This window comes from Dama dama, chromosome 27 (genome assembly GCF_033118175.1).
Source record: "Dama dama isolate Ldn47 chromosome 27, ASM3311817v1, whole genome shotgun sequence".
NCBI lineage: Eukaryota > Metazoa > Chordata > Mammalia > Artiodactyla > Cervidae > Dama > Dama dama.
The window spans coordinates 22942795-23086973 of record NC_083707.1 but is presented as its reverse complement, the minus strand read 5'-3'; the positions used below and the strand labels follow the sequence as shown (position 1 = coordinate 23086973).

Below are 144179 nucleotides of genomic sequence, written 5' to 3'. Positions count from 1 at the left end.
CTGTTCTTGGTGAAATTTTATACTAAAAGATGTTGAACCAACTTTATCTTGCTCTTATATTCATCAGACTCTTAAAATGTGGCTTGTACTGTTGTTTCATGTAGGTCATGATATCGTCCTATATTTCCTTTGCAGTGGCCATTTTCAAAGCTTCTAATTTTACCTGCAGTGTTAACCACTTCTCATTTCTTTGTAGTTCAGTCATATTTATTGACCAATTCCCTCTTCTGAATATCCATTTTTGTAAAATGTTCCATGGGTTTATCACTGGGAGACAAGGAGGCAACAGTTACACGCGTTGCTATCTGTGTAACTAATAGATGGTCAATGACCAAGACTTTGAAAGAAGTGATGTAACTGTTACCGTTTTCTTTTTTTCTGTTACCATCCATTCTTCATGCACACCTTTTCTTTGCATAATGATTCTGGAATAAAGAGAGGTAGCCAAGTTTGTGCAATAATTCACAGTTAATATTGTGACAACTTAAAGTTCAGCTGTGTTGTTGTGGGTCAGGTGCTGTGTGTTGTGGGTCAGTGTGAAAACTGATTCACGCATGTTGAAATGGCTCAAAGGACCTGTATCTTATATAAATCTTTGAATTCTTGATAAATCTCACACATGGTGTTCTCTAAGAAAAACACCCTTCAATTTTATTCCTCCTCTGCACAGTTTTAGTAATTCTCTTCCAAGATCCAGGAAATCTTTTTCCGACATCTTCAATATAATTCCTTGAGATGAATCTTTAAAGCCAGAATCTGGATTAAGTAATATGGGAGAAAGAACAACCTTGCTTGGAAATATTGGACTCATTCTTGCAGCTTATCTCCTTCTTAATCTCCATTGTGGCAAAGGATCTTGCAAGAAAGAGCTCCTTGAATTAAAAACCGATTTATCTTGGTATTAAATTCTCATTAAATCCTGAGGCCACATGCCTACCATACCAAGAGCTCCGACATCATCTCCGCATCAGAGAACTGAAGACCCATCGGCATGCCTCTGGATTCGCCTCAACTTTTGTCCTGCCTCTCTCCCTTCGCATTCTCTGGCCGAGCCTCGGAGGAAACGCGATGGCCCTGGATTTCACCAGGCCAGATGAAAAAGAGCCCATTCCTATGTTTTTAATAAATGAAAATATACAAACTCAGTATTTATGCATATTTACTAGAGCTACAAAGTATGACCACTAACAGAAAATTCTAAAATTAAAATGTATATTCACCTCTCCTTACTAATCTTATTTATCAATATTCTAACTAAGCAGAGCACATACTCCCACATTTGTTTCCAGAGTTACTCCAAGCACTAAACATGGCTGGATTTTCTGATAATGAAATGTTTATACTTCATGAGGAACAAAGAAGTTCCCCATGGGCCCTCTCTTCCCTTCTTCCAAAGGGAGAAGGTTGTCTCTTTTCATGGTTGTCTCCATAGTTGGTAACTGTGGCACCATGGGAGACACCATAATCCACGTATTTTTTTTTTTAAATCTATTTGTTTACGTTTGGCTGTGTTGGGTCCTAGTTGTGGCACATGGGCTGTTGCCCTGGCAGCATGTGGCATATGGGGTCCTGGTAGCTCCCCAGCCAGGGATTAAACCCACATCCTCTGCATTGGAAGATGGATTCTTAACCACTGGACCATCAGGGAAGTCTCAGTCCATGTATTCTTGTAGTACATATAGAATTCTATCAAGAATCCCTGGAAAGGGGGACATTATGTTATATACTGTCAGAATAATAATTTAAAAAACATATCTGTCATTTAAACAAGAGACTCTGATTGAATTAAATGTGGTATATCTCAATGGACTCTTTAAATTAAACTTTAGTGATTTCCTCATTTGTACAAGAGCATCAAAATCCAAGGTCTTACAACATGATAAATTGTCTAGAAACTCATCTTATTAAGAATGATGAGAAAGACCCAGAAAAGGTTGTCCTGTGATGCTTGAAACACCTTCACAGCTGATTCAGGCCAGAACAGAGGTCATGAAGAACTCTGCAGGAGAGCCATCAGCTGTTAACGGTTCCCCTTTCCAGGTGTGTACATCAGCCTTGTTTGGACCGTCTTTTCTTCATCTTTCTTTTTTATGTTAAGGTGATCATCAACTTTATATAAGCACACACAGAAAACTGTTCATTATTAGGACACTCATTATGGTTATGCCAATCCCTGAAGACATGTAGCGCCATCTTAATACTTTCACTGAGATATTTCCAATATAAATTCTAAAGGAGATAATTATTTTTTTCTACACAAGAAAAATATTTAATTCTACACAATTTTTTTTTTTCAAATCATGTATTCTGAAGGAAGTGTCCTTCTTCACTTGGTTGGGCCATAGACTTTGCAAGATTACATTCTCTTCATTGTAAATAATCAGAATTTCTCGACCCCAGTGGTGTGAATTATCTTAGAATAACAAATCCTTAAAGAGTGTCAGTGGATACTGAGTTATCTTGCACTTATATAGGTCTCCTGATAAGTAGGAGGTGCTAGTTTATCTAACCAGAGAATTAATATGACTTGGGCTAAACTGGATAAAAAATTGATAAAAACTTGATAAAAAATTAGCATATTAGCACCCCTTAGTATCAAAAACAGTATATAGGCTCTTTATACATCAACTATACCTCAATTTTAAACATGCAAACAAAACAGTATGTAAGTTCTTGTGAATTTTCTTAAGAGATGATTCAAGTCCCTTCATTCACCTGCTTCCTAACAATGACCCTGGACGTTTCAGCACAGGTCTTGAGGTACATACTCTTTTTGGTCTCCTCGAGCCTGGCGGGCTATAGTCCATGGGGTCGCAGAGTCAGACATGAGTGTCTGAGCAATTCAAAAACAGAAACTAAAATAAGACATTTGTTTTATATTTTGGCCACACAGTGTGGCTTTTGGGATCTTAATTCCCTGATCAGGGATTGAACCCAGGCCCATGGCACTGAAAACATGAATCCTAGCCATTGACTGCCAGGAAATTCCCAGGAAAATTTTTTCAAAAGCTAATTTAATCTTTGGTCTAACAACTCCAATGTTCAAGTAATGAAATGGAGAACATCCATTTATATGTCAACTCACACATTCCTTCTCAACAGGGAAAATGTACTTGTCTAAAAAGGAACATACTAGTTTATTGTTTGTGTTAATAATGTAGACAGTTGAATGTGTCTGAGAGTATCTTTGCAAGAGCTGCACTAGGGATGGGGGAGAAAGGGAGAATAGAGGATGAGATTGTTGGATGGCATCACCTGCTTGATGGACATGAATCTGAGCAAGCTCTAGGAGTTGGTGATGGACAGGTGATGGCATGCTGTAGACCATGGAGTCAAAAAGTCGGACATGACTAAGTGAATGAACTGAACTGAGGCATGGAACTCTATAGCTTTGGAATCCCAAACATCTGAATAGACCCTGTACTGAAAAGCAGAGAAGTAAACATTGCTGACAGAAAATATTCCACATTCTCTCCTGTGGCTTTAATAACCTTTGAAAGGAAACTGGTGCCAACCAAAACTACCGATTTATATTAAAGGAGTATAGGTGCCATGTGCCTTCTCCCTCAGAGAAAAATTTCTCAATAAATGCTTCGATTCCCTCACAACACAGATGGGATTTTTTCTCCAGCATGTTTCTTTCTATGTCTGAAAAGATTCGAGCTCTGACTAAAGGATTCCCACATTCATGACATTTGAACGGTTTCTTCCCAGTCTGGATTCTTTGATGCTGAATCAGGACTGTACTTCAGCTGAAAGACTCTGCACACACTTCACATGTATAATGTTTCTCTCCACTGTAAGTTCTCTGGTGTAGATTAAGGACTGATCTCTGACTAAAGGCTTTCCCACATTCATAACATTTGAAGGGTTTTTCCCCAGTATGGATTCTTCGATGCTGAATCAGAACTGTACTTCAGCTGAAAGACTTTGCACACACTTCACATGTATAATGTTTCTCTCCACTGTAAGTTCTCTGATGTAGATTAAGGACTGAGCTCTGACTAAAGGCTTTCCCACATTCATAACATTTGAAGGGTTTTCCCCCAGTATGGATTCTTCGATGCTGAATCAGGACTGTACTTCAGCTGAAAGACTTTGCACACACTTCACATGTATAAGGTTTCTCTCCACTGTAGATTCTCTGATGTAGATTAAGGGCTAAACTCTGACTAAAGACTTTGCCACATTCATCACACTGTGTTGTTTTTTTCAAGGACAGTTTCCCTGTCTTCTTTCAAACTTTCTGTCTTGTTCACAGGTTCTTCTAAATGTGAAACTCTGGGGAGCATTCACTTGAAGAGTGTTAGAAACTGTAATGCAGTTCTTTGAAGAATTCTTTTGCCTTAAAGCAGATTTCACATTTTTAGTTCTGGTGTCTCTATCTGAAATAGTACACAGACAAGAAAATGTAATCATCTCTTTGTTCAGACAGAAGGAAAAGGAAATAGAATGATCTGAATGGAGCATAGATTATTTTTGAGCTAGCATGTTTGCAATATAACATTAACGTAGAGCATGGTGCCGTGCATGTGTGCTCAGTCATATCTGACTCTTTGTGACCCCAAGGACTGCAGCCCACCGGGCTCCTCTCTCCATGGGATTTCCCAGGCAAGGCTACTGGAGTGGGTAGCCATTTCCTTCTCCACAGGATCTTCCCGGCCCAGGGATGGAACCCCTGTCTCTTAGATCTCCTGCATTGGTAGGCGGATTCTTTACTGGGGAGCCACCTGAGATTTTAGAGGATGGAGAAGGTAAGGCAGAAAACACTGAGAACATCATAAGGCAAAAGAGGTTTACATACTGATGAGGCAGTCAGTAATAAGGTGAAAAGCTCTGTGCAAAAGATAGAATGGTGAGTAGGGGTAAAAAGATACTTTAGAGACTGAGGAAAGTCTGGAAGAAAAGAGAGGCCTAAAAGACAAGAAATTATTGGAGAACAGAGGAGCAACTAAAGGAGAATTCAATATGGTAGTGGGTAGCAATAAGCAAGATTTAGTACTAGTATCAATAAACAAAAGTTAGAACACTAAATTAATCACATGACGGGGCCACTACCTCCCTCGCCATTTCATCTGAAGGAGCAGAGCTTCTTCAAGGCCCACCGCAGCTGCTTTTCTGTGGGCCTGGGCTGGTGACATGGTATCTCTGAGGGATTTCACAAGTTGGTAGTTTCTTTGCAAGCATGTCCTCATTTTGTCCAAGAAAGATCTAGAAACAGTTTGGTATTACTGAGGCTGAAGAAGGGAATCGGGTTGGGACTTGAGGATAACAAAAGAAACTATCTTGGGACACCGGAAAGGGGAAGGAAAAAAAATAGAGGCACACCCTGATTTCGGGCAGAGCCAGGGGTCCATTCTCCACACTATACAGTGGGTTGTGCTGAGTGGAGCACAGTTTGGGAGCGCGACCCTCAATGATGGGCCAGGGCTCCTGACTGCGCCTCGCCCCTCACTCCCACCGTCGCCTTCTCACCTGTTCAGCCTCCCCATCGTGCTCCTTCTCCATCTCCTCGAGCATCTCCACGGCATCCTCTCCGCTCTCTGGTCGGTTCTCTCGGAACAAGGCCTGCAGCTCCTCGGGCAGGATGGCCAGGAACTGCTCCAGCACCAGCAGCTCCAGGATCTGCTCCTTGCTGAGCACCTCGGGCCTCAGCCACTGACAGCAAAGCTCACGGAGCCCGCCCAGGGCTTCCTGGGGCCCTGCGGAGTCAGAGTAGCCAAACCACCTGAAGCGCTGGTGGAAGGCCTCTGAGCTCAGAGAAGCTGCTCCAGTGGTGGCCAGAGGCTATATTACAGGTCTGCCTTCATTAACACAAGGCAGTCAGGGTCCCCTGAAGTTCGTGGAAGGAGTTTTGATGACTCTCAATTTTGCAGACATCTGGACCGGGAATAGCTTGGGACCACTAGGCTTTAATCTTCAAGGAGGTGAAATTCTCCTTAAGGACACTCCATAAATATGACTCAAGAGACAAGTGGAAACAAGACAAATGCTTTTCAGAACATCACAGTTATGAGAAATGTTAAGATTGTACCAAAAGTATCCTTAATCTTAACAGAAGCCAACTTTCAAAGAATACTTCCTTCTTTAAGAGAATCAAAGGGCTCATAGGCATTCACTTTCATGAATACTTTGCAATTTATTCTGAAAATCATAATCATGCCCAGGAGGCTGACTACACGTTACAATCAGAGATCAGTCAGGGTTGCAGAGGAACTCCTAGAGAAGAGAAATAAGGGAAGCCTGAGGAAATTTATGACTCTGGGACAGGCTCAAAGGGCCAATTAATTATTTTTAGCCTGCTGCAAGGAGCACTAAGGAATAGACTCATGAGATTACTTTTGCATGGATTTTTTTTCGATGTTACTAACTTTTAAAACAATATTGCTTTGGCATTAAAGGAATCATTCAGAGGAAAAAAGCATATTCCTCCATTTTAATGTATTTCCATATTTTCATGTTCATGTCTACTGCTCATCTGTAATATCTAATTTACTTAATCTCTGTATTATAGATTATTTCTAATTTTTACTATTATAAACAATGCTGGGAAGCACATTTTCAGAAAAATAGACTATTTTCCAAAAAACATGCTAATTTTCAAATTATTTCCTTTAAAGATGTCCCAAGAAAGATTTGACTTACTGGGGTCAAAAGAAGAGTGGAAAAATATCTTGCAATTTATTATCAAACAAATTATAGAAAACACTGCATCAAATCACAATGTCACCGGCAACATAGTGATGTATGGGGAGCAACAATTGCTCCAAGTATCACTAGCTTGTTAGCAGGAAGGGGGTGGGGAGACACTTTGCTCAGTAGCATTTTAGTATATGTATCACTAGTAACTGATGACTAATTAGAAATGTTAGATGTGCCACTATTTTTTCTCTTTCCCATTTTTTTCCCCATTTCACCAAAAACTTCTAGGCACTCAAGATATGGCAGTCACCTGAACAAAGCCGGTGGTGTGGCTAGATAAAGCTTATACTCTAGCAGGAGAGAGACAAGGAAGTTACCAAATAAATGATACAAGCTTACACAGTGAGATGCCCCACCATAAAGGGTAACAATGACAGAGAATTTACTAGGTGCCAAGCACTCTTCTAATAAATCTTAACAAATACCAACTCATTTAAATTCCCAGTGACTTGGTGGTAAAGAATCCCCCTACCAATGCAGGAGACCTGGGTTCCATCCTCCGTTGGGAAGGTCCCCTGGAGAAGGAAATGGCAACCCATTCCAGTATTCTGGCCGGGAAAATCCCATGGACAGAGGAGCCTGGTGGGCTACAATTCTTGGGATCACAAAAGAGTCGGAAACCACTTAGCAACTAAACAACAAAACAGTATTTAGATCCCCACAAAAGCCCTGTAAGGTTCTTTTCATCTCCACGTGGTAGATGAGGAACCTGCCAGGGCAAGCTCAGGCAGGTAACAGACCAAAGCGAAGGAGCAGGGCTGGGGTCTGGGTTCAGGCCATCTACACTTCCTGCGGTGCTGCGCGGTCCAGAGGCCGTGCCCGGGGTCCCGGGGAAGAGGAGCGGCAGACACAGATGGTACTAGGCCGGAACAGAATCGGGTCGAGACCTGAGCGACGGGAGGGGTTAGAGGCCACGTGTCAGGAGCCGTCTAGAGGAAGGCCCTAAGCTTAAAGCATCCTCTGGAAGTCGAAAGCGTGGCCACTGGGACGCACCCCGCGTCTCCCCGCACTAGGAGCCGAATCTGTGCCAGATCCACAGTTGCTCTCAGTTCCACCCAGGAGACCAAACCCTCATCACGCGAGAGGGTCCCTAATGAACCCGGTCCCTGGAGAGCAGGCTGCGTCCGGAGCCCCAGATCCGGGGGGTCTTTTCTGAAGGGACCGACTCTCTCTTGGAAATATCTCCTCTAATGGACCGTCTCCCGACTGTCCCCGGACACCTTCCTCCCCTGTCCCGGAGGGGGACAGACTCGGTGAGGTCACACGAGGGGGGTTGGGGGGGAAGGGGTGCGCGGGAGGGCGGGTAAGCGCGCGGGGGGTGATGCGAGGAGGTCTAGCTTTGGGGTCGGGGGTCGGGAGCCCCGGGGTGCTGGGTGAGGACAAGAGGAGGGGGGGCGCTGACGCGCGGTGAGAGGCCCGGAGGTGCAGGGACGGTGCGGGCCCCGGGGAAGCGAGGGCGGCGTGAAGAAGGGGTAGCCGGGGATACTGGGCTGTGAAGGGTATGAAGAGGGGGTGATCGGTTAGAACGGGCGGGAAGGGTGGGGGGACTGCCTGGAGGTGGTGTCAAGGTCCGCAGGCGACCTTTCCCCGCCCCCTGGGTGACCGTCGCTTCTCCCCGAGCCCTCGAAGCGCGGAGAGACCTCAACCCTAACCTCCGGCCTGGGAAGGACTGCCCCGCGTTTTGGGGGAGAAGCCTGGGAAGCGCCCGACTGGTTGCTTCCGGTCCCCGGGGTGGACAGGGGGCGGGGCTTGGGATGCGGCGTGGTTGCCATGGAGACGAGCCAAGGCCGCAGCCTCCCGCCTCCAGAGAGGGAAGAGCAAAACGCCCAACTGGTGGGAACCCAGCTGCTCGGGGTTCCCGTTCAAAGAAACCAGCATTATTACTTCTTAGAGTACTTTTACTTACATCATTTCCTTTGCTCTTCAATAACCCAGTAGGGTTATTCCCATTTTATAGTTTCTGTTACTTGGCCAAGGTCACTGAGGAGACTCCTGTGCATTCCACCGCTATGCACAACTTTCTGTAATGCCAGATGCGCCCCTGAGGTTGGCTGCGCTCTAAGAATCATGGTACGTTCGTGCTAAGTCGCTTCAGTAGTGTCCCACTCTTTGCGATCCTATGGACTATAGCCCCGCCAGGGTCCTCTGTCCGTGCGATTCTCCAGTCAAGGATACTGAATTGGGTTGCCATGCCCTTCTCCAAAGTATCCTAGTAAGGAATGGGTTTGATTGACCCTACCACCCTCCCCTAGGCTTTTGATTGCAGAGAAGGACAAATTCTGACTCCATGTTGGAATTGTTCGTTTGACTTGCTTTTCCTTGCAGTTGTTATTATAATCATACATAATGGCCTTCCTCGGGGGGAATATAGCCCCTCTGCCAAACTGTTACACTAAAGGGCCTTTGTTCAGAACACTGTCCACCTGTAGGTTGTAGGAAAGAAGAAATTCACACATCCCCTGCCTGACACTTGCCCTTCTGGGAAATATTTGCAAGACTAATGGCCTTTTCATTACCTTTGTTTCCTCACCTCCTCCAATCTCTGATCTATAAAAGAACCAGGCATCCAGACCTCAGCAAGTTGTTTTGAGACATTCATTTGCCATCTTCTCGGTCCGCTGGCTCTCCGAATAAAGTCGTATTCCCTGCCTCACTGGGTAGCACTTTGACAAGAGAACCCAATGGCCTTTGAAAAGGTGAGAACCCGTGCAGGCACATACATATTTTGGCATCAATATATATGCATATATTTCCTCAGATAATCTTGAGTACATTTTAAAATAAATTTCAGGCTAAATGAGCTACAAGGCAATAGTCCCACATATTGGCTCACTCTTCCACCCACTTGCTGTAGGGACTCTTGGAAATATACTTGTAGAAGGAAGTGGGGAATTAGAGAGAGGGCAGCAATGTTTGAAAATAAATGACAAAAACAAGGGGAAAAACCCTTTTGGTATGAGGAATACAGCAATTACAGTAAACAAACCTGAGAGTTCTGTAGCAGTCCTGTGGCTGGGATGCTGGGCTTTCACTGCCAAGGGCCTGGGTCAGGGAACTATAAGATCCACAGGAGGCATTGGTTCTGCCAATAAAAAGAAAATAGAAAGATATATTAGTACTGGAGTCTGAAGTGATGAGACAGAAAGCTGGTTTACTCAGTCTATACCAAATCTAGGTGGGTTAGGGAGAAATTTACTTTTTTTTTTTTCTTTGCTGCTCCATGGGGCTTGCAGGATCTTAGTTCCGTGACTAAGGATCGAACCTAGGCCCTCGGCAGTGAGAGCACAGAGTCCTAACCACTGGACTGCCAAGGAATTTGTGAAACTTACATTTTAATTAACCTACTGTGGTATTAAATTTGAAGAATTGTGTTTTGGAAGAAATTCCTGTTTCTCCAGGGTTATTTCAGGGGATAAGATTTTTGCTGAGATAACTGCTAACATAAATAGAAAGACAACCCAAAAGTGTACAAGGGGATGTCTTTATTGTGGTGGAGCATAGGTTAAATAACTCAAGGCAATGGGGACTCTGAATTAATTCCTCAAGGCAGTGCTTGGCAATGCTGTGAAGTCTTAGAAGGTGGTTTAAGGAGAAAATGAACAGCAGTCAAAAGCTGCAAGGAGAATAAGAAACTGAAAAACCATATGATTTGGCAGGAAGTCAGCTGTGAGTTCATCAGCTAGGATTCTACCAAATAGTCACATCCAAGAAGCTAAAGTTTTTTTTTTTTTTTAAAGGAGCAAATGTAAAAGATTGCTGATAATAGTTTACTTGATAGAGTTTTTTGTTGTTGTTTTTGCCTTTTGTTTTTTTAACATTTGGGGGTAGGGGGGAAAAAATTGAACAGAAACAATGTCCCAGTAGAGCAAGCATCTAACTATATACCAGATGCATGGTGAACACTGGGACTTCAAATGTAAGATACAGACTCTTTTTATTTTTTTATTGAGGTACAGTTGCTTTAAAATGTTATACCAAAATGACTCAATTATACACTTATGTACATTCTTTTTTTCTTAAAGATATAGATTCTTTCTCTTTAGGAACTGATAGACTAATTAAGGAGAAGGGATTGAACCTGGGCCTCCTGCATTGGGAGCATGGAGTCTTAGCCTCTGGACCACCATGGAAGTCCCCTAAGCAGAATTTGTTGTATTGAAGGATGTTAAGGTGTGAGTGACGACTGAGGATGCGGATGAAGAAGTCAGAAGAGCTGTAGTTTTTAAAGACTTGACAGGCCAGGTAAAATTTTAAGCAGGGTCTTGAGCGGGTGACTCACACATATCTGCATTTCAGGTAGAACTCTCTGATGGCAATGTGAAGGATGGTTTGTGGGGAGACCAAGCCCAAGATACTGTGAGCAGCTCTGAAGCTATTGCAAGGATCCAGGCTGTAACTGATGAAGGAATGAACGAATGCAGAGGGGGAGAGGATGGAGGCAGATTTAGGAAACATTTGGGAGGCTGGTATTTGTTCAATGATAGCTTGACAAAGGTGCATACTATATCATTGGAGAAGTTTTTCTTTTTTTTATTTTATTTTATTTTATTTTTCATTTATTTTTATTAGTTGGAGGCTAATTACTTTACAATATTGTAGTGGGTTCTGTCAAACATTGACATGAATCAGCCATGGATTTATGTGTATTCCCCATCCCGATCCCCCCTCCCACCTCCCTCTCTACCTGATCCCTCTGGGTCTTCCCAGTGCACCAGGCCCGAGCACTTGTCTCATGCATTCAACCTGGGCTGGTGATCTGTTTCACTATAGATAATATACATGTTTTGATGCTGTTCTCTCGAAACATCCCACCCTCGCCTTCTCCCACAGAGTCCAAAAGTCTGTTCTGTACATCTGTGTCTCTTTTTCTGCTTTGCATATAAGGTTATCATTACCATCTTTCTAAATCCCATATATATGTGTTAGTATGCTGTAATGTTCTTTATCTTTCTGGCTTACTTCACTCTGTATAATGGGCTCCAGTTTCATCCATCTCATTAGAACTGATTCAAATGAATTCTTTTTAATGGCTGAGTAATACTCCATGGTGTATATGTACCACAGCTTCCTTATCCATTCGTCTGCCAATGGGCATCTAGGTTGCTTCCATGTCCTGGCTATTATAAACAGTGCTGTGATGAACACTGAGGTACACGTGTCTCTTTCAGATCTGGTTTCCTCGGTGTGTATGCCCAGAAGTGGTATTGCTGGGTCATATGGCAGTTCTGTTTCCAGTTTTTTAAGGAATCTCCACACTGTTCTCCATAGCGGCTGTACTAGTTTGCATTCCCACCAACAGTGTAAGAGGGTTCCCTTTTCTCCACACCCTCTCCAGCATTTATTGCTTGTAGACTTTTGGATAGCAGCCATCCTGACTGGCGTGTAATGGTACCTCATTGTGGTTTTGATTTGCATTTCTCTGATAATGGTTTTTTTTTTTTTTTTTAAGAAAACAGTATGAGTAGGTTTGACAGTGCTCATGTGGGCATTTGAGGGCTATTTTTGGTAGACTGAATGTGAGGCTGAATGAGATGCTTTAATCAATACCATATAATCACATAGCACAAAGTTGGACATTTTGTGAAAATGTGACATTATGGTCATTGGACATTATGTGAAAATAAACATCAAATGTACTCTATATCTGAATGATTCTCCTGTGTAAATATATTAAACTCCCTATAAATTTCATAAGCTACTGATAAACACAGTGAAGGAAGAGAGCAATCCCTTTATGGTAACATTTAGAGACAGTCACTCCTCAACCTCCTATTTGCCTTCATCACAACAGTCCTTCATCCCAGAATATTTGCTTTCTACCTGGTTAGGAGATTTTAGCGGTGTGGCTCTGTTTCCATCTGTGAACATACCTGCTTTTTTCCTTAACCAGGTGCGTTAGAGATGAGCTGCCATATTTCTATAAGGGTTAGATGAAGAAATTTAGCTGTAGAAATAAGAAACAATTTGCTTACAGTGGAACTACAATTTCCAGAGAGTGGTGGATATGTTACCGAAAGGTGGGATCTGGCTGCTTGCTGCCTAAAAGCCAATAAAGAGGTCAGCTTGGTGGAAAGGAAAATTTGCTTTATTTCAGATGCTGGCAACTGAAGGGGAGGGTGGCCATCTATCCAAAAGCCAGCTCCCCACCTGAGAAGCAGGGAGTAAGAGTTTTTATAGACAGAGGGAGGGGGCTACAGGCAGAAAGAGCAGAGTCAGCTCAGTGATCTTGAAATTGGTCACTGGTGTCTGACCAGCATCATCTTGATGGTTTTAGGTATGGTTCTTCCAGGGTCAGTTTGTTTCCATTTCCTTGAGGCAAATTCTCAGAATTGTGGCAGCTTATGTCATGGCGACAGCCTGGTCATCACTTACTTAACGTCTTCCACCTGGTAGGGCTTTCAGTGTCTATAAAACATCTCACAAGAGATGGCTCAGAATATCAATGGCCCTTGAGAAGGAACTAAAGGTCCTTGACTTTGCTGAGTGACATGGCTAAAATAATAATAATAATGATAATAAATTGAAATAAATAAACACTTTGCTGAATCATTATTCAAAGTGAGAAAAAGGGCATTTTCAGGCATGCTAAATATATTTAAAAAAAAGTTTACCTCCCATGCCTCCTTTTTCAGGAGACTATTGGAAGTCTACCAAAAAGAGAGTAAACCAAGTAAGAAGATATGGGTAGGGGATTCCATATAGGTAAAATTAAGGAAATTCCCAAGAGGGGATGACAGGAGATCCTAGGTGGCAGTCTGGAGTTAAGAAAGTGAGGGACGGTGAGCTCAAGGACCGTGCCTTCAAAGGGGAAAAGGGGTGCAATGGATACTGAGTGTGTTTGTTTTGATATGTTCCAGTGTTGACATTTACCCCCTGGCTGAACGTCAAAGAAGAATTAGTGATTGGCAGATAGAAGGCTGAGAGCTAAGTCCTTATCTTCCATAATGTGAACTTAATAATGTGTCTGTGTGCTTAATCAGTCATGTCCAACTCTTTGCAACCCTTTGGCCTGCAGGCCTTCAGGTTCCTCTGTCCTTGAGATTTTTGAGGCAAGAATACTGGAATTAGTTGCTATTTCTTTCTCCAGGGATCTTCCCCGACCCAGAACCAGCATCTCCTGCATTGCAGGTGGATTCTTTATCTGCTGGGCCATCCCGGAAACCCCTAATCAATAATACTTAATGTGAAATATAGAAAGGAAATATCTGTACTAACAGGTTATTTTAAAAGTGTAAGTAAATCCCATAGAAGGAGCTGTAAGAGATGAAGGGGGATGCATTCATGGGGAGCAGGGGCTGGGGAAGGGATCGCCCTTGTCCGTTCTAGGTCTTGTAGACCAATTTGAATATTATGTATATTATATATATGATATATATTATGACATCAGTTATAGAGAATAAATATAATTGCACCTCCATTCCCCTTTAAGCCTACTGTATGGAGGCTTCCACCCTCACTTGCTCATTTGTCTTCCCTGTTGCCAAATCTAATTTACTTTCTTTTGTTCTCATCGTCTCAGCATTTTGCATTATTAACTATGGTATTTCTTCCACTTTGAACTCTCTTCCCTTCATTTTCACTGCTCCTCTGTCTTCAGGTTCTCGTCCTTCTTCAACACTCCTTACAGTGGTTCCTCTTGCTCTGCAATCGCACGTGTTAAGAGTGTTCCCCATTGTTCTGCCTTTGGTTCCTGCACTTTTCATGTTGTAGACTCTGTGGGCCAGTTCATCTATTTCTACCCATAAGATTTCAACCGCCATCTCTAAGCTAATCAGTTCCAATTTATATCTTGAGCCTCCTCCTCACAGAGCTGAGTGCTCATCAAACATCACTGCTTGTTTGTTTCTTAGGCATGTTAAACTAAACATGAGTGGCCCCTCTCACACTCGCCTTTTTTCCTTCCTTATTCCCTGGACTGTCACCACCGTTCACCCATCCCCCCAGGAGAAAGCGGGAATCTTCCAAGGTTTGTTGATTTCACTCCTGTACACGTCAGGAAGGGTGTGTGTCCCGTTCATCCTGTGCTCCCTGTGTCCTCTTTCCCTTTATGGTAGCTGGGACACTGCTCTCTACTTAATTCACGCTCCATTAATACATGAATGAAAAAGACGAGAATCAAACTGATAAATGGGTCAGTTTCCTGCTAGCAATGAGATTATGGGAGTGGACTGGAAATGATATGCAATATGATGTATACTGGTTGTGGGAGTCCAGGGTGGTAAGATCTAAAGGAGATGAAGGGCACAGCCAAAATGCTAAATCTGAAATTCAGCAAAGACAGTTCAGACAGATTTAAAGGCATAGTTACTGGAGAAGACAGGTAATCCATGAGGAGGAGAGCGCAGTAGGTCAGAGAGTTGCTGCAGGTACATACCTTGGAATAAAAGCATAATGACTTTATGACAGTTTAAGGTGAAGAAATGAAGGAAATACATTTCATACAGGACTGAAAATCATATCTGGGAAGACTGCAGAGTCCTGTGACAGGCAGATAAATGGTTAGAACTTCAGAGCCTGCTGTGACCTTGAGGGTTTAGCACACTACTTACGTGACGTGGAGTCTTGCTTCTCGCCACTCTCCCTAAGCACGGGTTCCAGGTCTTCATTTATGAGTTGGTTCTCCACAAACTGAAACTGGACTTTTGGTGCTGTATTACTTTCTTAGGTTTGCCATAGTAGATTACCATAAACTTGGTACCTATGAACAGCAAGAGTTCATTATCTTATAGTTCTGGAGACTAGAGTCTGAAATCAAGGTGTTGGCAGGGTCACACTCTATGAAGGCTCTAGAGAAGAATCCTTCTTTGCTTCTCCTACCTTCTGATGGTTGCTGGATCTCTGCAGCACTCTGATCTCTGCCTGTCATGATATGGCCTTCTTCTTCCTGCGTCTAAGTGTAACTTCTTGTCTCATCTCCTTTCAAAGTTTTCATGGGATGTAGGGCCCACCTACATGACTAATTACATCTGCAAAAATTGTGCATTTCAGGATAAAGTCACATTCTGAGCTTCCAGATGGAAGGACATGATTTTGGGAGGACACTATTCAACCTGATTCAGTACCTTTGCCAGACAGCAGTTTTACTGAAATCACCCTCTTTGCCTGCTCAGTAAACCTGACATGGGCCTTCTATTTTCCCTTTATCTGCAAATATGATGTTACAATTTGGCAGTAGGGGGCGCTGGAGGAAGGGCTTCCCTGTAAGACAGAAGGAAGGGCTTCCGGGCCTGGTCCTGGGGTGCTGGCTCAGCCTCTGGTTTTCCTGGTAGCAGAGCCCTCCTGCACGCCCCGGGGCACAGGGCCGTGTCCTAACACATTGTCTCCAGTGAGGGACTCCGTGGCACTCTATAGAGGGAAGCCTTCCAGCAAGATCCACTGCCATGGGGTCACGTCTCCTCTCTATCCAGTGAGTCATGACTGCACTGCAGAGGAGGCTCCGAATAATCAAGCGGAAAAAATGATATCTGTGTATGTAAGTCGGTCGCTTACCCCAGTCACCCCAGTGCACGCGCCAAAGCTAGTGTGGGCTCAAAAGTACGGACCTTACTTACTCAAGACTGACCTGGCAAGCATTATACTGCTGAGTGTTTAATGTTTCAACAGCCGGACAACAACGCTGTCACCGCTAAGCGTCTCAGATGGCATCGCTCCCCATGGGGGACCAACCAACCACCTGGGGGCCGTGGTTACCCTGGACCCATTCCTTCATAGAGGAGGCAGATTCATTGCCAAGGAATATACATGACTCTGGATATGGATTTGCCTTCAGAGAACTGAACATAGCACTTGAGCCCCACCCCCCATCTGTATACATATAGAATGCTTTATCTACCTTGATATTCTGTGCACTTTCACTTCTCATCAAAGAGCTCATTTCACAGCAAAGGAAGTAGAATAATTGGCTTATTCCCGTTGAATCAAATAGTCTTACCACACCCCATCACCTGGAGCGATTGGCCTGATTGAAAGTTGAAATGGAGATTCAGTTGTGGTGCCAGTTGGGAGACAACACCCCAGAACAATGGGATTCTGTCTTACAGGGAAGACTTCACGCTTTGAATCAGTGACACTTCTGCGCTGTTCTCTCTGCCATAGCCGGAACACATGGATGTGAGCATCAAGGGGTGGAAGTGGGAGAGGCTCCTTTCACTCTTAAACTCAATAACCCATTTGTAGAAATGGTCTTCCTTCCCCAGAAGCTTTGAGCAATGCTGGTTTGGAAGTCATTAGTCCCAGGGGAGGGATGTTTCCACCCACAGATACAATGGTTCAGCTGAAAGTGGAGAATGGTTCAATTGGAAAGTGAGACTGCCTCCTGGGCAACTTGGACCTCTTATTTGTTGTTATTGTTCAGTCACCAAGTCATGTCTGACTGTTTGCAACCCCATGGACTGTAGCATGCCAGGCTTCCATGTCCCTCACTGTCTCCCAGAGTTTGCCCAAGTTCATGTCCATTGAATCGGTGATGCCATCCAACCATCTCATTCTCTGTCATCCTCTTTTTCTGCCTTTGATCTTTCCCAGGATCAGCATCTTTTCCAATGACTTGACTCTTTGCATCAGGTGGCCAAAGTTTTGGAGCTGCAACTTCAGCATCAGTCCTTCCAATGAGCGTTCAGGGTTGATTTCCTTTAAGATGACAGGTCTGATCTCCTTGCTGTCCAAGGGACTCTCAAGAGTCTTCTCCAGCACCACAGTTTGAAAGCATCAATTCTTTGGCACTCTGACTTCTTTATGAACCTCTTCTACTACCGACCAACTGGCCAAAAAAAACGGGAAGAGGAAGGTACTGTAGATGAGGTGCATGAGCATGGGCTTCTCCTACACAACACAGGCGAGGAGGATTGTGTCTGAAACCAGAGAGTTATCTGAGACAGCTTCTGAGTCCTTCCATGCCTAAGAGTGAAAGTTACTGGAAAACTATAGAAACCAGGAAAGGCAGGACTGAAGACTCAAGCCCTCTTGGGAGTAAAGGTTTGGATCCCTCTAGCAGGTGATGAACCTCAACCAGCTGAATTTCTGGCGGAGGATGGGGAAAATGTGATGTGGACTGGGCAATGGACGAACGAAGAGATGGGTACCATTGACAGCCTCCTGATAAAGCACAGAAACAATGGCGGTAGTGTGTGTGTGTGTGTGTGCACGCGCGCGCGCTCACACTCTGCGACCCCATGGACGGTAGCCCGCCAGGCTCCTCTGTCCATGGGATTTTCCAGGCAAGAATACTGGAGTGGGTTACCATTTCCTTCTCTGCGGGATCTTCCTGACCCAGGGATCAGACTCGCGTCTCTTGTTTCTCCTGCATTGGCAGGTAGAGTCTTTACCACTGCACCACCTGGGAAGCCCCAATGGATGGCTTCATACATATTCTCTTTACATATATGTGTGTTTATTGAATACACTATGTTGTTCTCCTATCTCCTTGCTAGTTTTATTTTACATACAGGTAATTGAAATTTTACAATTTATTCTTATGGTAACAGGATATTCATTGGGACTCTGCCCGAATTTGAGGACTGGTTATAACCAGTGGTGGACCCAGTGCCTGTTAAAACTATGCACCTCCACATTTCGAGAGAAAGGTAAGAACTTTACTTTTAAGATGGAAAAGCATATTCTGTTACAGGACAAACTAGAGTTCTTTCATTGATGTACAGAAATTCGAAGCTGTGTAGAAGGCTGCACATGGAATCTTAAGAACCAGAGGTCTCTCCTCTCTTGTATCGCTGGGCTACTGCTCGGCTATTCTTTGAACCTTTAAGGGTCTCGTCTTCTACTTTCAAATCTCGGACACAGCTTGTTTCGCCACACAGTTTCTCCCAATCCCCCTACTCTATGATGATGTTTTCTTCTCATGTCTCTGAATAACTTGACTGTAGCACATGTTTAGCCCTGATTGTGTTCTGAGTATAAATTTCCTTTCCTTATTTGATGCAATACATGGCTCCTCCACCAGCCCCAGTCCACTTGATCCTAAGCTCTTTTTTTTTTTTTTTGATCCTAAGCTCTTTGAGGACTATGTCTCATTCCTTTCCTGCATCATCCACCAAAAACACACACATGAATACACACACAATGAATATGTTCTGATTAACTGCTCTTCCTCCCTTACTGCACTGATTATCTGCTTCTTGCTCCAAATTTAGTATTTCAGCTACTCCAGTGTTTCCCAACCTATTCTGACTAGAGATCACCTTTCACCTTACCATGTTAAATTTACTCAAAATTACCTGGAAATTTTAAAAAATTTATCAATTTTGATATAGAGCAGGGATCTATATAAAATACTTTGTTTGGGATTAATATATTGTACCATAAAATTATTTCAAGATATACTCTGTAATATTTATAACTTTCCCCCATTACTTAAAAATAATTATAAGAATTAAAATAACATACTATAGTTCCAAAAAATTTTAAAAATAGAGCTACTATATCATACAGCTATTCCACTTGGGAGTTTATACCCCAAAGGATTGAAAACAGAGTCTTAAAAAGATATTTGTACATCCATGTTTATAGCAGCATTATTCACAGAAGATGGAAGCCGAACAAGTGTCCACCAACAGATGAATACATAAGCAAAATGTGGCATAAACACACAATGGAATGTTACTCAGTCTTAAACATGGAGGGAATTCTGGCACATGATACAATCTGGATGAATCTTGAGGATATAATGCTAAGTGAAACAAGCTAGTCACAAAAAGACAAATACTGTGTGATTTTACTTATATGAGTGTAGTCAATACAGTAGTCAAATTCACAGAGGCAGAAAGTAGAATGGTAGATTCCAGGGGCTAGGGTAGTGAGTAGGGGGAGTCATTTGATATAAAGTTTCAGTTTTTCAATATAGAAAGAGTTCTGGAGGTTGGTTGCATAATATGAATATACCTAACATTACTGAATGGTACACTTAAAAATGGTTAAGATGGTACATTTTTTTGTGTATATTTTACAGCAATTAAAAAAAATCCAAGAGTCCATAAAATGAAACTCTTAGATGAGATTGTTTAGGAACCACTGGAAAAATTATTGTGAGAAATTAAAGACTGAAGTAGATGGAGTGACATCCTGTGTTCATGGATTAGAAGACCTGACATCATAAAAATGACTGTTCTCTCTAAAATTATCTGTAGATTTCATGCAATGCCAATGAACATTTCAACACTTTTTCTGTAAATTAAAATACTGATACTAACATTTATACAGAAGTGCAAAGAGTTAAGAGAAGCCAAGACACTCTTCTTTTTTTTTTTTCAATTGAAGTATAGTTGATGTACAATATTATATGTTCAGTTCAGCTCAGTTCAGTCACTCAGACATGTCCGACTCTTTGCAACCCCACGGACTGCACAGCACACCAGCCCTCCCGGTCCATCACCAACTCCCAGAGCCTGCTCAAACTCATGTCCATTGAGTCGGTGATACCATCCAATGATCTCATCCTCTGTCATCCCCTTCTCCTCCCGCCTTCAATCTTTCCCAGCATCAGGGTCTTTTCCAGTGAGTCAGTTCTTCGCATCAGGTGGCCAGAGTATTGGAGTTTCAGCTTCAGCATCCGTCCTTCAAATGAATATTCAGGACTGACTTCCTTTAGGATTGACTGGTTGGATCTCCTTTCTGTCCAAGGGACTCTCAAGAGTCTTCTCCAACACCACATTTCAAAAGCATCAATTTTTCAGCGCTCAGCTTTCTTTATATTCCAACTCTCACATCCATATGTGACTACTGGAAAAGCTTTGACTAGGTGGACGTTTGTTGTATGTATATACAAAGTAATGTATGTTACAAGAATACAATATACTGATTGATAATTTTTGAAGATTAAATTCTACACAGTTATAAAATACTAGCTATGTTCCCCATGTTGTACAATATATCTTTGCAGCGTATTTTATACATAACAGTTTGTACCTTACTCTCTAACCCCTAATTAGCCCCTCTCACCTTCCCTCTCCCAACTGGTAACCACTTCTTTGTTCTCTATGTCTGTGAGTCTTTCTCTTTCTTGTTCTATCCACTAGTTTGTGGAATTTTTTAGATTTCACATGTAAGCGATATCATATAGTATTTTTCTTTCTCTGTCTGACCTACTGCACTTCATAATGCTCTCCAAGTCCATCCATGGTGTTGCAGATGGCACTGTGGATGGACACTTAGTTTGTTTCCATGTCTTGGCGATTATAAATAATGCTGCTATGAACACTGGGATACATGTATCCTTTTGAATTAGTGGGGTTTTTTCCCCAGATATATACCCAAGAGTGGAATTGCTTGGTCATACAGTAGCTCTATTTTTTAACTTTATATTTAACTGAAGGACAGTTGCTTTACACTATTGTACTGGTTTCTGCCATGCTGCTGCTGCTGCTGCTAAGTCGCTTTGGTCGTGTCCCACTCTGTGCGACCCCATAGACAGCGACCCACCAGGCTCCCCCGTCCCTGGGATTCTCCAGGCAAGAACACTGGAGTGGGTTGCCATTTCCTTCTCCAATGCATGAAAGTGAAAAGTGAAAGTGAAGTCGCTCAGTCGTGTCAGACTCTTAGCAACCCCATGGACCGCAGCCCACCAGGCTCCTCTGTCCATGGGATTTTCCAGGCAAGAGTACTGGAGTGGGGTGCCATTGCCTTCTCCGGGTTCTGCCATACATCAACATAAATCAGCCGTAGCTTACCTCCCCTCCCTCTTTATTTTTTTTTCTCCCCTCCCTCTTTAACCTCCCTCCCACCTCCCACCCAATCCCACCCCTCTAGGTTGTCACAGAGCCCCAGTTTGAGTTCCCTGAGTCATAGAGCAAATCCCCACTGGTGATCTATTTAACATACGGTAAAGTAAATGCTTCCACGCCACTCTCTCCTTCCGCCCCACCCTCTCCTTCCCCTCCTCTTTGTCTGCATCTCCATCCATTGCTGCCTGCAAATAGGTTCATCAGTACCATCTTTCTAGATTCCATATAGTAGTTCTGTTTTTAGTTTTTAGAGAAACCATAATGGACTTCCCTGGTGGCTCAGATGGTAAAAGCATCTGCCAACGATGTGGGAGACCCAGGTTTGATCCCTGGGTTGGGAAGATCCCGTGGAGAAGGAAATGGCAACCCACTCCAGTATTCTTGCCTGGAAAATCCCATGGACAGAGGAGCCTGGTAGGCTACAGTTTGTGGGGTCACAAAGAGTCGGACATGACTGAGTGACTTCACTTTCACTTTTAACTGTATGATAATATTAAATTACAATTAAATATTGAAAGATTTATTAGTATTTCTATGTGTGTGTCCTAAGTCACCTAAGTTGTGTCCGACTCTTTGCAACACTATGGACGGTAGTCCACCGGGCTCCTCTGTCCATGGGATTCTCCAGGCAAGAATACTGGAGTGGGTTGCTGTGCCCTCCTCCAGGGGATCTTTCTGACCCACAGGTGGAACCTGCGTCTCTTGTTTCTCCTGCATTGGCAGGCGGGTTCTTTACCACTAGCGCCACCTGGGAAGCCCATATTTGCATTTAAATATATTTTAACTCAATATTGTATTATCACTATCAGTTCAGTTCAGTTCAGTTCAGTCACTCAGTTGTGTCCGACTCTGCAACCCCTTGAATCGCAGCACGCCAGGCCTCCCTGTCCATCACAAACTCCCGGAGTTTACTCAAACTCATGCCCATTGAGTCGGTGATGCCATCCAACCATCTCATCCTCTGTCATTCCCTTCTCCTCCTGCCCCCAATCCCTCCTAGCATCAGGGTCTTTTCCAATGAGTCAACTCTTCGCATGATGTGGCCAAAGTACTGGAGTTTCAGCTTCAGCATCAGTCCTTCCAATGAACACTCAGGACTGATCTCCTTTAGGATGGACTGGTTGGGTCTCCTTGCAGTCCAAGGGACTCTCAAGAGTCTTCTCCAACACCACAGTTCAAAAGCATCAATTTTTCAGCGCTCTGCTTTCTTCACAGTCCAACTCTCACATCCATACATGACCACTGGAAAAACCATAGCCTTAACCAGATGGACCTTTGTTGGCAAAGTAATGTCTCTGTGTTTTAATATGCTATCTAGGTTGGTCATAACTTTCCTTCCAAGGAGTGTCTTTTAATTTCATGGTTGCAATCACTATCTGCAGTGATTTTGGAGCCCCTAAAAATAAAGTCAGACACCGTTTCCACTGTCTCCCCATCTATTTCCCATGAGGTGATGGGACCAGATGCCATGATTTTAGTTTTCTGAATGTGGAACTTTAAGCCAACTTTTTCACTCTCCTCTTTCACATTCATCAATAGACTTTTTAGTTCCTCTTCACTTTCTGCCATAAGGGTGGTGTCATCTGCATATCTGAGGTTATTGATATTTCTCCCAGCAATCTTGATTCCAGCTTGTGCTTCTTCCAGCCCAGCGTTTTTCATGATGTACTCTGCATATAAGTTAAATAAGCAGGGTGACAATATACAGCCTTGATGTACTCCTTTTCCTATTTGGAACCAGTCTGTTGTTCCATGTCCAATTTTAACTGTTGCTTCCTGACCTGCATACAGGTTTCTGAAGAGGCAGGTCAGGTGGTCTGGTATTCCCATCTCTTTCAGAATTTTCCACAGTTTATTGTGATCCACACAGTCAAAGGCTTTGGCGTAGTCAATAAAGGAGAAATAGATGTTTTTCTGGAACTCTCTTGCTTTTTCGATGATGCAGTGGATGTTGGCAATTTGATCTCTGGTTCCTCTGCCTTTTCTAAAACCAGCTTGAACATCTGGAAGTTCATGGTTCACCTATTGCTGAAGCCTGGCTTGGAGAATTTTGAGCATTAATTATCACTGTAGTGATACTGCTGCTGAGTCACTTCAGTAGTGTCCGACTCTGTGCAACCCCATCCCTGGGATTCTCCAGGCAAGAATACTGGAGTGGGTTGCCATTTCCTTCTCCAATGCATAAAAGTGAAAAGTGAAAGTGAAGTCGCTCAGTCATGTCCGACTCTTCGCGACCCCATGGACTGCAGCCTAACAGGTTCCTCCGTCCATGGGATTTTCCAGGCAAGAGTACTGGAGTGGGGTGCCATTGCCTTCTCAGAGTTATCACTATAGAGGAGGTGAAATGGTCCACAGCAGTAATACAGTGTTTCTTGCTTTCTTTTCCACAAGAGGGCGCAAGGTGAATACGATTTTCATGTTCACTGATTCACTCGTGCCTTTGGCTGTGGCCGGGGATGACCACTTATTCCCATCTTGGTAGAGTTGACAAACTACTATTGTTAATATCTAAACAACTGTCTTTGCTGTCAGGGAGCTGTTGAAGGGGTACCCAGATGAAGAAGTCATGATTTAAGCACTCACAATCTCGTGGGAACACAAACTCAGAGAGGGAACAAAAATAACACATTTGGAGAGCGCGCTAAGGGCCCAAGGAGTCCCACAGACGGTGAGTTGGGGTGTTCCTTCAGAGAGGTTGGAACGCTCGGGGGTGATGCGTTTGAATGCAGCAGAGCCGTGGCGTGGACTGCGCCTCAATTGTGGGGGCACTGAGGTGGGGTGGGGTGTTGGGGGGTGGGGTGGGGTGTTGGGGTGTAGTGTGGGGGCTGCTGTGGGAATGTAGGAAATTCTACACCAGCAGACCTGGGGTGTAGTCAACACTCTGCCTTCAAACATTGGGCAGTTTCTGAGGTCTGTTCTCCTTCCTTTGTCCCTTGAAATCTGTTCTGTTCCCTCAAGGGCCCATGACCTTCACGCAGTCACCCGCCCGCCCACTGCCCCCCAAACTCCCCACCCACAACCCAAGACCTTCTCAGGTGTAGTTCACTCTCTCCTCACAGAGGCCTATCCTTGTCCAGAGCCCTTCCCTCCTAGAGATTGGTGCTTTCTTTCAGGCCTTCCCGCTTCTCCGAGGGTTTGCTCCCTGGTCTCTCATCTCTTCTCCTCTCCTGGCCCGTCCTCCTCAATGCCAGGATTGCTGTCCTTCTTCCCCCTGGTCTCACACCTGTCAGCCGGTCAGCTCCCCCTCTGGAGGCCTGCAAAGTGTCGACTTAAAAAATAGTCACAACCTGCAATGTGATCGTTCTCCTCTGGGACTCACCCCCCACATCCAGGGCCCTGTGGGTTGTGGGTCACGGTCTGTGTGTGTGTGTGGTTTTTACTCACCCTACTATGAACACAACCCCTGCGTTTAGGAATGTTTCCCCATCATGATAACCACCCAGAGTGTTAAATAGTGGAAGGGATTTATGGTTTACTTTTTAGGCATAGGAAACAGCTCAACTGGTGTAATGGAATCTGACTCAGATGGAATCCGATATTCTTGGGGCCCTACTGTGAGGAGATCTAGATGTGCCTTGTGAGAAGTGAAATGTTAGTCGATCAGGTATATCTGATTTTGGGGACCTTATGGACTGGAGCCCGCCAGGCTCCTCTGTCCATGAAATTTTCTCCAGGCAAGAATATGGGAGGGAGGTGTGGGCCGGGGTTCAGGATGGGGGGGACACATGTGCACCTGTGACTGATTCACGCCGATGTATGGCAAAACCCATCACAACTATAAAGTAATTATCCTCCAATTAAAAAAAAATACTGAAGCGGATTTCCATGACTTCCTCCAGGGGATCTTCCTCCCTGAGTGCCCTTAGGCCCCAGGAACTCACACTGGAATTGATGACTGTGACATCTTTGTTTCCTGATATGGTAGGAAATATTCCATTTCTCAAAAGGGCCTGATTTGCAGGACCCCTGGGGCTCTGGTGGACTTCCCTCGTGGCTCAGATGGTAAAGCGTCTGTCTACAATGCGGGAGACCCAGGTTCGATCCCTGGGTTGTGAAGATCCCCTGGAGAAAGAAATGGCACCCCACTCCAGTACTCTTGCCTGGAAAATCCTATGGACGGAGGAGCCTGGTAGGCTGAATCCATGGGGTCACTACGAGTCGGACACGACTGAGCGACTTCACTTTCACTATGGGGCACTGGTGAATATGGCTGGCATGAATTCACACCTCTGCTTTTCCCTTGGTGGCCTCGTCTTCACATTGTACCCTGGGCATTTCGATTTGATATTTCCAAAGCAACGACACTGCTTATGGACTCTGAACCTGAGGTGTGGAAAAGGTGTGCACCGCCCTTGCAGATCTTAAACCTTGTTCCAAGTGAACTCATCTGTGATACATTGTGATGGTGTGGGGGAATCACAGGGTCACGTGTGCAGGCCTGCCTCCTGGTGCTGCCCTTCCTGCCCAGGCACCTGGGCAAGTGAAAGGACCTCTCGGAGTTTCCGTGTCCTCATCTGTAAAATGAAGCCAATGAGAGCAATTACCACGTGGGATTGTCCTGAGAAGTAAAGGAGGTAACAGTAAATGAGACAGTGTTTCCTAAGCACCTAGGAAATTGCTTACACTAAAAGGAAGTGCTAAAAAAAAATGCAGGTATTATTATTACGGGGGCTTCCCTTGGTGGCTCAGTTGGTAAAGAACCTGCCTGCAATGCAGAAGATGCATGTTCAATCTGTGGGTCGGGGAGATCCCCTGGAGGAGGAAATGGCAACCTACTCCAGTATCCTGGCCTGGAAAATTCCACCGACGGAGGAGTCTGGCGGGCTATACAGTCTATGGGGTCGCAAGACTCAGAGATGATTTAGTGACTAAACCCCCACCCCCACCATTATTATTATCAGTGTTTTTTCTTCATCTGTGACACTCATGCGGGATTGCCAAGGGCAGACTGAACGATCTCCAGGAGGCTCCTTCAAGCTCTGAGTTTCTCAGAAATGACCTGCCATACCCTCTGGGCGGGTTAGTGACTCAATCCTGATAACTTCCCTCTTCTGTTTATCTCCTCTGGCAACCCCCACCCCACCCTACCCCGCCCTGCAACACCTCGGTCAGCAGCTCTTTGTGCAAAATTCCTCTGAAAGAGCGAGTGGTTTCAGTTCTGGGTGCAGTGGCTTCGCCATCTGGGGAGTCAGCCCCAGGCAAGCGGCGTCCAGAGGAGTTGTCAGGACCTCTGCTCACATTCAAGTTTCTAGATATGAATAGGACACTGTATTGGTTGCCCTGAAAGCCACCTGGTGTATGCACGTGTTTTCATTTCTATTCTGGAACAAAATCTCACTCAGCCTACAATGGGGCAGCGTTTCTGGGCCTGAGGGGAGGCCGAACCTTCACTGACATGTCCAGCTGGTCATGTTGTCCCTTCCCCTAAAGACGTTTCTGTTTCCTGGCATTTTTGCTGCCTTCCGGCTTTAGAACAGAGCCACGAGTAAACGCTTCACACTCTGCATGGCGCCGCAGGACCGAGAAGAGGGCTCCCGTGAGCCCAGTTTGGACCCAGGTGCTATTTCCCCAAATGACCGAGGGAAGGCGTGAGTGTTTCCCCAGGACCAGGCTCAGCCACTCAAATGAGAAAGCTGGCCTGGGGTCAGCTTGTATCCCAACTGAGAAGGCTGCCCGACTCTCGGAAGCCCACAGTTTTGAGGCTCCATCAGACACCTGGAGGCTGAGGAAGGAGTCTGGAGTGACTGGAAAGAGATCCCCAGAGACTAGGAGATCTTTGAAGAACACACAAAAATACCTCAGGGAAGAAACGACTTGCTTCATGGGGAGGGCTGATGCCAGAGCATCACGGAATTCCAAGTTATACAAGCACTTCCTGCCCTTCCTTCCCCTCCACCCTGCGAGTGGTCACAGCAAAGGGTGAAAGTCATAAAAGAGGTTGGAGGGAAAAAAGTATCAGAATGTTTCCCCCTGCAGGTGTGATGGGAAACCCAGCCCAAGAATGAAATTTAAAGTTTTTATTATTGTTGTTGAAAAGCTGGCTTAAAATTCACATTCAAAAAACAAAGACCCTGGCATCTGGTCCCATCACTTCATGGCAAATAGATGGGGAAAAAGTGGAAACAGTGACAGATTTTATTTTTCTTGGACTCCAAAATCACTGCATATGATGACTAGAGTCATGAAATTAAAAAACACTTGCTCCTTGGAAGAAAAACTATGACAAACCTAGACAGCATATTAAAAAGCAGAGACATCACTTTGCTGACAAAGGTCCTTATAGTCAAATCTATGGTTTTTCCAGTAGTCATGTATGGTTGTGAGAGTTGGACCGTAAAGGCTGAGTACCAAAGAATTGATGCTTTTGAACTGTGGTGCTGGAGAAGACTCTTGAGAGCCCCTTGGACAGCAAGATCAAACCAATCAATCCTAAAGGAAATCAACCCTGAATATTCATGTAAGGACTGATACTGAAGCTGACGTTCCAATAGTTTGGCCACCTGATGCAAAGAGCCAACTCACTGGAAAAGACTCTGATGCTGGGAGAGATTGAGGGCAAGAGGAAAAAAGGGTGACAGAGGATGAGACAGTTGGCTGACGCTGGCCGACGCTGAGTCAGCCACGACTGAGCAACTGAATAATAGCAACAACAACTTAAATTACTAGACCTGCCATGACAAGAGGATCTTTGGTTACTTATAAGTAACCAGATGGAGCAATAACTGCAGGGAAGGTGTTTCTATGGGGGGTGAAGTTGGAGCATGACCAAAAGCCTACTTTTTGTTTAAATGCTCCTTGGTGGTAGCATGTCAAAGCCAGGGTGATATCTAGTCAGCCTGTAAATAGGGACGCTCATGGAGTTTTGCCTCTGACCAGATTGTAATGGCAACTGATCACATGTATATTACAGCACCAGTGGTTCTGAGATGAAGTTCCACCCCAGGACAGGGTCGGTGGGATTGGACAGTGTCTGAGTTATTTAGAAGTGCTATAGGCTGGTGCGGGCTTCCCTGGTGGCTCAGAGGTTAAAGCGTCTGCCTGCAATGCGGGAGACCTGTGTTCAATCCCTGGGTTGGGAAGGTCCCTTGAAGAAGGAAATGGCAACCCACTCTAATATTCTTGCTGGAGAATCCCACAGATGGAGGAGCCTGGTGGGCTACAGTCCACGGGGTCACAAAGAGTCAGACACAACTGAGCGACTTCACTTTCACTTTCATAGGCTGGTTTGGTGGGGGGGGAATTCAAGGATTAGGAAAGAGGAAAAAAACTCAAAATATCTTCATATAAATGGAAATTATTTTTAAAAATATACCAACACATGAAAGTTAACTATGTTGGATTTAAAAATGAACATCAACTCCCCCACCCTGCCCCAGAGCTTTAAGTGGCTTGCCTAGAGCCGAAGGGGTCTATAGACATCCTAAGCATTGGTGAGGGTGATGGTCTCAATTTTAGAGAGTGGCTAGCTAAAATAGGAGTGTATCTGATGACTAGGGACACCTTCAGCAGTTCATGAACACATGCTGCTTGCTCTAGCTCCCAAGGAAGAAAGGGTGTGGAGACTGGCATTTGCTGGTTGCAGGTAAGGAGGCTTAACATGGAAGACATGGGCATATTTTATAACAATACAAGCTATGGTGAATGTCAGGATTTGTTAAAACGTGGTTAAATGACAGCATGCCTCAAAACAAACATTAAAATTGAATAGAATGAATTTAACTGCTAAACCAAAGCACATAAATTATGTTTTCAAAAGGCAGCAGAATTCTGCTCCTAGCCAAGGTAGAGTGGTAGAGACTGTATTTACTTTCCTACCTGAAACAACCAAAAGAAAAGGAAAAAAAAAAAAGGATGATATATATGAAACAATGGTTGTCAAGAGCCTGGACATCAGGCAACAGAGGACAGTGATCCTTGTGGTAAAGGAAACAAATGATTGCCCCAGCTTATTGCTTTGAGGGGGCTTCCCTGGTGGCTCAGCGGTAAAGAATCCACCTGTAATGCAGGAGACCCAGGTTCGATCCCTGGATTGGGAAGATCCCCTGGAGAAGGAACTGGCAACCCACTTCAGTATTCTTGCCTGTGAAATTCCATGGACAGAGGAGCCTGGTTGGGCTACAGTCCATGGGGTCCGAAAGAGTCAGATACAACTGAGCGACTAAACAAGACATTGCTTTGAGAATTTTCAGATCAAAGTACAAGGAAAGGGACGCAAGTCTAGCAAGACCCAATTCCATGCTGCCTCTAAGAAATCCATTTAGTGTAAGGACATAAATTGAGACGAAAAGCAAATGGGTAGTTGCCAAAAAGTGGGGGAGGGGAAATGAAAACACCTGCTTAGTGGGTCTGGGGTTTTCTGTTGGAGTGATGAAAACATTTTGGAACTGAATAGAGGAACTGATTACACAGCGTTGTGAATGTACTGAATGCCACTGAACTGAATACTTTAAAATGGTTATTTTGATGTTATATTAATTTCCCCTAAAAAAAAAAACTAACCAAGCATACAAGGGAACAAAAATAACCAGCAGAAACCAGAGACCCACAGAAGATAATAATTATAAAACTCAGACTTAAAAATAATTATGCTTGCTGTGTTCATTAAGAGATGAAAGATGAAACTGAGAGTTTTGACAGAGAAATATAAACTGTAAAAAAGAAAAAAAAACAGTGTTTTGCTGTCCATTGTTCCAGGTTCATCTCTATCTCTATGTGAGGGTTTCTGATCTTGGACCTGATTAGTTCCCAGGAAATAATCAAAAGTTAAGCCATTAGAGGTCATACCCTTGTATATGTACTCCATAAAGTTTTGGGAAATCCATTTTATTCCATAAAAGTACAAAAGCTGTTGAAAACAAATGTAAATATTATAAAATATTAAGCATATTAGTGAAGTGTATGGAAAAGACACTGTAAAGGCTCATTTGTGGGTGTTTTTCTATGCATTTTTACATCTGTGGCATCGTGGAGTTTGGTAATCTCCATTCAACTCATTTGATAAACATTTACTGAGCATCTTAAAAAAAAAAGAAATTCTAGAACTATAGATACAATAATCACATTAGTAAGTCAGTGAATGGGCTTAACAGTGGCATAGACAGCTGAAGAGATAATTAATTGAATTTTTAATGGATTGGGAGACAGTATCCAGAATACAGTATTGAGATGTGAAGGTAAAAGACAAAAAGTTACAGAGAGGAGTCTCATAAGGAAGGGAGAGGATGAGGGGGACACAGCAGTATTTGGAGAGTTAGTAATTGAGAATTTTCAGAAATTAATGAAAGATATTAAGCTGTACATTTATAGTTGATTTCTAAACAGAAACAATGGAACCTAGAAGACAATGGAATGATATCTTCAAAATGTTAAAAGAAAATAACTATCTGTTAAAGGATGGTGTATAAAGTAAATGCTCCAGCAGTTCATAAATGGGACATTAACTTAGGATAAGAGAAAGATGACAGGATTATAGCAGATGGGGAAGGATTGAGCAGGGCACTGCTGGACAGATTTCCCACCCAAGGGATGTTTCCCAGGCAAATGGTCAGGAAATCTCAGGGTCTATTTATGGAAAAGTGAGTCAGTCTGATGGGTGAAGTTAAGTTACCAGGATGGCTCAGTTGGTAAAGAATCTGTCTGCAATGCAGGAGACCCTGGTTCGCACCCCAGTATTCTTGGGCTTCCATCGTGGCTCAGCTGGTAAAGAATCCACCTGCAATGCATGAGACCTGGGTTCGATCCCTGCATTGGGAAGACCTCCTGGAGAAGGGACCAGCTACCCACTCCAGTATTCTTGCCTGGAGAATTCCACGAACTATGTAGTCCATGGAGTTGTAAAGAGTTGGATACTACTGAGCGACTTTCACTTTTACCAGGGGTGGGATAGAAATTGAGTCTGAAATTGGTCAGTAGGAGCTAGACGGTGAATGACCTCATCCTGCAAATGAATGAAATACTGAAGGTGCTTTTGTGGCATCCTTGGTTTTTTTCTTGGTGGGATGCTACTGCTAAAAGGCTTTCTCAGAATTTTCTGATAGAGGTATAAATCATCCTGTCCCTTGCTACTTTGCTATGACTGCAATGAAATTTAGATAAGCGCCAGCTTCAGCCTGCACTATACTTTTTACTCCCTTGAGAGGAAATATTATTAAATTACCATTTAAAAATAATCCAATTGCAATGAATCTTATTTCCCCTTTGATTTGTTCCTTTCGAGCCAGGCAAGACAGTAAAGCAGGGAGGGAAGAGAAAATAAAGAAGTTCCCTTTCAAAGTTGTTTCCACATGGCTGACCTTTTGAATTATTTTCTTATTTTCTAAGCACCACATTTCTTAGAGGCCTAACTTTTCTCTTCCTGTCTTCAGAAGGGCAGAGATACTCCTTATAAAGCCGTACTGTCTTAATCGGTCTACATGAGCTCTGTCTGTTTTGCTTTTCCTGTGTATTCCCCACCTCTGAGTGCCAATCCCATTTGACCCCAACCCAGCTTCCAACTCTCATATGTTTAGTGTCCATACTTGCATAGTTCATTAATCTTTAAAAGCTATGGGGTTTTTTTGGTGTTTTTTTGGGGGGGGGGAGTGCACCCGGGCTTAGCTGTGGCATTCAGAAGTTTTAGTTGTGGCATGCAAGTTGCAGTATGTGGGATCTAGCTTCCTAATGAGGGGTCTCTCGTGGGCCCCCTCTGCATCGGGAGTGTGGAATCTTAGCCACTGGACCACCAGGGACATCCCTATGGTGCTTTTTTATGTGTCCTTTAATAGCATCAATGACACTTGCTTTTAGGATTCTATAATTTGACCTACCAGACTAAACTCTATTTTTCCATTCCATTCTCTTTCCCTTGTATCTCTTGGGATTTTTCATTTTTAGCTCTTTCCTTTAAGATTCCTCAGCTTTCCAAAAGGTACATGAAAAGGTGCTCAGCATGACAAATATCAGGAAAATGCGACTCAAAACCACAATGAGATATCACCTCACACCTAGAATGGCTATTGTCAAAAAGACAAGAGCACATGTAGAAGTAGGTGTGGAGAAAAGGGAACCCTGGTGCACCGTTAGTAAAAATGCAAATTGGTACAGTTACATGGAAAACAGTATGAAGGTTCCACAAAAAAAATAATAGAACCAACATATGACCCAGCAATTCCACTTCTGGGTTTATTTCAAAGGAACCGAGATAAAGATCTTACAGAGATAGCTGCTCTCCCATGTGCATCGCAGTTTCCTTCACAGTAGCCAAGATATGGAAACGACCGAAGTGTCCGTCAGTGGATGAATGGATACATTTTTCACCTAATTTTATTTTTATTTTCATATTAAACATAGAACTGGAAAAATAGAGTCTTATATGACCCTAAAAAGTTACAATGGAATACTTTTCAGCTGTGAGAAAGAAGAAAATCCTGCCATTTTCACAATTTGGATGAACCTTGAATGCATTGTGCTAAGTAAAATGAATCAGAGAGAGAAAGACAAATACTGCATGGGATCACTTACATGTGGAATCTAAAAAGTCAAACTCACAGACAAAATAGAGTGGTAGTTGCTAGGCTTTGGGGAGTTGGGGGGAAAGAAGAGATATTGGGGAAAGAGCACAAACTTCCAGTTATAAGATGAACAAGTTTGGGTATCTAACGTACTTTTTGTAGTTGCATAAGTTGGAAGCTGACATAACTGAATTGAGACATTTCTTCTTTTCTAATACTGGTATTTAATGCTTCTAATTACTCCTATTGCAGTATCCCACAAATTATGATATGCTATACTTTCATTTTCATTCTCTTCAAAATATTTTTTAATTTTCTGTTTGACTTCTTTTTGATTCATGGGTCATTTAGGAGTGTGCTATTTAGCTTCTAGCTATTTGGGTTTTCCTGAAATCTTTCTCTGATTTCTAATATAATTCCTTTTTCTTAGAAGCAGCATAGGGCTGGGTCTTGCTTTTTTATCCAAAGAATCTGAACATTTACATTTCATGTGATTATTATTTATGTTTAAGTCTCTCATCTTGATATTTGCTTTCTATTTGTCCCATTTGTTCTTCATTCTTTTTCTTCTTTTTCTACCTTCTTTGAGATTGAATGAGGATTTTTTTATGATTCTATCTTGTTTGTTGCCTTACTAACTATAACTCTTTATCATGTGTTTTAGAGCTTGCTTTAGGGTTTAGAGTAGACATCTTTAATGTATCAAGTGATATTATACTAATTCATATATATTATAGGACCTTGCAACAGGGTATACTTCCATATCTTCCCTCCAGCTTTTGTGCTATTGTTGTCATATATTTTATTTCTGAACCTCACATTATATGGTTATTATTTTTGCTTAAGCAGTCAATTATCTTATAATGTGAGTTAAGGGATGAAAACATTTTTCAGTATCTACCCATACAATTACTACTGATGTTCTTCATTCTTTTGAATAAATCCAGTTTTCCATCTGGCATCACTGTCCTTGTGCCTGAAAGACTTCCTTAAGTATTTCTTGAGTACAGATTACTGGTGATAGATTCTTCCAGCTTTTGTTTGTCTGGAAAAGGATTCATTTTGCCTTCTTTTATTGAAAGGTACTTTTGTTGAGTAAAGAATTTTAGGTTGATGGAATTTTCTCCCCAATATTTTAGAGACGTTGCTACGTTGTCTTCTATCTTGATTTTTTTCCCAGTGGGAAATCTGCTGTCATTGTCTCTGTGTAATGTGTCTTTTTTCTCCCTTTAGCTATTTTAAAAATTTCCTCTTTATCATTGCTTTTGAGAACTTTAATTAAGGTGTGCCTTGGTGTAACTTCTTTTTCGTGTGTGCCTGGGTTTTATTGAATTTCTCAGTTCTGCAGGCCTATGATTTTATCGAATTTAGAAAGTTTTGGCCATCATTTCTGCAGAGTTTTTTCTGCCAGCGCTCTGTCCCCTCATGTTCAGGGACTCCAGGTGTGTGTGTATTTGACCACTCAACGTTATCCCACAGTTCACTGACGCTCTCTTCATTCGTTTTAGACTTTTTTCTCTTATACGTTTTATTTTGGATAGTTTCTATTGTCTTTTCAAGTTCATGAATCTTTTCTCCTCTAGTATCTGAGTAGTTGCTTTAGGGTTTACATCTTATATCTTTAACTTATTACTATCTGTCTTCAAGTGATATTATATCCTTTCACATATGATACTTACACGTCTTCCTTCCTAGCATTTATGTTGTTCATTTTATACTTGTTTAAATTGGCCACCTCATGCGAAGAGTTGACTCATTGGAAAAGACCCTGATGCTGGGAGGGATTGGGGGCAGGAGGAGAAGGGGACGACAGAGGATGAGATGGCTGGATGGCATCACCGACTCGATGGACATGAGTTTGAGTAAACTCCGGGAGTTGGTGATGGACAGGGAGGCCTGGCATGCTGCAATTCACGGGGTCTCAAAGAGTCGGACACGACTGAGCGACTGAACTGAACTGAACTGAAAACTTGTTTATATTTGTTATAAACCCCACAATACAATGTTATTACTTTTGTTAAGCCATCCATTGTTTTTTAAAGAAATTTAAATAATAAGAAACATCTTATATAATTGCCCATGTAGTTACCATTTCTGGTGCACTTAATTCCTTTGTGTAGGTCCAGATTTACCTCTGACATCATTTTTCTTCTGCCTGAAGGATGTCCCTTAACATTTTTTATAGTGCAAGCCTGATGATGAATTCTTTCAGCTTTCATATGTCTAAAATCATTTATATTTTACTTTCATTTTTTCAAAGATACTTTTTCATTGGATGTAGAATTTAAGGTCAACAATTTCTTCTTCCAATATTTTAAAGATATTGCTCCATGTCTTCTTGCTTATGTTGCTTTCATTGAGAATTCTGTGGTTCTTACTCTGTCTCTCTGTACATAACTTTCGCCCACCTCCTGCCCTAGCTACCTCTAAGATTTTCTCGTCCCTGTTTTTTTTCCTAATATTTTGTGACTTGGTATCATTTTCTTCATTTTTTTTTTTTTAATGCTTGAGATTCATTGAGTTCCTTGGATCTTTGGGTTTCTAGTTTGCAAAACATTAGGAAAAATTTCAGACATGATTAACTCAAGTATCTTTTTGACCCAACCATTCTCTCTGCTGTGAAGACTCTGCTTATCTATGTTAGGTTGCTTGAAACTGTCCCACTGTTCACTGAGGGTCTCTTTTTCCCTTATTTTGTCAAATCTAACCCACCATCAATACCATCCTGTGCATTTTTCATTTCATACATTGTAGGTTTTAATCTAGAAGTTTGATTTAGATCTTTTAAAAAATATATCTCATATTTCTATTTAACTTTTTGAACATACAGAATACAGTTATAATTGTCTTAATATCTTCATCTGCTTATTATAACAACTGTCAGTTCTGGGTTGGTTTCAATTGATATGTCACTCTCCTTATTGTGAATTGTAGTTTTCTGCTTCTTTCATCATCTGGTGACTTTTGTTTTGATACCAGACATTGTGGATTTTGCTTTGTTGGGCACTACATATTTTGTTGTTGTTGTTGTTCTGTGAATATTGGTAACGTTTGTCTGGGATGCAGTTATATTTCTTAGAAAAAGTCTGAGCTTTTCAAGTCTTACTTTTAGGTCCAGAGTAGTGCTCAGTTTTGTTGTTGTTCAGTCACTGTGGTTTCGACTCTCTGCGACCCCCATGGACGGCAGCACGCCAGGCTTCCCTGTCCTTCACTGTCTCCTGGAGTTTGCTCAAACTCATGTTCATTGAGTCGGTGATGCCATCTATTATCTTACCCTCTGCCACCCTCTTTAGAGTCCCCTGGATTGCAAGGAGGTCGAACCAGTCAATCCTAAAGGAGATCAACCCTTAATATTCATTGGAAGGACTGAGGCTGAAGCTGCGATACTTTGGCCACCTGATGTGAAGAGCCAACTGGAAAAAGACCCTGTTTTTGGAAAAGATTGAAGGCAAAAGGAAAGGTGCTTAGTTCAGGGCTAATTGCTTCCCCTTATTGAGGCAAGGCCTTCCTGGGAATTCTGCTCAATGTTCTGTTAAGTATGAGATTTTCCAGTCTGGCTGGTGGGAATAGGCACTGTTCCTAGCTGGGTGCCAGGCGCTGTTTTCCAATCCTTTCAGAAAGGTTTGGTCCCCCAGCCGTGGGCAGTTTTCTCTGAATCCTGTGCTGGTCATTTCTCTGCTGAATACCCAAGGGCGACCCTCTGCAGATCTCTGGGATTCTCTCTCTGTCCTAAGCACTTCAGCCACCTTGGTTTCCCTGTGACTCTCAGCTCGCAGACTCAGGGAGACTGCTGGATGCTGCCTGGGTTCCCTCAGCCTGCCCTGCAGCCTGGAAACTCTCTCCAGGCAGGAAGCTGGACAGTCGCAGGACTCACCTGATTGGCTTCTTGTCTCACGGATTCCCCGCTACGTGAAATCCGGTTGCAGTCTTTAAACCTGTTGTGTCACACACGGTGTCTTGTTTGCTTGTTGGTTTGAGACAGGAGTATAGAATCTAGTCCCTGTTACTCTTAACCTTGGATGGAACCAAACGTTCCTTCCTTTGTTTTCTTAACTTGGGATTTTAAGTAGTCTCCATAAGTAGCTTTTACGTTCTTGAATTGTTTCTTTAATAGTTCTCTTCCCTAAGTTCTCTCTCTTCCCTCTTTCTAAAACTTATTCTGCTCTCTGCATTGTCTTTATTTCCAGCTTTTGTTTTTTTATCTGTTTATTTGATTTCCAGTATTCATGTTAAAGGCTTCCTCCAATTGTCAGGTGATTTCTAGTTTCTTATTCATGTTTAAGAGGATATTCATTTAAAAGCAAAGTGGAAGCTCTTGCCTTTTTACCCAGTAGTATATTTTACATTTACAGCAGTTAACTTCACCAAATTACACACTCACCTTTATGCCCCTTATTCCAAAGTTCCTCTCTATATTTATTTATTTGCTAAAATTTCTCCTCCAAGGTTGCTGTCAAAAAGGGTTTTTTTTTTGTTTGTTTGTTTTTAATCTGGTAAAACTCTGTAGACTTTGTGAGTCTGGGGATATGTTTATTTCATCCTCACATTTAAATAGTAATATTGGGGACTTCCCTGGTAGTCCAGTGGTTAAGAATCCACCTTGCAATGCAGGGGACGTGGGTTTGATCCCTGGGTGGGGAACAAGGATCCCACACGATGAAGGGCAGCTAAGCCCACCCACCACAATTTAGAGAAGCCTAGGCACTGCAAGGAGGATCCTGTGTGCGATAATTAAGACCCAACACAGCCAAATAAATAAATATACTTTTAAAAAAGCAATATAGCTGGACATAGAATTCTAGTTCAAAGCTCCTTTTTCCACAACACTTCCAAAATCATCATTCCATGACCCTAACAGTAGTGGCTGCCGACAAGTCTGATGCCTCTCTGGTTCTGGGCTGCCTTTAGATTCTTTGTCTCACACACAGTGCTTCTTTTTTTCTTTTCTTTTTTCCAAATGTCCTTCATGAAGCCAGGATGTCAGATCCCTTTCAAGAGAAGGGTGATGACTCTATGTGATTTAACCCTACCTGCAGCTGGGGCTGTAACTCCCACCACACCGTCTGTGGGGCCAGCTGCTGACTGATCACCCTGCAAGACAGATTCTGCAGCTGAGGGAAACTGCCAACCGCAGAATCATGGAAAACGCAAAGTCCTTTGTCAGTTTGCTCTCAGAGATGAAGACAGAAGAAGGAGCCCCCTAGAGGAGGAAGGTGATGGCCTACAGGAGTCAACAGCAACCCTCAGCTTATGGCCAGCAAGCAAACAGAGGCCTGGGGTCTACAGCTGCAGGGATCTGAATTCTGCCAATGAGCCAAGTGAGCAGGAAATGGACTCTTCCTTAACACCCCCCAAAAACAATACAGCCTGCTAAGCTTTGATTTTTATCTAGCCTAGGAGGAGCCATATATCAGATTTCTGACCTCCAGAATCATTTCATGTCTGTGTTTGACACCATGAAGTTTGTGATAATTTGTTACCACATCAATACAAGGCTACCCTAGAGCCTTACACAAATGTCAAAGACCATTAAACAAATTGAGATGACTGTGAGTCCTGTAGGAAGGAGACCCTTATGTCCTCAGCCTTGGGCATTACTATATTCCCAGATGCCTATCTCAAGGAACAGGAATGTATATATATACATATATATACACATACACCATTAATTGTGAATTGCACCCCTACTTTATAAATACTAAATGCGAAAAAGAATCTGGAGTTTAGAACTGATTGCATTAGAATTGACTGATGAGTTTGAAACTGATTAAATTCTGTGTAGCCTTCAGGGCCAAAACAAATCCTGAAGAAGGGAGGAAGAAAGATGCCAGGGATGGCTCGAGTAGCACCAGGACGGGAGAATGGCCTGTCTACCTGCTCCCTGCTGACTCCCTTGGCCCTGCCCTTGCTCCTCTGACTATCAGAGGCCCCCACCCCTTTAGGCCCAGAGGAGAAGGACAGAAACATTGTATCCGTTGTGTGCCTTAGGTTTAATATCTTCTTCTCTTCTTGCTCAGGAAGAAGGTAAAAATCAAGAGCCCAGAGCCATGGCCTGCCTCTCTGGTGCAGGTGAAGTTTAGTAATAAAGGAATTTCATAAGACAGGCCTTCCCTCATGGCTCAGCTGTAAGGAATCAGTCTGCAATGCAGGAGATGCAGGAGGCACCGGTTTGATCCCTGGGTCAGGAAGATCCCCTGGAGGAGGGCATGGCAACTCACTCCAGTATTCTTGCCTGGAGAATCCCATGGACAGAGGAGCCTGGCGGGCTACAGTCCATAGCGTTGCAAAGAGTTAGACAGGACTGAAGCAACTGACCACGCATGCATGAACTAAACTGTAAGTGAAAAACCATTGAAAACCCCACCAGCTTACTTAGAATCAAGTAGCTCCCTATGAAGGTGGATTTTAAATTTTGTCCCATCCTACATATTTTCAACTTTATGTTATGGGAATATGAAAACACATACAAAAAATAGAGAAACTGATGTAATGAGTGCCAATGTGTTATCCAGCTTCAACGATCATCAACAATAATCTAGTTTCATCTCTTTCTTCACAGCTTGGTCTTTGCATGAGAATATTTTAAAGAAAATCCCAGCCACCATGTAATTTCACCTATAAATACTTGAGTGTGCCTTTCCACTAAACAAGGATATTATTTTTAAAGAAATTATTCCTTTGGCATTATTATTATAACAAATGTAATCTTAAAATTATAAGAATTTGATGGAGAAGGAAATGGCAACCCACTCTAGTATTCTTGCCTGAAAAATCCCATGGACAGAGGAACCTGGTGGGCTACACTCCATGGGGTCACAAGAGTCAAACGCAACTGAAGGAGCTTAGCATGCACATAAGGATTTGAAGTGGACCATTGCACACGAGGCTACAAGGTGGAATTAGAGGGGAAAGACTCAAAGTAACGTGTTTAGCTCTGTATTAGTTTCTTGTTGCTGCTGTAACAAATAACTACAACTTTAGTGTCTTTAAACAACACAAATTTATTACCTTACTTTGCAGTTTTGAGGGTCAAAATCCAAAAAACAGTGTTCGTGGGTCACAATAAAGGTGTCCGTAGGCCTTCCTTCCTTTCTGAAGCCCTAGGGGAGAATCTGTCCTTGACTTACCCAGTTTCTAGAGGCCACCCACATTCCTTGTCTCATGGTACCCTTCCTCTATCTCCAAAGTCAGATATGTTGCATGGCTTTGACCATTTTTTATTTTGTGGCTACATCTCCCTCTCTGTCCCTTCTGCTTCTCTCTTCCACTGTTAAGGACCTGTAGATTCCTGGGCCCACCAGGATAATCCAAGGTGATCTCCTTATTTTAAGGTCAGCTGACTGTCAACCTTAGTTTCATCTGCAAACCTGATTCTGCTTTGCCATGAAACCTAACATTGTCCCACATTCCAGGAATAAATTAGGATGCAAGCATCTTTAGGGGCCATCATTATTTGACTTACCACAAGCCCCCTCCTCCATTAGGTGTGTGGCTGGGGACAGAAGCTAGGAGAAGCAAATAATAGCAATATCTGGAAGGAATTAAAGTTCTATAGGGTTGGCTAAAAAGTTTGTTTTGATTTTTCCCTAAGATGTTATGGAAAAACCTGAATGAACTTTTGGGTCAACCCAATACTGGCACGGTGGTGAAGAATCCTCCTGCCAATGCAGGAGACTTGGATTTGATCCCTGGGTCAGGAAGATCCCCTGAAGTAGGAAACGGCAACCCACTCCAATATCCTTGCCTGGATAATTCCGTGGACGGAGGAGCCCGGCAGGCTAACAGTCTAGGGGGTCGAAAGAGTCAGGCACGACTGAGCAACTGAACATGAACACATGTAGCAATACATACGGAGAAGGCAATGGCACCCCACTCCAGTACTCTTGCCTGGAAAATCCTATGGATGGAGGAGCCTGGTAGGCTGCAGTCCATGGGATCGCTAAGAGTCGGACACGACTGAGTGACTTCACTTTCACTTTTCACTTTCATGCATTAGAGAAGGAAATGGCAACCCACTCCAGTGTTCTTGCCTGGAGAATCCCAGGGAGGGGGGAGCCTGGTAGGCTGCCGTCTCTGGGGTTGCACAGAGTCGGTCACGACTGAAGCGACTTAGCAGCAGCAGCAGCAGCAATACATAAGAAGCTTCAGGGAAAAGTCTTCCAGTGTTCCTAATCAGAAGGAGAGAGATATGAAAGATGCAAGGAAAACTGAGAAGTTCCTTTGTGTGATTTGCCAGCCTTGGCTGTGTGTTTGGAGTAGGAGGGTGGTTGTGAAATTCTCCGTTTTTCTCTCTAAACAGGGATTTAGTTGTGATAGGAAAAGACACCGTGAAACTTTTAAAAATTATAGGACTGTAAACCCGTGATAAAGATGGGTCTTTGGCCCACAGATGAGGTGGCTGGCATGTGCTGCTCATGTGCCTCTGTCAGGAAGGCCCAGGGGCCAGGAGGGAGAACAGCAGCAGGATGAGGGGAGGGACCCCCCAGGTCCCCCACTGGGCATCGACTTACAAAGAGGCCAGTTGACTTGGATGTGAATCACACTGGTCTGAACAAGAGCACAAACCCAAGAAAAAATATTATTGAATGAGGTGCTGATGACTTCATTTTATCTATTCTTCTGAAACATTAAGAAATATCAGGCTTCGTTTGTTCAGATTTACTAGGGGTTGCATGGAAGAGGGAACATTTTTGAAAATAAGAAACAAAAAGAAGAGCAAAATCTTGTTTTCATTTGGCTCACACCTGTCTCTTAATGCGTCGTTTCCAGGCCTGAACTGCATTTTTTGTAAACCAGGGTTTACCTGTGAACTTTCCTTTCTTTAGGATAGCTGATTGCCAGAATTTGCTGACACTTGTATGCTCATGTGGTGATCCACACCTGCTGCTTGTTGTTTTTTTGTAAAACCTCCTGAAGTTTTACAGGAGGTTAACTTGGAAACCATTTCCAAATACTATCACTTAAGTGTTCCTCACTCATATTTTCTGTTTTCTAAAATTGTATTATTAATAATGTGCAACTCTCATGTATATTTTTATGAAGCTAGCAGTGCCTTGTTGTTTGTGTTTCTGTGTGTGTGTGTACACACTGCACACTTTTACCTGTGCATGGACATAAAGGAACCAACCAGTCACTAAGGAAACACCAAATACTGTTCTGCTTCCACCCCAAAGTGGCTGCTTAAGGGTGGTTGAATTATATTATTGTGGATGTGAGTAAGACATTTGCGTGCAGGGCAAATCAGAGCAAGCAAAGCGCTGAGGCAGACTCATAACGTTTTATCTTCATTCCACTGTAAAACAAAGCTGTGGTTGCAGCCACGGTTGTGGGTCGCGCTCTCCATATTTATTTATCCAGCTTCAAAAGAAAGGCTCGTCCTGCCTTTGCCATGTGCAGGCCATGTTCAATGAGCCACCCACCTTCCTTGTGACCAGTTCAGGAGACAGACACAAGGACCCCAGACACTTGCAGGCTCCTCTCTCAGGGACATGGGAGGGGGGTCCCTCTTGGAGGCTGTGTGGGCGCCTCCACCCTGCCCTCTGCACTTCCCTCAGGACCCATCTTGCCAGGGTTCCCGCCCAACTCTGCCAAGAACGCCTATGAGGCAGAGACTGATGGAAAGAAAGTGAGTGGGAGGCAGCTCAACTGAGCTTTCACTCCAGGAGTTGCAGTGTTGCTTGTGCTGTTTGACTTGAGGACGGGCCTGTCCTCTAGCTTCAAGCTTTGCTCCCAGCTTGTGCTTCCTCATGAAACTGGGGCTCCAGGGAGGAGGGGAGCCCCTCTGGCAGCCAGGAGGAGCCAGAAGAAGCCCTGGACACCGCCTTTGCTGTCATTCATCACAAAAGCTCTCTTTCTGTCTCCTATTTTTCCCAAGGGGAAGGATTAGCAAATTCTGAAAGGTCTCTCTCTTTGCTTCGAAAGGAAAAACAGAACAACAGCAGAAGAAAGGGAAGGCATCAGTTCATCTTTTGTTTGGGGAAAACCTTAGGCCTGTAACAACAACAAACATCAATTGTGGCGGGGGCCTCAGCCTTGCGGAAGGCCGTCCAGGCCACACGAGAATCCAGGGAATTTGAAATGGCGGCGTTTGTGGTGGTTTGCAGATTTCCACTGGCGAGTTCTTTAAAGCCAAAGAATTATAATTAAAATAGAAATGGATCCAATTATATCTGCCTGCTGTCTGAAAGGATGGAGCTGGTAATGAGAATCACATGTCTAAACTCCAGCTCCTTCTATTTCCAAGCAAGCTGTCCCATGAGAGAAATTCCTTCTTTTCAGCAAAGCACAGTACACCACATCTCTCCCTCCTCTTTAGCTACTGTGGTTTTGCACTGATTTTTAATAAGTCCAGGCAGTGGAGTTCCAGTCATAGTAAATGCTTCATTTCTCTCTCCTTTCTTCTCTTTATGAGACACATCAGGGTGATATGATATCAATCTTTTTGTTTCAAAGACAGAGGTCAGGAGAGTAGAATGCTGAGTCTCAACCACTCAAGATGCCCCCTCCCAGGAATGACAGACTAGGTAGCTCAGGCCATTTCCACCTGGGATGTTGTTAGACTGTGAGAAAGTGACTAGGTTATTGCAGGTGAGGTGAGGAGCTTACTTGGTGGCCAGAGAAGACCAGTTGTGGGGAGAATTTTACCTATTGGGTGAATGAGGCTCAGATAACATGGTGTTCATCAATGTGCCTTGAAAATGGCAGTCTGTACTGGAGCGGAACGCCATGGTTGCCAGGAATAAATAGATTATGTAAGAGTGTCATTCTTGTCACTGTAACTACCACAACTCATGACAGATTTAGTTTGTGTAGGTCAGATCCACTTAGGAACAGGACATCCGGATGCTATTCTCCTTTCAGGAAGCCCTAGAAGCAAGAACAGGGACAGAGTCAGCCCCTTGGTGTCCACCTGTTAGAGACAGCCACGTACAAGTCTTTGGGTGGACATGTGTTTTCATGTGCTTATTAATTATTTGAATATCTTCTTTGGTGAAATATCTGTTAAAATTTTTTGCTCATTTTTAGTTGAGTTTTTTGACTTATTGAATTGTTAGAGCACCTTTATATCATTCTAGATAAAAAATTTTTATCAAAGATTGCAATTATTTTTTCATAGACTGTGGTTTGTCTTTTTAATTTCTTAATTGTATTTTTTGAAGAGCAAAAGTTTTCAATTTTGATGAAGTCTAATTGGGCTTCCTTGGTGGCTCAGACAGTAAAGAATACGCCTGCAATGTGGGAGACCTGGGTTTGATCCCTGGATTGGGAAGATCCCCTGGAGGAGGGCATGCAACCCACTCCAGTATTCTTGCCTAGAGAATCCCCATGGACAGAGGAGCCTGGTGGGCTACGGTCCATGGGGTCACAAAGAGTTGGACACAGCTGAGCGACTAAGCTCATCTAACAACTCTTTACCTAACCCAAGGCCACAAAGATTTCATACAATGTTGTCCTAGAAGTCATAGGTTTTGCTTTTACTTTAAGCATGCAATTAATTTGGGGAGTTAATTTTTGCGTGTGTCATGAATTGAGGATCTAAGTTCTTGTCTGTCCATTTGGATATCCAGTTGTCTCAGCAACATTTGTTGAAGGTCATTTTTCTGAACAGAACTGCTGTGGCACTTTTGTTGAAAACTGATTGACTATAAATATAAGGGCTTCCCTGGTGGCTCAGACGGTAAAGAATCAGCCTGCAATGCGGAAGACCTGGATTCGATCCTTGGGTTGGGAAGATCCCCTGGAGGAGGGCATGGTAACCCACTCCAGTATTCTTGCCTAGAGAATCCCCATGGACAGAGGAGCCTGGCGGGCTACAGTTGATGGGGTCACAAAGAGTCAGACACGACTGAGCGACTAAGTGCAGCACACATAAATATAAGGGTTTATTGCTGAATTCTCAGTTCTATTCCAGTTGTCTGTATGTTGATCTTTATGCCAATATAACATTTGCTTGATTAATGTGGCTCTGTAGTAAGTTTTTAAATCAGGTAGTGTGAGTCCTTCAAGTTTGTTCTCCTCTTAAAGAATTGTTTTGACTATTTTAGGTCCTTTGCATTCTCATAAACATTTTAGGATTGACTTGTCAATTGCTACAAGAAATTCTGTTGAGATTTAGATAATGATCCTATTGGCCAGTCTGGGGAGAACTGCCATCTTAATAATATTGTTTCTTTCAGTCCATGAAGACAGACTATATCTCTATTTATATCTTTAACTTCTCCTGTATTCTCTTTAAATTCCCTTTTTAGTGTACAAGTCTTGCACTTCTTAGTTAAATTTATCGTTAAGTATTTTATTCTTTAGGATGCTGTCGTGAATGGGATTTTCTTAACTTTCTGGACTGTTCATTGTGAATTTATAGGAAAAATTAATATATTGTATAACAATCTTTTATCCTGAGATTTTCTACATTCTGAGTGATGCTGTCTGTGGATAAAAACTGTTTTACTTTTTCTTTTCCAACATGCATATGATACATTTAGTTGATCTTTCTTATTTCATTGTACTGGCTAAAACCTCATTATTATGCTGAGAACAGATATCCTTTTCCTCTCAGACTATTTGTGACTTTGACTTGAAAGCCTGTGTCTTAGAGACAACATATGGTTGGTTTTTGCTTTTTATTCAGTCTAACTATCTCTGATGTTTGACTGGAATATTTATTATTACTGTAATTACTAATATGGTTGAATTTGTATGTGTGTTATTTTCCTATTTGTTTTCTGTATGCCTTGTGTCTTTTTTATTCCTTCTTACTCCCTTCTTTTGTATTCAACAAAGAATTTTGTATAATGTTTTAATTCCTTGGTTGATTTTTTTAAAGTATACTTTTCAGTTATTGTCTTAGTATTTGCTCCAGGAATCACAACGTGCATTTTAACATAGCACAACCTATCCCAGGTTAATATTAACTCAACCTAGTAAAATATAGCAACTTTTTTAAATGTATTTTTTCTCCCTACCTCACTTTTCTGCTGTTCAGGTTACATATATATTGCTACAACTATATACATTGTAAACTGCAAAATACACTTGCTTTATATAATCTTATTTCATTTAAAGAAATAATAGAAGAAAAAAGACAATGTATATTCATTAGGTCTTTTATAATTACCCACATTTTTACCATTTCTAGTCTTCATTTCTTCTTGTGGATTCAAGGTACCAATTGAAGTACTTTTCTTCCCTCCTAAGGGACTTCTTTTAGTATTTTTTGTAATTTAAGTCTGTTAGCATCACAGTATCTCAGTCTTTCTGTTTCTGAGAATATCTTCATTTCACTTTCACTTTTGAGTGTAGTTTTGCTGGATATGGAATTCTTAGCTGACAGTTGCTTTCTTCAGCACCTTGAATATGTCATCCTGTTGCTTCGTGGCCTCCAGTTTTTCTGATGAGATTTAGCCATCATTTGTATTGCTGTTCCCCTACATATGATTAGTTTTTCTCTTGCTACTTTCAAGATTTCCTCTTAGTTTTTTGGTTAGAAGAGTTTGATATGATTAAGTGAAGATCTCTTTGTGTTTTTCCTCCTTGGGATTCAGTGGTATGTTAGGATCTATGAGTTTGAGAGGTTTTCAGCCATTATGTCTTCAATTATTTTTCTGCTCCTATTTCTTTTTCCTCTTTTTCTGGGACTCCCATTTTGCAGTTGATATGCTTGATGTTGCTTCATAGGTCTCTGAGATTGATTGTTTTTCTTCAATCTTTTTTCTCTGTTATTCAGATTGGATAACATTCTATTGATCCATCTTCAAATTCACTGATTTCTTCTTCTGATGTTTCAAATCTACCACTGATCCCATATAATAAAATTTTCATTCTGTTATTCTATTTTTCAACTCTAGAATTTTCATTTGGTCTTTTAAAAAATTAATTTTTTTTTATGTTCCTACTTGTTGAGTCATTTTAATAATATTTTCCTGAAATTCTTTAAATATGGTTTCCTGTAGTTTTTTAAAATATTTAAAATACCTTTGAAGTCTCTGTCTGTTAAATCCAACATCTGGGCCACTCAAAGAAAGTTTCCATTCACTTTTTTCCCCTCAAAGTATGGGTCACACTTTCTTGTAATTTCACATGACTTGTGAATTTTTTCTTGAATATTGGATATTATAGATAATATAAGAAATCTAGATTAGGTTTTCTTTTCATCTTCTGAGATTCTTAGTTTTACTGCTTTTGGTTTGTAACATGCAACTTGATCTGCAGAATCTGTCACCCCACAGTATGCATCAGTTGACAATTCAGTTCTGTTTTCCAATTCTTATTTGTATTTTTTCCTTTGGGGGCCTGGGTTCTTTGGGGTCACCTGTGTTTGTATATCTTAACGGCCACTCAATGATTGGTCAGCAGTTGTGCTTAAACACCACCCTCTGCTGGTAAATCTGTGTTTGAATTGAGGGATGTATTCAAATTTGTCAATTTTCAAATTATTATTACTTTAACACCAGGTCCTCTTGGGTCTCCACTGTGCATGCACACAGGCTGCCAGACAGCCAGGGTTATGTCAAATGCTTACCAAGATCTCAGTAGCTATCTCATTTCCAGAATTTCCCTATTCAATTTCTGGCCAGTCTTATAAACTCATCCCAACCAAGACCACAGCTTTTTCAGACTAAGAGGTCTGTAGACTCTTCCCATTTGCTGTAGCCTGTGAGTTTCTACTCTACTCCAGATCAAGTGAAGGCCAGTCCTATCCTGGAAGAACAGGCTGACTGGGTTGGGATGGCGGATGGAGTCAGTCCCAGGCAAGAAGGCCATGTAGTTCCACTGTTTTTACCTGTGTGTCCATAGTTTTTCATGGCTATGTGTGTGTGTGCTTGGATTTCCCAGGTGGTGCTAGTGGTAAAGAACTCACCTGCCAATGCAGGAGACTCAAGAGACGTGGGTTCCGTCTCTGGGTCTGGAAGATTCCCTAGAGGAGGGCTTGGCAACCCACTCCAGTATTCTTGCATGGAGAATCCCATGGATGGAGGGCTATGGTCCATAGGGTCATAAAGAGTCAGACATGACTGAAGTGACATAGCACACAGGTTTGCCTGTGGTTAAATTTTCAGAACCCTGAAATGATTGGGTTTTTTACAGTTGTGTCCAGTTTTGTGGTTTATTTTAGTGGGGAAGATTTGTTGATCTCTTACTCCTTTGTAGTTGAAAGTCTAACCACATATAATTATTTTTAAAGAAATGCATTTTATTATTTTTAAGCATGATATATTATCATTTTGGCTATGAATCAGTGCTAGTAAGTAAAATCAAATTTAGAAAAACTGATCTTTTGGCTAAGATCAAGTGTAGGAAAATCATAGTTCACAATAATGTGACTTTGATATTTTATTAATATGATCAGAAACAGAAAAGCTTTGCAAAAGACATTTTGAAATAATTCCTAAGTTTTCAAGTCTTGGATTTGAAAAATCTCTCTGAATAATATGTCTCGTATTTTTATAGCAGGAAATTATTTCAAATTTTTAATTTAGCAACAAGCATATGAATAAACTGGAGTCTAAACTGAAGAAGTCCAAATGTATTCCTGACTTGGTTGTTATTGAGGCTTAGTATAAATATTTTCCAGGTGTCCTGTGAGGGCAGGCATGATTTATATACTTGCCATCCTCTTTTAAATGGATTCTATGGCCTCAGGAGAATGTGGTGGTCAGCCTGTGGACCAGGACTGTGGCCATTTCAGGTGTTCAGCTAGACAATCTCCCCTGGGTCCTTTCCTGCTCTCCTCCTTTTCAGCCCATTCCTCTTGCCCAGCTCTGGATGGGGACATGGGGAGACGGCCTGGGGGACATCCAGCCTTGGTCTCAGAAGCCACAGTGTCCCCAGGGCAGACAGACATTCTGGGACCCTGGAAGCAGGGCAAAGAGTCATCCCTCAGAAGGATGGGGGGACATCTGGAAGGAAAGGCTTTCCTACTGGAAGCACCACAAGCTTGTCTCCAGTGAAGTTTGAAGCCACTGATCGTCCCCTTCTTCCCTGGTTTTCTTTCAAGCTCCTGTTTTCATCACCAACCAACTCATCTTTCCTTAAGTCTCAGTCTCTCCTAAAGAGAAGTTCCAAGGTTCATCTTCATCTCCCTGGGCTCAGACCATCAGATGATCTGCACCCTCACATCGAGGATTCCCTATTCTTTTTTCTTTTAATTCTTTTTTTAAAGTTATTTATTCATTTATTTTTGACTGTGCTGCGTCTTCGTGGCTGCATGAGCTTTCATCCAGCTGTGGCAAGCGGGGCTACTCTCTGTTGCAGAACTCGGGCTTCTCCTTGCGGTGGCTTCTCTTCTTGCGGAGCACAGCTCTAGGGTGCTTGGACTTCAGTCGTTGCAGGAAGCAGGCTCAGTAGTTGTGGCGCACAGGCTTAGTTGCTCCACGGCATGTGGTATCTTCCTGGACCAGGGATCAAACCTATGTCCTCTGCATTGGCAGGCGGTTCTTCAACCACTGGACCACCAGGGAAGTCCAATGAGTCTCTGTTGTTGATCTTTCCCCTCTGCTTCGATTCCAGATGACTCTTGGTGTATGCCCTTCGTCCTGCCCTGCCCAGTCCCAGACACTCTCTGTTTCCCATGTCACTGCCCTGCTTAGGAATGAATGGCTCCCTACCACATACCCAAGGGGCTTCCCTCGTGTAGCTCAGATGGTAAAGAACCTGCTTGCAATGCAGGAGACCCAGGTTTGATCCTTGGGTCAGGAAGGTCCCCTGAAGGAGGGCATGGCAACCCACTTCAGTATTCTTGCCTGGAGATTCCCACAGACAAAGGAGCCTGACAGGCTACAGTCCACAATGTCGCAAAGAGTCGGACATGACAAGCGACTGAGCATGCATGCACGCACTGCCTACCAAGCTAGTTCAGATTCTGGGTCTTCCGTGACCTGGTCTGGCCTTACCTATTGCACTGACTGCCCGGCCAGACCGTGTGATGGCCATGGGTAAGGAACAGAGAGAGGACCAGTCACTGAGGCCTGCATGACGGTACCTGTACCACTAACAAAAGCGTCCCAGCCTTAGGAGCATGAAACTTCTTTTTTACTTGAAATCATGCAGCAGAAGCACTGAGAGCAAAGCATGTTTTTAAAGGTATTGGTGGGAGTGATTCAGAGTCAGCAGCTCCAGGGTGTGGACATGAGCTGACAGCCTCTCTGGTGCAGAATCTACGACTCAGTCCTGCTTCCCAGTCCTTTCCAAGCTCTCTTCTTTTCCTGGCAGAGCAGTGCACTGTGCCCCCAAAAGATATGCTGAAGTCCCAACTCCAGGTGCCTCAGAATCTGACCTATTTGAAAGTAGGGTCATTGTGGATATAGTTAGGTGAGGTCATTAACTTGGGTCCTATTCCGTATGGAGCTTCCTTGGTGGCTCAGTGGTAAAGAATCTGCCTGCAATGCAGGAGTCACAGGAGATGCGGGTTTGATCCCTGGGTCGGGAAGATCCCATGGAGGAGGGCATGGCAACCCACTCCAGTATTCTTGCCTAGAGAATCCCATGGACAGAGGAGCCTAGAGGGCTACAGTCCACGGGGTCACACAGATTCGGACACAACTGAGGGACTTGGCACACACGCACATGTCCCACATGACTGGAAGACGATGTGCAGATAGACACACAGGAAGGACAGCATGTGAAGGCACAGGACAGACAGACTCAGAGGGAAGACAGCTGCGTGAAGATGGAGGCAGAGTGCTGCTACCAGGAGCTAAGGAACCCTTGGGGCCATGAGAAGCTGGGCCGAGCAAGCGGGGATCCGACCCTGGAGACTTCAGAGAGAAAAAACCCTCTGCTGACAGCTTGATTCCAGACTTCTAACCACTAGAATTGTGAGAGAGGAAAGTTCTGTTGTTTTAAGCCCTTCAGTTTGTGGCACTTGGTTACAGCAAGCGGTGTGCATCCTTGGTCAAATTTGCTTCTCTCTGTCTTCACAGTTCCCACGCCTGTTTCCAGCCTGGCACACCAGCCTGGCTGCCAGTTTCTCTTCTGCACCACATGGTCATGCCATGTGTGGGTCAGTGGCTTTGGAAGCAGGCTCATTTTATAGACTTGGATTTTTAAGAGACAGCCTTCTTTTTATTTTTTCCCACAATTTCTCACACTTCCCAGCATCTGGTCTGTTGCAGAGGAAAGTATCTGTCATGCTCACAGTGAGATTACAGCTGTTTTTCGGGCACTACTGAAGAACTAGCCAGGCCGAGTTGACACCCTGCGTACGAGAAATGGCAAGAGTATGTGGCTAGTGTCCTGGATATGGAGTGCTGTTCCAGGGAGAGGCCAGGCGGGGACCGGGCTGGATGGTGTCATGCTGGCATCCTCGTCTTTGGATCTGGTCCCACCTCCCTGTTGCAGGGCCTTCGCAAGGCTGCTCCCTCTGCTGGGGACAGTACCTAGCTGCCCATCCCACCATGTGTCTCAACCCAAGCATCACCTTCTTACCTGACATTTGCTGTTGTTCAGTTGTTAAGTCATGTCTGACTCTTTGAGACCCTGTGGACTGCAGCATGCCAGGCTTCCCTGTCCTTCACCATCTCCTGGAGTTTGCTCAGATTCCTATCCATTGAGTCAGTGATGCTCCCTCCCCCATTCTTTACTTGCTTCCTAACTTTCATTATGATTTGTCACTATTTTATTTATTCATCTGCATACTTGTTTTTTGCCACGGTGAGTATAAGAGCTATGCCTGCTTTATCTCCCAACTCTACCTCTGATATTGAGCACCAGTCACCACACGTATCAGGCCCTCAAAACCTCCTGTTAAATGAATGCATTCCTACCTGGAAGGCTCAGGGACATATATGCAGACTCTGGACCATCCAGGGGGGGTTTGTTTTGTCTGTTCTAAACTGCTAGGCTCCCTGACCTGCCTCCCATGGCCCTGGAGGCTAATGATTAAGTTACAGCCTGATGTTCCCTGTCCTTAGGCGGCCCCTCATTTTTACCCACATGATCCTTATCCTCCACTGTCAACATGCTCTCTGTGGGTTCCCAGTGTAGACTTGGGGTTTTCTTAGAAGAAACGTAAGAAGTTCCTGCTTACGTTACCAAAGATCTGCATGTACACATGACCAGGAGGGTCACAGACAGGGCCCACCAGAGCAGGGGGGACACCAGATTCATCCGGGATGTCTGCAGCAGCCTCCTCATTGCCTCCCTGCTTCTTCCCTGCCTCCCACCCCCTTCCCCACCCCCTGCCGCCCCAGTCTGGTCTCCACGCAGCAGCCAGAGGAGTGGATTACAGGAGAAGTCGGCCCACATCATTCTGCTGCTCAGAACCATCCGAACCTCCCCTGACCGCCAGGAGTGAAAGCCCAGGACCTCACCGTCCCCAGCAGGCCCTAGCTCCCTCTCTGACTCACTTCTGTACCCTGTCCCTTGGGGCCTGCCCTCTACCCCCGCATGCCACTTGCTCTTCTGCCGTAGGGCCTCTGCCAGAGAGAGTGTCCACCAGATAAATGCATCTCTCAAGTCTTTCAAGTCTTGGTTCAAATGTCACCTTTTCAGTGGGCCCACTGGGGCCACTCTATTTTTTTAATTAAACTTTTATTGTGGGACAATTGTAGATTCACTTGTAGTTACGAGAAATCATACAGGAAGATCTGTGCCTTTAACCTGTTTACCTGCCATGGTGATGGCTTACACACCTACATCTTACACACCTGGGGCACCGGCATCGACAGTCAAGGGACAGACCATCTCTGGCCATGCCAGGATCCTCCTACTGTCCCTTTCATAGCCCCACACACACACTCCCCTCTGGCCTCACCCCCTCCAGATCCCTAGAAGCCACTCATCTGTGCCCCATTTCTAGAACGTTGTCATTTCAAGAATGTTCTTTATATGGAATTGTACAGTATGTAACCTTTGGGGATTGACTTTTTCGCTCGGAATAATGCTCTGGAGATTCCTCCAGGTGCCTGGTGGGTATCGATGGTTAGTCCCTTCTCCTTGCTAAGTAGCGTTCCAAAGCGAGGAAGCACCGGTTCATTTGATCATTCAGTCGATGAAAGGCAACTGTGTTATTTCCAGCTTGGGGCTCTTACAAGTAAAGCTGCCATGGAGATTCATGGATAGGTTTTTGTGTGGCCACAAGTTTTCATTTCTCTAGGAGAAATGCCTGAGGGCACAATCCCTAGATTGCATATTAATTGCATGTTTAAGTTGTAAAGAAACTGGCATTCTATCCTGATCTGTAAGCTCCCTCCTCACACCCAAAACATCCAACACCTTTTATCCCTGCTTTGTTTGTATCTTATTCCACAGCAATTCTCTTTCTAGTATCACATTTGCTGTTGTTTATTCGCTCAGTCGTGTCTGTCTCTTTGCGACCCCATGGACTGTAGCCCACCAGGCTCCTCTGTCCATAGGTTTTCCCAGGCAAGAACACTGGAGTGGCTTGCCATTTCCTTCTCCAGGGGATCTTCCCAACCCAGGGATGGAACCTGCATCTTCTGCATTGCAGGCAGATTTTCTAACAGCTGAGCCACCAGGACTTCCCAGGTAGTATATTGGGCTTATTTATTTATTAGATGTATTGCATTTGATCTGTCTTACCCATCCCCTCCCCCACAGTGTCGTTCTGGGCCTGAAGCAGGCACAAGAAGCACCCGTGTGGGTACAGACCTGAAGTCAGCTCTCTGACTGGCCGTCTCCACTGGGGAAAGCTCACTGACATCTTGAGGGCATACAGAGGCCAGTGAGCCCATGAACCACATAATGTGGCTGTGATGACGAGGCTGACTGGATGCACATTCCCCAGCTGAAGCAGTCCGCTGGGTTTACAAGCAAATCACATTGAGCTCAAAAAACAAATTAGCGCTCTCCAGAAGTAAAACTTTCTTGCAGGCAAAGTTTTAACTCAGAAACTCTTGTTGATTTATGACCTGACCAAGCAGACCTGTGATCCACACAGGCCCTGCGCCCCCCGCCCCCCCAGCAGCACTTCTTAGCATCACTAGTCCCAGGGGAAGGAGTCTTTCTGCAAATGAGCAGAAAGGAGTCTAGTTAGAAACATCAGAGAGCCCAAGAGGCAGGAGAAGCAAGACAGAACTGTATTTCAGCCTGAAAAGTGAAAACCAAATAAACAAAGCTGCCTGTCATGGCAGCGGGCCAGCTCAGCTGTGTAAGTCAACAGCAAAAACATTCCTCTGCCCTGTGGAAGCCCTTGGAAGAAGTCCAGAACCTTGTGTACTTAGCCAGACGGGGAGGTTGTTGTTATTATTATCATCACCATAAATTCACTTCTTTCTTACTACATTGGTTTCTTTCATTTTGAACCTTCGCTTGACATCTGTACTGATTAGGTGAATGCTGGAAGAAATGATTAAGTAGTATTGTAAAATAATGTTTTGGCTTGGCTCGAAGTGGAAATGTTTATAGTGTTCTCCTTAACACCAGATGATGTCAGCCTGACTATTGTGCCTCTTTCTCAAAAACACACGGGGCTGGAAAAAAAAAAAAAACAAACCTCACAGACAATCCAAAATGAGTCCAGGCTCTCAAAGACTTTTCCTCCATAAATATCCTCCTGCGCGACTAGGCCCATGAGGGGGTTGGGAGTGCAGCAGCTCTTGAGTTCTGGGAACTGGTGTCTCGTCATCCAAAGTGTCACCTGGAGAAGTGACTCTGGTGTCACTTGTCCAAGAGCTGCCTCTGTCCCCTCCCTGCCTGGCTCTGCAGGATCTGACATCTCTGCTTTGATCCTGTGACTCCTAGTCCCCACTTTTCTTCCTGACCCTTTTTCCTCCTCCATTTTATCCTTCTTTTTCTTCCCTCTCCTCCCCCCCAGTATAGGCTAAATCAACTCAGTTAACCAACTGACCCAACTCGGCCTCAGCCCCGAAGTGTCTATAATGGAAATACGGCTGCAGATAATCTGCCTTCATCACCTGGGAACTGTGACTCCCCAGTTGCCCTGGGCAATAGGAAGGAGGTGTGGAGGCCCTGGGCATGGCTTGTGCCAGGGGGCAGTCCTCAGTGTTCTTCTCCAAGCAGACCAGCCTGCCCCTGCCCGAGCCCACCCCCTGAAAGTTCCACCTGGTCACCCTGAACTTGCTCAGGGTCCCCAAGGGACTGTGGAAACCACAGAAGATGAGCACTGTGGTCTCCTAACAGTGTCATGGGGTGGAGGAAGGGTTCTGAGGAAGGTATTATTGCCGACTGCAACGTGATCTCTAGGGAAGATTATCCACTTGTGGGAGAAAAGCAAAACTCATCTCCAGAGAGTCTTCAAAGACCAAAATATAAATTCTCAGTGAACACAGCAAGTGAGAACAGGCAAGTGCCTGCCCAGGCCTGCAGCGCTAGGTCAGGGAACCTTGGGAAGGACCACTGTCCTCAGAGTCAGAGGCTCCAGACCCTGGATCCACAGATCAGGCTATACTGGGGCAATCTCGTGGTGGCTCCTGTATTAGTCTGCCCAGGCTGCCATAACAGAAACCCAGTGTGTGGATGATTTACACACAAGAAATTAATTTTGTCATAGTTCTTGGAGGCCAGTTATCCAAGATCAAAGTCCAAAGGGCCAGTTTCTGGTGAGGGCTCTCTTCCGGGCTTGCAGACAGCCACCTTCCTGCTGTGACCTCACATGTCCCTTCCTCAGTGCATGCACACAGAAACCACTCTCTAGTGTGTCTCCATGTAGGAAATCAGTCCTGTGGAATCAGGACCCACCCTCATGACCTCATGTAACCTTAGTACCTTCCCACAGACCCCATCTCTGAATACAATCACATGGCGGGTTAGGACTTCAACATATGAATTTTGGGGGGGGGGGGGGTCACAGTTCAGTTCACAGCTGCACCCCAGGGACTGGTGTCTCACTTCCCTACCTGGAAGAAGGCCAGGACTCCCCAGCATCAGTTTGGTCCACGTCTGCTCAGGAAGCATGTCTGCTGATCTGGGTGGGGGCCTAATGGGATCAGTGTGCCCTGAGTGGCCTGTCATACAGAAGCTCAGCTGACAGTGGGGAAAGTTATGGTGCACGAGTTCCTTCCAAACTGAGCTAAAGTGCAGATGCAGGAGCTTTGTGCTGGTCCTCAGCCTCGAGAGCCGGATGGGAGGGAGGCGCGGGCCATGGTGCATCTCTGACAGCCAACTGGCCTGCTTGTGAGAAGCCAGGCGTACCCTCCCCACTTCCCATGCCCTTTGAGGAGGATACACAGTGAGCGCTGGGAACCCACGGGTTGTGTGCTGTTTGCATGTGCTTATGTGGGTGGAGCCCTGAAAAGGAGGGAGGAGCTCTCAGGAGGAAGGGGCATGAGGAGACCAACCTCCCCACCTTTCTGTATGCCTCCAGGAGCCAGCCCTTGGATTAGCTGGCCCCTGGGGTAGCTGGTCCCTGGGGTAGCAGGCCTCTGGGTTGGCCGCCTCACAGCCATCTCTCTCTCCCTGGTACTTGCCTCCCTGGTATTTGTCTCTAAACCTAGACTCTGAAAGAGTCATCAAGTGCCTTGTGACAAAAATTAGAGGCCTGCTGCCCTTGCCCCTCTGCATCCAGCTCTCCCAGCCACGGGAGCGGACCTCTGCTTCCACCCCTGGTGGGACAGGGGCAAGAGGAGTCACGCTCCGGGAGAAGGTCACGGCATTTTAAAAGGAGATTAAAAATTACTTAGCTGGAGTCCACAAATAGGTGTCAGGATGCTCCCCTTTAGTGCTGGCAGCCCTAACGTGTGTTATATAAGGCAGAGCTGGGCCCTAAATGACCTGTGACTTGGAATATGCTATTTTCAACAGGATAATATTTGGAAATGTCCTTTTCCCCCCATGTGGAAGTGGACATGTTAGTCTCAGTCATGTCTGACTCTTTGCGACCCCATGGACTGTAGCCCTCCAGGCTCCTCTGTCCATAGAATTCTCCAGGCAAGAATACTGGAGTGGTTTGCCATTCCTTTCTCCAGGAGGGTCTTCCAACCCAGGGATCGAACTGCATTGCAAGCAGATTCTTCACCATCTGAGACACCAGGGAAGCCCCTTGCACCCATGTAACAGGTATCCATAGAACCCCCAGCTGCACTGGGCCAGAACATCACTAGAGATGCATCAGTAAGCCAATCAGACTTAGTTCCATCCATGGAGCTCACACTTAAGCAGGAGGAAATAGACCATGAGCCACTAATAGAGTAAATCAGTAAATTGCACTATGTACCAGATGTCAGATAGGTGTCAAAGAAGGAAAAAAAGAAAGAAAAGGTGAGAAGGGCAGTAACAGGATGGGTGGAGCAGGTTACAACTGTGGTCAGAGAAGGCTTCGTGGGGGAACAGACATTGAGAAAAGCCAGAAAAGCAGGAGTGGGTCAAGTCGAAAGTGGGATAAGAGCCTTCCCACCAGAAAGAAGAGCTGGTGCAAAGGCCCTGAGGCAGATAAGATAAGCAAGTGTTCATGGGTGAAAGTTTTCAGGGACCCACAAGCAGAGTGGAGAGATGACAGATGCCCACAGGGATCAGGGTCCTCCTCCAAGTCATCTTCAGGAAGTCCCCTCAACTCTGGTTCTCTGAGCCCCAGGCCAAGAGACCAGCACTTCATGAAAATGGGCTTTATTGTGCTGGGTGCCCCACTCAGCCTCCAGGCTGGATTCCAGCTTCCTATCTTTAGTCCCAAGTGTGTTTCTCAGTGGCTCCTCCCCTGTCCATCATGGTGATGCTCTGCCTTTGTGTCTGTTTCACCTTCACTCCCCTTTAAGGGTCTTGGTTCACACTTGTCTAGTTACACCCTGCTTGGCTGCCTTCAACCCCACCTCTAGGAAAGGTCTCTAGACTCAGTCCAGATCCTCAAATTCTTTACTTCAGAACCTAGAAAACGCACTCCCACCCCTGGGTTCTTCCTGGACCCAGAGTCAGTGTCAAGATCATCCAGCCCTCACAGGGCATTAGATTGGATGGTTCACTAGATATTTTCAAGGCCTGGTACTCCTCAACCCGAAGAGAAATCTCTAAAAATATAACACACTCCTTACGGCCTTAGAAACTGATATCCTTAGAAACTGAAGTAGTAGACACATTTTATCCTTTCTGCAAACTGCAGAGTCATAATTTACATTACACAGTATAGAATCCTAACATTTTGGAATTGCTTTTAGGGAATATTTGTTGTCCTTGTCTACAGACAAGGAAAGGGATTATCAGATTATATGTGTGCGGGTCCCAGGAGAGACCCTGAAACATACCTGCTTACAGAAACCTATGCTTTCAGCTTGGGTTTTGTTTTTGCCCTTGTCATTTGACTGGTTCTTACAAAAGCAGAGTGAAGACCTCAGCTCTCTGCCTCTGAACAGCATCATCCAGCAAAACTCATTACTGATTCAAAGAGGCTATATTCTCTCTACCAGTTTTCTTCCCCCATAGTCACTTTTCTTTGCTGTTGCCAAAACTCCCTGAAGTACACTTGCATTCACACCTTGTATTGTCCCCTGGGTTTCCTGCCTACAGAGATTTTCCTTTCAAGTACTCTCTGTTGGAGAAACAGCAAGGCATTCTGAACCTCTGTGTGTGTCCTCTGTGTATGAGGAGCCAGGACATAACTAGGCCCTTAGCAGAACTAACTCTAAACCATTCCTGACGTTCCCGTCGGAGCAGCCCCAATATTTCATCACTCCTTGGGGCCTAAACTCACAGGCCCCACTGAAAAAACTTTTCAAGTCCCACAGCGAAACCATACAGAATTACATTCTTTAAGTGGGATTGGTCCTGACACATAGGTCTGCTGTAAAAGTAGATATCTGCAAAGACTCTGAGGTTTAAAAGGACAGAATTTTACTTCTTGCTCATTCTCCAGACATGCCGCGATCAGCTGGGGCTCTGCTGTGGTCTGTGTCACTTGCTCAGAAAAGCAGGCTGACAGCCTCCTCAGCTTGGAGTGTTGCTGTAGTTGGGACAGAATGTCTTTGTTTCTTGGAAAGTGGAAGTCGCTCAGTCATGTCCAATTCTTTGTGACCCCATGGACTAATATATAATCCATGGAATTCTCCAGGCCAGAATACTGGAGTGGGTAGCCTATCCCTTCTCCAGGGGATCTTCCTGACCCAGGAATCAAACCGGGGTCTCCTGCATTACAGGCAGATTCTTTACCAACTGAGCTATCTGGGAATTGCTACTATAACCAGCTACCAGAAACTTAAGTGGCTGAAAGCAATGCAAATTTATTGTCTTACATAATGAAAGTCACAGTCTGAAATGGGTCTCACTAGGCTAAAAACCAAGGGGTTGGCAAGACTGTTTATCTTCCCAAAACTCTAGAGCAAGCGTCTGCTTCCCTCCCTCCCAGCTCCTCAAGGCTTCCTGTGCACACCTTCCTGTCTTCTGAGTCAGCAGTGGGGCATTTTCAAATCTCTCTGTTACCTCAGCCCTGTCATCACATCTTCTCCCCGTTCTGCCTCTCCTGCCTCCCTCTCGTCAGGATCCTGTGATTACATTGTGATAATCTCCTTATCTCATGTTCCTTACCTTAATCACACTTGCAACATCCTTTCTGTCTTGTGAGGAAGAATGTCCCAGGCATTCTTTACCCTGGTAGTCAGTGGTAAAGAATCCGCCTACAATGCAGGAGACACGGGAGTCACGTGTTTGATCCCTGAGTCAGGAAGATCCCCTGGAGAAGGGAATAGCAACCCACTCCAGTATTCTTGCCTGGAGAATCCCCTGGACAGAGGAGCCTGGCGGGCTGCAGTCCACAGGGTCGCACAAAGTCAGGCGGCACGACTGAAGTGGCTTATCACAGCACCCATGCAGGCTCTAAGAGGACGTCTTTGGGGAGGAGGGACGTTATTCAGCTTACCACACAGAGGGCAGTGACCGTGTCCAGTCACACACAGGCTTAACTATCCTACCCAGCAACAGTCACACTTCACATTTCATTGGTCAATGAAGTCACATGGCCACACGTCACTTCTATGAGGTAGGAAGTATAATCTCTCATGTATTAATATAGAGAATGAGGGAACAGGAATAATTTTTTAAATTAGTTTTTTAATCCTGAATTTTTTTTTTTCAGGATTATGGTGAATGAGAAGAAGAAGGCCTTCATTACCATGCTAAGAGCAAAATAAATCTACATGAGTGAAGAATCATTTGGTGAATAGGTTGTAGATGCAAGGAAGCCCTGATTCACTGAATTTCAGGTAGGAATGAACCCCTCACCCACTTTTGAACCAATAGCCCCAGTTGAGGCAAACACCTTGTCTGGTGTAGGAGATAGAAGAGCAGACCTGCACTAGAGGAAGACCATGTGGGCAGGAGGCAGCCAAGCTTTTTAAATGATTGAACAAAAGAAAACAGATATAAACCCACAGACCCAGAACTGAGCAAGTCACAAGCAAAATAAATATAAAAAAGTCACACCCAGTCACTTTGTAATCAAAATGCTGACAATAAATTAAAGGAAAAAAAAAAATCTCAAAAAGAGCCAGAAGAAAAAAGACACATGATACACATACATAATTAAGCTGTACATTTCATCAGAAATAATGAAGGCCAAAAGATAAAGGAACGAGATCTTTTAAGTGTTGAAAGAAAAATTCTGGCAATTTAGAATTATAAACTATACTAAAATATCTTGTAAAATTAAAGCAAAATAAAAGCATTTTTCGATAAATAAGAGCTGAGTCATCTCTAGCAAATTCACATGACAGGAAATGCTAAACAATTTACTTGAGGCTGATAGAAAATAACACCAGATTGAGTAGGGTAGCAAGAGAGAAAACACACATTCCAAACAACAGGAATAAAGAGGGGCTATCATTAGCAAATACTAAGTTAGATTAAAAGGAAAAAATTTCTTGAAAAACACGATTTACCAAAACTGACATAAGAAGAAATAGAAAATCTGATGTTGATTTAAAAAATTGGATGTGCAATTAAAAACCTTTTGTAAAGAAAACTTCAGTCAAAGATGGTTTCACTGGTAAATTCTATCAAACTTGTAAGGAAGAAATTATGCCAACTATACACAAACTGTTTCAGAGAATAGAGGAGAAAATCATTTCCCAATTTTTAAAATTTTTGGCCAGCCAGCTCTAATACCAAAACCAGACAAAGACATTACAAGAAGAGAAAGCCACAGACCAATATTCCTCTTGAACATAGACACAAACATCCTTAACAAAATATTAGCAAACTGAACCCAGCATTCTTTAAAGGATAATGCAGCATGACCAAAAACTAGGATTTTTTCCCCCCAGGAATGTAAGGCTATTTATTTTTAAAATATTAATCGATATAATTCATCATATTATCAGAATAAAGTGGAAAAATCATATGACTGACTCAGTAGATACAGGAAAAGCAGTCTACAAAATTCAATACCTATTCATAATAAAAACTCTCAGCATACTAGGAATAAAAGAAAACTCAGCCTGACGTGTGTGCATGCTATTGTCTCAGTCGTGTCCAACTCTTTGTAGCCCACCAGGCTCCTCTGTCCATGGATTCTCCAGGCAAGAATACTGGAGTGGGTTGCCATGCCTTTCTCCAGGGAATCTTCCTGACCCAGGGATCGAACCCATGTCTCTCGAGTCGTCTGCATTGGCAGGTGGGTTCTTTACCACTATCGCCACTAAAAGTCCTGTACCTAACACCATACATAATGATGAAATATTGGAATTTTCACCTTAAGAGGGAAAGCAAGGCAAAGCTGTCCATTCTCACTTCTCTTCAACATGGCACTGGACATCACTATTCACTGGGGCAATGGGGCAAAAAAATTACAGGCATATAAACTGGAAAGAAAGAATTAAAGCTGTCAGGAACTAGTGAGTGAATTTGGCAAGGTCAAATTAATAATTTAACAATAAACTAATAATAAATAAATAATAAACCTGTATACTACAATAAATTAATAATAAACTAATTTGGCAAGGTCAGACATAAATTGTATTTCTATATGGTGCAAAATTTAAAAGTGAAATTAAAAAATACCATTTGACAAAATGGGTCAGATTGAGGGATGTTGGAATTATGTTTATGGGGGTATTGGAATCATGCTTATCAAGGTAATAATGAATGACCTGAAAACAAAATGAAGAAAGCAATTCCATTAAAGTAGCATAAAATGAAACAACATACTTAGAAATAAATTTAACCAAGGAGGCATAAGACTTACAGACTGAAAACTATAAAACATTGTCCAAAGAAAGGAAGAACCTAAATAAGTGGAAAGATATCTCATTTTCATGTATTGGAAGACTTAATATTGTTAAGATGACAGCACTCCCCAAAAGCAACATAGTTTCAATACAATCCCTATTAAAATCCCAATGCATTTTCTTTTTTTACAGAAATAGAAATGCAGCTGAATGTTCAGATGGATTCTTAAGGAATTCCAACTCACTAAAATAATCTTGATAAAAGTTGCTGGACTCACATTTCCAGATTTCAAAACCTAATAAAAAGCCATTGAAATCAAAAGTGTTGCATTGACATGAGAGTAGATATGTACACCAATGGATGGAGTAGAAAGTTCTGAAATAAACCCTTGCATATATGGTCAGTTGATTTTCAACAAGGGTCAGGGCACTTTATGTGGAAAGGACAGGCTTTTTAACAATTGTTGTTGCTTAGTCACTAAGTCGTGTCTGACTTTGCGACCCCATGAACTGTAGCCCACCAGGCTCCTCTGTCCATGGGATTTCCCAGGCAAGTATACTGGAGTGGGTCGCCATTTCCTCCTCCAGGCAATCTTCCCAACCCACGGATCGAACCTGCGTCTCCTGCATTGGCAGGCGGATTCTTTACCACTGAGCCACCAGGGAAGCCCTTTTAACAATTAGCGTTAGAAAAACTATATCCATATACAAAGGAATAAAGTTGGGCCTTTACCTCACATCATATACAAAAATTAATTCAAAATGGATTAAAGACCTAAATGTAAGAGGTAAAACTTTACAACTCTTAGAAGAAAACATAAAGGAAATGTTTCATGATGTTGGATTCGGCAGTGATTTCTTGGATATGACACCAAAACCCAGGCATCAACAGCAAAAGAGATAAATTGAACTTCATCAAAATTTTGTAAGTTCTGTGCACCAAAGAACATTATCAAGAGAGGAAAAATACCATCTACAGAATGGGAGGAAATGTTTGCAAATCATGTATCTGATAAAAGTCTAGCAACCAGAATATCTAAAGAACTTTATAACTCAACAGCAAAAAGATAAGAACCCAATTTTTTAAATGGGCAGAGGACTTGAACAGACGGTTCCCAACGAAGATATACAATTGGCCAATGGGTGAATGAAAAAGTGCTCAGCATCATTAGTCATTAGAGCAATGCAAACCAAAACCACAACGGGGTATCGCTTCACACCCACGAGGATGGCTAAATGATTTTTTACAAAAGCCTGTGTGCAGCAAAAAAAGAGAGAGCCTGTACACCACAATGAAGACTCAGCTCAGCCAAAAAAAAAAAAAAGACATGAAGGGACTTTAAATGCATATTAGTAAGTGAAAAAAGCCAACCTGGAAAAGGCTGCATAGTGCATGTGAGCCCATCTGTATGACATTCTAGAAAAGGCAAAACTGTGGAGACATTGAAAAAGATCAGTGGTTGCCAGGGGTTGTGGGGGAGGGGAGGGACAAATAGGCATAGCACAGAGGGGTTTTAGGGCAACAAAGATACTCTGTGTGATACCATAATGATGGGTACATGTCGTTTATCTAAACCCCACCATCATACTCAACATAATTAATTCAAGATGATAACAAATCTGAATAAAAAAGGGAACCAAAATGCTTTTAGCAGAGAGCATAGGAAAATATCTTCATGACCTCAAGGTAGGCAAAGGTTTCTAAGGACACACACACAAAAACCCCACTAACAGTATGAGAAAAATAGTGATCAATAAAAGAAAAATTAAAGCTCAGTTTATTGAAAGATACCATTCAGAGAATGAAAAGACTGAACAGCTCTGGTGACAACCACAGACTGGTTAGTGGCAGAGGGGCCCAGCCACTTCTACCAGCTTCCCACTCTCCCGCCCCAGAGGCTTGGACCTTTGAAAGAGCTTGTCAAGTCCTACCTATCTTTTCTCTCTCTTCGATGGATAGGTGGACAGATTGTGAAGTTTGCGTCTGGCCCTGACCAATTCAAGAGCTTTCTTGCCCAACAATGAAGCCTACATCTCCGGTAACATTTCTGCAAAGGCCAATCAGCCATGGTTTTCTCAATATCCTTTTTAATATTCAATTGGTAGGGCCAAGTGGCATGAAAGGCCTGAAGAATTACATTTTTAATGTCATGATGAAACCAACAGTTCTGAAACTGCTTGCACCTTACCTCAGCTTGCTCAGGAAGCATCTTGTGTAGACTTTATACTGTGAGGACTAAAGGCATTTCACATCTGTAGCACTTCACAAATCACAATTACATAAAACTGCACACAAGCTCTGCAACACACAAGGATTTTAACCATCATTTTCAGATGAGCACATTAAGGTTTCTGAGCATTCCTGTAACCTGTCCTTCCCCTGTCTAGTAAGTAAAGGTGTGAGCTCAGACCCCGACCGTCAGCCTGCAAGTCTAGACTTCTCACTTCCGTGTCAGGCCTGGTGCTGAGACATGATGGAAATAGTCTCAGTCACTCCCCCTGCTTGATCCCCATGGGAGTGGACCTGTGTGCAAACATTTGGCAGAGTTTACAGAACGGTGGTGGAACCAAGCCTGTCTCAGGATGACCTTGTGCCATGTGAGCAGCCAATGTGGAGCCACCGAAGGCTTTGGGTGACTGAAGATTTTTGTTTCATGAAGGTAAGCCGTGCTAAGAACTCCAAGTATGAGCAGACTGGTCAGATTTTGCTTAAACTGGGACTCCTTTGATCACTAGTTGCCAGTGGAGGGGACGTGAGCAAACTGATCAAAAGACAAGAGAGCTGAAAAGATGGCAGGTGAAACAAAACCAACAGATGCTGGGATTTCAGTGGTGGGGCAGGACTGTATGACAGGGTTCATGGTCCATACTGCAGTTTTTCAAAGGCATTTGCCAGTCCATTTGTTTTCTATTTTACAAAGCCTTTCATAACTTGATGTCGTGGTGGTATGATAATGTGTTCTGTGCCACACATAGGCAAGAAATTCAGTCGCTCAGTCATGTTTGACTTTTTATGACCCCAAGGACTGCAGCACACCAGGCCTTCCTGTCCATCACCAACTCCCAGAGCTTGCTCAAACTCATGTCCATCAAGTCGGTGATGCCATCCAACCATCTCATCCTCTGTCATCCCCTTCTCCTCCTGCCTTCAATCTTTCCCAGCATCACAGTCTTTTCCAATGACTCAGTTCTTCACATCAGGTGGCCAAAGTATTGGAGTTTCAGCTTCAGCATCAGTCCTTCCAATGAATATTCAGGACTATTTCCTTTAGGATTGACTGGTTTGATCTCCTTGCTGTTTAAGGGGCTCTCAAGCAAACCAAGACACTAATACTATGTTTGAGATATTTCTTCAGAGAACAAGAAAAGCTTCTCCACAATTTCCTACTTGATAACACCTCTCTCCCCTTCTCAAATCCTCCCATTCTCCATAAGACAACAACAGCAAAAGAAATATATGATGGATGAAATCAGAATAACATGCTTTCATAACTTCACAAATTGCTCCAAGAAAGAACAGATTTCAAATTTGCACAATAAGATATGGAATCATCTTATTGGGATGTAAGCCATCTAGCTATTACTGGAAATTACTGCTTTGTTATCACAGTTTCTACAAGGTAGAATGTGGTGGAGTCAGGAAGCATTCTGAGTCATTTCCAAAAATACTTTTAACAGAAGTTTGCAAATAGTACTATTTTTTATGGGAGGAACAATTTTGCCAACAGTTTCTTTTCAAGTCTTACCAAGTAATATATTACTTTCTGAATCAGAAATAAGTCTAATCAGAATTTTTAAAGGACATAGTAATAATAGTCCTTTTGGAGTATATAGTAGATACTTAAAATAGAAATAAAGAAAGCTAAGGGCTTCCCTGGTGGCTCAGCAGTAAAGAATCTGCCTGCCAATGCAGGAGATGAGGGTTTGAACCCTGGGTCAGAAAGATTCCCTGGAGAAGGAAATGTCAGCCCACTCCTGTATTCTTGCCTGGGAAATCCCATGAATAGGCTGAGTAGGGCAGAGTAGGCTGGCAGGCTACTTACTGTCCATGGGGTCGCAAAACAGTTGAATACAACTTGGTGACTAAACTACAAATAAGGCTAAAGTAGGTGAGTTTTCATTTAGTACTAGTGATACTTTCAGTTCAGTTCAGTCTCTCAGTTTTGTCTGATTCTTTGCGGCCCCATGGACTACAGCACACCAGGCTTCCCTGTCCATCACCAACTCCCAGAGCTTGCTCAAACTCATGTCCATTGAGTTGGTGATGCCATCCAACCATCTCATCCTTGTTGTCCCCTCCTCTTCCTGCCTTCAATCTTTCCCAGTATCAGGGTCTTTTCTAATGAGTCAGCTCGTCCCATCAGGTGGCCAAAGTATTGGAGTTTCAGCTTCAGCATCAGTCCTTCCAATGAACACCCAGGACTGATTTCCTTCAGGATTGGCTGGTTTGATCTCCTTACAGTCCAAGGGACTCTCAAGAGTCTTCTCCAACACCACAGTTCAAAAGCATCAATTCGTCAGCACTCAGCTTTCTTTATGGTCCAACTCTCACATCCGTACATGACTACTGGAAAAACAATATCTTTGATATAGGCATGATAAAGTGTCACTTTAGTAGTTTGAAAGGCAGCATTTAGAATCCATAAGTAAGATTTTCTTTAGTAATAAAGGATTCAGCAGCTGTTGCTGTATTAGGGGTTGTAGAATGACTTTTCAAAAAAGGCCTTGTTTTTTTTTAAATAAGCTTTCTCTTTTAGAATAGTCTTAGATTCACAGAAAAAATGTAAAGATCATACACAGAGTTCCCACACAGCCCACATGCTGTTTCCCTGATTATTAACTTTGTGTGTTACATTTATATATATTTGCTAGAATTAATGAACCTATATTGATGAATTATTATTAACTAACCTCCATACAAGAGCCAACTCATTGGAAAAGACCCGGATGCTGGGCAAGATTGAAGGCAAAAAGAGAGGAGTGTGACAGAAGATGAGATGGTTAGATAGCATCACCAACTCAATGGACATGAACTTGAACAAACTTAAGAGAGATGGTGAAGGACAGGGAAGCCTGGCGTGCTGCAGTCCATGGGGTTGCGAAGAGTTGGACGTGACTTAGTGACTGAACAGCAAAACTTATTCAGATTTCCCTAATTGTTTGCTTAATGTCCTTTTCTGCGCCAGGATCCCATTTAGGACACCGTGTTACATTTCATCATCATGTCTCCTTTGGCTCCTCCTGACTGTGACAATTTCTCAGACTTCCTTTGTTTTTGATGACCTTGACAGTTTCTAGGAGTGCTGGTAAGTTATTTTGGAGACTGCTGTTTAGTTGGGATTTGTCTGAGGTTTTGCTCATAATTAGAGTGAGCTTATTGGGTTTTGGAAGGAAGACGACAGAGGTGAAGTGTTATTCTCATCACATATATCAAGGTACACACTATCAACATGACTTACCACCATGGGTCTTAACATGATGATGTTTTCCTTTACTGGGGAAGCAGGGAACTCGCTGAAGGATGGGCCAGAACCTGAAACTCCAGGCGTTTGTAGGAGAGGTTGAAGGGGAAGGGGCCTGAGCGTCAGACTCCATGACAGAAGGAAAAAACCAGAGAAACCTGACAAAACAGGGACCTATGGGTGGTTTACACGCATGCGTGCTAAGTCACTACAATAGTGTCCAGCTCTTTGTGACCCTGTGGACTGTAGCCCACCAGGCTCCTCTGTCCATGGGATTCTCCAGGCAAGAATACTGGAGTGGGTTGCCATGCCCTTCTCCAGGGGATCTTCCTGACCCAGGGATAGAACCCATGTCTCTTATGTCTCCTGCACTGGCAGATGGGTTCTTTACCACTAGCGCCACCTGGGAAGCCCCTATAAGTGGTTTAAACTGCCTACTAATGAGATTGCTTCCTAGGGGGCAGAAGTTGCACACTGTGCCTGGTCTCACCAGCGGTCTGGTGAGTGGATTCCCAGGAAGGGTTTTGATTATGCTGCAAGGAAGCCCCGGGATCCTCTGTGTGGAGTTGGGGGGTGGGGAGGGAGGGAGAGGTGGTTCAGGTGGGAGTAATTTATGAACAAGAGTATTTGCTTAGCAGGCAGAGGCCATGTTTAAAATGGGAGCCCCTGAAGGGAGTAAATTAAGGCACAAGCATTACAAAGATGTGGCACAAACCTGGCTGGTAGGAGAAACAGGCCTGAGGTTTGAATCCAAGGGTTAGAAGGTGCAGAGCAGGGGGACATCCGAGGGCAGGCTGGGAAGGGTCCAGGGCAGCTCAGGGGCTGCAGGGCTGGAAGGCGGAGCCAGAGGGTCTGTAAAGAAGCTGTGGGCACAGCACACAGGGCCTCAGCCATGATTCCTTCCTTCCGCCCACTGCACCTGGGTGATGGATGGTCCCATCTCCACTCTTCTCCCCTTGCTCGCCCTCCAGGACTCTGCCTGGCACGCTGGCCGGAATTCTCTGGGGCCCAGGGCTTGTGCCCGTGGCTCCTGATTGGAAGGTCCCCCAGGCTGCTCCAGGATGTCCCCTGCTGTGTCCCATCCTGTCCTCCTTATCACGGCTGCAGGCGGCCTGGGCAGCATTCCTCTTGCCTGAGTCACGGCCCCAGGCCCCGGGCTGCCTTTCCTCCAGCTTGGCCTAGGGACCAGCCCCCGTCCATCCCGCCTTGTTGCTTGTCCCTTTACTTGTCAAGAATACTGCAGATGTATTCTTACTGCCTATATGAAATGGCAGCTATTAGCCAAAGGAAACCTCCCGTTCTTAAGTTAGCCCTTTCCCCTTTCTGTCTCTTTCTCAAGATCAGGCCTATCCCATCCCTACTGGGGCCCAGCCCTGATCATAGCATTATCTGTATTGTTGTTTTTAACCTAGGTTTCCTTGACTATTACAGCACCATTTGATCAAAAGTCTATGCTTTTAGGTTTGGTTGGTGCACTCTATCCAGCCCCTGGCAGACTTCTGAATTTCTGAGATGAGAGATCCCATACAGGCCATCAGGGTGTGTGTACCAGCTGTGTCCGACTCTTGTGACCCCATGGACTGTAACCCGCCAGGCTCCTCTGTCCATGGGATTTTCCTGGCAAGAATACTGGAGTGGGTTGTCATTTCCTCCTCCAGGGGATCTTCCTGACCCAGGGATCAAACCCGCATCTCTTGCATCTCCTGCATTGGCAGGTGGATTCTTTACCACTGAGCCACCTGACAAGTCCTCTGACCTTCTCCTCCTTGCTTATTGATGTCTTATCTCCTTGAGCACCTTCAACCCTCCTACAGCAGGGGACTTCCATTCCTCACAGGAGCAGATGAATGAATGAAAAGGGAACAGACACAGTGTTGCCTAATATATAAACCAAGTGATTTTGAATTTGTTGAATTAACTGGAAAATTTGAGACCAGGTGGATCCTATTTTTCTAGATAATTGGCAGACCCCTGGAATACTGCCATATTTAATTTCAAGTTTAAAATACCTCATACCCTCTAATGTGGGGCTAAATTTTGTGCTAATTACTAGATTGTAGACAAGCAACAAGGCATTATGGTGGTTGTAGAAAATGTATGGAAGGAAAACTTAAAATTGAAAGTATTCTCTTCATGGCCATTGATGTTTTTACCCAGAATGACAGTGAGACTGCCTATTATCCCCACAGCACAGCTGGTCTCAGGGGCTATTTATTCTGAGCACAACCTTCTTATTTTTGAGAATTATTCTATAAATACTGAATGCCCATTATGTATCAGGCAAGATGAGTAGGAATTTCTAGTCATTTTTTCCTGAAAGGAAGTATTTCCTAGTGTATTTATTTCTACTGTCCCCATGGTTTAGTCAATAGGTGTTTACCAGGCTCTATCATGTGTCAGATGCTCTCAGTGTCAGCCTCCATGCCCTGAAAGGGCTCAGCCTCTGGGCTGCCAGGACTCCAAGTGGCACTTGTGAGGGGTTGGGGGCAGGGAAGACACAAGGAACCTTTCTGGTGGCGGTAACTGCTAAACTGCGTACAGAGGGATAAGGGAATGCTCCAAGTCATAGGGTAGGACTTCCCAACCTCCAGGATCTCATACCTGAAGATCTGAGGTGGAGCTGATGCAATAATAATAGAAATCAAGTGGACAATAAATGTAATGTGCTTGAATCACCTCGAAACCATCGCCAACCCTGGTGCCTGGAAAAACTGGCACAGTCCCTGGTTCCAAAATTATTGGGGACCACTGCCACAGGGCACAAGGAATGAGCTCACCATTTTGTGGGAAATGAAATGTGGTGTTGGACTCAACTTTTTTGAAAGGAGACACTAGGCCAGAAATTCAAATAAGAATTAAGAAGGCACTCTTCCATATCCGGATCATAGCTCTGAGGAGAAGCCAGGATGCCATTCTCTATCCCTCCATCAGGCTTTGCTCCTTGAGAAGGGGTGAGGCTTGGTGAGTGGCGATTCCAGAGAAGCCAGGGCACATCCTCCCAGCCCCCTTTCTTCTTCCCCACAGCCCCGTGACCAGCTCAGACCATGACTCCTGTGCAGCCCTGGGCAGATAGCCCAATTGTCCCTGGGCCTCAGTTTCCATCACAATTGAAATTGAAGCAGTGATGCTTTCCGATTAGGAGCTGTTTCTGGGTTCTTCTTCCAACTCTCATAAAATGCAAATCCTGCTAGGCACCTAAATGAGTTCATGCTGGTCTCAGCATTGTGTATATGGTAACAGGAAGCCTCGACCCGTGCGGTGAGGGGTGTGTAGACAGAATGGAGTTGGGCCCTTCCTTACAGAAGGGACCTGTACCTAGGATGGGAGGTGAAAGGAAACAGCGCCAGCCTTGGAGATCTGTTGCTGGCCCTACCAGTCCCCATTTACTCTGATTTAAAAGACAGAACAGAAGCTATAGTTTCTGGAATAATCCTGGGTCATAGACTTTTCAGAAAAGGAAGGCAGTTCACCTCTCATCACTCCTACCCACCCACCCTTGATTTAATCAAGACGATTTCTGTTCTTTTCCATTAGATTCAGTGACTCAGACAGAAACAAAACAACAGTTTAAATAAATATCCTATCTGGCAAAGCCATTGAGCATTTTCAGCTTAGCTGTTGGTTTTCACTCAATCACTTATGAAGCGTGTGAGTCTCAGAAGCCTCACTGCCAGGTGTATTGATGCCCATGGAAGGTAGTTTAGAAGACATGTGTCCACCCAGTCTCCTTTAGAGAAAGTGTGCTGGTCAGAGTTCTCCAGAGACATAGAGCCAGTGAGATGTGTGTATATACATGTAGAGAGAGATTGATTTTAAGGAATTGACTCATATGACTGGGCGTCCCTGGTGGCTCAGTTGGTCAAGAATCAGCCTGCAATGTGGGAAACCTGGGTTCAATCCCTGGGCTTGGAAGATCCCCTGGAGAAGGGAACAGCTACCTACTCCAGTATTCTGGCCTGGAGAATTCCATGGACTGTATAGTCCATGGGGTCGCAAAGAGTCAGACACGACTGAGCAAGTTTCGCTTTCACATGATTGTGGGGCTGGCCATTCTGCAATTTGAAGGGCAGGCCAGCAGGCTGGAGACCCAAGGAAGAGCTGAGCTTGCAACGTGAATCCAAAGGCAGCCCGGAGGCAGAATTCTCTCTTCCAGGATTGCTTTCTTTTTCTCTTACAGCCTTCAACTAATTGGATGAGTCCCACCCATATTAAGGAGAGTCAAGTGCTTTATCCAATGTTCACTGGTTTAAATGCTAATCTCATCTGAAAAATATCCTCACAGGGACATCTAGGCTGCTGTTTGACTAAATATCTGAGCACTGTGGTTGAGAGCTTCGCAGGTGGCTCAGTGCTAAAGAATCTGCCCACCAATTCAGGAGATACAGGAGACATGGGTTCGTTCCCTGGGTTGGGAAGATCCCCTGGAGGAGGAAATGGCAACCCATGCCAGTATTCTTGCCTGGAAAATTCCATGGATGGAGGAGCCTGGAGGGGCTACACTCCATGGGGTTGCAAAGAGTTAGATACGACTGAGCGTGCACACACACACACACACACACACACAGGCCTGTGGCTGAGGCCTGTTACACAGAGAGCTAACCAGCACAGGACAGTCCTGGCCTGCTCATTCCGGCGTTCTGGTGGTACACCCAGGCAGTCTCTGTGCTCCGTTTCACCCTCCTCAGGCGGCTCCAGGCCAACCTTCTCCTGCCAGAGGACGCAGGGCTGAAAGGACTCTGCATGTGGATAGAGGAGCCTGGCTCACTGCTCTCGCTGACTCCCGGGAGCTGAGCAGTTTCTCATCTTGGACTTCAGATTCCTCAGTGTGAAGTGGGCGTGCTTCTCTACTGGCCTCATAGGATTGTCATGGGCACTAAATGGAAATAACATTTGCACTCTGTTAGGTACAGTCATTGTGCTGTGAGAAAGAGCCAGCGTTCCCTGCCTTGGAGTAGAGAGTGGGGGCAGAGAGGGTCCTGCGTCATCCAGGTGGGGAGGGGGCTTTCCTTGTGGATCAAGGCAGCCTGGGAAGGAGCGCCCAACCTCCAGGACGAACCTGCGTTCTGCAGGTAAGTGAATTCTCCCCACCCAGAGCTCCTAAATTGAGTTTTTTGCTCTTTTAAAATTATTTTGTGTTCTCTCCAAAAATTCCTAAATTTCAGAGTAAAAACTTCCTCTCCCTCATCACTCCTTCCCCCAAATCCACTCCCTTCTCCAAAGGAGGCAGCTGTTAAGTTGTTGGCATGAATCATTTCACACTCTTTCTCATTGATTTTTTTTTTTTTTTTTTTGCTGTTGTTACTATAAAAAAGAAGTTTGAGGACTTCCCTGCTGGTCCAGTGGCTAAGACTCTGTGCTCCCAATGCACGGGGCCTGGGTTCCATTCCTGGTCAGGGAACTAGATCCCGCATGCTGAAAATAAGAGTTCACTTGTAGCAGCTAAAGCTCCTGCATTCTACAACTAAGACCCAGCACAGCCAAAAATAAATCATTTTTTTAAAATGGGGTTTGTCTATGGCTTTGTGATTTTTAAAATTCACTTAGCAATATACCATTCATGGTTTCTCATATCTGACTCTTTGTATGTGTACACGCTCAATCATATCTGCCTCTTTATCTCCCTGGGGACTGTAGCCCACCAGGCTCCTCTGTCCATGGGATTCTCCAGGCAAGAATACTGGACTGGGTTGCCATGCCCTTCTCCAGGGGATCTTCCTGACCCAAGGACTGAACTCACGTCTCCTGCATTGCAGGCAGATGCTTTACTGCCGAGATACTGCGGAAGCCCATGTGTAGTGGGTTCCCCCCTGCCTCATTAAAGTAGAGAAAAAAGATTAAAAATGGGGGAAAAAAGTAAATTAAACAAAAAGGCTTTTTACAAAATAAAGGACGAACCTAGCTGTAGACCCAAGACATCAGCTTTCTGAGAGAGTGTCCACAGCGTTCTCTGCAGAGGGCCCTGGCTGGGCAGTCCTACTGCCAAGGCTGCCTTTGCCCTCCGAGACCCACCGTGTACCCCCAGTCCCCATGGACACCTTCCCTCCCTGGAGTCCCGCCTTGCCCTCCTCCTTTGACCCTGTACCCACGTTTGCCTCTGAGGCCGAGGCACAGGTTGGCCGCCTGCCACTCCATAAGCCTAGAAAGAACAGCATCAAATTTCAGAGAGAATGACAACAAGTGGACACAAATATTAATTCTTAGGTTGTTGTCTCTTTAACAGAAACTTCCAGGGGGGCAAGCAAAGCATTTGGGGGAATTCTGCTAGTGGGAGCTTTGGGGACACCTCATTTTCAAGGTCTGGTGTTGAAAACACCAGAAGCTCTCTTATCTTTATCTCTCGCTAGCAGTTTCCTCCCCGGTTGTTATTAGGGGAGATATCAGTCACCAAAGCCTCAGCTGGATCCCATAAAAAAAAGCCCCTGCAATATTTCACATTGCAAAAGCCCAGGCTGTGCCCTCCAAGTTCACTGGGAAGACCCAAGACTCTGAGGTCCGGGGCCAGTGGAGCTGACTCATCTTCCTGGCCCCAGCAGAGGAGAGCGGCATGTTTGGTGCACACCGTGTGCCTGTCAGCAATCAGCATCCTGTTGGCCAGGAAAACGCTGCCTCTTCCCGGGAAGGCCTTTGTCTGCAGCTGGAACAGAATCACCAGCGGACAGAGGCCACCGAGTCATGGAAGAAAACCGGGCTGAATCCAGGGCTGCGTGTCTGTAGTGGGAAGAGAGGCGCCTGCAGTTTCCCACCGAATCCTGAAACAAGTAGGCAACCTGACCCTTCTTTTTTTAATTGGCTGCACCACAGGGCATGTGTCATCTTGGTTCCCTGACCAGCGATCGAACCCAATCCCCCTACCTTGGAAGGCAGATTCTTAACCACTGGAAGGAATGAAGTTCCTGAAGGATTGCCAGGGAAGTTCCCCTTTTTTGTTTTCAAGAGTTTCCTGGCCCAGTATTACAATACACTGTGACAGCAGACATGGTGAATATCAAGGAAGGCATAAAGCAAGAATGGTTTCGAAGCGGTCCTGTGGGCAGTTTCTATTGCCCCCTGCCCCTTCTTAAGGAGCTGGCCCTTCAGAGTCCTCTCCATTTCCCCCTTCCCGTGACTCTTCTCCTCCCCTGGCCTCAGCCATGGATCACTTATTTACTTAGTTATTTACCTTCCCTTGCTCCACTAAAAAGCTAAGCCACACAGAATAAGGATGGAAGAAGTGACCAGGATAGGCAATGAAGAGAACAAGGAAAAGAGTGATGGAGGAGTAATAAGATGAAGACGCAGGAATGTCTATCAGATGATGCAGTTCAGTTACTGCAAGCGGGCTGCAAATTTGGGTCCAAGAGTCCTAGTAGCCAAAGGAAAGAGACAGAATAATCAGGCAGAGAGTGCACACATCAACAAGTCAGGAAAAGATTCACCTTTTTAATGCAGAGACCAGGGGGAGGTGAGGACCACCATTCACACTTGCTGGGCATGTGGGCCAGGGGCTGCGTTAAATGCTCTTTTTTAAAAAAAAATAAAAAATTATTTATTTGGCCATGCCTGGTGTTAGCGGTGGCACTTGGGATCCTTGATCTTTGTTGTGGCATGCGGGCTCTTCAGTTGGGACATATGACATCTAGTTCCCTGACCAGGATTTGAACCCAGGCCCCCTGCCTTGGGATCATGGAGTCTTAGCCAATGGACCACTAGGGAAATCCCTGAGTTAAATGCTCGTCTGACATTTTCTCATTTGATCTGGTTATCATGTCGGGTGGATGACAATGATCAGATAACAAAACTGAGAATTTGAGAATAAGTTAGTAATTTGCCCAAGACCAGAGAGTTAGTGAACTGTGGAAATGAGATTCAAATCCAGACTATGAGTCTCCATGTATGGGTGCCAAACTAGAAAGCTCACCCAAGGCAGTGGGGGGGCCCTTGGGGTATTTCTGCAGCAGATGCAATAGAGATTTTGGTAGGATTGTGTCTCCTCACCTCTTTCAGTACAATTCCTAAATATAGGCACAAAAGCATAAATGCCATTAAAGTTCTGTAGAAGTAGTTCCCTCAACTAAAACAGTTTGTTCAGGTGCTTAGTTCTCTGATGATTTAATTTCCATCTCTGTATAGGTGTATAAACATCGCAGAGTCCACCAGGAAGTTTATCAACAGTTACTTTCTCAAACCATAGTCATTTTAACACATCCCAAACTCACTCTAGTATATTTTATTTATTCCCTGGAAGAAACCAGAAGCTGGCGTCTATAGTTTCCCCACTCTCACGCCTGCCCCTATATGGGAAATACTCTTACAGCCTTTCAGGCCAACGGAGCCCACAGCAAAGACCTCTATTAGCAACATCTTGAGGACAACTTCCTCTGACTTGTGATTCTTTTCTTACAACCCATCCTTTTTGAAATGCTTTGAGAACTGGCTATTCCCTCTATTCAAGACCGTATAGCATTTAGCAGAGATTCTCAAACTTTCAGTTTCCATAAGCCCCTTTATGCTCATGCAGACCGCCAATTTAGGTAAAACATCACAATTTTTAGTAATAAAAATGTCATTCTTAAAAAAAACCTTTTCATTATAAAGAAATTCAAACACCTATGAAAGTTGAATAGTATAATGAACCTCAGTGTACCTACCACTCAGCTTCAACAGTTACTGACTCCTGGACAATCTTCTTTCAACACTACTCCCATCCCCTGCCTGTCTCCTGAATTAACCTGAAGCAAATCCCAGATAGCACATCATTCCATCCATAAATATTTCAGTATATGTTTCTAAAAGATATGAGTCCTTTCTTTTAACATTACAAGACCATAATCACAACTCAAAATACTCGTAACTGTTCCTAAAAGCTATTCAATATCAAATTTCCAATTGTCTCAAAAATCTTTTTGTTGTTGTTTGAATCAGAATCCAAAGGAGGCCTGAACATTCCTACCAGATAAAACATTATTTTAACAATCACTAATCATTTCTTGCATTTGTAAGAGGACAACATTTTCCGTCTCACCCAAGGGTATCTGTCCTCTTTGTTCTGGTTTCTTTACTCTGTACACCCCAGTTTATTTCCTTCCTTTTTAGTTTTGCAGAGTTAAGACCTCCAGGTCACAGTTATAGGTCGCTGGGTACAGCATCTACTGCTGATGTTGCTTTCTGATGGTCCGGATTCAGAAGGGACAGATATCTCACTGATAGTACTTTTGGCCCAATTACAAAACACATTCAAAATCCAGAATGATGCATGCCTTTACTTGGGAAATGGGTACCCCCCCATCCACACAGACTTCCCCCAGCTCTGGAAAGCATCTGCCCAACATTCCAGGTCATTCTAAACTGTGTCCAGTAACAGACGGCTTTCTTTTCTCAAAGACAAGTGTCAGATACCGGGAAGAATCAAACTTAGAGCAGACTGGACCTTAGGTTGGTTTTATGAAAACAACCTGCTTTCTCAGCTACTTGTTTTCTCTTTTAAAGGACTGAGTTCATCCTTTGGACACTACAGGCCAGTGCCAGAACTGACAAGATATCTCAGACTGATCACCAGTGGATGTGCCGTGACGCACAAAGTCACGTGTCATCCAAAGATGTGGAAAGGCCCTCTGCAGGGGGGTCAGACTATTGGAAAAAGCAGTTAAAAGGTTACCAAGAATTGGCCAGGCAACAGGTGATGTTGGGTAGGAACGGGTCTGATAGGAGAGAAAGGATTAGTGTGAGAAAAGGATCAGGGCTTGGATCCAAGCTGATCATGAGGAATAAATATGGAACAGGGAGGAATCTTTAGTGACATTCAAGTTTCTGACTCCAGGGCTGGTTGTTGTTCAGTGGCTCAGTTGTGTCTGACTCTTTTCAACCCCATGGACTGCAGCACAAGGCCCCCCTGTCCATCACCAACTTCCAGAGCTTGCTCAAACTCATGTCCATTGAGTCGGTGATGCATCCAACCATCTCATTCTCTGTCATCCCCTTCTCCTCCCACCTTCAATCTTTTCCAGCATCAGGGTATTTTCCAGTGAGTAGGCTCTTTGAATCAGGTGGCCAAAGTATTGGAGCTTCAGCTTCAGCATCAGGCCTTCCAAAGAATATTAAGGATTGATTTCCTTGAAGATTGACTGGGAATCATGAACAGACATACACACATACATAGGAACCCCCTTCCAAACTGCCCATGGGCCTGCGGTACACAGAGACGGCTGATCTGAATTAGAAAACATATCTCATGGAAATACTCTCTTTATAAAATAAACACCATGCCCAGCCCTCCTCCTATATTACCTACCTCTGGCTTAGAACAGCTGAATCCCAATCCCTGTGTCCTTTGACCCCTGCCCACCGCAGAGGTGATGCTAACATGCGGCAGGACTAAGAACACTGGACCAGGCTGTTTCGGCACCAGGTTACCTGCCTGTTCAGAACTGGTAGGAGGACCCCTTGGAGCTGCCCACAGCCCGAAGTGTAGTTTGGCTCAGCCTGGATCCCCGTCGCTTGGGGTGAGAGAAGTGACCTGACCTTCAGAACTCAGCTCTCTGGCCTAAATAAGGGCTGGCAAGGAAGACCTGGCAGGGGAACAGGAAAGAAGGGAGCCAGGTGTCCGGCACACGTGCTTCCCCTCTGGCTGTGGAAGACGGTGGTCTCACCCTCCTGTGCCTCACAGTCACGGCGGGATACTGGTCAAATGCAGATGCCTGGGCCCCGCTGCCTGCATTGGTTAGAAGTCTAGGGTGTAGCCCAGGAATCTGTATTTAATGGGTCCCAGGTGATTTCCAGAGAGCTGGGGGCACACACCCACTGCCCATCCTCAACCTTGAGAGGCCCGCAGGGGTCTGTGGCCCCCGCCATGGACATGTGCCAGGTGGGGGTCCTCTTTCCCCCCGGACGTTGCCCAAGAGAGTCTGAAGTCAGGACTGAGGTAGTGGCCAGCAAGCAGGGTTAAAAATGATTAGGATTGCCATCTCTAGACGTGGTTAGAACTGGATAGTGGGCCACTAACCAAATGAGGACCTTCCTGGCACAGAAGTGCACCTGACCCAGGTGTTGTGTGTATCAGACAGTGCAAGTGGGGCAGGAAGGTCCCGTGACTCACTGGCTCCTTGTTTTCAACAGAAATGTGGCTTTCCCAGGCTGAGTGCGGAAACCCAGGGAGGAGCCTCTGGCCTTGCAGAGAACATCTGTGTCGGTGGTGGGTTTCAAAGTGCAGTTTCTGGGTCAGCAACATCAGTCTCATTAGTTAGAAATGAAGATTCTCAGGCCCCACCCCTGACCTATGGCTCAGACACTGGGGCTGGCCCAGGTCGGGGTGCGGGGTCCCCAAGTTACCCTGAGGCCTCAGATGGTTCTGTTAGCGCTGAGTGCCTCAGCGAAGCCTTGAGTGCTTCAGGGCTCACAGGCTTAGGAAAGGTTCCCGCTCTCCTGGCCATCAGCCAGTCCCTTTTCATGGGGGAAGGGGAAGCACACAGCACCCCTCCCACCCACCCCAGCTGCAGGGCAGGGGCTAAATGACACAGGATTCTGGGCAGCTGCCACCAGCCCCGCAGGCAGCCCCCAGCCGACTCTCGGCCTTGTTTTCCCTTTCTCTCCTCCAACACTTTGGCCACCTGATGCGAAGGGCCAACTCATTGGAAAAGACCCTGATGCTGGGAAAGATGGAGGGCAGGAGAGGGGGGCGACAGAGGATGAAATGGTTGGATGGCATCACCAACTCGATGGACATGAGTTTGAGCAAACTCTGAGAGTTGGTGATGGACAGGGAAGCCTGGCGTGCTGAGGTCCACAGGGCCGCGAAGAGTTGGACACAACTCAGCAACTGAAAAACACCACCACCCAGAAGGGCTTTCCCTCAGAAAGAAAAGGCACTTGGGGACCTAACCTCCAAAGCAGAGCCAGCCCCAAGGCCTGGTTCCACTGTCCCCCGCCAGATATTTGCAGGAATGGAGCTCAGAGGGGCTCAGAGCCCGTCTCCTCCCAGCCCCAGAGTGCTTTCCTCTCGGAGGAGGGAAAGCGGGTGGCTTCCTGTGCCTAGACAGACGCCCTCATGGAAGGGGTGACAAGGGTCACACCCCACACCTCCAGAAACAGGCCAGGGCTAGTGTTTTAGTCAGCTCAGGCTGCTCTAAATGCCACAGACCAGTCAGTGGCTTAACTAACAGGTTCTGGAGGCCCAGAAGAGAGGCTGATTCAGAGACCAAGGCCCAAGGCGAGGACTGAGCCAGTGCGGCAGGGTGAGCTCCTCTGTGCTTTCTTCTCCAGCCTCAGTTCTGGACCTCTTCCAAGCATTCTGATCAGAGATAGAGATGAATGTGCTCAAAGCAGGAGTCACAGGGATCAGGGATAATCCAGCCTCATTGTCAGGACACATCGTAGAGTCTTTAAATGTGTTTTAAGAGACTCCATAGCTTTGAAGCCAAAATTCGAGGACTTACTTGGGTTAAACTAAAAGCACAATTTTCTACTTTCTTGTCAAACAACTTTATTTGAGGCAACAACTGAAGTATAATTTAATTCAACAGGAAATATCACACTTGGAGGGAAAACAGAAAAAAAAAACCTTCAATGAAAGCCAAACATTCTTTCCAAGGCACAGCACTGACATTTCCAGATTGACAGCAGGAGTTTGTTTCCATAAAACAAAATCTTGAGCCCAAAGTCTGCCTTTTGAAATGGTTTTCCACCTCATCTCTGTTTCTCCAGGCTCAGGGAACGATGCTCGTGGCTTTCCTCAGGGCCAGGTAGCCCGTGACCACGTCGGACGGCAGCCGTCGGATGTAGGAGAACTCTTCGATGGTGCTGAAGCGCAGCTTGCTCTGCGGGTCCGTGTAGTTGGCCTGAGTGACAAAACAGGCAGAGAGAAGGGCAGAGAGGTGTTGTTGGCAGTGAGGTTCAAGTTCAAGTTAAAAATTAGTTTTCTGGCTTTTACTCAAAGTGCAATCAATGTATCTTCATCATGTCTGACTCTGTCACCAACAACGCCAGATTGCTCACTGTGGGAAAGACACGTTAATCTCCCCAGACTTGAGAGACGCTTCAGGGTATGGACAGGAAGGAAGGGGAATAACCACAGCAGACACCTGGGGAATCTTCTGCTTGGCGCCTCAGGGCGGCAGGCAACAGTCCAGACTGCACCCGCCCCACTCCACCTACTCCAAGGGCGCTCCTCTCCTGCTGCCCCCTGCCCCAGGCCTCTCCCAAGGCTCCCCGAAGAGCTCCCCTGCAGGGCTGGGATGGCCACCCCACCCCCTTCCACTGGAAGGCACTGCCATCAACACCCACAGCCAGGGGCACCTTCACAACCCGCAATTCTGATCATCTTTTCTCATGGAATCTCTCAATGGCTCTTCTCTCTGCTCTCAGGACAAAGGCCCAAGTCCACAGCACGGCTCCCCAGACACTGCCTGGATCCTCCAACCCCACCTTCCCGAGCCTCTTCCTCAGCCACGTGTCCCCCACTTTCTGTTCCAGCTACCCTGGCTCTGACACCCTCCTTCCTGTCCTGCCCATTCGCCCCTTCCTTGCTCAGTCATCACCTCAGGGCTCAGCCCCCAAAGTCATATCATCTGGGAAGCCTTATCTGCCCCCGTAGGTAGGTCAGGACCACACCCTGGCGTTCACCTCAGCACCTCTGCCTCCGGTGGAACGCTTATCTCTGCTGCTTTCACGTTTATCATCTGCGTGACTCTGACTGAAGTCTAGGCTGTGAGGCTCCATGAGGCAAGAACCGCGTAGTTTGCTTATCACTGGATCCCAGCTGCACTGTCTCCTGGCGCCATGCAGAGCACACAGTGGGCCTACGGCGAGTGCTCGTCCCACGAATGAGGCATGAGTGGGTGAACGAACAAACGAACAATTGGGACAAGCACAGAAAAGAGAAGTGTTTCCACTGACCTATCAACCTTCTCTTTCGGTCTGTTCTCCCCATGTGCAAAGTGGAGAAAATACTCACTTACTGTCTACCTCAGGGCACACGGCTCCTACAGACTTTGAAACAGAAAACACGAGGGTGAGTCATTTGGAGTTCCTTTAAGAAATTAGAGAAGATGCCACCAATGTCTAGACAGATAACAGCCAATTACTCAAGTGTGGATTGTCTCTGCCAGCGCTGGTTGACTGCATGGACCCAGACGCCCAGCGATGCGATGATTTCAGGAGGGCGGGAGGCTGGATGAAGAGGCAACAAGCTGAAGAGAACTGAGTCATGGGTTTCTCAATCTCTAAAAAGTCTCAGTCCCACCACCTTAGGAGCTTCCTAAGGTGTTTAAAATCTGCATATCAGGAAACTGAGATTATTCCTAAAAAGCTAAGATTAATTAAAGCTCTATAACAAAACAAACCTTTGATCCTTTGGCTTAATCTAGTGACTGCCTCTTTGTACCACATTTCCTTCAGCAGTTCCCAGCAGAGGTGCCGGCGAGCGCATCTGGCTTTGATCATCTGGCCGCGGCGGATGAACCAGCCCTGGCCTGCCTCCCTCTCTGCGGCTGCCTGACTCCCACCACCAGGCTGTGCCGAGCTGGCCCGCCCAAGTTCAGGCCTTACTGCCAGGAAGGCTGCTGAGCCGATACCGCGGGACTCAGGGCACCGCTGCACTAACAGGAAGGTGGATGTAAACTTGCACAGACCGGACCTGATCGAGGGAAGGAGGCCAGTGACCCCTCAGAGATGAACAAGCAGGGAGCTGGACTCCTGTGGTCTGTCCTCCTCTGGACTCTGTCCCTCCAGCCTGAATGAAGCCAAGGTCCCCTTCCCCGGAGGGCAGGCAGCAAGCTGCTTTAATGCCTCCCTTGTTGCAGGGAGCCGGGCAGCGAACGCGGGCCCCCACCTCCCCCAGGGCTGAAGCGCTTTCCGCAGCCTTGTAACCGGGGCTTGACACAGGTGTGACCCTGCGGGCCTTCCGGCCAGGCCCCCACACAGGGAAACAGCCCATCACTGGAACAGACGGGTCAGTGTAAACACAAGCCCGGCTTTATTTTTTAATTACGTAAGTTCAATTTATACAAGTAGCAGGTGAACATATTCTCCTCTTAAAAAAAAAAAAAAACAGAAAGAAAAACACTGCCAATAAGACTAAAGTCTTCTTTTACAACTCTAACTGCCTGCCAAGCAGGAGACTGGGTTCGATCCCCGGACTGGAAAGATTGCTAAAGAAATGGCAACCCACTCCAGCGTTCTTGCCTGGGCAATCCCATCAACAGAGGAGCCTGGGGGCTACAGTCCATGGAGTCGCCAAGAGTCAGACATGACTTAGTGGCCAAACAACAACAACAAGAAGTCCTTTATCTTCCCCTGAGGAAACCACTGCTAGATGGGCACCCTTCCAGACTTTGTTTATATATACACTCTTACACGCACGCACATGCACACACACACACACACACACATGCCAGAGAAGTGCCCAGTGACTGGGTATTGATTCTTACTTGGTAGTACAGTGCACTTACGCTGCTTTGTACCACACCTTAAAAGTTTATCCCTGTTTTTACCTATACAGCAAGCTCACAGAACAGGATGAACCCCTGACCCCTACCCCACATTGAATGCATGCTCAGTCACTTCAGTCATGTCTGACTCTTTGTGACTCTATGGACTGTAGCCCACCAGGCTCCTCTGTCCATGGGATTCTCCAGGCAAGAAATACTGGAGTGGGTTGCCGTGCCCTCCTCCAGGGAATTTTCCCCACCCAGGGGTTGAACTCTGACTATTAAGTCTCCTGCATTGGCAGGTGTGTTCTTTATCACTAGCGCCCACCCCCGACCCCACCTCTGGTTGACCTTTATGTTGTTTTCAATGTTTTGCTTGCATGTTTTCTCATGAGCATTTCTGCATGAAGCTCCTTGTACACACTATTTCTCTAGGGCACTGGCTGGAAGACAAGTTGTTACTTTGTAGGCCTCTACTTTTCTGTCTCCCTCAGTCAGTTCAGTTCAGTCCCTCAGTTGTGTCCAACTCTTTGCGACCCCATGAATCGCAATACGCGATTGGACAGGTCTCCCTGTCCATCACCAACTCCCGGAGTTTCCTCAAACTCATGTCCATCGAGTCGGTGATGCCATCCAGCCATCTCATCCTCTGTCGTCCCCTTCTCCTCCTGCCCCCAATCCCTCCCAGCATCAGGGTCTTTTCCAATGAGTCAACTCTTCGCATGAGGTGGCCAGAGTATTGGAGTTCAGCTTCAGCATCAGTCCTTCCAATGAACACCCAGGACTGATCTCCTTTAGGATGGACTGGTTGGATCTCCCTGCCTGTTTCCCTAGGTAGTGCCATTTGTTTCCCCAAGAATATGTGCCAATGTAACTCCCACCTCACAGCAACCATATAGCAGGATGTCCATTTCTGTATCTTGGTGGCAAGGCATAGAACCAAATGTCTTCATTTCTCTCCTATCCAATGGGTCTTTTTTCTAACTATCAGTGAAACTGAACATCTTTTTATCAGTTTCAGTGAAACTGAACATCTGCATTTCCTCCTTCTCATTGTCTATTCATAATCTTTTAGCTGATTCTTAATTTTATTTTATTTTTTTTTATTAGTTGGAGGCTAATTACTTCACAACATTTCAGTGGGTTTTGTCATTAGCTGATTCTTCTATAGGATTGCTCCCTTTTCCAGGGGATCTTCCTGACCCAGGGATCAAACCTGAAATTGCAGGCAGATTCTTTACCATCTGAACCACCAGGGAAGCCCCTCAATGATTTAGTAGAGTTCTCTGTATATTCAGAATGTCTTAATTCTTACATACAGTGGGGCAGAAGGTTTTGAATAACATGACAAGCCCTCTACCGATGGCATAAAGGGAACAATGCTTTTCAACATGAACAAAATGCCTCCTAACATGTAAAAACCACTGTACTAGCAGAGGAGCTGCCTGGTAACGGTGAGGACAAAGCTGTGTTCTAAGGGGCCACCCTCCAAGTCATAAGCCATGGCTGCTACAAGCAGCATAACATGGAACAGGGGGAAAGTTCCACTTTGGGCCAGAACAGAATAACTGGTGCGAGACTAGCTCTCCTTCCATAAACAACTATTAAAATGGGTCAAATATACAAGGCAACTATTTTCTGGCAGGAGACAAGAGATCGCCTAAAACTACATGTCTCTCAGATGGAAGCTCCCTCAGGGGACCTTTCGGAAGAGACACAGGCCCATGAGTAGGCGAAAGGAAGAGCCCACCACACACACGAGCCACACACAGCACTCCCTTCCCCCACCCCACACACTTCTACTCCCCCTGTTTCTTAGGCTCATTATATTTAAGGTCTATGTTAACAAGTCTGAAGAGTATATGCTCCTCTCTGGAAGACAAGCTAAAAACATACAACTAATCCAGAGAGGAAAACTAATTAAAAAAAATCCTTCCTAGTGTAAAATGTGTATCATTAATTTAGTTTGTTACAGCGGTTGGAGTCATATATTTTCATAAAAAAGTAAAGAATTTAAGTGAGGTATATGGGCTTCAAAAAATGAAGTGTCTCATTATTTCCACAGTTATGAGAAGAAGCCCACCGTCCAAATTTAATAATCATGAAAAAGCATGAAGAAGTTCTAGAAACTTCTATACTTCATCCACATTCTGAAAATAAGGAAACAAGATTCTCTGGGGTACACTGAGGTTCATGGACTTGCCCAAGTCCCACTCATCAAACCACACCGCTGGTTTTCAAACTGTCCCCTAGAAGCACCACAGGGGTCCCTGTGGTGGGGAGTGGGCAGGACAGAGGACCAGATCCACACGGGGCCACAGTGAGCAGGTGGGCTCCAGGAGATTCTGTAAAAGCTTTCATTTGGAAAAGGGATTCTGATGCTTAAAAATAAATATGAAAATCACTATCTTTACTGTAGTGCCTCTTAAGAGAAGTTTAAATATTTTAAGTACAATCATCTCTAAGATGCAGGGAATTTTTTAAACATCAGCCAAAAAAAAAATGTTTCTTTCACGTTATCTCATATGGTTAGCAAGGAGAGGAAAGGAGAGTGATACTCAGGTCTCCTGCCTTCTGGAACAACACCTGCCCCAGGTTGCCCACACGGATGCCCCAGGTTGCTGCCGCTGCCTTTTAGTCGCTCAGTCATATCCAGCTCTTTGCAAACCCATGGACTATAGCCCACCAGGCTCCTCCGTCCACGGGATTCTCCAGACGAGAATACTCAAAGTGGGGTGGCCATGTCCTCCTCTTGGGGATCTTCCTGACCCAGGGATAGAACCCGTGTCTCCTGCTTGGCAAGCAGATTCTTTCCCACCGAGCCACCTGGGAAGTCCCTGCCCTAGGTCGCTGCCACTCTTAAATAATTGCATAAACGCTACTGTACAAACCCATCACCTGTTTCCAGTACATGGGCTCCAGGCAGGACCAGTGTCGCTATTCAACACTGTCTAAATAGAGGGTACAGTGAAATCTCCTTTTCGGTTCAGTGTTATATGACATAGAGATGTGATGATACTCACAAGAAGACCTGAAACATCAGAATACTTCTTGGCTGGTTTAAAGGATGGAGGAGCATCAATACTGAAGTCTGGAAAAAAACAAAAAAAGAAGCTAACTAAACTGGCTTTAAAGCATTCAGATCCCTTCCCCTTTTCCTCTAAAAATATTGCTTGATAATATTCCCAAACTTTCTACTTTGTGATTAAGTGCTCAGAGAATTCTCTGGGGAAATAATACAGGATGCCATAAGCCACGCACAAGCTTCAAGTACAGCTCTGCCTTGTTCCCAGGGACCCTCCACTTCAGCAGAACCACCAGAAAGCTCAACTGCCCACCAGCTGCTTTCACGGTCTCTGGCTACATGGGCTGATGGTGATGAGGTGTCAAACAACCCACTAATTGGATCCGAGCATCCGGACACCGGAATGTCCACACCCAGGCATCTGACTAGCTCATTTGTCATCAGTCTGAGTCACCCCCACAAAAGACATGCCGTGGGGCAGGAGATGGAAGGAACTTTGAACCTGTACTTTCCACTAAAGTTGAGCAGAATGTATAACAGACATTCGGAAATACTGTAGTATAAAGTGTTAACTCTGAAAAACACTGGCTGGGAGAGTAAAACAGAGCAGGCCTTTAAGCTGGTGGTGAGAAACTCTCCTAAAGCTTGGGCAACCTTTTACTTGGAAACACATTTTAAGAGTAGACTTTTGAATAAGCAGTTTGTCTAACAGCAACACCCATATAATCATATCTGGACCTGCTTCTCCAGATTGAAATGTTAACAGTGATATTAAAAACCACACATCCATGACAACGCCAACACACACAGATTCAACACACAGTACAAAGCTATGAGGAAATAACACACATTAATCTCCCTATATTGATACCACTGTAAAATTCCTAAGCTAGAAAGTGTTTCTCCATGAACGCAAACACAATAAGATAACGTGGGTTTGTTATAAGAAGGTTCCTAGTCTGAACATTATGAACACATAGGAGGGTCTAGACAGCTCACAGTTGGGATCATTCAGTTGCCATGGCAATGCCCTTTCAGAAGCCAGGATCTGTTTCAGGTTCTTCCAGGTTCTGTTCTTCTTGCCAGCCACTGCACCACCATGGCCAGAATGCTCGAGGCGCAAGCGTGGATTAGAAGAAACAAAAATCAATGGAGACGATCATTTCAGAATCTGACATTTATGCTTATTCATAACTATAATAAACCTTTCATTCAATCAATAGTCAGTGTACCCTAAGGCTTTAAAAAATGTATTACACCATATACCTTAATCTTACTTATAAAAAAACATAGCCTTTGGATTTTTTAAATGCATGAGTTAGTCGCTGATGGAATAGAAATAAAGGGTTATTCTTTTAATATGCACAAAGAAAATCACATCCTTTATTGGGTCTAACTTTATGGAATTCACTCGTGAATTTCTCACTACTTTAAAACAAGTTTACTACAAAGTTAGATTTAAACACATGACCACATCTCTCAATTCCCTTCTGAGGGCCAGCCTCCACCTTGTAAATTACTGGAGCTCCAGGAAAACCCAAGGAAGCCTCCCTCATGACATGGCAAGCCTTCTGGAAATTTTTTTCGTTTTTGTCTTGTGAGGATGACAAAATGAAATGGAAAGAACACAAAAGCTACAGGCACTATTAATGCTGTATTTTCAAAGGTAATTAGTGAAAAATAAACTGTAATGGTATGATCAGAATAATGTAATTTATCCTACCCCTCAAGAACAGAAGGAAGAGGTGGCTATATCTACTTGATAGCACAAGACCTGAGATGTACTTAAAGAAACTAGCGAGGAGCATTCCTCCTTTAGTTAATTACTGCACGCCTCATCTAAACCTCATGAAAAAAGGAAGGAGAGCAATCATCCTGGAAAAACACCCTAAAAACAGCACCACTGAATGAATTTCATAAAATCCTTGGGAACTGGGGGAGCCACAGGAAGGGCTCTCCTGGCCCCAGACCTCAAACCACTGTCCCCGGCAGAAGGTGTGGTGACGCGGACTGAAGGAGAATGGCCACAGCGCTGCTGCGCTGCAGACCAACCGAGTGAGTGAGATCACAGGCCGAGGCACGGTTGCTTGGTTTTTTATTTATAAAACACCTTAGATGCTTCTGGGACTCCCTGGGGCTCTGAGTGTAATCAACCCACCTGAAGGTGCAGGAGACCCGGGTTCAATCACTGGGTCGGGGGGAAACCTGGAGAAGGGAATGGCAACCCACTCCAGTATTCTTGCCTGGAGGATTCCACGGACAGAGGAGCCTGGTGGGCTACAATCCATGGGGTCGCAGAGAGTTGGACACGACTGATCAAGGAACACTTTCACTTTAGATGCTTACCACAAAGTTGGGATCTTTAAATGGCAGAGGTTTGGCAGCTTTCTCCATGGGTCCTGTGCTAAAATCAGAGGGCACCATCTTATTCTCACTCACACCGTCCATGCTGATACCCTTCAAACAAAATAAGAATAATATGAGGTCAGTGTCCTTTAGCTGAGCTCCCTAACTCAGCTCTCAACAAGATGTAAGATGACAGCACCAGACATACGGGAGGAGACAGGGTGCCCGGAGCCCCAGCGGGTGGTCTGCATGGGGTGGGGTTGGGGGGAGAACCTGCCAGGCTGGGAGCCACGCCTGTCCACGCAGAGGCCACAGTGGAGGCAGCCGGGACCCCAGCTGCCAGACTTCCTGGCTCCTCTATGTGCCAAGCACAGGAGTCCTACTACTATGAGGTGAAAACTGAGGCTCAGGCGGACAGATTCAAGGCCGCACAGTGACTGCCTCTGGATTCAAATCCAGTTGGAGCCAATGCCAAAGCCCCACCATCCCTGTGATACCACGCGTGGCCCCTATTCCTACTGATCTTATTAAATTGTGTCTTGAAACATTAAGACCGAAAAGATCCAGCCCCTTTAAGGGTCTCCAATTGGAGAACCCAGGCTGGTGCTGGTACGCTTCAGGGCACAATAGAATGCGGGCATTCTGAGCGAAGAGAATAGGAGAGGAGGCAGGGGGCCTCCGGTCAGCTGGCTGTGGCAGAGTGCCCTGACAAGCAGGCTCCTGGACTTTAAAACAAAAAGCCTTTTTAAGCTAAGAATCAAGAAGAGAGAAAACAAGTCAAAGCAACAAATCACTTCTGATTTGTATTGCAATTTCCAATCTTCCCAGACTGCAATACACTGTTTTTTAATAGATACATAATTTATATACAGTGAAACGCACAGATCTTAAGTGTAGGTTTCATGAGTCTTGCCAAATGTTTCCATTTGTGTAACCCAGGTCCCTGTGGAGACAGACTATTTCCATCTTTCTCAGAAAGTTCCCTCAGGCTCCCTCCTGGTCAGTATCTTCTGCTCTCATGGTCCACCACTGTTCTGAATCCCACGTTACTTTGGCCTGTTCTAGAACTTTATGAGTGGAATCCAACATCTTGCGCTGTTTGCTGTGTTTGGCTTCTTTAGCCCGGCATAAAGTTTTTGAGGTTTATCCATGTCACTACATGGACTGGTGATTTGTTTCACAGAATTTGTATACCACTCGTAAGAAGAGTATTCCCCTGCTATGGATGTACCACAGTATGTTTACCCACTTTCTTGCTGATGAAATGTGGGTCTCTACCAGCCTTCAGCTATTATAAATAAAGCTGCTGTCAACATTCTGTACAGGCCTCTGCATGGATGTATGTCTTTATTTCTCCTGGGGAAATACCTACATGTGGGATGGTCAGGTTTTACAGTAAGTATGTGTTTGACTTCATAAGAAACTGACCAGTCATGCGTGTGTAGTTGCTCAGTCCTGTCCCATTCCTTGTGACCCTTTGGACTGTAACCTGCTGGCCTCCTCTGTCCACTAGGTTTTCAGGTGAGAATACTGGAGTCAGTTGCCATTTTCCTCCTCCAGGGGATCTTCCCAACCCAGGGACAAGAAACTGGCACAGCACTTTCCCAAATGGGGTGCCCTCTTTCATACTCCTAGCAGCAGTGTAGGAGAGTTCTGGTTGCATGTATAGATTCCACCCCTACTGGCCCCCCTAAAATGGCCTCCACGTGGGGGAAGGAAGGTGGGGAAGACAGGGACCACTCACTCTGTTGCAATAGTCCCCTGAAGGGCTCCTCCTCAGACACTTCCCAGACTCCTTTCCAGGGTCTCCCCTCCCCCCCAACCCTGGGCCTGTGCACCCTCTCCTCTGCTCACCACCCCCCTGCTATCCGGATGGCCCCTCCCCTCATCCGTCCCCCCATTCACAGCTTTTCCTAACTTTTCTCCCCTCCAAGGTCTGCTCAGATGTCCACTCTCTAAGAACTAAGATCCCTCCAATTCGTCATCCTTTCCCCACCATTTGTAGCCATATTCTCTCTCTTTCTTCTCCTTTCCACCCCTCCCTCCCACGGTCCTTCCTTTATCTGGCCCTTCCTTAGCTCTGGGGTTCAGATGAAGCCTGAGGCCCACTCCATTCTCTGCAGCACACTCAGCAACTCACTGATAGATGTAAGTTTGATGTCTGTCCCCTGTTGACAGCTGCCCAGGGCTTCCCACCACCCTTGGGATCAGGCACAAATGCTGGCCTCCTCTCCAGCCTCCCCCTCACTCCCCCTCCCTCTTGTATTTTGTATTTTCTGGTCCCCAAACCCATGGAGTCATTTTCTGCCAGCATAAATAGTCTTCAGTGTTTTCCATTTTTTATTTATGCTTCATAAAAATTTCCGTTGGGATTAGCTCATGTCAGTTTTAATTTTACAAGAAAGATTAGATCTAGCATTTTGTATGTAACTAACTTCTATTACCCTTGTGATTTTTCCTTCATGGTCCTAAAATTTCTGTGGGTATTAATATATGTGTCCTGGGGGACCCAATTTGATGGAGCTTTGATTTTTTCCCATCACATTTAATCAGTAACCAACATTACCTTGTGTAGTTTTGGCCAGTTGTCAATGCTATTTTGTGTTGATTATTTGTAAGAGTAATATCATAAATTGGATACATAATTAACACCTGTATTTCAGTCTTGGTTAGTCAATGAAGGGCTTCCCAGGTGGTGCGAGTGATAAAGAACCTACCTGCCAACGCAGAAGACATAAGAGACCTGGGTTGGGAAGATCCCTTGGAGTAGGAAATGGCAACCCACTCCAATATTCTTGCCTGGAGAATCCCATGGACAGAGGAGCCTGGTGGGCTATGGTCCATGGGGTTGCAAAGAGTCAGACACGACTGAAGTGACTTAGCATGCAAGTAGTCACTGGAACGATAGCAGCTTTGTGAAACAGGCAGGGAACGACAGACCGGAAAAAGGAGACACAGAGGAGACAGGTGAACAGACAAGGAGACGGGCAGATTCGAGAGGAGGCGTGGGCCCGGACATCCGGCTCCACCATCTGGCCCCGTCTTCCTTGCCTGCGTCTAACCCAGCACCTAGCGCGGAGAAGCACCAAAGAATCACTTGACTGACTGGAGTCAAGGAACAAGACAACGCCGCATAACTCTGTCAGCATCCGTTTTTGAGATGTACATGTTCAGGGGTTTGTCATAAGGAAGTGCCTCTGGATGGGAAGCAGCAGCCAAACCCAAAGAAACACAGGAAGGCTAATTCAGAAATGACTGGGTTTGGTTACCTGTGGGTGTAAGGGAACAGGGTGGAAGAAAGAGAGGAGAAAACTTAGCTCTGAGTATAGCTGTCTGTAGCTTTGACCTTTTGAGCCATGTTAAAGTTTCACATAGAAATAGACGGACAAATCCAACAAGCATGGGGCAGCAGACAGAAAAAATGGAATGCAAACAAGAAACCAAACCAACCTGAGGTTTGAATGAATAACAAAGACACACTAAAAGGGAGGAAGGGAGAAATAACGTTAGTGATATGAACACAGTATTCCGAACATATAACTCAAGGTGAGAGGCAAAAAGAACCATGAACAATTGGGAGGTTTGTTTCTCCCAAGAGTACAGGTTAATAGTTCGAAACTACTTAATATGCATTCTAAGATGAGGCAAATAAGGAATGAGGGACAGCTAGAATGAACCGCGTGCTACTGGACTGAAATCACAGGTTAGCAATATGAATTCATGGGTTTAACATATACACAGAAAGATAAACACGGAAATGGGGACTTCCCTGGTGGTCCAGTGGTTTAGAATCCACCTTCCAATGCAGGGGACGTGAGTTTGATCCCTGGTCAGGGAACTAAGATCCTGCATTCCACAGAGTGACTAAGCCCACACGCCACGACTAGAGAGTCTGAGAGCTGCAACTACTGAAACCTGCGTGCTCTAGGGCCCATGGTGCGCATCAAGAGAAGTCTGCACATCACCACTAGAGAAAGTCCACATGCTGAAATGAAGACCCAGGACAGCCAAAATTTTTTTTTTAAATAATAATAACAAAAAGAAATGGATACAGAGGCATGGGGGACAGTCATACACACACTCATACACATGACCCCCTACATTTCCTAATTTCTTCCATGCAGACAGCTAGAAACAATGAACATGTCAACCACAAATTGGTGCTTGCCAAGGGCATTTGCCATCTGCCTCTGCACAGGATTGAACCCAGTGCTGCTGCGGCTGCACATGCCCTGAAGGGAGCTCAGGGTGGAGAACAATGAGGCCCTCTGTGCTCCAGGAAGACTGGTGGACAGCTCCTTAGACACATATTTTCAGGAACTGATTTCATGGTCCCAATCCTTGCACCTCCTCCAATCTAGAAAAGCACTAAATCTCTTCATGGTGACATCAGCTCCTCTTGACTGGAAAACCTTTTGTACGATAAGCATTTGATTGCATGGAACTCCTCTTCACCAAAATCTTGTTTATTGACCTTCCCCCACTACCTCTCTGGAGCAGTTTCTCAGAGCTACTATTTGAGGTGCTGTCTCCCGGGCTGTGGTCCTCATTTTGCCCCAAATAAAACTTAACTCACAACTCTCACATTGTGCATCTTCTCTGAGTCAATAAACAGCAGGCACACCGGTGCTCAGATCCCAGTTTCCAAATACTGTTCCCCAAGAACAAGCCATCTTTGAAGAAACGGCTGATTCCAGGACTGGGGCAAGAAAGTACAGCGTGAGTTTTTGGTGCAGGAAGGTAAGAAATCACTTGTATCAGTTTGCTAGGGCTGTGTAACAAAATATTAATACCACAGACTGGGTGGTTTAAATAAGAGAAATTTAGTTTCTTAAGGTTCTAGAGTGGTGGGCTGCAGTCCATGGGGTTGCAAAGAGTCGGGGGCACGACTGAGTGACTAACACACACACACAAGGTTCTAGAGACTATAAGTTCAAGATCAAGATGTCAGCAGGGCTGGGTTTTCCTGAGAACCATCTCTTTGATTTGCAGATGACTGTCTCCTGACTGCGTCCTCTTTCCCGTGACACGCCCTCTTCTTATGAGGACAGCAGGCAAATCGGATTAGGGCTCCACCCTTATGACCTCATTTAACCTTAACTACTTCGTAATGGCCCTATTTCCAAATACAGTAACTTTCTGAGGCATGCTGGGGGTTAGGCTTTTAACAAATGAATCTTGAATGAACACAGTTCAGTCCATTATGGCACTCGAAAAATGACAGAGGTAAAATAAAGACACACGAGTCAGTTTGAAGAGGTCCCCACTAGCCAAACCTGGGCAATTTGCTCAACGTCATTAGTCAATAGGGAAATATAAATCAAAACCACAATGAGATATTACTCCATACCCACCAGGATGGCTCTACTCAAAGGCATAATAACATGTGTTGGTGAGGCTGTGGAGAAACTAGAACCCTCACACACTGCTCATGAGAATGTACAAAGGTGCAGTCACTCTGAAAAACAGTCTGGTGGGTCGTCAAAAGTTAAACATAGAATTATCGTATGACCTAATAATTCAAATCCTAGGAACTTAGCTAAGAGAATTAAAAACAAATGTCTATGCAAAAACTCATACATAAATATTCATAGAAGCATTATTTATAATAGCCCAAAAGTCCAAACAACCTAAATATCCATCAACCAATGAGTGCATAAACAAAACAAGGTTCATCCATACAGTGGAATATTCTACAATTGTTAAGAAGGGACGAGTTACTGATGCATGGTACAACACAGATAAAGCCTGAGTATATCATGCTAACCCTGAGTATATCATGCTAACTGAAAGAAGCCAGCCACAAAAGGCCACCTATTGTATGACTGCATTTAGCTGAGGCACCTAGAGTAGTCAAATTCAGAGAGAGAGAGAGTAGGTCTGGGGTTGTCAGGAGCTAGCAGAGCAGGGGACCCGGGAGTGGCTGCTAATGGGCAGGGCGTTGCTTTTGGGGGTCATGACGCCAGCGAGGAGCAGGCCAGTGGGTGTGGACTGTCAGGACGCAGGGCCTATAGGGCGGCCCATGTTAAGGGGGAGAGAGAAAAACAACTCTAAGAACTAGGCGGTGAGCATCAGGTCAGACCAGAAAAGCCCAGCCAGCTGGGGCCAACTCGAGAAAAACAGGTGAAATGTGAAAGAGGTTTCCTGGGACCACATCCACTTTAAGTTTCAACTTCACTGAGTTTTTCATAAAAAAAATGACTGGTTACATAATGCTGTTTCCACCTGGGAGAAAATAAACAAACAGACCTACTTAGTAGCAAAGAGGAGATACTAGAGGGCAATGAAGAACCAGGCCCAGAGGGCTCTGCTGCTGATTCCAGAACCATCCATGGAACACGCCTGGCTCTCAGGGCACCGTCCTCAGCAGATGCGTCAGCTTTTTCTTCTGGACCAGAACTGCTGGAAGCCTGCGTGCCTCCCCCCGTGTCGGCTCTTCCCTGACTCCTAGTGTGTGCTAAGCTGCTTCGGTCCTGCCCGACTCTGTGCGACCCCACGGACTGTAGCTCACCAGGCTCCTCTGTCCGTGGGATTCTCCAGGCAAGACTGATGGAGTGGGATGCCATGCCCTCCTCCAGGGGTCTTCCCAACCCAAGGATCAAACCCGAGTCTCTCATATCTCCTGCATTGGCAGAGGGGTTCGTTACCTGGGAAGCCCCCGACTCCTAAGTGGGGAGGCTCAGAGGTGCTGGGTGCACAGTGAAATCCCGGGAGGGCACACAGAACATCCCTTTCATTTGGGTTGTTTGCCCCCAGGTCCTGGGAGGCCCAGGAGGACGCGGCAGGAATGCCTCGCTGGACTTGGGTTGCTGAGGAAAGGAGGTGCCTTGCGGCCCACGTGGGTCGGGAGGGCAGGGACCCCACCTGGGAGATGGACAGCGGCCAGAGGGAGGGAGGAAGTGGGAGGAGGGGGGGGGGTCTGCGGCGGGCCGCTCCAGCAGCAGGAAGGGATTGAAGATGCTGCCCCCAGCCCCGACTCCAGAACCAACCAAGCCCTCCTGTTTGTCTGACCACCTTATCCTCATCGCTTCCCCATCCTCAGGCCAGACCTCCAGCAGCTGAGGCAGGGACAGGAAAGGACACCAACTGGGCCATCCGGGGCTGCTTCCTGCCCCCGAAACCTCTCTGAGCAGGTGCAAAAGAACACATGGCCCTGGGCCAGGGCTGGGTGCTCCGCTTTTTTTTTTCCCTTTAAACCCACCCTCTGTGGTACTCCACCCTTGGTCTTCCCTTCCCCTGGGCTTCTGGCAAGCTGGATTGCCTGGGTCTGTTAGTGACAAGATGAGAGAGACACCTTCTGTCCAGGGGAGGATCGAGTCTGTGAGGCGGGGCTGCGATGAATACACTTAGAAATGATGGATAGTTTCCATATGACTAGACCATTGTTAAGGCTAAGAGACTTTAAGAACTGAACTGAAGTGACAACCGGCCCTAAGGGGTGTCCAGTCTTTGCAACGCAAAAAGAACTAAAAAGACCCTGAGGCTGGGAAAGATTGAGGGCAGGAGAAGGGGACGACAGAGAATGAGACGGCTGGATGGCATCACCAACTTGATGGATATGAGTTTGAGCAAGCTCTGGGAGTTGGTGATGGACACGGAAGCCTGGTGTGCTGTAGTCCGTGGGGTCGCAGAATCAGACACAACTGAGCGACTGAACTGGACTGAAGTCCCAAGGAAGAGAAACCCAGCCCGCCAACAAAGGAACACCTGATGGCTCCTAAGTGACTCCAGAAATCAGCCAGGCCTCAGCTCACCTGCCTGGAGAACCCAGTCACCCAGCTTCGTGTCTCCAGGCCAGCTCGCAGGGTTACATCTATCTAATAGTAACCTAGATTCAACCTGAGCCTAGTCTACAACTGCAGGGTTACTGTAGGGTTATTACTTGAAACAGCAAAAACGTGAGATGCAATCTAACCTCCAATCAAGTCAATTAAGTAAGAGCACTTATTCCTTGTGAAGACTATCAACATAGAGAAAGGGCCAGGAAACAACGCTAAGTGGAAAGCAGGGCCCACAATGTTATACACCAAATACAGTTTACGAAAACCTGTATCTACACGTAGAAAACCCAAATTATCATAGTTGTGGGGTAAGAAGACTGGCTGGTGTTTTATGGCCACTTTAAAAATAGAAAAAAGAAAACTAACAATATGATTTTTTCAAAAGGTGAGGTAGAATGATTACTTTCTTAAATGAATAAAGCAAGTCAGTACAGTGTTCTCAAGCGGCCTCCAATGACAGAAGAGTCCACTGTCACCTGTACTCTGCACTAGCCTTCTAAAGAAGCAACTGGGCCTCTCAACTTACATATATATTATGATAACTGCTTCACCGTCATAAACCAGCCTATTAGGTAACCTATTACCTAATTAGGAAACCTATTAGTCTGTAGGTCAATTAGGTTTCTCTGTAGATTTTATTAACCTGAATAGCCACTTGGAAAATATAAACTGCTCTGTGTTCATAGAGAAGGACTTGCGGACACAGAGGGAGGAGAAGGTGGGACGAATCGAGAGAGTGTCACTGACATATATATAGACTACCATGGGGACTCCCTGGTGGCTCGGTGTTAAAGAAACTGCCAGCAATGCAAGAGACTTGGATTGGATCCCTGAGTCAGAAAGATACCCCTGGAGAAGGGAATGGCAGTCCACTCCAGTATTCTTTCCTGGAGAATCCCATGGACAGAGGAGCCTGGCGGGCTACAGTCCATGGGGCCACAAAGAGTCAGACACGACTTGAGTGACTAACACACATACACACATAGACTACCGTATGTAAAATAGACAGCTGGTGGGAATTTACTGTATAACAAAGGGAGCTCAGCTCAGGTGCTCTGTGATGACCTGGAGGGGTGGGATGGGGGTAGGAATGGGAGGGAACCTCAAGAGGAGGAGAGGTATGTATACTTATAGCTGATTAAAAAGCATGTTAAAAAGCAGAGACATTACTTGTTCGACAAAAGTCCATCTAGTCAAAGCTATGATTTTTCCAGTACTCATGTATGGATGCGAGAGTGGGACCATAAAGAAGGTTGAGAGCCAAAGAATTGATGCTTTCAAATTGTGGTGCTGAAGAAGACTCTTGAGAGTTCCTTAGACTGCAAGGAGATCAAACCAGTCAATTCTAAAGGAAATCAACCCTGAATATTCATTGGAAGGACTGATGCTGAAGATGAAGCTCGGATACTTTGGCCACCTGCTGCAAAGAGCGGACTCATTGAAAAAGACCCTGATGCTAGGAAAGATTGAGGGCAGGAGGAAAAGGGGATGGCAGAGGATGAAATGGTTAGATAGCATCACTGAATCAATGGACACGAATTTAGACAAACCCCAGAAAACAGTGAAGGACAGGGAGCCTGACATGCTGCAGTCCATGGGGTTGCAAAGATTCAGACACAACTTAGCAACTTAACAACAAATAGCCAATTCACATTGTTGTACAGCAGAAACTAAGGCGATATTGTAGAGCAATTCTCCAATTTTAATAAATGCCCTGTATTGATCTAATAAAATCTTCCCCCCACCCCAAAGCATTTCTCTATACCTGGGATATGGTTATATTAGAGATCTAATTATATCTTCTAAGATGTAGAGCTGTAAGAGTGATGTTAAGAGAGGCAGTCAAGAAAAAGAATGTAGATTCTGGGTAGTCCAATTGTGTCTCAATACTGACTCTATCATGGCATCTGGCCCCATGACTTCATGGGAAACAGATGGGGAAACAGTGGAAACAGTGTCAGACTTTATTTTGGGGGGCTCCAAAATCACTGCAGATGGTGATTGCAGCCATGAAATTAAAAGACACTTACTCCTTGGAAGGAAAGTTATGACCAACCTGGATAACATATTTAAAAGCAGAGACATTACTTTGCCAACAAAGGTCCATCTAGTCAAGGCTATGGTTTTTCCAGTAGTCATGTATGGATGTGAGAGTTGGACAGTGAAGAAAGCTGAATGCTGAAGAATTGATGCTTTTGATCTGTGGTGTTGGAGAAGACTCTTGAGAGTCCCTTGGACTGCAAGGAGATCCAACCAGTCCATCCTAAAGGAGATCAGTCCTGGGTGTTCACTGGAAGGACTGATGCTGAAGCTGAAACTCCAGTACTTTGGCCACCTCATGCAAAGAGTTGACTCATCTGAAAAGACCCTGATGCTGGGAAAGACTGAATGCAGGAGAAGGGGATAACAGAGGATGAGATGGCTGGATGGCATCACCAACTCGACGGACATGAGTTTGGGTAAACTCCAGGAGTTGGTGATGGACAGGGAGGCCTGGTGTGCTGCAGTCCATGGGGTCACAAAGAGTCGGACACGACTGAGCGACTGAACTGAACTGAACCGACTCTATCACTTGTCAGCTGTGTGACCACAGAAAAGTTACTTAACCTCTCTATACTTCTGTCTTTTTATCTGTAGAATAACAATTCTCAGAGGGTTGCTCTGAGAATTAAGTGAGATAGCAATTAGAAAGTACTTAGAACAGTACTTGGTATACATAGTAAGTGCCCAATAAATATAACTGCTATTAATTATCACAATTTCTTTCACTTTAGCACAGTGTATCTGTTTTTTAACCCAACTTAACACTAGCCATTTTCAAAGTATCAGGACCAAAATGGATGGGAGGTGGCACTTTCCAAATTATAATGTAAGTAATCAATAAGTATATTAGTTACACTGAAAATCTAAATCCAAACAGAAGAATTGTAGTTTTGTGACAGATGTACTACTTAGCAAGCACAAACACTAATGATTTCTGCTGAACTAAAGATTCACCTTGATGAAATAATAAAACAAAATTGTTTTAGTACTCAAAGTATTTAATATCATTTTACACGGCTGACATAAATGAGACATCTACAAATGCTTTGCTCCAAATACTTTCAGGTAAAAAATATTCCCTTCAACCCCTGAGGATTTCCAAGCAGTAAGCCCTTTTTATTTCATCCATTCATTCAATTTTACTTCAGAAAAAGCATGCATCTTCTGGAAAAGTAAAAGCCACTTTAAGAATCCATCAAGTTATTTTCACTAATTTCAAAAAGCACTCAAACGTCTACGTGAGTGTCCTCTGTAAATTTTTAAATCCCATGAAAGGTTAACAGAGACTGGTTTTTTTTTTTTGGTAAGACACAAAATAGCTGAAATGACTTAAGTAGGGAAATTTAGGATACTGAAAGATCTGTAAAGTCCCTTTTAACTCAAGAACTATGATCATTTATACAGAAAAACACTCATTTCCCACTGATGACACTTTGAGCATCCTCACACTCGGGCATAGCTCCGCCTCTGGAAGGCCTTCCCCAGTCAGACCGTCCACTCCTCAGAGGCCGCCTCTAGTCCCTTTTCTCCCCACCTCTCCTTCTCTAGTGACCACCTCCGGCTCTGAGTCTTCATCTTCCTGTGTCCCGCCACTGAGGCCCCAATACCAGAAAAGACCCATAACTGGCTTTGGGACGTGGTTAGAAATGATGAGATTTTCCCACTTCAGATATGTGACAGGTAGAATTCAGAGACGGCCCTTAAGATTCCAGGGCTCTGGTGTATACACACCTTGACCCCGTTTTTAGGCAAACGCTAACGTATGTACCACTGTGATGGGATCTGTGATACACTGAAGGGAAATGCAACATATATCTTACATTTGAAATAAAATTAAGGTCTCAGGTCAGCTGATCTTAAAGGAGACTATCCTGGTGGGCCTGCCCTAATCCCATATGCTCTTTAAAGCTGGGCTCAGAGTCAGAGACAGGAGAAGTCAGAGACGTTTGAGGAGTGAGAGGGATTAGACACAAAAGAGATTCTCGACAGCTGGCTTCAAAGACGGAGGAGACCATGCGGCAAGGACAGGGATGGGGACAGACAGCCAGGAGACAGCGACTTCAGTCCCTGCAGAGAACTGAATTCTGCCAATGGTCTGCATAAGGCTCAAAAAAGACTCTCTCTCAGAGCATCCACCCAACAAACCAGCCCAGCCCGACGCTTTGATTTCAGGGAACAGGAAACCAAACCTCTCTTTTTGTGCCTGGACTCCTGACCTACAGAACCAGGAACTGATAAACAGGTGTCATCTAAGCCACAGAATTTGTGGTCATCTGTTATGATGGCAGAAGAAAACTATTGCAATATATGTAGGTCATTCTCCTCCTGGAAGGATTTTTGGGAGGGCAGAGACAAGCGATAATCCACTGAAATAACTTAAGCATGCTGGAGACAGAACAGATATAAATACTTGCTGACTGAACTCAACAGAAAGTAAACTGAAGGCTGAGGACAATTTAGGAAGATTCCAGGCAGCCCTCAGGGCAGCTCTGTGCTAATACCTGCATTTGCTGCGGCCCAGGGAATGAGGATGCAGCATTATGTTGGTGGCGGCGATGGTGGCTTAGTTGCTCAGTCATGTCTGACTCTTTGCGACCCCATGGACTGTAGCCCACCAGGCTCTTCTGTCCATAGGGATTGTCCAGGTAAGAATGCTGGAGTGGGTTGCCATACCCCCTGCCAGGGGATCTTTCCCGACCCAGGGATTGAACCCGTCTCCTGCCTTGCAGGCAGATTCTTTACCACTGAGCCATTTGGGAAGCCCTAGTGCTATGTTAGAACAGGAGGAAAATCTAAGACTTCTGGAGACAGAAGACAATTTTTTTTTCCCTTTGTGAGATGCTGAGGGTGGGAGTCAGGTAACTGGCTATACACCTCATTAGTTAAACACCAGCCGGGGAGAGATGAACAAAGAAGTCACTATTCCGGGGAATACCCTTCTCTTTCCAGCCAGAGACTGGGCCGAGGCTGCTGAGATGGGGGAGACCCACAGGAAGAACCTAGGCAGCCCTTCCCATTACTGAGATCTCTAAGACCAGCAAGGTTGTGATGTCCACCCAGTGGGGTTACTGGAAATCCCCCCATTCTGAAGGCATTCATCCACTTTCTGAAGCTTGCTGTGGCGGTGGGAGTTGATGAGCAGTGCTACCTTAGGTCAAAACAATCATTCCTCTCAATAGGTACTGACTACATTCTTTGGTCTTGGCACATCTGGATATCAAAATGCACTGAGCACATACTGGGAGAAAGTATTCACAATGCACATATCTGGCCGAGAACTCCGTGCATGCTAGTGCATGCATGCTAAATCGCTTCAGTCGTGTCCGACTCATTGCAACCCCTTGGACTGTAACCCACCAGGCTCCTCTGTCCATGGGATTCTCCAGGCAAGAACACTGGAGTGGATTGCCATTTCCTCTTCCAGCCAAGAATATATAAAGAACTCTTATCCTTTAGTTCCCTGGTGGCTCAGTGGTAAAGAACCCGCTTGCCAATGCAGAAGGCTCGGGTTCCATCCCTGGGTCAGGAAGATCCCCTAGAGAAGGTAATGGGGAAACACTATTTCAAAAACAGTTTCACAGAGAAATCCAAACACACACAAAAGAATATGCTCTGTAGGAAAAGAAAGAGTGTTAGTCACTCAGTCAAGTCCAACTCTTTGGGACCCCTGGACTGCAGCTCACCAGGCTCATCTGTCCACGGGGATTCTCCAGGTAAGAATACTGGAGGGGCTTGCCATGCCCTCCTCCAGGGGATCTTCCCAACCCAGGGATCAAACCCAGGTCTCCTGCATTGCAGCCAGATTCTTCACCATCTGAGCTACCAGGGAAGCCCTATGCTCTGTATGATTCCATTTATATTCTGCTCAAAAAGAGAAAGTCATTCCATGGGGGGAGAGGTCAGAGTAGCAATTACCTCCAGCTGGGAGGGAAGAGTACCCACTGGAAAGGTCACCAAGGAATATTCTGGGGCTCTTAGAAATGCTCTCTATCCTAATCTGGATGGTGGCCACATAGGTGGGTACATATGTAAAGTCACTGGTCTATACTCTTTAAGATTTTGGCATGTCACAGTATGCAAATCATACATAAATATTTTAAAAGGAAAAATCTGCACTAGCAATTACCAATGGAGAAAACCAGAGACAGCTGATATCGCTAGACTATCCTTCTGGGTGAAGGATGTTACCTACACCTTGTGTTGGAGAGCACAAAGGAACACACTCCATCTTTGCTCTCTCACGGCTTTAAGTAAAATACAGGAGCCAAGAAAAACACGTATCTAACCAAGTTACTCTTGTGCTGCAAATGCTTTGCTGGAATCGTGGAGCCCGGATCGCCCAGATGCGGTGAAGTCGTGCCAGGCGCTGTGCTCAAGAGTTTTACGACCATGATCTCATTGAATCCTCATAACAACCCCATGAGGTAAGACCAAACCCACTCTGGGGCAGGGACACTAAAGGTCAAAAAAGCACTTTGCTGAGGATGAGGGAAACCATCCTTAGCAATACACCTTTATATTCCTCCACACGATTCATTAGGGCGCTCTGCACCTCACAGGCATCTGGTAAATGTCTGAAGAATGGACCAAGGGGAGACACACGCGAACTTCTGCTTAACTGACTTCGGCAGAAAGAGGTGGCCCTACGATTAAGGCAATAACAGCCTCCCCACCTCCCCTGTTCTCCTTCTGGACAATGCAACGCGGGTGCTTCTTTAATCAAACCCCACGTAGCCAAAGGAAGAGGGTGGGGAAAAAAGTTTCACTTGCGCCAGAGACAGCACCTACCAAAGAGGTGTGACTGTACGGCCCCGCCCACACGAAACGCCCAGCCTCGCTGAGCCCCACCCACTCGGGCCCACGCATGCGCTCTCGAGCCCCTTACCGGGATGGGGAGGGGTGGGCTTCCGCGCACGCGCAGATTAGGCGAGTGACAGCGTACCTGCGCAAAGCCGGAGGCGGACACCTTTTTCTTCTTGCCGGCGCTGTAGCCGCCAGCGCTGCTGCCGTTGTGGGAAGGACTGGCCGGCCTCTTCTTGCTGTTCCGGGCTATCCCCGGAGTGGACGTGGTGGCCACAATGGGAATCTGGGCCGCCATTCCCACCCTGAGCCTTGCTCCTCCCCCCCTCCCCACTCGGGTCCCGGTGCAGGCCTTGGAACTTCCGGCCTGCCGTTACTTCCGTCTCTATGGTTTGAAAACCCGGCCCGGACTCGGAAAGCGTGCGTTACTTCTCTCTGAGCCAGATCTAAAAGGCGGAGCTCGGAGCAGTCTGTTTCTTCCGGGCGGGACGGCGTCTGCCAGGGCAGAGTGCAGCTCCTCCCGCGCTCTGACGCCGGGCACGTGCTTGGACGTCCCCAGGGTTGGAGGATCGGACCTCCACCATCCCACGATCTGTTCTGATTAAGTGGATTTTTAAAAAGTTAATCACCACGTTGTCTCTTCTCAAGTCAGAAGATTGATCCCTTTTGTTGTCTGTAAGTATACAAGTAAGGACATTGTCCGTGGACCAGTACTGCCAGGCTCCTGGCTCTCCCCTTAGTCGCAGCCTTGTTGCGCAGAAGTTTGTGTTTCATGGTGCCCAGATAAACTTGAAGGGCAGAGTGGCTCCTAACCTTGTAAGGGTCACGGACCCCACTGAGCATCCGAGCTCCCCCTCTGCACCTCCTCATGCAAGCTACAATCAAACATTAAAAAGTTCACAAATCTGCTAAAGCCTATTTATAAACTTAATGGAACACCACCCCCCCCCCGCCCCCCTCAGTTACTAGCCATGTACTACTTTATATTTCTTCGAAGTTTTGTGACATAAGTTGCTTGATTTATAATTGGTAGGCTAATTTATTTGGGCTCTGCTGGAACATAAGCGGTATGAGGGGAAACCGGTTATGTTTTCCTCACTTTTCTTTCCCAGGTTCACAAGTACCTTGCAGGTCGTTGTTACATTATACGTATTTTTGTAATGAAGTAATTAAACAGTGAATGAACTCCTTGTAGTAACTGGTTGAAGCTGCTGTTTCCTGATACAGGAAAGAGGTATTTGTGAATCTGGATATTTGAAAGAAATAGACTGCAGAATGACTTAAAGGTGAGAGAAAGAACAGTTAGGAAACTAGTAGTAATGTTGTTGACATCTTTTCTCCATTAGAGAAAAGAATAGCTTACCAGTATTGAAATGGTCCCTTCTGTACTCCAGTCTCCACCCCCTCTTCACCTAAAGCTTGTCTTCCTTATTCCTTATTTCAGTAACTTAACACCTCCAACCTGCTAGTCATCTAAGCCAGAACCTAGGTGGTTGTCCTGGCCTCCTGGGTCTATTCTCTTCTCATTCTGGGTAACGACCCCCTCACTGTTCCTATCCTGGTGAATCCATTGACCCTCATCTGGATCCTTGCAACACACACTTTGTTTTGTTTTAACTTTTCTTTAATTTAATTTTTATTTTATATTGGATTTACACTGTTATGTTACAAAGTCCCTTTATGTTAGTTTGAACTTTTGTCTTTTCCGATACCACCCTGACCACAGACCACCCTTCATCCTGGTTTCCAGAATGGTCTAACTAGATCACAGAGCTAATCACGTCACCTGTGTTCTTCAGAGGCCTTTTACTTTGGCATATAAGGTTCTTATGGAGGTGATGGAATTCCAGCTGAGCTATTTCAGATCCAAAAAGATGATGCTGTGAAAGTGCTGCACTCAATATACCATCAAATTTGGAAAATTCAGCAGTGGCCACAGGACTGGAAAAGGTCAGTTTTCATTCCAGTCTCAAAGAAGGGCAATGCTAAAGAATATTCAAACTACCACACAAACTGCACTCATCTCACATGCTAGCAAAGTAATGCTCAAAATTCTCCAAGCAAGGCTTCAATAGTACATTAACTGAGAACTCCCATATGTTCAAGCTGGATTTAGAAAAGGCAGAGGAACCAGAGATCAAATTGCCACCATCCACTGGATCATAGAAAAAGCAAGGGAATTCCAGAAAAACATTTGCTTCATTGACTACACCAAAGTCTTTGACTGTGTGGATCACAGCAAAGTGCAGAAAGTTTTTAAAGAGATGGAAATACCAGACCACCTTACCTGCCCCAGAGAAACCTGTATGCGGGTCAAGAAGCAATAGTTAGAACCAGATATGGAACAACAGGCTGGTTCCAAATTCGGAAAGGAGTATGTCAAGGCTGTATGTTGTCACCCTGCTTATTTAACTTATATGGAGAGTACATCATGCAAAATGCTGGGCTGGATGAAGCACAAGCAGGAATCAAGATTGCCAGGAGAAATATCAATAACCTCAGATATGCAGATGACACCACCCTTATGGCAAAAAGCAAAGAACTAAAGAAGCTCTTGATGAAAGTGAAAGAGGAGAGTGAAAAAGTTGGCTTAAAGCTCAACATTCAGAAAACTAAGATCATGGCATCTGGTCCCATCACTTCATGTCAGATAGATGGGGAAACAATGGAAACAGTGACAAACTTTATTTTCTTGGGCTCCAAAGTCACTGCAGATGGTGACTGCAGCCATGAAATTAAAAGATGCTTGCTCCTTGGAAGAAAAGTTATGACCAACCTAGACAGCATTTTAAAAAGCAGAGACATTATGTTGTTGACAAAGGTCCATCTAGTCAAAGCTATGGTTTTTTCCAGTAGTCATGTATGGATATGAGAGTTGGACCATAAACAAAGCTGAGTGCTGAAGAATTGATGCTTTTGAACTGTGGTTTTGGAGAAGATTCTTGAGAGTCCCTTGAACTGCAGGGAGATCCAACCAGTCCATCCTCAAGGAAATCAGTCCTGAATATTCATTAGAAGGACTGATGCTGAAGATGAAGCTCCAATACTTTGGCCACCTGATGCAAAGAACCAACTCATTGGAAAAGACCCTGATGCCAGGAAAGATTGACTGCAGGAGGAGAAGAGGGTGACAGAGCACAAGATGATTGGATGGCATCACCGACTCCAGGACATGAGTTTGCGCAAGCTCTGGGAGTTGGTGATGGACAGGGGAGCCTGGCTTGCTGCAGTCCATGGGGTTGCAAAGAGTCGGACACAACTGAGCAGCAACATACGGTTCTTAACAACTGGCTCTGCCCGCTTCTCTTGTTTCATACCAAACATTTAATTCTCTGTGCTCTGACTGGTTCTAACTCTTGCCTAGGGTGCCTTGTGCCCACCCTGTGCATGCCTTCCAGAGGGCATTGAGCACAGTGTGCTCTGCTGGGCACCTTCCCATAATCCTCATAATCATAAATGTTTACTGAGTTCAAACACCTGTCCCCTGCTTCCAGACAAGTGGGTACCTCACCATCTGGCTTCCCAGCACAAAATTCAGTCCTGATTTTGTCTCCTCCTTTCTTCCTGAATTCCTTCCCTTGGGACTGTGAAACACCACCATCCTTTTTTTTTTTTTCCTTTTTCCTAACCGCTGATCCTTTCTTTGACAGTCTTTTTCTTTTACCAAACGGTTTCTAATCACACTATACTTTTTTCAAAATACAGGTTATGTAGACATGCTCCCTGGACTTCCCAGGTGGCCTAAGTGGTAATGAATTTGCCTGCCGGAGCAGAAGGCTTCAAAGACACGGGTTTGATCCCTAGGTTGGGAAGATCCCCTGGAGAAGGAAATAGCAACCTACTCAGGTATTCTTGCCTGAAGAATCCCATGGGCAGAGGAGCCTGTTAGGCTGCAGTCCTTCGGGTCGCAAAGAGTCAGACACAACTGAGCACACGTACACCACGCTAGACATACTCCTCCTCCAACAGATAGGTTTTTAAAATTTCCTGGGTGATTCTAAAGATTAGTCAGGTTTGGAATCAGCTCTTCCTGCTCAGTCCTTACATATTAATAGTTCCTCACTGCTTGGTTAAAGGCCCTCTGCCCTCCACACTTTGTACTCTCCCCAGACATTTCACCAACTCACAGGGTGTTCAGGTGCCATCTAAATGAAGATGACTTTAATATTTACTTTTCTTATCTGGATCTTTCTTCAAAGATGCATATCCAGATACAAAATTCCCCACCTGGATATGAATTCGGATGCCTACAGTCATCTCACAGTCAACACGGCAAAAAGAGAATTTGTCTTCCTCCCTGCTCCTCCAAAATATACTACTGTTTCCTATCACAATAAATGCCAACATTATCCACAAGTTGTTCAAACTGGAAATCTGGACGGCATCCTTGACTCCTCCCCTTTGGGCACCTCCACACTGTAACCCCATTCCAGCCACCATCCCCTCTCTCTGCTGCTGTTGCTTCTGCTGAGTCGCTTCAGTCATGTCCAACTCTGTCCGACCCCATAGACGGCAGCCCACCAGGTCTCACCATCCCTGGGAGTCTCCAGGCAAGAACACTGGAGTGGGTTGCCATTTCTTTCTCCAATGCATGAAAATGAAAAGTGAAAGTGAAGTTGCTCAGTCATGTCCGACTCTTTGTGACCCCATAGACTGTAGCCTATCAGGCTCCTCCGTCCATGGCATTTTCCAGGCAAGAGTACTGGAGTGAGATGCCATTGCCTTCACCTCTCTCTCTCTAGGACTCCCATATTGCCTTTTATCTTTTGGATTCCTGTGGTCCCTTCAACCCAATTCCCCCATGCAATTCCACTTGACCTTTTGTACAGTACAGATGTGCATGTGTTATCATGCTCTCTGCTGGAAACCCTTTGGTGGCTTCCCCTGGTCCCTAGAGTGAAGTCCAGTGTCCACAGCATAGATTAACAGGCCTTCAGGGAGCTACCCGCCTCTCCAACCTTGCCTCTCACCAACCTTGCCTCCCACCAGCTTGCTACCCTCCAGTCCAGTTTTCACTTTTTTGTCTGTTCCACCAGTCAGCCCTATTCCCTCCTCCCTCAGGGCCGTCACCCACATTGCTACTACTTCTGCCTGGAAGTTGCTTTTCTCCCCACCCCACCCTCATTTCTTTCCACTCACCCTTCCTGTCTTGGCTGACATTCTATTATTTTAGCCCTCCCCATCTCTCTGGCTTGGTTAAAAGCTCTGTTCTGTGTTCCCATCACTCTTAGTCATCCAGTGTCTATGAAGCGGTTGTACTATGTCCAGCCCTGTGGATGGAGACAAGGACAAACAAAACAAGAGTACTCCCTGCCCTCAGAAAGCCCCCAGTCTAGCTGAGGAACAGACTTTAGATTTGTCTTCTCAGCTGGACAGAAGCTGCCTGTGGCAGTGACTTGAGCTATGAAGGATCGAGCGGCTGAGCAGCAGGAGATGATGAGGAGCCAGGAGAGGGAGAGAAATGCAGGAGCACAACCTCTCAAGGGAGCAAAAAGCTTCAGACTGGGGAGAAACCGGTCCCACGTCCACCTTGACAGTGCCATCACTGCACACCGTGGGCACGTGCAGGGACTCCACGCCCTGCTGTGGGTGTGGCTCCTGTGTGTGCTCAGGCATGTCTAACTCTTCCCACCCTATGTAATGTTATTGGCCAGGCTCCTCTGTCCGTGGGATTCTCCAGTCAAGAATACTGGAGTGGGTTACCATTTCCTCCTCCAGGGGCTCTTCCTGACCCACGGATTGAACCTGTGTCTCCTTGCTTTGGCAGGCAGGTTCTTTACCACTGAGCTGCCTGGGAAGCCCCTGGATTTGGCTCACACATGCTGGAGAGGAGATGTGTGAACACTGATGACCCATATTCTGCTAGCTTTCATGTGGAGGCAGGACCTCAGCCTTCCCTAAGTCCCTTCCCCAGTTATTCCTGAGAACTTGCAGGGCACATCTGCTGTAGCGTGAGGCCTCACTATGGACTTCCTCTGCAGCCGTCTTGCTGGTACCCGTGGCTCCTGTGTCCCTCACTGATGCCACCTTTCCTTTTGGTGAAAGCTGCTCGTACTGTCACTGTGGCTGCCAATTAAGGATCTTTAGCCAGAGTCTCGATCCCAGTTAAAACATAATAATTAAGAATAAATACAGTTGGGACTTCCTTAGTGGTCCAGTGGCTAAGACTCCATGCTCCCAATTCGGGGGGCCTGGGTTGAATCGCTGGTCAGGGAACTAGATCCCGTGTGCCACAACTAACACCTAGCAGAGCCAAATTAGTAAATGTTAAGTAAAAAGGATAAATACAGTTGACCTTGAACAACATGGGTTTGAACTGTGTGGGGCCACTTACACAAGGATTTTTTTTTCTTTTTTGATAAATATATACTACAGTAGTAAGGCTGAGCAGCGAAGAATTGATGCTCTCGAACTGCAGTGCTGGAGAAGACCCTTGAGAGTCCCTTGGACAGCAAGGAGATCAAACCAATCAATCCTAAAGGGAGTCAACCCTGGATATTCATTGAAAGGACTGATGCTAAAGCTGAAACTCCAATACTTTGGTCACTTGATGTGAAGAGCCGCCACATTGGAAAAGACCCTGATGCTGGGAAAGACTGAGGGCAGAAGGAGAAGGGAACGACAGAGGATGAGATGGTTGGATAGCATCTCTGACTTGATGGACATGAGTTTGAGTAAACTCCGGGAGTTGTTGATGGACAGGGAGGCCTGGTGTGCTGCCATTCATGAGGTCGCAAAGAGTCGAACACGTCTTAGTAACTAAACAACAAAACAATACAATCTAGGCTGATTGAATCTACAGATGTGGAACCATGCATCTGGAGGGCTTCCTGTAAAGTTATATGCAGATTTTCAATGGTGCTTGGGTAGGACACCCCATCCCCCTAGCTCTCGTGTTGTTCAAGGCGCAACTTAAATGAGCTTTTAAGCTACTCCATCTCACCTGAGATATAATGTTACCTACTTAATCGTCTCATGAGTCTCAGGAAGAATGGTGGGTGTTGGGATCATGCTATAGGATGGAGGACACGATATCCGTCTTCTCTTGATAACTTGTGTAAAGTACAGTGTTGCTGTCTGTATGGTCAGTGGCTGCTCCAGTTGGTATGGGACTCCTTGACACAAATCTTGAAGCTGCAGTCAAGACCCTCAAAATCCCCAACTCCCAGCCACTGGGGGAGGAGCAGAGCATGCAGTGCCTGTCCCAGACTGTAGAGGTATACAGGCCAAAATAGCCCAGGGCTACCAGAGGTCAATGGAGGGAGCCCCTTGGAGAGGGTCACAGTCTTACCTGGATTTGTTCTTTGGACGTCAGCTCCCAGGAATCACCTCTGATCTCTCTGTTCCCACCTTTAAACCAAGTGAGATGTCCCTGAAGGACGTGCTCCCAGCTGCCTGTTTCTTCCATCACAGTACACGTTGTGTAGTGTGGATTTTAGGCTCACTTAGGCAGAAACAGTTTCTTCTCCATCACTGTCTTCGGAGCTTTGCATGCCACAGCCCAGTGATGATCTGCTGAGGGCATTATTATACCGGCATGCTGCGGGCCTGCCCTAGTTGCCATGTACCCGTGGGCAGGCTGCACAGAGCTCAACTCCGGATGCACCTTTTATATCGAATATGAGATGATGGCAGCCCCTCTAGTCGGGCATTGCACCTGTCACACAGTCACACCTGGCAGCCCCAGGCTCATGCAGTCTCCTCTCTGGATTTTGACCTCAATAGGTAATATTGCTTTGCAAAGTCGGAATGAGAGAAAATAGTTTTAAGGGCCTCTGTGTTTACTGGTGGAGAAAGAATTGGCAACCTACTCCAGTACTCTGGCCTAGGCAATCCCATGGACAGAGGAGTCTGGCGGGCTACAGTCCGTGGGGTCACAAAGAGTCGGACATGACTCGGAGACTAAATAACAACAACAACATGGTTCCTGGAATTACTCCTTAAACCCGTGTATGTTATATAAACACTAATTTAGCATTACAAATATGACCTGAAATGCTGACATATGTCTCCCCAAATAGTGGGGTTCTTCCCTTTAATTCTGAGGGCCAGTGTCATGCTCTGGAGATGGTATTTTCTCATCCTGATCAGCCCCATACGCCTTCTCTGAGCGCTGGTCCTGCCCTTGTCTCTTACCAGAGGCCCCACCCATTACTTAAAATGAATTACTTAGCATTTTAACATTTACTCTTTGTGTATATTATAGAGAAAGAAAACAATTGTGATTACTATAATTCTGTGTCTCTGAGGTTGCCTCCCTATTTTGCTCTCTGCAAACCTCAAATTTGCTAATCCCTGGGCTGTGGCAACACCTGCCTTCTTAATGTCAGCCCGCTTCAGTTTTCCCCATGTGTCATGGTTCCTAATTCTGCTGCGACGTTGTTGGTTTTTGTTTGTTTTTACTGACCCATGACATTTTGTTTCCATCAGCATCAGCTGTACTTGTACTTTAAGGTAGCAGTGGAGACAGTCAGTCCAAAAGTTTTGGGGATAGTTGGTTGCGGAATAAAACAGTGATGATACAGAGGCCCAGAGATGTTCATTTTTCTAAGCTTGCAAAGAAATCCTCAGAAGACGCTAAGGAGCTGAGGTCTCCTCCCAGGTGGTCATTCTGCGTCCTCACAAGACACTGCTGTTCCTGCTCCAAGGCCGGTGAACCGGCCAGCCGGGCTCCCAGAGTGTGCCCTGCTTGAGGGTGGGGGCAGGGCCAGAAGAGCACATGGCCGGCCGAGGAAGGGAGACACGTTCTGGGCAAAGGGCCAGCAGCAGCCACCTTCCTCCTTGGTGGGACTCTGGGAGGCCCCAAGAGCTGTGGGGGCGCAGAAGCCCCCACCCCCACCTTGCCCAAGGAAGCCTGGCTAGCTGATGGGGTTTCCACCTGCCATTATTTGGAAGAACAGACATGGAACATGTGATGTCGCTCACAGTTTTTTAGAAAACTATTCATTCTGTAAAGTCTTGAACTACTTACGAGGCCCTATGACCAGTCTTATTATCTTTTCAACTCTTACTGAATGAGTGCTGACCAAGTCCAGCTGTCCTGGCCTCCATCTTGCTCATCTCAGGGTTCCTGGAACCCCACCACCCCACCTCACCCCAGCTCCTGAAGTGGCTGCTCTGAGTCCATCCCTGAATCTGAGTGCAGAATGGCTCCTGACCGCTCACCTTAGCCCACGTTTACCTTTGCAACTCTGATCCCATTGTGGAGCCGTTTTTGAAATGGTCCATTGGATTCCCCGCCTACTTGCACTAAGGATCTGAACTTTTGGTAAGGGTTGGGAATCGTCAGTGTGAATGGAGCATCTGAACGTTTGTGTGCTGCTTTGAGACAAGGAACTTCTCGTGAGTTGGAGCTGGTATGTAAGGCATTTTCCCTGTACTGAATGGCCCTGTACCAATACTCACTTGGAGTGCTCGCCTTCTGTTTTTCACTTCTGCCATTAAAGAGTTGGCTTTAGATTTCTCTCCTAGCACATCCATATGCTTAGCAGATTGTCTCTTTTTAATATGCTGTGGACTAAAGTGACAGATCCCCAGAGGTGTTAGAAGTATGTCTAAAATCATCACACATGCCTGTGCGAGAGGCCTCGGGGTGAGCATTCATGGACCAGGGCATGTGCTTTGGTGTATGGACTTTGGAGATTTCGTTTGGTGAATCAAAGACTTTGTTTTTTTAAGTCTTGTAACTTTTTTTGACTTCATCTCTAAAATGAGTTAGCTAATCCTGTTTGTCTGAGTTTTGAGAGATTAAAATAAAAGTGAGCATAACTCACATACCAAAATTACTCAGATCTTAAGTGTACAGCAAGATGAATTTTGGCAATCTGATTCAAGAAGTAGAACATCATCAGTGCCTTAAAAGCCCTCTGTTTTATGCCCATTGCCAACCCCTTCTACTCCCCACTACGCAAAGATTCAGTCCTGCAGCTGTGCTTCATTTTCATTGCTGTATAATTTTCCATTGTGAGAATACACCACAATGTATTTGTCCCTCTGCTGGACATTCTGGTGGTTTCCAGGGTTTTGGGGTTCTGTTGGATTACCCTGCTATGAACACTGTGCACATCTTTTGATGCACTCATGTACACATTTCTGTTGGTAATGCCAAGAATGGAATTGCTGGGTCATAGGCTATGGCTTAATAAATCCCGCCAATGGTTTTGGTAAGTGATTGTACCAATTTACCTTCCTAGCAGCAAATTAAGAGTTCCAATTACTCCAAATGATCAAGGAACTTTTCATTGAATTTTACAATAAGTTACTGTGTTTGCCAAATAAATGTCCTTAGTAAGATGAGAGGCAGTGGGGTGTGGCAGAAATCATGATAAAGGGAAACCTCAAGCAAAGTGTGGGATCATTCTGGACCATGAAGTCCTCATTTCTGAAGCAGAGCTAATCTCTAAGATCGCTTTCATCTTTAACTCTCTCGGCTCATTTTCTGATTCTCATAAGAAGTGCTTTGTTCATCATATAGTTTTTGGCATGGTGAACACTAAGCAACAGATGTATACATGTGGGCCATCGGTGTCTGACTCTGCACTGACTAAGTGCAGAGGCTGCCCTGGAGCAAGGATGCTGACTGCTGAAGGGCTTAGGAAGGGCGGGTGAAAGAAATTTGCAAGAAGAGTTCTTGGGTCCGGAGTGTTCTAGGCAGCAAGGCTGAGCTACCAGAACAAATGGTCCGAGTCCAAAAGGAGCCAAGGAGGAGGCAATGCTTGAGCCATTGCGGGCGAGTCACCTCACCGCTTGGCCACACAAACCCACCTCCTCTGTGCCCAGCCAGTCAAGGCAGGTGGTTGCCCGCCTTCTGCTTCGACGCTCCACTGCATCAAAGTCTGGGCTCAGTCTTTGGCTTGATGGAACCTTTGGCTGTGCTCAGGCCCAAGCTGCAAAAGAGACTTGGAAAATGAGGATGTGGCATTTTCAGCTTCTGAAGAGGGAAGGGGGCCCTAAACCTGAGTGGTACTACTAGGATATTGTTACTGGTGGTAACAAGAGCTGGAGCGATGATCAGCTGTCACCCTTCCTGGATTTTTTTTTTTTTTTTAATCACAACTAAACAGGATTAAGACACTCTTTATTCCTCATTGTTTTCTAAAGTTAAAGCTCCAGGGTCTGCACCTTAGATCCACTCCATAACCGCCAAATGTTCAGAAGTGACACAGCTTCTCAAAACCATGCAAGGTATGTAGGAGGACTGGCAGAACCATGTGGTGGCTGAATCAAGGCCCTACAACTCCCCACTGTCAGAAGAAGCTGTCTAACAGGGCAAGTGTCTGTTCCCAGACCTGGAGTTCAATAATTCACAATTCCTCACTTAAAAGTTTGTCTCCTTCTAGTAGTCATGTATAGATGTGAAAGTTGGACCGTAAAGAAGGCTGAGTGCCAAATAATTGGTGCTTTTGAACTGTGGTGTTGGAGAAGACTCTTGAGAGTTCCTTGGACTGCAAGATCAAACAAACCAATCAACCCTAAAGGAAATTAATCCTGAATATTCTTTGGAAGGACTGATGTGGAAGCTGAAGCTCCAGTACTTTGGCCACCTGATGCAAAGAGCTCACTCTTTGGAAAAGACCCTGATGCTGGGAAAGATTGAGGGCAGTGGGAGAAGGGGATGACAGAGGATGAGATGGTTGGATGGCATCACTGACTCAATGGACATGAGTTTGAGCAAGCTCCAGGAGATGTTGAAGGACAGGGAAGCCTGGCATGCTGCAGTCCATGGGGTCACAAAGAGTCAGACAGGACTTAACAAACCAACTGCTTCACACAGAGACTTGATCAGGTACTCATTCTGAGAGTGGTGGAGATGTGCTTTCTTCCTTCTGGTCCCAGATGCACAGCTGTGAACTGACAAATGCACACATGCCAGTGTCTCCCTCCTTAGCCCCCAGCCCAGCCCTCCTGGCCACTCTCCTGTGGCTGGGCAGACCTGTAACAGGAGGGAAAGGGGCAGGGCACAAGTTTTGAAAGAATGAGATAGCCCAAGGACACAACATAAACTGATTAGAATAAAATAGGACAAGACTTGACCTTGATCCTGAATCAGCAAGTGAAATGACACTCCCAGAGGTGCCGTGACAGTTCCAAGGCACTCTTTAAAGTCCAAGCAGTGGGTGGTGGCCCAAATCTTGGAAATCCCTGCCCTTTACTCAAAATAGTTGGAACAGTCCTCCCACTCATTAACATGTGAAATTAGCCAGCCTATAAAAACTAACCTTGCCACATTTCACGGCCACAGTCACCCTCTGCGATGGCACACACTCTGTCTGCGAAGTGTGCTTCTCTCTGTGTCTGAATAAATCCACCTTTTACCTGTCACTTTGTCTCCCTCTGAATACTTTCTGCGATGAGACATCAAGAACCCGAGCTTCATGAGGCTCTGAAACCAGGCACGGTGGATTTTGGCTGGGTTTGAGTCCCAGCCACGTGGGTTCAAGTCCCAAGCAGGTTTTGGCTCGGTTTGAGTGCCAGCCCTGTGGGTTCGAGTCCCAGACTGGTTTTAGGCTGGATTTGAGCCCCAGTCTGGCGTGCTGCAGTCCATTGGGTCACAACGAGTTGGACCTGACTGAGCGACTGAACTGACTGTGGCAAATGGTTTCAGACCGGCTGGCTTTTGTATCACCTAGTCCGCCTCACCCTACCAGTAACAACTGTGAACTAGCCACATTTGTCCATCCTCTCTGCATCCCCACCCTTCCCCCACTCCTGGTGCTTCCTCTGGGAAGGTGGCCTCATCCTCTCCTGAGGTCTCCCCCGGCCCCTGCTGTAGGGCAGGCAGGCAGTCAACTCAGTCTGAGAGGAGGAGATTGTGCAGAAGACTAAGAGACTGTGACCTAAAATACCTCCTGGAGCCTGGCCCCAGCCCTCCCCAGGCTCCTGGTGAGTCACGTTAGGCGCCGCCTTTGTCCTAGGCTCTTTTAAAAGGCAGATACTCCCAGAAGAGGTCAAATGTTGAGTCATCGCCCCTGGTGTCCCACTGTGGGTTATTTTCATCAGATTACTTTCCTCTGAATTAGGAGGAGCTTCTAGAGGTGGGCTTCCCTTGTGCTTCAGATGGTAAAGAATCTGCCTGCAATGCAGGAGGCCCAGATTTGATCCCTTGAGTTGGGAAGATCCTTTGAACAAGGAAATGGCAATCCACTCCAGTATTCTTGCCTAAAGAATTCCATGGACAGAGGAACCTGGTGGACTACAGTCCTTGGGGTCTCAAAGAGTCGGGCACGACTGAGTGACTACACTTTCAACTTCACTCTTTAGGGGTGGAGGGAGCTTCTAAAGGTCAGCGAAGGGAGCCGAGCAGTAAGGAGGAGAACCCCTAAACAAATCTGATCCAGGTTCCTGGAGCCCCCTCCTCTCTTCCCACTGGCCTTCAGGCCCCACCCCCACCCCCCAGGAGAAGAAGAGGCTCAGCCCAGCTGGGTGCCCCGGCACGGCTCCGGTCCGGCTCTGTCCTACTACAGCTTAGGAAGCGAGGGCCCGCACCTCTAGCCCCAGCCCCTCCTTCTGCACACTTTGCTCCTCAAATCCCAACCCCCTACATGTACCTACCTGTATTCTTAGCAGATCACATAGTTCCCCAGCACTCAGCATGAATGTAGCAAAACCAGATGCTGGAATGACCCTTTGCGGTTTACTTGTATATACTTAGTCCATGTAATCTTCGTGATAGATCTATAGTGTTGTAGCCACGCGTTCTGGGAAACAAACTCACTCAGAAGGACAATGCAGATAATGGAGTGCAGTTCATTACACTGGTGGGCCCAAGGCAGAGTCTCCTGTTAGCCAAGGACCCCGAACAGTTTTTGTGAAAACCTTGTATACCCTAAGTGTACTTGTTCAAGCCCACCTCCCCAGATTCCTTGAAACTAGTCTGGACAAGGTAAAAGAGAGATACGATCAAAGTTAACCCATGATTCCTGTGTCACAAGACTAGATAAACAGTGGATATTTATCAATAGGCCTGTGGTCATATCCCAGGAATTTACCACTTTGTTCTGTTACAGAGATAATTAGCATATTCTTTTAGGCAACAGAGAGTCCAAGTACAAGTCCTAAGGCTCTTGTATGGGGGGGGGGGGGGGGTGTCTGGTTTTCCATTGGTATGCCACTTCTATAGACACCGGGAGCAAAGTTCAGAGTCCATTGGGAGGGTGACCATGCGTGTAGCCTGATGTTCGCAGCCTGGCCGAAGATGGAGTCCAGCTCTGTCTGTTTCCTCCTTCAGTAGGGGAGTGCTATTATACCCATTCCATCCCTTAGGAAGCTGAAGTTCCAAGAGAATGAAAAATGAAATAATATCCAAAGGCGGGGAGGGCCGGGAGGAGATGTTTTAAGCTACATAGTGGTCAAGCAGGCTTGAGTCAACATCTTATCCGGTCATGTGCTGGAGGACATTAGAGGCATCCCCGGAGGACCTGGGGCCCCACCCGGCGTCAGGCCTGAGCCACTCAATATTTTAATTTGTTTTTTTTTTGGCTTATTGCACAAATCAGAATCTCCAGCGCAATATTGAACAGAAGGGATGCGAACAGACATCTTTGTCTCATTCCTGATCACAGACAGAAACCATCTTTTATCATGAAGTCTGAAGTTTGCTGTGGGGTTTTCATTAAGTCTGATGCTATTTATCAGTTGAGGAAGTTACCTCCTGTTCCTGGTTCACTGAGAATTTTTAATCAGGAATGGGAGTAGGATTTTATTAAATGCTTGTTATGTATCTATTATGGTCATCATACCCTGGAAGAGGAAATGGCAACCCACTCCAGTGTTCCCGCCTGAAGAATTCTGTGGACAAAGGAGCCTGGCGGGCTGCAGTCCATGAGGTCGCAAAGAGTCGGATACGACTGAGCACGCACACAACACAACACAAGGTCATCATATAGTTTTTCTTCTAGTCTGTCAATGTGAGGAAGTAGATTGAGTACTTTTTGAGTGTTAAAGCAATCTTGAATTCCTGGATTAAATCCCACTTGGTGGGAATGTATTATCCCTTTAGTATATTGTTGGATTTGATTTGCTAAAATTTTGTTAAGAAGTTTTGCATCTGTGTTCATAATTCATCTCTACTTTCTTTTCTGGTCATGTTTTTGCCTGGTTTTGGTAGTAGGGTAACACCAGCCTCATAGATTGGGCTTAAAGGTATTTGCTCCTCTTTGATTTTTTGAAAGACTTTGTGTATTATTTATTCCTTATAGAGGTTAAAGTGTCTGCCTGCAATGCGGGAGACCTGGGTTCGATCCCTGAGTCGGGAAGGTCCCCTGGAGAAGGAAATGGCAACCCACTCCAGCATTCTTGCCTGGAGAATCCCACGGACGGAGGAGCCTGGTGGGCTACAGTCCACGGGGTCTCAAAGAGTCAGACACGACTGAATGACTTCACTATTCCTTAAGTGTTTCAATGAATTCACCAGTGAAATTATCTGTAGCTACTTTGAGACTTTTTGGTGGTGATTAAAAAGAAAAAAAAAAATTTAACAGTACAGAAAATGTTGACAACAGGCAATCCCGGTTGCTAATGTTGGCATCAGCATCTTCACCGGCAGCAGACAGTATCCTTCTTGTTTATCATCCCTGCCAGCTCCCAGGAAGATTGAAACTGGCATCTGAATGATGCTGTAGTGGTACTTTATGGGGCCGAAGTCAGCAAGAGCTTCTTTCTCATTTGACCCAGACACTGCAGAAACCAATGGCTTCTGAGAATGAGTACTAACTCTTCCTGACGCTGACCCCCAGCCCCTCACACAGGACATCCAGCCAGGCCTGTGCCCTGCATGCAGCTGGTTCGCACACCTTCCTCTGTGGCCTCGCTGCCCCCACCCCTCAAGCACTACATTCTCTCCATCGCACCATGCAGATTCTTTCCATCCTTCCAGGCCCAGCTGGCATCTGTCTTGATTTCCCTGAGAATCTGTCAACACCACCCGAGGCTGCCTGAATTCCTGCCACCCTGACAGCCAGAACTACACAGCTGAGCCCTTTGTGAAATTCTGCCTTGTGTTATCTTCTCATGAGTCTTCTATATGTTTCTCTCTAACTAGATTATAAACTACTTATCTTATATTGCCTCAAGCACCTGCTGGAAGGTTGATTTAGGGCCAGTCATCCTAGCAAATGGCATATGAATTTGTTACTTCACGGTGTCTGCTCATCCAGCAATGATTCTCCTAGGGGACAAATACAAAGGAGAACATCTTTTCATGTACAAATTGCTCTCATAAATGATTGCACGCATTCTATGTCAGTTCTGCATATCTCCTAAACATTACCCGGTTTTCCTATTGGCAGAATGGCAGGCCTAATTTTTTACTTACTGAAAACTCTAAAAGCATAGATGACAGAAGTTGGTATCTCGTAATGTCTGAAGCCTGTCTGCCTTCTTTTCATTACACTCTACCCTGAGGTGGAGAGAGCAAGTTTCATGCTCATATTTTACAAGCCCTGGCCCTGTCCTGTCCCTCTGTGCTTGGCCTCAGCTCTCACTCCCTGGGCCCAACCCCGTGCTGTTCGTGCCCCAGGCCTCACATCATGCCCTTGACCTGGAAATCCACTGGAGTCTAATTCAGACATAGCCTCACATGAATACTATCCACTCCCGCCCCCAAGCTGAATTAATTACTAGAATGTAAATTTCTAAGACCACCTTTTTATTTGCTTCATCACGTTCTATTTTTTTAAATCTTTAGAACTCATTAATCAAAGCTCATTAATAAAATATGCCTTCATTTCAAAAACAAATAGTAAAGTTGAGAGCCAGTCCCATCTTTGGAGAGTTTGTCAGCATTTCCAAGGGCAGAGAACATTGATTCTGATGGCCCAAACCCAAGCTATTAGCAATTGTTAAAATAAACACGTTTACCACCAAAACCCAGGAAGTCTCTAAATACCGTCTTGTCTCGCTGTTTTCCAGTTCCCCATTCTGATCCTCATTTCTCTGGGTATACAGTCTCAAGTGTCTCTTTGTTTCTGCTCGTGGTTCTGCCTTGGCCCAGGGCTCCTGACTATTTATTTTCTCTTCTCTTTTCTTGCCTTTCTCTGTCGCCTTCCTCATTCTTTTATTGTTGCCGTAACTTGGGCTGACTGGACATTAGGTCCCACCAGGTCTTGGCAATCAGGAGTCAGAAAGGACAGTGACTCTCAGAAACTTCCTTAACCACAGAGCCCAGCCGTGTGTCGTGTAGACACTGCATTTTCCCTTTTTCTCCCAGAGGGATCAAGCACAACTGTGTGTCTGTGTATTACTCCCTTCTTACCTAATCCCTGGAGACCAACTGTCAGCCTAAGACTGGGTAACACACAGCAGGTGCCCTGGAGCCCGGATCCTGAGTATCAGAGCTAATGAGTTCATACACCCACCCCCAGCTTCAGGGGGTATCAGGTCATACTGCTGGTTAACTGACATTGTGCTGACGTGAATTTTTTGTGATTATATTTTTGACCAACTCAATGGACACGAGTTTGAGCAAACTCTGGGAGATGGTAAAGGACAGGGAAGCCTGGCGTGCTGCAGTCCATGGGGTTGCAGAGTCAGACACGACTTAGCAACTGAACAGCAACAAGATTAAAATCTAGTTTGAGATAAAATAACACTTTAGCCTTAAAAGTCCAACATTGCAGTTTTGGCAACTTCAGCTCACCAGCCACTCAGGTTGTTTTTTTAGTTTTTCTTCAGATGTTACCACCCCTTTATATGTTAATCCCAAATAAGTGAGTGAGTGAAGTTGCTCAGTCATGTCCGACTCTTTGCGACCCCGTGGACTGTAGCCCACCAGGCTCCTCCATCCATGGGATTCTCCAGGCAAGAATACTGGAGTGGGTTGCCATTTCCTTCTCCAGGGGATCTTCCAGACCCAGGGATCGAACCCAGGTCTCCCGCTTTGCAGGCAGACGCTTTAACCTCTGAGCCACCAGGGAAGCCCTAATCCCAAATAGGTGTATCTAAAATTGGAAAACACACCCTCCTTGGACTGATGATCTTCCAAGTCTGTCTTCTGCTCTTCTTCCTGCTACCTTCTGTACCTGTGCCTCACCCAGATCAAGGGTTCTCTCTCTAGATCTCTAATTCCCAGGTGAGTTTAGCCAGCGGGGAGCCTAAGCAGGAGATGGGTGGGGAGAGTGATGTCGTGTATTTATTCCCTTAACTTCTTCAGGGCAAGGTCATAGCTCTCAACTAGAGGACCCATTGTGGTGGAATCCAGAGTCACAAAACACAGCTCAAAGGACACTCAGGACAGTGGAGGACAATTTATGATGCCAGCAGATCCAAAGGGAATCAGTTCCCAACAACGACCCTGATGTTTCTGAGAGGCCCAGCTTTATACCCCTCTGCTATGTGACTGGTTACATGTTAGCAACCTCTTTGTTGTATAGGATTGAGTTTAACAAGTAGGTGCTAGGAGAACAAACAATTAAGATTAAAGTGGGGGAACAATGATTATACATCAAGGGGGGATGTCTTCATGGTTAATCTAACAGGGGCAGCCTGACCTCAACTGCAGTCTCCATTTGTCATCTGCAGGGAGGGAAGTCTCCAGGAGACCTGGTTTTCACTAGCAACAGTTTCTTCACTCTTGGGCAGGGTTCAGGCCCAGTTCACATCCTGTCTTTAAGATGGATGACAGGCTTCAAGATGGAGTCTCTCCTGCTTTCCTCACTCTGGCCCCAACACCAAGTCCCCTCAAGGAAGCCTGCTCTGTGAGGCTTTCTCCTTCAGAAACAGCCCCTGGAACTGTACTCTCCCTTCTGTTTTCCTGACACCCAGCCACACCTCTCTAAACTCTTCCTGTATTGACTCCTTCATGAAAGTGAAAGTGAAAGTCATTAAGTCATGTCTGACTCTTCGAGACCCCATGGACTATACAGTCCATCGAATTCTTCAGGCCAGAATACTGATGGGCAGCCTTTCTCTTCTCCAGGGGATCTTCCCAACCCAGGGATCGAACCCAGATCTCCCGAATTGCAGGTGGATTCTTTACCAGATGAGCCACAAGGAAGCCCAAGGATACTGGAGTGGGTAGCCTATCCCTCTCCAGCAGATCTTCCCGACCCAGGAATCTAACCGGGGTCTCCTGCACTGCAGGCATATTCTTTACCAACTGAGCTACCAGGGAAGACCTTTTTCACGAACTTTTCCTATCTCAAGTGTGCTGCTGATTTCCTTCTGAAAGACTTGGAAAAGTGTTTGAAATCCTCATTCAGAGATAATAGCTGGTTGACAATATCATACCACATTTGGTTGACAATATCATACCACCTAGCTATAATCTCGTATCCAAGGAGAGTGACAGACTCAAATGAGAGCCTGGGTGAGAAATCTTTTGATTTCAGTCAAGGAAGTTGCATCTCAAATACAGCATTTCTTTAGTGCAGCCATCCTGTAATGACCATAACTCAGTGCTCCATCACTGCAAATCCTGTGTTGGAACTGATTAACATCTTAGATAGCAAAATTACTAGGAAAGAAGTAAATAGCATAAAAGTTGTTTTAAAACGTGTTTTAAATCACCTGAAATTTGGAATCCTGGCAACCTTAAACTCTTTCTCTGTTTCTCCATGTCAGGGTAAGTTCTGTTGTGATTTTATGCCACCAGAATAAACAGCTCCATTTCACTCTGCTCAGCTGGTTGGTGAAGTTTAGAGGAGGCCTAGGTTCAGCCTGAGAACCGAACCTGCAGAGTCTCCAGGGGTTCTATGTCCTGAGGATGTCCTACGTGCCAGGCCTGCACCCAGCATGTCACGTGCAGCGTCCCAGCCGTCCTCAGCTCAGTCCTAGGACGGGGCTGTTGGCCTCTCTCCTTCACCTGCCCCAGCCCCTGCTAGGCTTTGGGCTCCCCAGTTCTGTGATGTCCTTGCAGGCCACCAGGCCAAGACAGGAAAGGAAACATCCAGGGGACGCCACTAATAGCTCCTGTGGGCCTTCCCACATGTGACCTCACACGCTGAGGTGACCAGGTTATGAGCCTGGGATTGCCCTTCAATGCCCAGCCACTCCTTCTTGCCCGGACATGGTGAACCTCTCAGAGCCTGGTGCCCCACTTGCTGAGTCTCATGGAGGGAAAACAGTGTCTAGAGAGGTGTGTCCTCTTTCTCCTCTTTCTCACTTCCGTAGGTGACTCACTTCAGGGAGCAAGCAGGAAATGGGACCTTTCTGTCTCTCCTACACAGAGGTGTTGGGGTTGTTCCCGCCTCCTGTTGTCACAGACCATCAAGGTGACCTCCCAGGAGCCGCTGTGCAGGGCTGAGCCCCCTGCCCCTCCCAGCCCACCCTCCTCCTGACCCCCAGGTCAGGCCAGGCCCCTCCCCTGACCCAGGACTGCACCTCTGAAGACCTGAGCCCGGTCAGCAGCTGTCTGTATCTTCACAGGCCACCCCGATTCCCTGGCTATTTCCTCATAACTTGGTCCTGTATTTCACAGCCCTGAACTCTGGAGAACACGCTTCCTCCCACGGCATCATGGCAGGTGTTGTGAGTGTTATTTACTATGAGTCAGGCAGTCTCAGGTGGTGTCCCAGTGAAGGAGACGCAAAGCTGGAGGTTCCAGCAGCCCCATGGGGCAGCGGGCCACCTTTCCAGGCCTGCCCTGCCCTCTGACCTGGGCCAGCCTACCCACAGGAGCACCCCGTCACCCCCAGGCAGCGCCCCGCAGTCGGGGTTCCTACCCCAAGTTCCCAGTGGTGCTCTATGGAACGCAGGGCACTCAGGCCCGGCCAGGCCAGGCCTCCAGGAGCGTGTGAGCCGGGCCTCAGCCCATCAGGGACATATGAGCTGCCCAGAGAGAAGGAACCACGTTCTCAGAGGCCCCTGGATCTGACCCCACCAGAGGAGAGAGGCGGTTGCTCCTACTGGCAGCTCCAGTTCTTCCCCAGCCCAAGCCTCCCTAACTCTAACCATTCCCTTCCCTAACCCAACCTAGGCTGGGTTTCTACCCAGCCCCACCCTAGGCTGCATTTCTGTGCTGTGGGACTAAGAAGCATTTATCACTCCATAACCCACCTTGTCCCCAGGTTTGGTATCGTATTAATATCTTACATACACACACCTGATACACATACATGCACTAAATATTGGGGTGGCCCAAAAGTTTGGGTTTTCTGTAACAGCTGATGGAAAAATCTGAATGAACTTTTTGGCCAACCCAATCCATAATACCTCTATACACATAATACATGCATGTTCATACACACTTTGTGCACAATGGGCACAATTACCCATAACATACTCACTCTTACACACTCACACATACGTAACACACACATGCATACACTCTCACAGACATATACACATGCAACCATCCATTAACTGTGGCTCTCTCTGTTCCTCAGGCAGAGAGACACCAGTTTTGATTCAATCCTTTCCACCCCATGAACCTCTGATGGGAAGTTGGGGGTCAGAGATGGTGGCCATTGGACTGGTTCGCCCCCATCACACTGAAACTGAAAATATTAGTTGCTCAGTTGTGTCCAGCTCTTTGAGACCTCATGGACTGTAGTCTGCTAGGCTCCTCTGTCCACAGAATCCTCCAGCCAAGAATACTGGAGTGGCTTGCTATTCTCTTCTCCAGGGGAGCTTCCTGACCAGGGATCGAACCTGGGTCTCTTGCATTGCAGGTGGATTCTTTACCATCTGAGCGACCAAGGAAGTCCGGCTCGCCCCCATCACATTGAGGTGCTAATAAATAAGTAACTTATAGATGAAGAAGCAGAATGGTCATGATTTAGGATGTGTCTGCCTGTGGCTGAGGTGAATGTGTTTCTCAGGATTGTACCTTCTCCTTCCTCTGGCTGTGGATTCAACTGTGGCTGGGGTGCTTTCTCACTTTTTATTTTTATTTTTTGGTGGTTTGCTTGTTTTTATCCCAAGTCCTTTTCACAGGCAGGTCATGAGTGCTTGGTTTTAATGAATGGATGAAAGAACGGATGGATCAATGAGTTCATTCATTAAAAGCAAAGACTGTGAATAATGGTGAAGATGACCACAAAAGATAGACCTTTGAATGGATGGATGACATTCGGCATGAGGAATAAGATAACTTGATAAATTGTTAATTTTGCCTTCTAATTTTTTTTTCTCACCAATTCAAGTTGACAAAGAAAAGTTACTTGATTGAAGTGATTAATTACTTGCTGGCTCCTGGCCCCAGATCTTCCTGGCTGGCGGAGAACGCAAGCTGTCCTTGCTGAATGTCCTACTCCCGGGTTACACAGCACCAGGGTGTGTGTGGTGGGGGAGAACCGGCTCTCGTCTCCTGTCCCCAGATGGGCCCTTCAGGACCTGGGCTCCTTTGCAGCATCTGTTGCCAGGGTGCCTCAGGGGGTGGCATCTGGGCCGCAGCAGCCTGTGTTCCTGGTTCCCAAGCAAGGTCACAGGCTCCAGGCCTTCAGGATCCAGGCTGTGAATGGACCTGAGTGGGGCCCACTGAGCCAGACTCTGACAAACATGGGCTGACGACAGACTGGAGTGACATTCAAGTCGCTCACAGCGCTGTGCTAACCAAGATGTCTCTCTCTACAGCCAAGTCTGGCTAGTGGTCTCTGGTTTCCAGCCTTTACTCTGGAGGGAAGGTGCAAACCTTGCACATACTGGTTCCCTCTGTAATTCTCCTAAGGGTATATTTAGGGCACAGCCTCACCTCCAGAGGATGCTGAGCATCTCGGCGCAGCTCTCTCTGGTTTCAGGCCCCCACAGAGCCCTGTGTGTGCATCTCATCTCTCCTGCCTTCCCTGCCACACACGCGCATCCTCAAGGGCATCTCCGCAGATCCGACTAGAGAGATAAACTGGCCTTTCATGTCCCGATGAAAGAGAAGGACGGACATTCAAATGGGAGAGTCAATTAAAAGAGAACTACCAGTGACTGGAGAGGAAAGTGGCCTTTAGTTGCTCAAGCTGACAGAGAGGTGGAGGAGGGAAGAGCAAAGAGACCCCTCAGTCCCCTTTCTCCCTGCGATGCTGGGATGCCAGGCTTGGGCAGAGAGATTTAGGATTAGATGTGGGGGAAGGGAGGTTGGCATTTTCAGTTGTTTTAAATTGGCCCTAGACATTTACCGCCCTCCAAGAAAAAGTCAGCCTGAGATGTCAAGGAGCCAGGAATGGAAATTCAGCTAAATATGTTTAAAGACAGAGAAAGGTAAAGTAAAGCCATTTCCTATTTGTGTCCTAGCAGGTTCAGCTACTAAACAGATCAGCTTTCTCCAACTCTAGGAGACTCTGTCTACCTGGGGAATATACACTTTGTGTTTATTCTAGACAATTTGGGTCTCACCTGAACGCACAAACCTTTGGAAGACAAGGTCTTAGAAGTTATTCTACTCTCCTGTCCACTGCATCCTTCCCAAGGGGAATGAGGACAGGGCTACCCCAGCTCAAGCGAGAAACTGGGAAGAGGGAAAATATAGGAATGATTTACAAGTGTGTAGATAGATTGGTACACAATGGTAGAGTAGAAGAACATGCGCGCATCTTCTCCGGCCAGAGCACCAAAATCGCAACTAGCTGTTGAACAACCATTGACAGGAAGACACTGGAACCCACCAAAAAAATCTACCCCACACCCCAAGACAAAGGAGAAGCCACAATGAAATGGCAGGAGGGCCACAATTACAATAAAATCAAATCCTATACTTGCAGGGCTACTCACAGACTGGAGAACAATAATACCAAGAGTGTGTACAGATTACTCTCAAAATCTTAGCCCAGACACACCATCAAAAGCAAGCAAAAATCAGAGATCAGAGTGGAAAAGAGGGCTGCTCAAGCAAGGAGGCATCCTTGGCTTCCTGAAATCCTTAAGGGGCAAAGATCTCACAGCTCCTTCAGCTCCTGTGCACCCTTGGCCTGTGGACCAACCAGAGGAATTTCTATCCAAGACCTCGGTTTTCCCGACCATCAAAATAGACACTAAAACCTGGTTCCAGTGACTTCACCAAATGGCATGGAATCAAATACGATTTCATGGCCTTACATAAAAGAGAAACTCTGAAAATTGCACAGAGTCGCACTGTACCCAAAACTCACCCCGTCGTCACCATTGCCAATTACTGAGGCCTTTTTGGAGACTGCTTACCTCTGTAATTCTCCCAAGGATATATTTAGGGCATTCTTGCTTTGTAACTGTCTTTGCGATTTTGCAATACAGTATTCTACTAATTTTAAACACGCACAGTCTCAGCTTACAAACAAGTTGTGTTCCAAAAGTAGATTTGCAGGTTGGTTAGTTGGCTGTCAGAATTCAGTTTCACATGAAAACTGTGCTAAAACAAATCCATGATTCATGTGCAGTCCAACTAGTGGAAAACAATACTGTCACAAGGTGGTAATGAAGCCAAGTGGAAAAATATTATATTACAATTGACCAAGTCAATGGTACAGTGACTAGTTTAAGTCCAGGTGCTTAAAAATTCTCCACTGGGGCTTGAATGCAGCCGTTTCCTGCGTCCTGAAGCCTTGCTCTGGGCATAAAGTAGATAAAACAAGGAGGGGATATGGAAAATTGTGATGGAATTCTTGGCAAGTCCCAGCAACCCACACATTTCTCCCTTAGAACTTCCCGGAGCCAGGCCTCCTCCACCGGCTGTGTCCACTGGCCACTTCCTGGCTCCGCCTCACCCTCAACACACCTCCCCATCTGCTTCCCCCACCTCTGACAAGGATGAGAGCCACACACGAGATGCTACCGTTGAGCAGGAGGAGGGGTTGACATTTCTACTTTTAAATTTACTGAGATAATTTAACTGCATCAAAAAAAGAGAAAGTAGCAGGTCCTCAACTGCCAGTTTCTAACCCAGAGGAGCAGAGCGTTGAATCAAGCACGGGGCACCTCTTCTGTGTCACTGCACAGGCCACACGTTCAGGAAGCAGGCCCTGAATGCGGCACTTACCTGCTGGACAACCCTGACCCTCCCGGCTCATGTCCCATTTCCTGTCCAGATTTCCCAGGTGCCTTTGTTAAGCCTCCTTCCATTGTGTGGACCCAGATTCCCCTAAGGAAGGCTCCTCTGGGTCCTGGCCTCAGAGACACCCTCTGTCTCCAGGGCCCCGTGACTATCTGGCTAAGCAGACAGTCTCTAAACCAGCATGTGCTTTCCACCTCCCACTGTGCCTGCACAAAACTTCCCCGATGACAAACTTTCAAAAATAGGAACACAGTGCGTGCGTCCTAAGTCGTTTCAGTCGTGTCTGACTCTTGGCACCCCCATGGACTGTAGCCCGTCAGGCTCCTCTGTCCATGGGATTCTCCAGGCAAGAGTACAGGAGTGGGTTTCCATGCCCTCCTCCATGGGATCATCCTGACCCAGGGATCGAACCCGCGTCTCTTATGTCTCCTGCATTGGTAAGCAGGTTGTCACCTGGGAAACCTGGGGCAAAGGCAATAGACATGGCTGCGGTGGTCACGCTGGGTCCTGCCTGATTCAGCATCTGCTTGTTCACTGGTCCACCCCTTCAGCACACTGGCTGCACCCAGGCCTTTCTTTAGGTCTTTAGCCAACATTAAACCCCAGTGTGATGGTTGACTTTATGCGTCTATTTGACTGGGCCACAGGATGCCCTTATACTTGGTCAAACACTCTGAGTGTGCCCGTGGGGGTGTTTCTGCATGAGATTCATGTTGGATTCAGCAGGCCAACTGAAGCAGAGGGCTCCCCACAGCCCCCCACCCAACCCCTGTATGGGTGGGCCTCACCCAATCAGTCAAAGGCCTGAATAGAATTGAAAGGTTGACCCTCTCATGACTAAGAGAAAAAACATCCTGACTGATTCCCTTGAGCTGCGACATTAGTCTCCTGCCTTTGGACCCAAACTGAGACACTAGCACTTCTTGTGTATGAAGCCTGCTGGCTTTGGGGCTGGAGCTTCCACCATCAGCTCTCTAGGGTCCCCAACCTGCTGACTGAAGATAATCTGCTGACTGCAGACTGTGGGACTGGTCAGCCTCCAAAATCTCATGAGCTAATTCCTTTTAATAAATTTCCTCTATCTATCTAACTACTTACCTACCTTCCTGTATATCTATCTAAAATAAGCTTCCGTATTTATATATTTTGGGCTTCCCTTGTGGCTCAGTGGTAAAGAATCTGCCTTAAAAAAAAAAAAAAAAAAGAATCTGCCTTCTAAGCATGAGATGTGGGTTTGATTCCTGATCCAGGAAGATACCCTAGAGAAGGAAATGGCTAACCTACCCCAGTACTTTTGTCTAGAAATCTCATGGACAGAGGGGCCTGCTGGGCCACAGTCCCTGGGGTTGCAAAGAGTCAGACACAACTGAGTGACTGAGTGCGCGCACACACACACACACACACACACATACACACACACACACACACCCCTATCTATCTACCCACCTACCTACCTATGTATTTGTGTGTTTTATATACAATGTAAGTATCTCCTATTGCTTCTGTTTTTCCAAAGAACTGTAATTAATGCAACCAGTCTATCCAAAAAAAGAGCAGTTAGGATTGAAAGTGTTCATAACAATGAACAGGATGTCAGTGATCTTCAGCCAAAATCCGCCAGGGACACACATTGAGGAAGCACGTACACCATGAGGAGCATGGAGCATCTCTATAAGAGGGTGTTAGAACCCATTGTAGAATTTGGACTTTGATGGTGATCGAGGAGGATCCGAGAAAGCAATGGATTGCACAAAAAAGTGAGACAATTCTATGATTTTCTCAACAAATACCTTCTCTCTGGGGAGGGCCGAGTAGAGCAGGGATAAAGCTGTGCTTAGCAAAGATGCAGCCGTCACTCATTTTAGCCAAGAGGGGGGTTTTGGAAGTTTGTGGGTGGCACGGTGACTTCGGTTTCCCTGTGCTCGGTCACAGGGATGAAGTGGCCTGTGCCGTCTCACTTTGTCATGGACTCAAAGGGGTCTTTCCTGACGGTGGTGCTCTGTGAGATTGTTTGTGGCACCCCCCACCCCATATTCTCGGTCACTTCCAGTTCCCTAGTTCTCCCCTTCCCTCCCCACCCCCTGGCCTGCCCCTCCACCCAGAAGAGAGCTGAAAGCTTATCCAGGGAGGCAGACAGGCTGGGTCTCCCCTGTGTAGATGGAGGGTTTCTGGGTTCTTCTGAGGGGAGTAACCCCAAATACACACACGCGTTTCTCCTGCTTCTCATGACTCCCTTTCCAAATCTTTCTGCTCTGTATTGTTACCAAAACCCAACCACTGTGCCGAACACTTTACACACATTCTCATACTCGACCCTTAAAATAACCTTAGAGAGTAAATATAGTAGTGTTTTTATTTTGATGGTGGGGTAACTCAGGTACACATAGGGTAAAAAAACAATAACAACAACAAAGCAAAACCTGACGACAAAGAAAACTCCACTCCACCCACTGCTGAAAAGTCCCTCCGGCACTTGATCACGAGGCATGCTGTGCATCTGTGCAGGATGGCAAAATCAGAGAACTTCCTTTCCACCTGCACACCATTTCCAGAGTAGAGTGTCATTTGGCCCTGGACCAAAACCCCGCATGGCTCCCTACTGCCTAGAGAATGGAGCCCACATGCCCTTTCATCAAGACCCCGGCCAGTGTTGAGACTCTGTCTCGACTACGCTGGTGTCCTTAGCTCCTCCCTTTTTCTTAAGTGAACTCCCCGTTGGGGCCACAGCTGGACATTCACTGCCCCCCTGAATAGGGCAAGTGCATTTGAACATTCATGCCACTCCCTCCAGCTGGAATATTCCCTGACGTCCATCCAATCTCAGTTCCACCCCTCCTTTCAACTCAGGTCTGAGTTCCTCTGTGCAGTTTTCCTGGCAGATATCCTGTGCTATTTCATATTCTTATTTATATTTTCATGAATCACCCTTGTTGTCCCAATAAGACCCATGGTAGCTAATTTGCAAAACAACCACAATAGTTTCTCCTTCGCCTTGTGACTTGCCTTGGCCACTTCTACCTCCAAGAGGCAGAGTCTGTGTCTTCACTCTTTTGAGTCTGGGTTTATATGTAAGTATGACTTGTTTTGGCCGATGAAACATTAGAAAATCCTGAGATCACTGTGTGAAGAGCCTGGGCTAGCCAGCTAAGGGGTAGAAACCATAAGGAGAAGAGATGGATCCTTCAGCTGACCTTCCAAAGATGGGCGATTCTAGACCAAACAGCCTGCCAAATGTGTGAGCAAGGCCATCCTACATTGTCCAGTCCCAGTTAAGCTGTCCAGGTCACAAAAGCCATCCTAGCCAACTCACTGTGAACAAGCAGTAGATGTTTGTTTTTACAAGCCAGCACAGTTTAGAATGGTTTGCTATGCAGCACAAGCTAACAAATACAAGATTCTAAATGCCCTAGGTCAGGTACTGAGCTCTGACCCCTCACCTTATCTGAATCCTCGAAATCCAGTCTTGATCATGATAGCTGGTCCTCAATGAATGTTTGGTTTTGATGATAACAACTCTAATAAAGAATGTTGAGGAATTCCCTGGTGGTCTAGTGGCTAGGGCTCAGAGCTTTAGTTGCTGAGGGCCCAGGTTCAATCTCTGGTTGGGGAACCAAGATCCCACAAGCCACACGATCTGGCCAAAACAACAAAAACAACAACAACAATTTGAAAAAAGAGAAGAATTCTGAGAGCTGGCGATTGAAGGAGGCCAAGCCTAGCCTTCAGAGAGGATGGAGATTTGGGCGTGCCTGGTTTTCAAGCTTAAAACTGGACTGAGCCAACTGGGTATTATCAAAGTTCATGTTAACATACTTAACATATCAGGAAATTCCCTTCTCTGACAGGACACCTTAGCTGTGTACTAACTTGGCCACAGGTGCTGGATTCAGCTGACGGAGTAGCAGGAAGGGGTTCTCTTTGGGAAAAGAGATGCAGCTTGTGGGGGTGACCTCTCACATTTTCTCCTTCCTTCCATTTATCTAGTGTTTACTGAGCTCTCACCACGTGCCTGGTGGTGCAGTGGGGACCAAGGAAATGAACCAGTCCGATCCTGGCCCTCAAGGGGCTCTAGGTCTGACCATCTGCTGGCTCAGGTTCGACAAGAAGAGTAAGAGAGCTCCTGTTCTAGGGCTCATCTTTCTGAACAAATTGACCATTTCATGATTTTAGCTCTTCTACTTGTGGGAACTGATAGACAATTTTCCAAGTCTTTTAAGTTTGCATGTGTGTAATTAGTCGTTCAGTCGTGTCCGACTCTTGGCAACTCCCTGGACAGTAACCTGCCAGGCTCCTCTGTCCATGCAGATTCTCCAGGCAAGAATACTGGAGTGGGTAGCCTTTCCCTTCTCCAGGGGATCTTCCCAGGGATCGAAGCCAGGTCTCAGCAGGGAAACCCCAAGTCTTTAAGTTTACATTTTCTTAACCAAATTGAACTGTTCTTAAGAAAATTAGTAAAAATTAATAGGACTTAATGGTATAATCAGGCTTCCCAGGTGGCACTAGTGGTAAAGAATCTACCTGCCAATGGAGGAGACTTAAGAGACGTGAGTTCGATCCCTGGGTCAGGAAGATCCCCTGGAGGAGAGCATGGCAACCCACTCCAGTATTCTTGCCTGCAGAGTCCCATGGACAGAGGACCCTCGCGGGCTATAGTCCATGGGGTCACAAACAGTCGGACAAACCTGAAGCGACTTAGCATGCAATGGTATAGTCATCTAACTCCAGATGTAACAAAACTTTGTGCAGCTGGGTTGTAGGTGCCACATATTCCAATATCAAGACCTCAGACCACAGTAGAAAAATGAAAGGCAGCGATGCCTGGTCCTCCAAAGGTTCAGCGACACCCTGCCTGATAGCCAAGGGCCTGACCGTGGCTCCTCAGGTGGGTTATAGTAATCACACACCCAGTCATGGATCCCTGGGTATCGAGTGCTTATTATTTAAGCACTCTATTCTTTGCAATTCTCTCAGCAAGCCTGTGAGACAGGAACTACTATGATTTCTCTTTTACAGATGAGGAAACGGAAGCACGAAAAAGTTAAGCAACTTGCCTAAAGCCACAGAGCTATTAAGTGGCAGATCTGGGGCTCAACCTCAGTGTTTTTGTCTTTATCTTTGGTAAAGCCTGCACCGCTTCAGACTCGGCCTGCTGACAGCACGGCCGTGTGTCCCTGGTCTCCCTTCCTTCCCTCCCACGCCAGAGCAGCAGCCTGCCTGCAGCCCAGGACTTCCTTGCAGGTGGCAAGTACCCTCGTGCTGTTTTTGCTCTTAGAGGATTGGAAGTGCTTCTGACACAGCACTTTACTTCCTGTTTGGTTTATTTTTTATTTGTTTGAGCTGAAGCTCAAAACAAATAAGAGAGCCTGACCTGTTTCCTCCAGGCAACTTCTGAAGGAGAGCCTTCCAGAATTCAGTCAGCGCTTAGCTGACACCAGCCCAGAGCCAGGCTGCAAGGGACTTGGGAGAATTTGCGAGGCTCGCTGGAGCTCCTGTCATGCAGCCACGGCCACAGTCGCCACTGATTAAGTGACAGAGTCTGAATCCAAGAGGCAGGACGCGACCTCACCTGCCAGGACCACACCCAGTCTTTTCTACGTTCAGTTATAGAAATTTGTTAAGAACAAGAGAAAACCCTTGCAGATGGCTCCCTACCTGGATGTGGTTCCCAGCCCTTCCCTTCCCTCTGTTGCACCCCCAAACCCCCCAAGCCGCTTCTCTCCCTCCCTCTCCTCTCAGCCCAGCACTTCCCTCTCACCTCCTCTCCCCTCCCCCTTCACTTGCCATCTCCTTTCCTTCTGGTAAAGTCCAACCTATAGGAACTTCCTCATAATTCAGATGACTTTTCTGTGTTACCATGGCTACGCGCAGCTACCAAGGTTTTTCAGCAAAGTCACTTCTCCCCTGCACTTTTCGTAGGAAATCTACACTCCACATCTCATTCTTCCCCACTTGCCCTGTTTGGGCAAAACTCCAGCCCCAGGCCCTCCAACGTCTGTAGGTGTTTTTTAACAGCCACATCTCTTTTGTATCAACTCTGTTGATGTATTTTGAACACTTTTGGATACTGTTGTTCAGTCACTAAGTTGTGTCCAAATAATCGGTGCTTTTGAACTATGGTGTTGGAGATGACTCTTGAGAGTCCCTTGGACAGCAAGGAGATCAAACCAATCAATCCTAAAAGAAATAGACCCTGCACATTCTTTAGAAGGACTGGTGCTGAAGCTGAAGCGCCAATACTTTGGCCACCTGATGGAAGAACTGATCCATTGGAAAAGAGCCTGATGCTGGGCAAGATTGAAGGCAGGAGGAGAAGGGAGCAACAGAGGATGAGATGGTTGGATGGCATCACTGACTCAATGGACATGAGTTTGAGCAAGCTCTGGGAGATAGTGAAGGACAGGAAAACCTGACATGCTGCAGTCTGTGGGGTCGCAAAGAGTCAGTCATGACTGAGCAACTGAACAACAGCAAGTTGTATCCGGCTCTTTGCAACCCCATGAACTGCAGCACACCAGGCTTCCCTGTCCTTCACCGTCTCCCAGAGCTGACTCAAACTCATGTCCATTGAGTCAGTGATGCCATCCAACCATCTTGTCCTCTGTCATCCCCTTCTCCTCCTGCCCTCAGTCTTTCCCAGCATCAAGGTCTTTTTCAGTGAGTCTGCACTTCACATCAGGTGGCCAAAGTATTGGAGTTTCAGTTTCAGCATCAGTCTTTCCAATGAATATTCAGGGTTGATTTCCTTTAGAATTGGCTGGTTTGATCTCTTTGCTGTCCCAGAGTCTTCTCAGCATCACAATTGGAAAGCATCAATTCTTCAGTGCTCAGCCTTTCTTATGGTCCAAATTTCCCATCCATACATGACTACTGGAAAAAGCATAGTTTTGACTATATGGACCTTTTTCAGCAAAGTGATGTCTCTACTTTTTAATATACTGTCTAGGTTTGTCATAGCTTTCCCTCCATAGAGCAAGCATCTTTTAATTTCATGGCTGCAGTCACCATCTGCAGTGATTTTGGAGCCCAAGAAAATAAAATCTGACACTGTTTCCACTTTTTCCCCATCTGTTTGCCATGAAGTGATGGGACCAGATGCCATGATCTTAGTTTTCTGAATGTTAAGTTTTAAGCCAGCTTTTTCACTCTCCTCTTTCACTTTCATCAAGAGGCTTTTTAGTTCCTCTTCACTTTCTGCCATAGGATGGATATCTGAGGTTATTGATATTTCTCCCAGCAATCTTGATTCCAGTTTGAGCTTTTTCCAGCCCAGCATTTTGCGTGATTTACTCTGCATATAAGTTAAATAAGCAGGGTGACAATGTACAGCCTTAACATACTCCTTTCTCAATTTTGAACCAGTCTGTTGTTCCATGTCCAGTTCTAACTGTTGCTTCTTGACCTGCATACAGGTTTCTCGGGGAACAGGTAAAGTGGTCTGATATTCCCATCTCTTTCAGAATTTTCCACAGTTTATTGTGATCCACACAGTCAAAGGCTTTAGTAGTCAGTGAAGCAGAAATAGATGTTTTTCTGGAATTCTCTTGCTTTTTCTTTGTTCCAACAGTTGTTGGCAATTTGATCTCTGGTTCCTCTGCCTTTTCTAAATCCAACTTGTAGGTCTGGAAGTTCTTGGTTCATGTACTGTTGAAGCCTAGCTTGAGTGACTCTGAACATTAACTGGCTTGCATGTGAAATGAGCACAATTGTACAGTAGTTTGAACATTTTTTGGCATTGCTTTTCTTTGGGATTGGGATGAAAACTGACCTTTTCCAGTCCTGTGTCCCCTGCTGAGTTTTCCAAATTTGCTGACATATTGAATGCAGCACTTTAACAGCATCATCTTTTGGGATTTGAAATAGCTCAGCTGGAATTGCATCACATCCACTAGCTTTGTTTGTAATAATGCTTCTTAAGGCCCACTTGACTTTGTACTCCAGGATGTCCGGCTCTAGGTGAGTGATCACATCATTGTGCTTTTTCCAGGTCATTAAGACCTTTTTGTACCATTTTGTATTCTTGCCACACTCTTCCCTGGTAGCTCAGCTGGTAAAGAATCCACCTGCCATGCAGGAGACCCCAGTTCGATTCCTGGGTCGGGAAGATCCCCTGGGGGGTGGGGGGCATGGCAACCCACTCCAGTATTCTTGCCTGGAGAATCCCCACAGACTGAGGAGCTGGGAGGGTTACAGTCCATGGGATCACAAAGAGTTGGACACGACTGAGTATCTAAGCATAAGCACAGCATACCTCTCAATCTCTTAAATCTCTTCTGATTCTGTTAGCACTTTCTCCCATCAAATTAGGTAATTCCAAATACATCGGTACCATGTTCTCTATGAAACTCACCTGGCTTACTTAGTGAAATGTGGACAACTTGAACTTGCACTTTTGCAAGGGGCTTGACAAGAGCCGAATTGTGAATCCTGAGTTAGCGCCCCAGAGGCAAGGCAGGAACAAACCAGACACCTACCCTAAGGAAATTGTCCCGCCCACCAGGATCGGGGGAGCTTGTGAAAACAGCTAAGAAAACACCCAGAGCTCAGCTTCCTCTCCAAGCCCTTGCTGAACAAAAGGTCCTGAATCTGGTACAAAGAAAGACTATGCCCTCTGAAATCAGGCAGAATTAAGTGTTATTCTCAAGTCTGTTACTGAACTAATTGTGCTGTGAGAGCTTGGGCAGGTTCCTTACCCTCTCTGAATCTCAGTAGTCTTTCTTTCAAAGTTCTTGGAAGAAATAAAAGGGCTAGTGCACATAAAAGGGCCTAAAGTAGTTCTTGGCACACACTCAACAGAGAGTAACTGCTGAATTCTAGTTACTATCATGAGCGAAACCCTCCGAGGCAGCATTGAGATTCAAAGCTGAGCACAGGAAGCAGATACCAAGGTTATCAAATAATCAGGCTGCACAACTGGTAACTAAACCAGAAATCATGGTCTGAACACTCTGAAGTTGAGGATATAAGCATCAATGAGAAGCTAAGTCACCAAGTCTCATTAGACGCTGTTACAAGAGCAATGTCCAAGCATCATCGGGTGGAAACTGACCCAGCAAAGGAACCACGCAGCTGCTGCTTTCAGGGTCCTCTTTCCTCTCCTTGGCACATAGGAGATGTGCTGGAATGTGTGGTAGGCAGGCCAAGAGCCAGGGCCAGAAGAGTGTGAGGGAGAGAAACCCAGATCCCTGCTCAAGCCCAAGAAAGAAGGCTGAGCACACACAGATAGGGATTTGACCTGAGCTAATTCAACAGGACTCGTGAGTGTGGGGTTGGGTCCAAGCCTTGAACCTTCAACTTGAAAAATATGTCATGCAGAAGATTCTTAAGTTGAGTGCATATGAGAAAGATAAATGAGACGTTTCCTGACATCAGTAACAACAGGGGCTACATCACCAGTGCTCTGCATACTAAGAGATTATACCTACAAAAGCAGCCACTAGCCCAAGTCCTCTTTCTAGGACCTGTAAGAGTAGATCAAGTAAAACTAATGGGAGCTCTTTCTTTGGAAGTTATTTCCCAGGAAGAGGTGGCAGGGAGTGGGGCAGAGAATTTGTCACATGTCTGTTGGAAGGTGAGGGGCTGGTGTTTGAGAAAAATCTAAGGGTGAGACATGGTAGTTAAAGCTTCTCCTGGGGCTTTCCTGGTGGCTCAGTGGGTAAAGTGACTGCCCTCAATGTGGGAGACCTGGGTTCGATCCCTGGGTCGGGATGATCCCCTGGAGAAGGAAATGGCAACCCACTCCAGTACTCTTGCCTGGAAAATGCCACGGATGGAGGAGCCTGGTAGGCTACAGTCCATAACACAACAAAGAGTCATAACACAACTGAGCAACTTCACTTCACTTCTCACTGGTGGAGGAAGAAGGCAAACCAGCTACACTTCCAGAGACAAAGAAACGCAAGTCTCACCACGGGTCAGCTGTGAACTTCCCAAGAGGAAGCACAGTCTTGAACAGGACTCTGCCCAGAGGCCGTCCCAGGGAGTGAGGTAACCCCACAGAGGGTATATGCGGGGTGCACTTTGGAACCAGGAAGGAGTCATAGGTTCCAGCTGGAGGAAGCACAGTCCAGGGCAGAAAATTGCAAGCCGCAGAAGACTACACTACACATCCACACTGTGTGTATGTGTTGGGTGGGGGGATTAGCATCTGAACATGAGCCACACACCCAGAGGGCACCAAACCAGACGACAATAGTACAGATCTAGTAAAAAACTTCTCTATTCCCCTTATCTTCCTGTCTCCTTGAGTCAACCAGGAGAAGCTAGAGGCAGGACAGGACAGTAGAAGAAAACAAGATGAGGAAACAAGGAAGAAAAACCTGGTCATCCATACCTATCCTCACCCCCTCCATGTTGCCTAACTGAGCATGATCTTAACCAGCTGAGAGGAGCTTAATCCAGGTGAAAGATACATTTTTTTTTCTTTTCTCAACTTCATTGAGATATAATTGACAAAAATATGCATTTAAGGTGTACAGCATGGTTGTTTCATATAAATACACATTGTAAAGTGATCACCACAATCTAGCCAATTAGAAATCATTACCTCCTACAGTTACCATTCTGGGGGTTTGTTTTGTTTTTTCCCCCTCCCCTCTGGCAATCACCTTTTGCTCTCTGTATGTATTCGTCTATTTCTGTTTTGTTATATTTGTTCATTTCTTTTGTGTTTTAGCTTCCACATGTAAATGAAGGCATACTGTGTTTTCCTTTCTCTATCTGACTCACCTCACTTAGCATGAGCTCCTCTAGGTACATCCATGTTGCCACAAATGGCAAGATTTCATTGTGGGTTGAGGGCTGTGTAATATTCTACTATATATCTATCTTCTATCTATCTGTCTAATCTTCTTTGTCCATTCATCTATTGAGAATTAACATTTAAGTTACTTCCATATTTTGGCTAATGCTGCAACAAACATATGGGTACGTGTATCTTTTAGAGTTAGTGTCTTTGTTTTCTTTGAAAAAAATACTCCAAAGTGGACTTGCTGGATCATGTGGTAGTTTTATTTTTAATTTTTTGGGGAAACTTCATACTGTTTTCCATAGTAGCTATGCCAATTTACAGTCCTTCCAACAGTGCATGAGGGTGCCTTTTTCTCCACATCCTTTGTGGTCTTTTTGATGATAGCCATTCCAATGGGTGTGAGGTAGTATCTCATTGTAGCTTTGATTTGTATTTCCCTAATAATTAGTAATATTGAGCATCTCCTCATGTGCCTGTTAGCTATCTGTATGTCTTCTTTGGAAAAAATGTTTATTCAGGTCTTCTGCCCATTTTCTGTTAGAGCTGTGTGTTTTTTTTAAACGTTGAGTTGTATGAGTTCTTTGTATATTTTGGTCATAAATCCCTGATTAGATATATCATTTGCAAATATCTTCTCCCATTCAGTAAGCAGGTCTTTCATTTTGTTGATAGTTTCTTTCCCTGTGCAAAAACGTTTTGACTTGAAGTAGTTCCATTTGTTTATTTTTGTTTCCCTTGCCTGAGGAGATATATACAAAAAGATATTGCTAAGACTAGTGTTAAAGAGTATTCAGCCTATATTTTCTGCTAAGATTTTTATGGCTTCAGGTCTTACATTTAGCTTCTAACCCATTTTAAGTTTATTTTTGTGTATGAAGTAACAAGTAGTCCAACTTGGTTCTTTTGCATACAGCTGTCTAGTTTTGCCAGCATCAGTTTTTGAAGATATTGTCTTTCTTCCTTTGTCATAGATTAATTGCCCATATAAGTGCAGATTCATTTCTGGGCTCTCTATTATATTGCATCTATTTATGTGTCTGTTTTTGTGCCAGTACCATATTGTTTTTATGAATGTAGTTTTGTAGTATAATTTGAAATCAGGGACCATGATACTTCCAACTTTGTTCTTTCTCAAGGCATTTGAGGTCTACAAATTTTGGAATTATTTGTTCTAGTTCTGTGAAAAAAATTTCAGTGGTATTTTAACAAGGATTGCATTAAATCTGTAGATGGCTTTGGGTAGTATGGTCATTTTAACAATATCAATACTAACCATGAGGATGATCTGTCTTTCCATTTATGCCATCTTCAACTTCTTTCATCAACGTCTTATAGTTTCCAAGTACAGATTTTTTACCTCCTTGGTTATACGTATTCCCAGGTATTTTTTTTTTTTATATAATTGTAAATGGGACTGCTTAATTTTTCTTTCTGATAGTTAATTGTTAATGTAGAGACACAAAAGATTTCCATATATTAATTTTGCATCCTGCAACTTTACTGAATTTATTTATTAGTCCTAACAATTTTTTTTGGTGGTGTTTTTCAGGTTTTCTCTACATAGCATCATGTCCTCTACAAATGGTAAAAGTTTTCCTTCTTCACTTCCAATTTGCATTCATTTTATTTATTTTTCTTGTCTGATTACTGTGACTAGGACTTCCAATATTTTGAATAAAAATGTCAGGAGTGGGGATCCTTGTCTTGGTCTTGATTTTACAGAAAATGCTTTCAGCTTTTTATCATTGAGTATGGTTATAACTGTGGGTTTATGATATATGGCTCTTCTTATGTTGAGGAACGTTCCTTTGATACCCACTTGGTTGAGAATTGATGTTGACTTTTGTCAAAAGTTTTTTGCATCTATTTAGATGTTCATAAGATTTTTATTCTTAAATTTATTGATGTGGTGTATCATATTGATTGATTTGTAGGTATTCAACCATTCTTGAATTCATTAGAATCTTTTAAAGAGAGAATTCCCCACGGTGGAAGTGTTTCAATTAATGGAAGGATCACAGCAGATTCAACCACTCTGTGAATAAATTACTATATATATCAAAAGCTATTTTCCATTCTGGTTCAGTTAAAATGACATAAGCACACTTTGTTCTGTTATTTCCACTAAATACAACTAAAAATTACAGGAAAAAATATGTGGAGGAACTGTTAAAGATTTTGGAGGGAAAAAAATAGGAAAATTGCATAAGAAAATCAAAACTCCAAATAAGATTGATTCATGGGTGAATTTCCTGTATCTTTTCTTACTCCAATGTCCCGTAGTTTATAATTAAAGGCAATGAAACCTGGAACTGTGTACTAGGGGTGGTGAAAAAGATCTCTACAAGAAACTCTTTCTTGTTTGAGAAGGAGTAAGAGGACCCATAAAGCTCAGAGATAATGGGAGGAATCCCCCATATTTTTAGTTATTTCTATCTTCTCCACCTAAACCTCTAGGCACCAAAATTCAAAAGCATCACTATGATGGTGATAGTGACGGCAACAGCAGCTGAACAGGCACCTAAAACAACAAGGGAACAGCATCCTTCTCTCTGACCAAAGGGACTGTAGTTTCAAGAGCACAGGAATCATTTGCATTGATTTTTATCTCTATCTTCGCTCCTCCTGCTTGGCTTTGGAGGTAGACATAGTCAGAAATATGCCATAGGATAGGTTAGTGTTAGTCACTAGGTCATGTCCGACAGTTTGTGACCCCATAGACTATAGCCCACCAGGCTCCTCTGTGCATGGGATTCTCTAGGCAAGAATACTGGAGTGGATTGCCATTCCCTTCTCCAGGGGATCTTCCTGACCAGGATCAAACCTGGGACTCCCGCACTGCAGGCAGATTCTTTACCATCTGAGCCACCAGGGAAGCCCCAAATATGCCATAGAGTGAGGAAATGCAAACTCCAGCTTTCCAGTCACAAGACCAGTAGAGGTCCCAAGGGGCCAGAAAATGTCACAGAGATCATGGCGAAGAAGAAACTTAAGGAAGCAGCACCATAAAGTTGAATGTGTCGTCTAGGTTCATTCTTGAGCCAATGAAAAAGAGAAGAAAATTAGAGTCCACCATCCATCATTAACATAGAAACAGTATCCTTAACAGAATACTAACAAACTGATTCCAGCAATAAAAAGGATAATTCACCACAGCTACATGGGATTATTTTCAAGACTGGAAGAATGGTTTAAATTTGAAAATCATTTAACATAACCTGCCATATGAACAGGCCAAAGAAGAAAAACCACAAACAATTATATAAGTTAATGCAGAAAAACTACTTGAAAAATTCAATATCCTTTCATGAAAAAAAAGAAAAACTGAGCAAAGTAGAAATAGAAGGCAAATTATTTAAATTGCTAACAAGTGTCTATAAAAATAAACAAAAAACCATATCCAGTATCACAATGGTGAAAGATGGCTTCAACAATTCAATAAAAAAATGAACAAAAGACTTAGACATTTTACCAAAGAGGATGTGAAGATGGCAACCAAGCACATATAAAGATGTTCAACACCAATAACCATTAAGAAAATGCAAATTAAAACCACAATGAGAAACCACTGCACACTTATTTGGATAGCTTCTGAAAAAAATAAAGACAATATCAAGTGCTAATGGTAATAAAGATTAACTGGAACCCTCATTCTTTGCTAGGGAGAATGCAAAATGGTATAGGCATGTACAGTTTGAAAGTTTCTTATAAAGTTAAACACATGCTCACCTTATGACCAGGCAATCATATTTACCCCAAACAAATAATGTTCACACAAACACCTGTACACAAATGTCTATAGCAACTCTTTTCATAATTACCAAAAATTAGAAATAGCTCAAATGTCTTCAACAGGTAAATGATTAAAAAAAAAACTGTGGTGTCTGTATGTAATAGAAGACCTTTTAGCAATAAAAAGAATGATCATAAAAGTATTATGCTGAATTTAAAAAAACTGGTCCCCAAATTTACATATCATGTGATTTCTTTTATATGACATTTGGAAAAGGCAACACTATAGGGAAGTTTATTGGTTTTTCTATTGCTTCATAACAAATGCTCACAAACTTAGTAGCTTAAAGCAATGCATAATTATCTCACAGTTTCTGTGGGTCAGGAGTCAGAGCTCTGATTAGCTGAGTCTTATACTCAGGTCTTATACTCACAAGGCTGAAATCAACATGTCAGTCATGCTGTGTCCTATGTGAAGGCTCAACCAGGGAGCATTCCTTTTCTAGCTCATTCAGGTTGTTGGCAGATGTCATTTGCAGGTCTGTGACTGAGGGTGCTGGCTTCTTCCTGGCTGTGGGCTGGAAACTATCCTCAGGTCCTGGGTTTCCTGCCACATAGCCCTCCTCCCAGACAGTCACACAGGATAGTTTGCTTTTTTTAAGCAAACTTAAAGTAGAAGTGTGTCTCTTGTAAAAGAGTGTCTCTTGCTCCAATCTGCTAAAAATAAACTGCTATATAATACAACGCGATCATGGGAGTGACCTTTGCTACATAATAATCTAACCAAGAAAGTGACCAAGATCCAATAATCCTGGCCATATTCTACTAGCTAGAAGTAAGTCATAGGTCATTCCCACACCCAAGATTGGGGAGATGATATAGGTTATACCTCTGGAAGTGAAGTTCATGGAGGACGTTTTAGAATTAGGCCAACTACAATAAGAGGAAAGTGGCTGCAAGAATTGAGGCATAAGGGGAATGGTTGGTGGACAAACAAGCCATAGAGCCAGTTTTCAGGGGTAATGGAACTATCTGTATCCTGAGTGTTTTGGTGATTACATGAATCTACAGATACGTTAAAACTCATACTATACACACACACACATATGTACTATATATACTTCCCTGATAGCTCAGCTGGTAAAGAATCCACCTGCAAGGCAGGAGACCCCAGTTTAATCCCTGGGTTAGGAAGATCTGCTAGAGAAGGGATAGACTACCCACTCCAGTATTCTTGGGCTTCCCTGGTGGCTCAGCTGGTAAAGAATCTGCCTGCAATGTGGGAGTCCTGGGTTTGGTCCCTGGGTTGGGAAGATCCCCTGGAGAAGGGAAAGGCTACCCACTCCAGTATTCTGGCCTGGAGAATTCCATGGACTGTATAGTCCATGGGGATGCAAAGAGTCAGACACAACTGAGCAACTTCTTCCACTCTCAACTTTCATACACACACAGGTCAATTTTACTGAATATAAATTTAAGAAATGAAGGATGAAAGTCTTTTTTTTTCAAAAAGACATTCTCCTGGACTTCCCTGGTGGTCCAGTGGTTAAGAATCGCCTGCCAATGCAGGGAACATTGATTTGATCCCTGGGCAGGAGCTAAGACCCCGCGTGCTGCAGGGCAGCTAAGCCCATGCACCACAACTATAGAAGCCCGTGCAGCTAGAGCCCACGCTCCGCAATAAGAGAAACCACAAGTGGCCCCCACTTGCCCCAACTAGAGAAAGCCTGCACCCAGCAACGAAGACCTAGGGCAGCCAAAAATAATATATTAATAAATAAAGACATTTTCCCATTTGTTCCCATTTAAAAGTAGGTATCAAAATTAATTTTTTTTTAAATTCATTTTCCTCTTTTTTCATTACGGGGATGTAGTTTTAATACCATTTCTCATCTCCTTCCCATATGGAGCACAGTGCCTGAACCAGTGCCTCACAACCCAGAGTTTAATGCCCTTTGTCCTACGGTCAGGGG

The 144179-nt window shown here is 45.2% G+C and overlaps 1 protein-coding gene, 1 long non-coding RNA gene and 1 pseudogene across 3 annotated transcripts; 1 reads left to right on the top strand and 2 right to left on the bottom strand.

The window, feature by feature from the left end:
• Positions 1 to 3602: 3602 nt before the first annotated feature.
• LOC133047610 (zinc finger protein 396-like) lies at positions 3603 to 8580 on the bottom strand (annotated as a pseudogene).
• Positions 8581 to 59860: 51280 nt separating this feature from the next.
• On the top strand, positions 59861 to 62225 carry LOC133047717 (uncharacterized). The gene is made up of 3 exons (XR_009690818.1): positions 59861 to 60021; positions 61303 to 61430; positions 62176 to 62225. It is a non-coding gene; the product is annotated as an uncharacterized LOC133047717 (long non-coding RNA).
• A 17655-nt stretch (positions 62226 to 79880) lies between these two features.
• On the bottom strand, positions 79881 to 142903 carry INO80C (INO80 complex subunit C). Of its 2 annotated transcripts, none has more exons than XM_061131357.1 (5): positions 142641 to 142903; positions 88215 to 88325; positions 86868 to 86979; positions 85867 to 85934; positions 79881 to 80254 (listed from the first exon to the last, which is right to left on the bottom strand). In XM_061131357.1, the coding sequence occupies exons 2-5, from the start codon at positions 88314 to 88316 to the stop codon at positions 80123 to 80125; spliced, it is 414 nt and encodes a 137-aa protein (XP_060987340.1). In that variant the 5' UTR covers positions 88317 to 88325; positions 142641 to 142903; the 3' UTR covers positions 79881 to 80122. The 2 variants fall into 2 exon arrangements, with proteins under 2 accessions (XP_060987340.1, XP_060987339.1); XM_061131356.1 differs by lacking the exon at positions 142641 to 142903 and adding an exon at positions 102981 to 103272.
• Between the last annotated feature and the right edge of the window lie 1276 nt (positions 142904 to 144179).

Coding starts and splice junctions, on each gene's coding strand:
- INO80C (XM_061131356.1), bottom strand. CDS start 103,136: ATGGCGGCCCAGATTCCCATTGTGGCCACCACGTCCACTCCGGGGATA. Junction 86,980..88,214: donor TTAAAGATCCCAACTTTGTG/GTAAGCATCTAA, acceptor TTGCGCCTCGAG/CATTCTGGCCATGGTGGTGC. Junction 85,935..86,867: donor GCAACTGAATGATCCCAACT/GTGAGCTGTCTA, acceptor GTTTTTTTCCAG/ACTTCAGTATTGATGCTCCT.